Source organism: Thamnophis elegans, chromosome 13, assembly GCF_009769535.1.
Source record: "Thamnophis elegans isolate rThaEle1 chromosome 13, rThaEle1.pri, whole genome shotgun sequence".
In the NCBI taxonomy this organism is placed as follows: domain Eukaryota; kingdom Metazoa; phylum Chordata; class Lepidosauria; order Squamata; family Colubridae; genus Thamnophis; species Thamnophis elegans.
The window spans coordinates 24,782,787-24,904,682 of record NC_045553.1 but is presented as its reverse complement, the minus strand read 5'-3'; the positions used below and the strand labels follow the sequence as shown (position 1 = coordinate 24,904,682).

Sequence of the window (121,896 nt, the reverse complement as noted above, 5' to 3'; positions counted from 1 at the left end):
CTTATCCAAAAAGCTTCTTCAGCTCTGACAGGAGGGTGGGGAATGGAAGGATTTATGCCCCTTGCAGACATCTGGTCATTTGCCTCCTTTTTGAGGGTCATTGAGGCCACCTGGAAGTTTATCTGTGTCCTCAGGGTCACTTGAGTGGTGCAAATGGTTCCTGTAGTCTGCAATTTTTCCTCTGGAAATCCATTCCACACCACTCAAAGGGTGTCCATCCCAAATTGTATAGTTAAAAGTCTAGAGATTCTTAGTCATCCAGGTCATGGATGTCCCAAAGGGGCTTTTTCAGGAGGCAACTGGACTTTCCTGGTTTTTTTTCTTTTGAAGATGTTTCACTTCTCATCCAAGAACCCTGTGACCCTGAAGACACAGATAAACCTCCAAGTGCTTCAACAACCCTCTAAAAGGATGCAAGGAATATAAATCCTTCCATTCCCCACTATCTAGTCAGAGCTGAAGAAGCTTCTTGGATGAGAAGTGAAACGTCTTCGAGTGAAAAAAAAAGAAAAGAAAATCCAGTTGCCTCCTGAAAAAAGCACCTTTAGGACATCCACATCTTAAGAGCTTTCCGAAAATCTGCCAGGCTTGAGGCCAGTCAAACTTTGAGGTTGAAAAGGGCAAGCAGAGCAACAATGAAGGTCCACTTCCTGGATCCCACAAGTTAACCTTCTTTGACTGAGAGGCCCCTTCTCCATGCTTCTCTAATGGGATGGGCAAATGTAATGGGACAGTTACCCTGTTTCCCTGAAAATAAGGCCTCCCTGGATAATAAGCCCAATTGGGCTTTTGAGCGCATGCGCTAAAATAAGCCCTTCCCCCCAAAATAAGCTCTCCCTGAAAATATTGCAACACAGCAGCAGCCATGAGGTGACCACGCTCACCACCTCCTGCACCTCAAAAACAATAAGACTTCTATGGGGGAAAAGTGGGGGGAAGGTTTAGAAACTTTATTAATTGACTTTTACTTAAAAGATGTCGTAAAGCTGTAATGTTATTGGAGGATTTTTTGAAATAGCTAACAAATGTCATTATGTGGTTGTGTCTTTAAGTATGAATGATTTGACGTAAAAGCATGTTCAAATAATTGTAGTCAAATGAGAATTGTGGTACATTGATAGTAAAATATACAAAGATTTTTTTTAAAGAAAATTTTTTTTATTAAACATTTTTGGAAAAAAAAACACAAACTTTTACAAATGTTTAGTTCCCCCCCACCCTCCCCCCCCAAACCCCCTCAACCTTCCCCCTCCCCCTGACTTCCCAGAACCAATACAGGGTATAAATCTTTAACAAAGAGAATCTAAGGTACAGTTTAAGAAAAAAAACCAAAAAAGATGGTGAACAACGTATTTCCATTGAACTCTAGCTCCTCCTTGCTGGACTAACTCTAGATAATTTATAATTCCTGATCTCTAATCATAAGCTATCTGGAGTTTCTTATTTAATAAACAGTAACAGTAGTCCCATATTTGTTTTGAGTATAATCAATCCATCTTTTCTACTCCAGTTTGTATCTCTCGTTTGAATGGTCCTTAAGATATGCAGATACTTTGGCCATCTCGGCTAGGTTTGTTACTTTCAATGTCCAGTCTTGAATAGTAGGCAAATCTTCCTTCTTCCACTATTGCGCCAACAACAATCTAGCTGCAGTTATTAAATGCAATATCAGATTAGTCTCTACAACTGTACAATAAATATACAAAGATTTTTGATGTAAAGTGTATAATCTAATATGAACTATAAGTAATGACTCTGAAAGAAATGCACGAAAGTTATCTGTAACCAATCGACACGCTTTCTACAAGATGTAATGAAGGATGATTCTTTTTTTGTATTTTTGTTCAATTAAAATAAAAAAAAACTTTTCAAAAAAAATAATAAGACCTCCCCGAAAATAAGACCAAGTGCTTATTTCGGAGGTCAAAACATGGTAGACATTTTTGATTCCCTTTCCAATGCCTTGCCAAGGAAAGTGCTGGTATAGAAGCTGATGGAAGATGAAGTTCACAAAATCTGGAACTCAACTGTATACCCTGATTGAGGCTCAGCGATGGAATGCATGTTGGCATGCAAGAAGTCACAGGTTCCAACCTTCGCATTTCCAGGCGACTGGAAAAATTCCTGCATAAATTCTGGAGAATCACCAACTACGAGCCAGATGGACCCAAACTCCTGCATCGTACTAAGCCTGGACGGGATTTGTCTTAGCAGCTGGGTAGGTTATGTTGTGCCAAGCTATGAATTCTTTAACTGCATTCTATTGAATAAGCTGGAGTTGGCTGGGCACACATAACTCGCTAAGTTCCCTTGCCTTCCCCTCTGTTGGAAATAGATGAATTCAAACACTAGCCAATGAGACACTCTTGATGATCTGCTGCTGCTGGCATAGATTTACCCCTACAAAATAACACAGCAATATTTGTGTGTGTACCCTGCTTCCCTGAAAATAAGACTTCCCCGGCAGGAAAGGGTTCCAGCAGTCGCCACTGCTGGTTTGCTCATGGCCACACCATGCACACAGGCACAGTGCAATAAAAATTGCTCTGCGCATGCGCAGAAGGAAAAAACAAGATGGCGCCACCCGAAGAACTGGTTTGTGGGTGTGGCAGGCCTGGTCACTGACAGTTCCAGTGACCCAGGCCACCAAACCACTACTGATTTGGCCAAACCGATCCAAACCAGTAGAAGCCCACCACTGCTCCCCAGATAATAAGCCCAATCAGGCTTTTGAGCACATGTGCTAAAATAAGCCCTCCCCGAAAGTATTGCAGCACACCAGCAGCCATGAGGTGACCACACTTGCCACGTCCTGCACCCTGAAAATAATAAGACCTCCCAACAATTAAGGGCAAGCGCTTATTTTGGGGTTCAAAAGAAAATAAGATCCTGTCTTATTTTCGGGGAAATACGGTACACACACAGACACACACACACACACACACACACACAATCATTCCCTGCAGCTCCCTTCTTGCATTTCTGCATTTCTTTGCCTGATAGACAACAGATTTTTTTTGTGCCACAACTGCTGCTGCAGGAGTAGCAACAACAGAAGCAGCCTGTCTGCTTCTCAGGCCTTGCCAATTCTTGGATGCACGACAAACTCCAGCCAACTTTCCCAGATGCGTCTTGAACGAGCGAGCATTCCAAGCAGAAGCAGAAGCGGAAAGTTGGTGCTGTGGGGTGCAAACCGGAAGAGGGACCTCCCAACAGGCTGTCCAAATTAGGGAGGGAGTAACACTCTGCCTGACACTCCCTGGACTGGCTGCGTGTCAGGACCTCACAGAGATTTTGGAGAAGAAGGGATGGGCAGCTGGTGAACGGATTGACCTTTTCCCCAAAGCTAGCCAGCAAACACAAAGCAAAACATCCCCTAAAGCAGGGGTCTCCAACCTTGGCAACTTTAAGACCGATGGTTTCAAACTCTCATGGTGTCTGGGGAATTCTGGGAGCTGAAGTCCACAGGTCTTCAAAGTTGCCAAGGTTGGACACCCCTGCCCTAAATAATCTGTTCCTTGTGAGGGGTCTCAAAGTTTCCAATTTTCCCCACTGTGCTCCTTTTAATACAAGAGATTGCAGATCCAATGCATTTTTGACTGTCAGGGTGATATCATCAGAATAGTGTGAGATTGATGCTTATCCCTATCCCTATCCCTTTGCCAATATGGAGCCAGTCTCCATATTGCTGTGTTTTGTTCATACTGTGACTTCCTGATTTCGATACTAGTTTTTCAGAAGGACAACTATATATTCCCAGGATTCCCATTTTTCTGAACACTATCCACATCTTGACACAAATGACACAACTGAAGGCCTTTCTATAACAAACTAAATGTAGAGGAACTTCTTTTTGGTGTATAGCTTGGCTTTTCGGTGTTGTTCAGCATCCATCAGCAACGTTGTCTCATGCTCCTCGGCTTCTTCTAAACCCAGCTGGAACACCTGCCTATCTCTTTCTTTTCCAACAAGCAGGGCCCTCAATCGGCATTGGAGGATCCAAAACACTATTTTGCCAATCTACGAAATGAAGGATAGTGTGCACTCTTGTTAAGGCTCCTTCTTTTGGGATCGGGCTCCAGCTTGACCCCTTCCAATCTGTGTCCAGAAGACCAAGATTCATTTGAACTCAAACCAACATAGAGTTGGGCTTAAACCAGGGGTGAAATCCAGCAGGTTCTGACAGGTTCTGGAGAACTAGTAGCAGAAATTTTGAGTAATTCAGATAACCGGCAAATGCTATCTCTGCTGGCCCCAGAGTGGGGTGGGAATGGAGATTTTGCAGTATCCTTCCCTTGCCACGCCCACCAAGCCACTCCATGCCAACAAAGCCATGCCCACAGAACCAGTAGTAAAAAAAATTGAATTTCACCATTGGCTTAAACCTAGCTTTAAGGAATCCTGATAATTTCCTCAGACAGTTTATATTAGCAGGGAACTCTACTTAGTAAATTAACACCTCTTACTAAGCCCTCATAAGCTTTGTTTTTGGGTTGGGGGCGGGGGTCTCGGGCTGGCCCATGATTTGCAGCCAGGATTTATGGCTCGGCGTGTGGGGTGAAGACAAGCCGTCTTGGGCCATTTACTCTGCCAGAGTGAAGCAAGCAGAGCCCAACTCGGATGGAGGGTCTCTTCGGAGCAAACTGAGAAGCAACTTGCAGGATGCTCCCACTTTCCCATCGCTCCATCACTGGAGGTTTTTAAGAAGAGACACTAGGCAGTCACTTATCTGAAATAGGATAGGGTCTCCTCCTTGAGCAGGGGGCTGGACTAGAAGACCCCCAAGGTCCCTTCCATCTATTTTGTTCTGTTACATACTTGAGAGACCGCCTACTGCCAATCACCTCCACTAGACCGATAAGATCGCATAGATTAGGCCTCCTCCGAATTCCATCAGCCAGCCAGTGTAGACTGGCAACTACTCGGAGGAGAGCCTTTTTGGTGGCTGCTCCGACCCTCTGGAACGAACTCCCCGTGGAGATCCGGACCCACACCACCCTCCAGACCTTCCGCACCGCACTTAAAATCTGGCTATCCCGGCTGGCCTGGGGTTAAAGATTCTAACCCCTACTCGAATTGTATGACTGTTGAGTTCTTAAATGATGTAATGTTTTTATGTTGTAAATTGTTTGTCCTTCCCCCACCCCTTTTGAACTGTGAGCCGCCCTGAGTCCCCCCAGGGAAAAGGGCGGCATACAAATAAAGTGAACTAAACTAAAGAACTAAATTCTATATTCTATTCCTTCCCCTCTTCCCTTCCCCTTCTGAAATAGTATAGATTCCCCTGCTTGAGCAGGGGGGCTGGATTGGAACAACTCCAAGTTCTATTCTATTCCTATTTCTATTCTACTCTATTCTTTCTTAATTCTATTCTATTCTATTCTATTCTTCTTGTCTTCAATAAAGAGTGTAACTCTTGTCCTGCAGTAGGTAGGCTACAACTAATTGTCATAGACACCAATGTGAAATGGGACACAATGTCACTCTGGATTCTAAAATTTGAGATTCTGTTCTATTCGGTTTCATTCTCCTCTCCTCTCTCTTCCCTTTCCCTTTCCCCTTCCCCTATTCCATTCCCCTTTCCCTTCCATTCCATTCTAGTAACATTCCCTCTTCTCTTCTCTTCTCTTCTCTTCTCTTCTCTTCTCTTCTCTTCTCTTCTCTTCTCTTCTCTTCTCTCCTCTCTCTTCTCTTCTCTTCCCCTTCCCCTTCCCCTTCCCCTTCCCCTTCCCCTATTCCATTCCATTCTATTCCCTCCTCTCTTCCCCTTCTCCTATTCCATTCCCCTTCCCCTTCCCCTTCCCTTCCCCTTCCCTTCCCTTCCCTTCCCTTCCCTTCCCGAAAGGCGCTCCCTGGGCTGACCTCCGAGGCAGCCAGCTGTGGAGGAAGGAAAGAGAGAGCGCATGGAAGGGGGGGGCAGGCAGAATGATCCTCCCCGCGTGCAAACCTCTCTGAAGGAGGAGGAGGAGGAGGAGGAGGAGGAGAGGGTGGGGGGTTTTCTGTGCTATCGGACGCTCCCCAAACCCCGCTACCCATCGCAGGGGGAAAGCGGAGAGGAGCCTCCGCCGGGCTTTTCTTCCCCCTCCTCACCTCCCCCCCCCCCAGCGCCAAGGGGAGGGAGGGAGGGGTCCCACGCCGGAGAGGCGATTGGCTAATTGAGTGACACTTGTAGCCCGGGCTGGAGGGAAGGGAGGGAAGGAAGGAGGTCTGAAAAAAAAAAGAGTGGGGAGTTTTAAGGCGGTCGCGGATTGGCTGGCGCAGGGGAAAAGGGCTCCGAAACTCCGGGGGAGAAAGTGCGCTTTCGCTCGCTTCGGGATCCGCCGGGCAGGGAAGCTGCGCTGGGCTGCCCCGACCCAAGAGGCAAGTAACTTCGAGGCGGCCGGAGGAGGAGAGGACGCTCCGGGCGGGGGTCCTCCGTTTGCTCCCACTGGGGTTCGTGAGGGTCCCCCCCTTTTTTGCAGCCCTCCCGAAGAAGCCAGGCGGGCGGAGTGCGGACCCATCGCCCTTTCCATCTCTCTCGTCTTCCCAGCATGGGCATCGCTTTCCACGCGCAAGGTCGCGGCTGGGGCGCCCTGAGGATGCTTTGGGCAGGCTTGGGCATGTTCTCCTTCGTCCTCCTCCTGCCTGGCTTGGCCGGGGCCAACGAGTACGACTACGTCAGCTTCCAGTCGGACATCAGCTCCTACCAAAGCGGGCGCTTCTACACCAAGCCCCCGCAGTGCGTGGCCATCCCACCCGACCTGCGCCTCTGCCACAGCGTGGGCTACGACAAGATGGTCCTTCCCAACCTGCTGGACCACGAGACCATGGCCGAGGTCAAGCAGCAAGCCAGCAGCTGGGTGCCCTTGCTCAACAAGAACTGCCACTTTGGCACTCAGCTCTTTCTCTGCTCCCTCTTTGCCCCCATCTGCTTGGACCGGCCCATCTACCCCTGCCGTTGGCTCTGCGAGGCCGTGCGCGACTCCTGCGAGCCCGTCATGCAGTTCTTTGGCTTCTACTGGCCCGAGATGCTCAAGTGCGACCAGTTCCCCCAGGACGATGTCTGCATTGCCATGACCGCCCCCAACGCTACGGAGGCGCCCAAGCCCCAAGGTAAGCTTGAGTCCCCTAAGACGAAGTACCCCGGCCTTCCCTTAAGAGTCAACTCAAGAGATGGCCCTGCTGGGAAGCCGAGGTGAGATGTAGCTCCTGGTGGCCAACTTAGAAGCAAGACCCAAGAAGAGCCTTCTGGACGTTCAGGGAGAACCCATAATATCCAGCTGGGTCCCCACTGTAGAATGCTGTATTGTAGGTTAATTCTGCCAACTGCCAGGAGTTCGATCCTGACTGGCTGAAGGTTGATTCAGTCTTACATCCTCGCATTTGGTGAAATGTGGATCCACATTGTTGGGGGCAATAGGCTGACTCTATAAACTGCTTAGAGAGGGCTGTAAAGCACTGTGAGGTGGTATATAAGGCTAAGTGATATTGCTATCTTCCTTCCTTCCTTCCTTCCTTCCTTCCCTCCCTGGGTTAGAGTGCTGCATTGCAGGCTAGGAGTTCAGGAGTTCAACCCTGACCAGCTTGCCAGGAGTTCAATCCTGACCGGCTCAAGGTTGACTCATTCTTCCAAACTTCTGAGGTGGGTAAAATGAGGACCCACATTGTTGGGGACAATGTGCTGGCTCTGTAAACCACTTAAAGAGGGCTGTAAACAGTGGTGAGATTCAGGCAGTTCACACCACTTCGGGTTAACTTTCTGAGCAGTTTGGCAAACTGGGTGTTGGAATAAATAATTAGGGCAGAGAACTGGTTGTTAAATTACTTGAATTCAACCACTGGCTGTAAAGTGCTGTGAGACTCTATATAAGTCTAAGTGCTATTGCTATTTCCACTTAAAGGTCTTTAGTAATGAATAGAACAGTGTTTCTCGACCTTGGAACTTTAAGACACGTGGATTTCAACTCCCAGAATTCCCCAGCCGGCTTTTCTTAAATGAGGAATTGGTGTCTTAAAATAGGTTCCTTACCAAGGTTGGGAAACACTGGAATAGGACATGAGCTTCACCTCTTTTGGATTATTTGGCCTTTAAGTTCCCAGAACTGTCAGCAGCGGTTACATCTTCTGAAGCACATCAAAGTGGGAAGGGGGATGGAGAAGACTTTTCTGGATTGAGTAACCCGGTAGCCCACCCATTCTAAATTGAGTTCGGGTGTGAGGTTAAGGAGGGCAGCCGCTGGAGCTGAGTGATTAAGGACAGATTCTGCTTGTTGAGGGTTTCAGCATCGGTCCTGGGCGTCTGCCATGCAAAGAAAATTTCTGCTCAAGACTCCAGAAGGCCGATGATGTCAATAGTCATTGCAATCATGGCAGGCATTGCTTAATAGTAACAGGATTAATTGATTTGACTTGGCAGCTTCCTGAGATCTTTGCTGAATGAGTTACATGCAGTTCTGCTCCCCCAAAGCAGGCGGGAGGGAGAGAGGGAGAGAGAGAGAGAAGAGAGCTTCGAAGGAACAATTTCCCATTTCTGCAGCAATGTCTGTGCAGCGATTGAGTCATTTTGGAATCTTAGTAGTTCTCGGGGACCTCTGCAAACATTTCTCTTCTCTGGCCCCATTGCCGTTTTGTGTGCATTGCAGCTTCTCCTTGTGTTCTCGGAATGCGAGAGCAAAACAAAATGAAACAACAAGAACAAGCAACCGATTGTGTGGCCCTTATTTGTTAAAGACCAGGGACTCTTCACAATTTTGCTCCTTAGACCCAACCACTCCAGCCATAGGGAAGCATTTAGTTCTGGCTATCCAGTCTGCTGATTGACATATTGACTTTAATGCTCAACCTGGGCTAACAAAGTATAATTGCTTTGTTTATAATGCCTGCTGTGCCCAGACGAATCAATCCTATTTAACATCATGTGATGACCTGGTTTATGCTACGTGCTGAAACCCATGGCTGGCTTCTCACAGGATGCTGAACCATAAATGACCCTGATCCTTTTGGAGCCTGGATGCTGGCAAACTCAGCACAATTTGTGTGTCTGATTATAGTGTATCTAGTACTTCCTTATGGGGATGCGGTGGCTCAGTGGCTAAGACCCTGAGCTTGTCGATCAGAAAGGTTGGCAGTTTGGCAGTTCGAATCCCTAGCACCGCATAACGGAGTGCGCTCCCGTTACTTGTCCCAGCTTCTAACAACCTAGCAGGTCGAAAGCATGTAAAAATGCAAGTAGAAAAAAAACACCTTTGGTGGCAAGGTAACAGTGTTCCATGCACCTTCAGAATTTAGTCATGCCGGCCACATGATCACGGAGAAGTCTTTGGACAGCACTGGCTCTTCGGCTTTGAAACAGAGATGAGCACCACCCCCTAGAGTCAGGAACAACTAGCACATATGTACGAGGGGAACCTTCACCTTTACCTAATTATTGAATACATGAACAGTGTGGAATCTGGGTATGGTTAGTTTTGATACACAATGATAGTGATAATATTGATAGCATTAGCTACATTAATCACGAACACATAATTGTAATCATTATTCTAAGTATCAAAATTAAAATGGTTGACATTTTGGTATTTGCGCCACCCTGTATATAATCCTTCATCATTTAAATTATTCAATATTTTAATACACAATGCTAATAACCACAGTGTATTGTTTAGGTATACATAAACACAAACATCTTTCAACTTCTGATCTTTATTTCTATTTTTTAATTTTAAAGTTTTATATAGAAATATGCACAATAATATTTCCCCCCTGTCTAGTTTCTACCTCTGTTTTAATTTTTAACGGGACACATCTTATATTATTCTATTTCTATTCATCATCTCTTGCCCGTTTTAGTATTTAAATTCTTATTGATTTTTTAGCACACTTCCCATACTCCTCCTTTGGGATTTTGTATCTCCAAGCATCATTCATATTTAATCTAAATATTTCCTTCATCTCTACCACTATCTCTCACTGCCAGACTTTCAATGCATCTATCCATGCCATCCTCACTTCAGGAATGTCTTTCTGTTTATCTAGTTCTATTTTTTGATCTCTTAATATATAATCTGTTTTATCTATTCCATAAGTTTTTATTGTATCTTTCTTCTCCTTGTCTTCGTGTTTCATTTGTTGTTTTATCTGTTCTATCCTTTTGAGTCCTGGGCCTTATTAGAATAGAATAACAGAATTGGAAGGGACCTTGAAAATCTTCTAGTCTAACCCCCTGCTTAGGCAGGAAACCCTACACCACTTCAGATGAATTGACATCCAACATCTTAAAAATGCCCAGTTTTTGGAGCATTCACAACTTCTGGAGGCAAGTTGTTCCTTTGATTAATTGTTCCAACTGTCAAGAAATTTATTCTCAATTCTAAGTTGCTTCTTTCCTTGATTAGACTGCACCCATTGCTTCTTCTTCTGCCCTCAGATACTTTAGAGAATAGCTTGACTCCCTCTTCTTTGTGGCAGCCCTTGAGATATCAGAACACTGTTATCATGCCTCCCCTAGTCCTTCTTTTCATTAAATTATATATACCCAGTTCCTGCAACCGTTCTTCATATGTTTTAGCCTCCAGTTGCCTAATCATCTTTGTTGCTCTTCTCTGCGCTCTTTCTAGAGTCTCAACTTCTTTTTTACATCTGTGGCGACCAAAACTGGATGCAGTAATCCTGAAGACAATCCCTAACACCAACTGCTTTTGCAGCTGGAGGTTTTATTTGGCTTTTAGCATGAACAGCTGCTGTTGAGAAACTCTTTCCGTGATTTTGCTGAATGGTACTTGTAACCATATTGTACCAAAAATTGAGACTGATTACAGGATCCTTTCCCAAACAGGTGTCATTTCCCCCTTATCTCCTCTAATGTTGACTTGTGCAGTTTCAGCCAGCATGTCCACTTGTGCTCATTGGAAATTATGTGGGAGTTGCAGTTGCAAGACGTGGGAGAGAATTGGTGTGAAGAAACAGTTGCCGGAACTGGGCATCAAGCAGTTTTGTATTTCAAATAAGTCTAAGGAAGTCCTTTATGTGCTTGATGCTTGAAACGTTTGTCTGGTTAAGCGTGCATACAAGAGGATATTTAACAAACCAGGTTTTTTTTAATCTCCCTTTCTCAACACTATTGGGATTATAACAATACTGAGCAAATATACCAAAATGTTGGAAATATTTCTTATATAATGTTATGCTTTTCTTCTTTTTCTTCTTGTGCCATATCCATCATTGGACGTTGGCAATCCTATTTTTATCGACAGTCACATGAAAAAGTGCTGCTGAGTTTTGTACCAACCGGTCCCTTAGTTTTTGAAGCCATGATGTTCTGCCTGAACCTCCTTTACCGTCAATCTTTCCCTGGAGGATGAAGGGAAGGAGGCTATATTTTTCCGGGTGTCGCATCACATGTCTGAAATATTCTAACTTTAGTTTTTTTCTCCCGAACTGCTTAGAAAGTTAACAACCGTTTCTCCTGAATAGGTGCAAACTGGCTGAATCCCACCACTGCTTCAACTCCATCTCTTCGCTCCTTCCAGGCATCCATTAAAAAGCATCCCTAACAGAACCGTCATTAAGCAGCACTGGATTTGCCCATTGACTTTGCTTGTTGGAAGTGGGCTGGGAAGGCTGCAAATGATGATCAAATGACCCTCAGGCAATGCAACTGTTGTAAAAACACGCCTATTGCCAAGTGGCCGAATGTTGAATATGTCATTGTGAGGCGGTTGCAACAGTTGTAAGTTCAAGTCCCTTTTTTTCAGGGCTGTTGTAATTGGAACTGTTGCTAAACAAGTGATTGTAAGATGAGGACGACCTGCATGCTCTTGTAGCAGGTGACCATTGTGTGTGTGTGTGTGGGGGGGGGAACAGCTTTCCCACCCTGACACTCTCCAAACAGGGGACTTCAATCCCCATAATTCCCTATTAGCATAGATAGAGACCCCCACCCCCACCCCCACCCCACCTACTACTACTACTACTACTACTACTACTACTACTACTACTACTACTACTACTACTACTACTATATCCATCATCGGATGTTCTTCTTCTGCCTGGACTTCCTTGGCCTTCAATCTTTCCCTGGAGGATTTAAGTGTAGGATGCTATATTTTTCCATGTGTCACATCACACATCCAAAATATCCTAACTTTCGCTTTTTAATGCTTTTCAAGATTTCCCTTGGTTTTCCCAGGTGTCTTATCCCCTCCTCATTTCTGATTTTGTCAACTCAACCTATACGTAACAGTTGCCTGTAAATCCACATTTCTGGTTTTTCCAAGTGATTTTCTGTCAGAGCCCAACTCTCCACTCCGTAGAGCAGGGGTGAAATTCAGCAGGTTCTGACAGGTTCTGGAGAACCGGTAGAGGACATTTTGAGTAGAACCAGCAAATACCATCTCTGGCTGCCCGAGTGGGGTGGGAATGGAGATTTTGCAGTATCCTTCCCCTGGAGTGGGAAAGCAATGGGGATTTTACAGTATTCTTCCCCTGGAGTGGGGAGGAAATGGGGATTTTGCAGTATCCTTCCCCTGGAGTGGGGAGGGAATGGGGATTTTGCAGTATCCTTCCCCTGCCATGCCTACCAAGCCATGACCACAAAACTGGTAATATAAAAAATGAATTTCACCACTGCTGTAGAGTAGGATAGAAAAGATCCTGTAGATGTAACATCTGACAAGCCTGATTTTCAGTCTTAGGCTTAGGTCGTGATTGCAGAAGACCTTTTTCATTTTGAAGGATGCAGTTTGAGCTTTTCCTATCATTGTCTTTACTTAGGGGTCACGTCCCAGCTTACATGCAAATTAGAACCGTGGGATGTGATCCTTTCCACTTTTTCGAGTGGTATTCCTTCCGAATTCATCGGTGGTAAATGAATGGATTGTTCGCCAACGACCATGATCTTGGTTTTTGAACTGTTAAGCTTCAGGCCGTATGCGTCAGATATTTCTGTGGATGGGGAGCTGAAGATCGAGCCCAGGACAACCCTTATGCTAATTTCCTTGACCTGGATTTTTGATTCCTCAATTTTACACGCAATTCTTTTTTTTAAATCAGCAAGTTGGGAAAAGTGGTTGAAGAGGTCATCTTTACAATCTTGGCCTCTCCGTTTTCCCCATTAGGTATGAAGTCTGTGCATCTTTAAAAAGTTAACATTCCTAAACTATCCAAGTTTTCTGAATAAGCTGACATCAGGGTCCAAATGTAAAATAATACCTTGGCACTCAAGTGTTGCCCTCTCCTTAAAGCTTTTCCCCCTCCCTTCCTTGCATTCCATAGTAGAAGGCTGTATTTAGAACTACTGCTATGTCTCCCCCCCCTCCAAAAAAACCTAATCTCTGGGGAGGAAAAAGTTATTTTCATAACTGCTCCATAGCTGGAAACCAGGAGTTGATTGACGGGGAGTTTTACTTTGGCTGTTTGTCTCCGCCGTAGAGGCACCAAAATCTCCTTTAAAACAAAACACACGAAAACTTGCACATGTTCCACTCCCTCCCCACTCGTATTGGTTTCAGGTATAAGCTGCCAATTTTTGCAAATCCAGCCCTTTGAGAGCAGGAGATATTTTCTCTGATTAAAATTTTTGGTGCCAAATTAGAACAGGATACGACGGGTAAGGGGATAGTTTGCAAAAGATGGAAAGGAAAGGACTGTCAATAGGCTCATCCAGCGTGTTTTGTTGGGGAAGAAATAAAACTTGTAGTGTTTTTTGATGGGGAGGCCTACAAGAAATCAGGCCTTTATGGTTTTTTCCATGGTTTGGATAACATATGGAGGGCTTTTTTATTGTTGTCGTTGAAGGGGCAAGTTATTCATGCCTCATTTTTTTTTGTTTCAGCATCTAGAACACCAGAAACTAAGTTAGATTATGATCCACTCCCTTTTGGGTGAGAGCATCTCAGGGCTTTTCATGGATGTAGGTTTGAGTGAGAAGTCCTGGACAGCCAGTTATTTATTACCAGTAAGAAAACTGGCCTAGTTTATTTTCACTTTTTTTTAAAAAAAGGAGGAGAGGATGAGCTATTTTCCAAACCGCCTAAAAACAGGGCGAGAAGTACCGAGTGGAAATTTATCTCAAAGAGAGATCCAACCTAGAATTAAAGGGGAAAAAATCCTGTAAGTGAAATCAGTTCAGTGGGATGGCCTGGATTTTAGAAATTGTGAGTGCTCCATCACTGGGAGGATTTTTTAAAAAGGGACTGGATAGCCATTTGTCTGGAGTAGTATATGGCGGGGCTAAATGAATCAAAAGTTGGAATTAAGATTGCCTGGAGAAATATCAACAACCTCAGATATGCAGATGATGCCACTCTAATGGCAGAAAGTGAAGAGGAGTTAAAGAGCCTCTTGATGCGGGTGAAGAAGGAGAGTGCAAAAGTTGGCTTGAAACTCAACATGAAGAAAACTAAGATCATGGCATCTGACCCTCTCAATTCCTGGCAAATAGATGGGGAAGAAATGGACATAGTGACAGGTTTTATTTTCCTGGGCTCCAGGATCACCGCAGATGGGGACTGCAGCCAAGAAATTAAAAGAGGCTTGCTCCTGGGGAGGAAAGCTATGACAAATCTAGACAGCATAGTAAAAAGCAGAGACATCACCCTGCCAACAAAAGTGCATATAGTCAAGGCTATGGTTTTCCCAGTTGCAATGGATGGCTGTGAAGGTTGGACCATAAAGAAGGCTGAGCGCCAAAAAATGGAGGCCTTTGAACTATGGTGCTGGAGAAGACTCCTGCGAGTCCCTTGGACTGCAAGGCCATCCAACCGGTCAGTCCTAGAGGAGCTCTCCAGAAGGCCAGATCCTGAAGAGGAAACTCAAATACTTTGGCCAGCTAAGGAGAAGGAAGGACTCTGAGGTCAGAGGGCTGTTGACTCCCCTCAAACTATCTTGTAGAATGGAATGGAATGGAATGGAATAGAATAGAATAGATAACGTGGAAAAAAGAATAGAATAGATATTGGAAAGAAGAATTGAATTGAATTGAATTGAATCGAATCGAATCGAATTGAATCGAATTGAATCGAATAGATATTGGAAAGAAGAATAGAGTAGAGTAAAGTAGAGTAGAATAGAATAGAACAGAATAGATATTGGAAAGAAGAATAGAATAGAATAGAATAGAATAAATATTGGAAAGAAGAATAAAACAGAACAGAATAGAATAGAATAAGAACAGAAAAGAAAAAAAAACAGAACAGAATAGAATTTTCTATTGGCCAAGTGTGATTGGACACACAAGGAATTTGTCTTCAGTGCATAAACTCTCAATACACATAAAAGCTACAAGTGATAAATCATGATCCTCGTCATCATCCCAAAAACACATTCATCATGAATAATGAGATACAAGACTTAGTGATAGTCATAGGATACTAAAGAAGCAATCGACATAAATCATACTAAGAAACTAAATAAAACAATATAAATTGTAAAGATACAAGCAACAAAGTTATAGTCATAAATAGAAAGGGAGATAGGTAATAGGAAAGATGAGAAGAAGACTAGTAATACAGTCTTACTAAATAGCCTGACAGTGTTGTGGGAATTAGTTGTTTAGCAGAGGGATGGCATGGGGTGGAAATTGTCCTTGTGTCTAGTTGTTCTGGTGTGGAGTGCCCTATAGTGTCGTTTTGAGGGTAGGAGTTGAAACATTTTTTGTCTAGGATGTGAGGGGTCTGTAGATATTTTCACAGCCCTCTTTTTAACTTGTGCAGTGTTACAGGTCCTCAATGGAAGGCAGGTTGGCAGGAATTGTTTTTTCTGCAGTTCTAATTATCCTCTGTGTCTGTCTGTCTTGTTGGGTTGCAGAACCAAACCAGACAGTTATGGAGGTGCAGATGACAGACTCAATCAGTCCTCTGTAGAACTGAATCAACAGCTCCTTGGGCAGTTTGAGCTTCCTGAGTTGGCACAGAAAGAACATTCTTCATTGTGCTTTTTTATGATGTTTTTGATCTTAGATGTCCATTTTAAGTCTGGAGATATGATAGAATCTTGTAGCAGGGGAGTAAGACAGAAATTCCAGATATAGCACAAACACAAGAACACGGTGGTGATGTTATTGAGCATTAACCTTATGCCAGAAACCTTTATTGAATAGCAAATAATTAAATGCATGTTGAAGTTGCTTATTAATGCCATATTTAGCTTTAGATGCAAAATTTAAACAACTTATTGCATCAACATTAATATTTTGGAGATCACAGCTAATGTTGACATAAACTACTTTATTTCTAAAGGTTGAAATTATTCAAGCATTAGAGTGTTAACCAATCTCCAGTCAATATTATGTAAACAGCATCATATCTTTTCAGATACTTTTAATATTTAATAGAGACAAAGCAATAAAGATGCAATCATCAAATGAACAATGCAAAACTATTTTCTAACAAGAACTATTAGCAAACCATTTGTGGGTGAAGCATATACTAATGTGAGAAAATTTTGTTCCTTTTAGAGAAATATATTTATCTTAATTATTTAACCGGTGATGCAATTAGAAGCAACCAGAAATTTAAATAAAAGAGAGGTAATCAACTGGTGGCCAAGGTCCTTGTAGTGCAGGCAACACAGAATTGAGAGGGCCAGGGTGTGTGTGGGTGGCCAGGGATTGGCATGGCCATGGTGGGAGTGACATGGGACTTGTGTTGGGCACTTCCCTAAGATCTCGCTCACTCTTATTATAATCTCCTTCCTTCCTTCCTTCCTTCCTTCCTTCCTTCCTTCCTTCCTTCCTTCCTTCCTTCCTTCCTTGTTGCCTTCTTCTCTTCTCTTCTCACTCATGTGATACTCACTGGTTTTTCACGCACATTTTGCACATATCCTTGCTGGCAGCTTTACAAAATTTTGTTTCCATATGAAACATAAGGCAGACTTCTGTTTTTCTATTTCATTTTCAGATTGCTTGAAAATGCCTTTCAAAATTTCTTTCTGGTGTTTTTATCTTGAATGGTCAAGGTTAAACTTGCTTTCCCAATATGAAGATGGGAGTTCTTCTCTGGTATCCTAATGCTGAAAAGGTACCATGTAATAATAAAAATGAGAAATTCTCATTTCCAGGCCCTTCTTGCCAACTCATCAGTAATTATGTCCATAGCCTTTGTCCCCAGAATTTCATTAACATTCTCCTTTCATTAAAAAAACAAACCAACCCTTTCAAAAGTAAATACTTTTCTATCAAATTGGATGAAAAGGGGTTGAAAAACACACAGAAGGTTTTTACTGCAAAATGCTGAGGTAAAATTTGTTCAGCTTTAATATGCCAGGCAGAAAAAATTATGCCATTGCTTTCCAAAATGTTGAACTGTAAGTTAAAGGTAAAGGTTCTCCTCTCACATATGTGCTAGTCGTTCTCAACTCTAGAGGGTGGTGCTCAACTCCATTTCAAAGCCAAAGCGCCAGCGCTGTCCAAAGACATATCTGGGGTCATGTGGCTGGCATGATGCAATGCCGAAGGTGCACGGAACGCTGTTCCCTTCCCACCAAAGGTGTTCCCTATTTTTCTACTTGCGTTTTTACATGCTTCTGAACTGCTAGGTTGGCAGAAGCTGGGACAAGTAATGGGAGCTCACTCCATTAGGCAGCGCTAGGGATTCGAACCACTGAACTACTGACCTTTCTGATCAACAAACTCAGTGTCTTAGCCTTTGAGGCACCACAATTTTAAAGAGCTACCAGTTTTCAACTGTCAACATGCAGTTGTTCTCACACTCAAAACTCTTTTCACTTTCCCCCCCAATACAAATAGTTTCCAATATGCAATCATTTGTTCAAAATTACGACAGCACCATTACGACTGGAAAAAATATGACTTTCAATCAGTCCTCTCACTTGTGACCGTTGCAGCATTCCCACAATCATGTGATCAAAATCGGATGCTTGGCTACCAATATGTATTTATAATGGTGGCTATGTACCGAGGTTGTGTGATTACTATCTAGGACTTTCTCAAATTATTTCCAACAAGCAAAATCAACAGGGGGAAAACCAAATTAAGTTAACAACTGCATGAATGCAATGATTTGCATAATAACCATTGCAAAAAAACAGGTTGTAAATTGTCTCATTTAATGCTGTCTCACTTAGCAATGGAAGTTCGGTTTCCAGTTGCCGTCATAAGTCAAGAACTTTGTATACAGTGATTTATGCTTTTCTCCCAGTGAATATTTTAACAGGTTAACAGAGTTGGAAGGGACCTTGTAGGTCCTCTGGTCCAACTCCCCTGTCCAAGCAGGAGACCTTAACAAATGGCAGTCCAGTCTCTTCTTGAAAACCTCCAGGGATGAAGCTCCCACAACTTCTGAAGACAAGCTGCTCCATTGGTTGATCATTCTCACTGTCAGAAAATTTCCCCTTCTTTCTAGGTTGAATCTCTCTTTGTTCAGTTTCCATCCATTATTCCTTGTCTGGCCTTTGGGTGCTTTGGAAAATGGCTTGACCCCCTCCTCTTCCAATACCTCAAATATTGGAAAGTTGCTCTCATGTCTCCCCTGGTCCTTCTCTTCACTAGACCAGCCATGCCCAGTTCCTGCAAACATTCATCGTATGTTTTAGCCTCCAATCCCCTCATTATCCTGATTGCTCTTCTCTGCACTCTTTCTAGAGTCTCAACATCTTTTTTCATAGTGTAGTAACCAAAACTTGGTGCAGTATTCTAGGTATGGCCTTACTAAGGCTTTATAGCAGGAGTGTCAAACTCACATCATCATGGCAGTGTCACATGACATATCAGGATCCCCCCCCCTTTTGTTAAACGGTGTTAACATGGCCAGCATGTGACGCATCCAGTCCATGGGCTTGGAGTTTGACAGCCCTGCTTTATAGAGTGGTATTAGTGCCTCACTTGATTTTGATTGTATCCCTCTGTTATTCATAATTTGACCTGTCTTCTGACTAGTGCTGGATTATCTAAGAAATGCATAAAATAGAAACTAAAATGAAGGTTGATGAGGAAAACAATGGGTCCATCACAGGGGTGAAATCCAGCAGGTTCTGACAGGTTCTGGAGAACCGGTAGCAGAAATTTTCAGTAGTCCAGAGAACCGGCAAAAGCCACCTCTGGCTGGCCCCAGAATGGGTTGGGAATGGAGATTTTGCAATATCCTTCCCCTGCCATGTCCACCAAGCCACGCCCACCAAGCCACGCCACTCCCATCAAGCCACGCCCACAGAACCGGTAGTAAAACAAATTGAATTTCACCACTGGTCCATCAGCTCATAATAAGCTCCATTACGTCTTAAGTATAATAAGATGGAAGCTGTTCTCCTGTTGTCAAAATGAGTCAAGGAAAAAAGTAACCTAGAACTAAGGAGAAATTTCCTGCTAGTTAGAATGATTAATCAGCGGAACAACTTGCCTCCAGAAGTTGTGGGTGCTCCAACACTGGAGGTTTTTAAGAAGAGATTGGACAACGATTTGTACAGAATGGTATAGGATGGGACCAGAAGACCTCCAAGGTCCCTACCAACTCTGTTATTCCGTTATTTTCTGTTCAGAAGCTCAGTGGGCTAAAAACCTAACAACTATGCTCCTTCTTTGCCCTTTGCTCTCTCTGTGTGGGTTTTTGTGTATGTGTGCCATTGTGTGAGAGAGAGCATGAATGAGTGCTTCCTTTCTCGCCCCTGGCCTGTAGAATTATAATGCTATCTATAGGATTAGCTGTTACAGTGCCACAAAAATGTACTAAATGAAAAAGTAATAAATCTGCCTCCACCCTCCTCAACAGGAAGAACATCTATTTATATTTACTTACCGATGTGTGTGTGTGTGTGTGTGTGTGTGTCTCCGTGTGTGTGTGTGCATGCGTGTGTATTTTTCTTTCAATTCCCATCAGCCCAGATCAGCAGAATTTGTGGTCAGGGCTGATGGGAATTGTAATCCAAAGCACCTGGTAGAGGCCAGGCTGGAATGAATGAATAAATGAATTTGAAAGAAATTCTTTTTCGAAAGTTGAGACCTTTGTCTGAGGTTTTTTTCAATGGTACAATTATTTCACAACAAAATACAGCAAATTCTTCTAGTATTTAATATTTTTTAATATATGAAATCCATGGATGAGTAGTTAAGTAAGCTGTAGGAACAGTGGGTGGAGGAAAGAGAATGGTTAAGTACTATATAACTGGGTTTATACATTGTTCTGAATCATGGATTGTTGTAGTGAAAACAATTAACCAGTGGAACTGCTTGCCTTCAGAAACCATAGCTGCTCCATCATTGGAGGTTTTTATAAAGAGACTGGACAGTCACTTATCTAAAATGGTATAGGTTTTCCTGCTTGAGCAGGAAGTTGATCTAGAAGACCTCCAAGGTCCCTTCCAGATTCTGTTCCATTCCATATTCTATTCTATTCTATTCTATTCTATATCCTACTTCTCTTCTCTTCTCTTCTCTTCTCTTCTCTTCTCTTCTCTTCTCTTCTCTTCTCTTCTCTTCTCTTCTCTTCTCTTCTCTTCTCTTCTCTTCTCTTCTCTTCTCTTCCCTTCCCTTCCCTTCCCTTCCCTTCCCTTCAGTGGTGGGCTGCAGGCAGTATGCTCTGGTACAGGTGTACCGGAGCCTGCCCGGAGCACCGGGTACTGTTCCGGTACGGTGCCCCAGAGGGCTCACCTGCCCACTCTCGCTCCTTACCTGTTCTTTAAAGCCTTCAGTGCTTCTGTGCAGGTGCGTGGCGCATACAGCGCCTGTGCGATGCTCCGTTGAGCAGCTGGAGCGTCACAGTCTTGCAGAAGCATCGCTGGCAGCTATGACACATGCATGTGCCATGCGCATGTGTGCACGCACTGTGCCCATCCATGTGGGGGACGCCAGGCCCATTCCAACCGAACCGGTTAGAACGGGATCCGGTACCTACCACTGCTTCCATTCCATTCCATTCCATCTCCTATTCTACTCTGCTCTGCTCTGCTCTACTCTAAACTATAATGACTAGGTTAACAACTGTGTTAAAAATATCATAAAATGGGACACAACTCACTTAACAACTGTGTTGCTTAGCAAGGAAAATTTTGGGCTCAATGGCGATCATAAGACAAGGATTATTTTTATAGTTTTACCTACATTATGATTAAGACTATCCTAAACAGTGTTGGCCTAGAGCAGGAGTGAATAGGTGATGAAGTGGTATATAAGGCTAAGTGCTATTGCTATCTTCCTTCCTTCCTTCCTTCCTTCCTTCCTTCCTTCCATCCATAAATCATATTAAGAAACTAAATAAAACAATATAAATTGTAAAGATACAAGCAACAGTTATAGTCATAAATAGAAAGGGAGATAGGTAATAGGAAAGATGAGAAGACGACTAGTAATACAGTCTTACTAAATAGCCTGACAGTGTTGTGGGAATTAGTTGTTTAGCAGAGGGATGGCATGGGGTGGAAATTGTCCTTGTGTCTAGTTGTTCTGGTGTGGAGTGCCCTATAGCGTTGTTTTGAGGGTAGGAGTTGAAACATTTTTTGTCTCAGATGTGAGGAGTCTGTAGATATTTTCACAGCCCTCTTTTTGACTCGTGCAGTGTACAGGTCCTCAATGGAAGGCAGGTTGGCAGGAATTGTTTTTTTCTGCAATTCTAATTATTCTCTGAAGTCTGTGTCTGTCTGTCTTGTTGGGTTGCAGAACCAAACCAGACAGTTATGGAGGTGCAGATGACAGACTCAATCAGTCCTCTGTAGAACTGAATCAACAGCTCCTTGGGCAGTTTGAGCTTCCTGAGTTGGCGCAGAAAGAACATTCTTCATTGTGCTTTTTTATGATGTTTTTGATCTTAGATGTCCATTTTAAGTCTGGAGATATGATAGAATCTTGTAGCAGGGGAGTAAGACAGAAATTCCAGATATAGCACAAACACAAGAACACGGTGGTGATGTTATTGAGCATTAACCTTATGCCAGAAACCTTTATTGAATAGCAAATAATTAAATGCATGTTGAAGTTGCTTATTAATGCCATATTTAGCTTTAGATGCAAAATTTAAACAACTCAACATTAATATTTTGGAGATCACAGCTAATGTTGACATAAACTACTTTATTTCTAAAGGTTGAAATTATTCAAGCATTAGAGTGTTAACCAATCTCCAGTCAATATTATGTAAACAGCATCATATCTTTTCAGATACTTTTAATATTTAATAGAGACAAAGCAATAAAGATGCAATCCATTAAATGAACAATGCAAAACTATTTTCTAACAAGAACTATTAGCAAACCATTTGTGGGTGAAGCATATACTAATGCTCTGCTCTGCTCTACTCTAAACTATAATGACTAGGTTAACAACTGTGTTAAAAATATAAAATGGGACACAACTCACTTAACAACTGCGTTGCTTAGCAAGGAAAATTTTGGGCTCAATGGCGATCATAAGACAAGGATTATTTTTATAGTTTTACCTACATTATGATTAAGACTCTCCTAAACAGTGTTGGCCTAGAGCAGGAGTGAATAGGTGATGGATGGGCCTGCATCCCCCATCCCAGGTCTCCTTGGTGCTGCAAGACCATCTTGCTGACTTTCTGCAGCCAATAATTTGGATTTTAACACCAGACTTTTTTTGGGGGGTAGGGGTGATTTTAAGGGTGGGAATGGACATTCTTTGCCTCTGAGAGGACCTCCTGCTCCCACCCCTTCTGTGGCCTTTGGGAAGGTTGGGAAGCTGAACTGTGGCTCTTAGTCCAACAGTGTACCATTTCACACAAATGGTTATCCAACCTCTTCTTTAAAACCTCCACGGTTGGAGCATTCACAACTTTTGGAGGCCAGTAGTTCCATTGGTTAATTGTTCTAACTGTTTCTCCTTAGTTCTGAGTTGCTTCTCTCCTTGATTAGTTTCAACAACAGGACAGCAGCTTCCATCCTATTTTTCTTAGCTAGCTGATAACCCGGCGTAAGCCGGGTATGTATTTATCCCAATCCTGTATAAGAGGGAGCCCCCTTATGGAGTACTGTGAAGCCATTAGCATGGCAACTCCACTGTGTTGTACAGTAGAAGCCATCTAAGGCACAACAGGCTGTATCCTAACAGAACTTGAATCCAAAATGCACACTATCACTGTCAAAAGTACTGTGAGTTGACACTATAGATAGAATTCAGTCCTCTTCATTTTAGCAGCCCAGGCGTTCCAGAGTTATGCTGGCACCCCGCCCCCACAGACACATGGACAACCCCCCCACATCAAGGGTGTTAGGAGTGTCTTACCCCCACAGTATTTGTTTCCAGAGAGTAAGTCATCTGTGTACTAAGTTTGGTTGAAATTGCTCGAGGCGTTCCAGAGTTATGCTGGAACACACACACACACACACACACACACACACACACACACACACACACAGAGATATATATAGTGTCACAACCCCTGGTATGCCCCAATTATGGGAGGAAGCTAACTGCTTCCATTCTCTGTCCATTGGCTCGTCACAAGAGACCATCACGACAGAAACCCAATATTTTTACTGTTGTCTTTGTTACATTTGTGTAGTATTTGTGCTGATAAATAAATAAAGGGAGACTAGTATAGATCTATTTCAAGCTATTTAGCTCTCATCAGCTAGCCATACCTTTACTGGGATTCGAACCTGTGCTGTATAATACAGCACATATATATAAAGAATGGAGCTTATTATGAGCTGGCCCAACTGTTTTGTTCATCAACTTTCATCTCTCTGTCTCTGTCTTTGTCTCTTTGTTTCTCTCTCTCTCCCCCTCCCTCCCCCCTAGCTACCTACCTGACTATCCATCCATCCATCCATCCATCCATCCATCCATGCCACCTGCAGACACGCACAAAGAAAGATTCAGATAAGACTCTCATTCTCCACTCAACTCGCTGGAGGTTGAATGCTAAGTTTCAACTAGGAAAGGATGTTTTCTTTGGAACTCTTGCCTAGCCAACCTCATAGCTTCCCACTACATTTCTCATGGCTGACTTCAGGTGCTATGTAAACAGCTTAGGAGGACTGAACAAAGATGAAAGTCAAACACAAATGGGAGTGAGTTGCGGAGGGGGAAAACTATTCCAGTGTCAAGAGGCAGATTAAAAAAAAGAAAACCTGATTTAGCTTTTGGAATCCTGTTGCTGATCTTGGCAAAGTGCGTAGGAGGGAAGGGAGGTGGCAAGCATCTGGATTTCGTAGCTGAAGTTCAACAGAACAAAGATCTCGGTTGTGGATGTGGCTTTTCCAGGTTTCCCGCAAGCCTGAAAGAATTCCACATTGGGTAATCTTTTGCAGTCAGTGATTGATCTCAACTGTTGAGAAACCATGTTGTGGGAGCTGTCACGCAATGGCTGTGGGGAAGCCTCTTCTCCCCCCCCCACTTCACCAGAGGGCTGCATTGTTGGCTGGAACTAGTTACAAAACCCTCATTTTACCTCCGATATCAAAAAAGAGGGATTGCATTACAACGTACTTATTAGTTTCCCAAGAGGTCCCTATTCCTATTGGTGTCTTCCTTCTGGGCAGGTGCAACGGCAGCATTGCATTTAAGCTGGACTTCATTAAAGGTAAAAGTAAAGGTTCCCCTCGCACAGGTCAGGTGGGAAAACTAGGAGGAATGAGTTACTCGGGATCAATCTAATGGTACCTGCAGGAGAGACTACCCTTAAGGTAAAGGTTCCCCTCGCACATATGAGCTAGTTGTTCCTGACTCTAGGGGGTGGTGCTCATCTCCATTTCAAAGCCAAAACCCAGCGCTGTCCGAAGACATTTCCGTGGTCATATGGCCGGCATGACTAAACGCTGAAGGCCCATGGAATGCTGTTACCTTCCCACCAAAGGTGGTTCCTATTTTTCTACTTGCATTTTTACTTGCTTTCGAACTGCTAGGTTGGCAGAAGCTGGGACAAGTAAATGGGAGCTCATGCTGTTATGCGGCACTAGGGATTTGAACTGCTGAACCGCCAAGCTATCTGATCGACAAGCTCAGTGTCTTGGCCACTGAGCCACCAGGGACTTAAGTACAAAATAATGAACTCCACCTTAAATGCAATGCTCTCATTGCACTTGCCCCGAAGGAAGACACCGATAGGAGCAGGGGCCTCTTGGGAGATGAATGGGCATGGCTTATGAGCAATTAAATGTGGTATATTTGCCTATATGGGCACTTGTTCTTCTTTCATGATGTTGTTACTTTCCCTTGCTTGACGTGTCCTTCTCTTGTCAGGCACTGCGGTGTGTCCCCCTTGTGACAATGAAATGAAGTCGGAGGCCATCCTGGAGCACCTGTGCGCCAGTGAGTTTGGTAAGTAAACCTTTCGTTCCCTTATTTTAAGTACCCTTAGAATCGGAAGTTGTCTATGACCCTCCTCTTGCCTGATGTTCTCCATATGTGCTGGTCCACCAGTCCCAGAAATTCTTCCAGAGTGTAGTTGATGAAGAGTTCCCCAGAGTGGTGTCCTATCCATAAAAACCCTCCCTTTTTACAACCCTCTAATCCCTTAATTTGGGGTAGACTTGGGGAGACTGGATGAAACTGAGTTTACTGGTCAGATGCCCTTCCTGATTCTATGCTGTTCTGACCGAAGCTTCCCAAGAGCATGAAGCAACCTCCTGGTCCCGACAAAAAACCCTTTTATTAATTGACTGTGAATTCTGCTCCTTCACATCCAGCAAAGTCTTTCAAGGGGGAATTTACAGTCACAGACCTCATCTGGCTTGGAGAGCTGACAGGCCGAGATCTGCACATGGCAAGGAGTCTCGGAGAGTCATGAACCAATTAAATGAACTCATTGTCTCCTGCAAACTCCACTCCCCTTTCGCTCCTCTTTTATTTCCACTGGGAGGGGGCATTCATCGTCCACCTGTGGCCTTACTCCAAGTCAACCCCTGTTCTTTAGCTGTTCCCTTCATCTGGCAACTCTGCGCATGCACACATAGGGAACAGGCTCCAGCTGTACTTCTGCCCCACTGATGTCTGACTCTGAAGGCAGCTGATAACTGTCAGACGGCTCTGGCTCCCTCTCTGCCTCTGACACAGAGCCCTCATCAGAGCCTTCTCCAGACTCCAGGACCGGCCTATATTCCTCCCCAACCTCATCACTGTCCGAATCTGCTGCAAGCTCCTCAGGCTGCTGGTGAGCACAACACACACAGAGTGTGCAGCAGATATTTTCTCTTTGTGCCCCAGGAGAGAAACATCTGCCACTACCTAGGATTGAACTCTTCACCACTAGGCCATCACGCCGCTCAGTGGTGTCCTATCCATACAATTATATGGATTTCCTTAGCCTCATGAGAATGGGAGCAGTATCCCATCATAGTCAGGGACCGTATCTTATAGACTTTGAAGGGTTTTCACAAATCATACTTTGAAGAAAGAAAACAGTGGCATCTTGTTTGTAAACCCTGCAAATTTCCCCCTTCCCTCAGTTTCCATCCAGAAACAATGGATGGAAACTGAAAGAAGCAACCCGGAATTGAGGAGAAACTTCCTAACAGTGAGGACAATTAACCAGTGGAACAGCTTGCCACCAGAAATTGTGGGCGCTCCATCAATGGAGGTTTCTAAGAAAATACTAGATAGTCACTTTTCTGAAATAGTGTAGGTTCTCCTTCTTGAGTAGGAGGCTGGACTAGAAGACCTCCAAGGTCCCTTCCAGCTCTATTCTATTCTAACTAGCTCTTCCCCAAATTTGGGAAATTCCAGTCTTACCTCTCTGCCGATGTTACTACTTCATATTCTGCTCTCTGCAAACTTCATTTATCTTTTTCTTGACTCTTCCATCCAGTCACAGTTCCAGAGGGGTTATTAAGAACATTTTTCTTTTGTGCACGAAGGAAACATGATAATCTGTCACATCTGAATTCCTGCCTTTTTTCAAAATATTCTTGGTTCTGGCCAGGGTGAAAAAAACAGAAAGGGAAATGAAAACGTGTTGCTTTCAAAAAAGACAGTCTAGCTCTCCATGGAGACTAGAGCAAATGATGTTAAGTGTTAAAACCTTGTAAAATGTGGATTGCCGAATTCGCTTACCCCAAGAATGTTGATATCCATTGTGAGAACTTGGGGTGTGTATCTGGATGTGGATAAAGGCTGTAGCTTCATGTCAGTTTTTAATCCTATTTTTTTTGGGGGGGGGGGAGGGCTGAAAAGCTTTTTATTTTTTATTCTCTTACATACCATTGTAAGTATACATTCACATAGTTGTTATTCTTCTTTACATTTGTCATTCTTGTACATTTGTTATTCCATTTAATAGGTTATAATATACAAATTGGCTTGCTTTATTTACCAACCCTTCCTCCTGTTGTAACACCACCTTCTTTTCCCTTTCTTTTCTCCTTCCCTCCCTTCTCTACTTTCCTCCTTCCTTCTTCCCTTACCTCTCCCCTACTCCTACTCCTACTCTTCCCCTTCCTACCCTCCAGTGGTGGGTTTCAAAATTTTTTTGAACCTACTCTGTGGGTGTGGCCTTCTTTGTGAGAGTGGCTTGCCGGCCATGTGACCTGGTGGGAGTGGCTTGCCGGCCATGTGTTTTCTTTCTTTCTTTCTTTCTTTCTTTCTTTCTTTCTTTCTTTCTTTCTTTCTTTCTTTCTTTCTCTCTCTCTCTCTCTCTCTCTTTCCTTCCTTTTGTCTCTTTGTCCCTTTTTCCTTTTTTTCTTTCATCTCTCTCTCACTTTTTCTTTCTTTTTTCTTTTTTTATTTCTTTCTTCCTTTCTTTCTCTTCTCCTTCTGTGTGTGTGTGTGTGTGTGTGTCAGTGGTGGGTTTCAAAATTTTTTGGAACCTCTTCTGTAGGTGTGGCCTGCTTTCTGGTGGAACCTCTTCTAACCAGTTCGGTAGATTTGACGAACCAGTTCTACCGAACTGGTGCGAACCGGTAGGAACCCACCTCTGCTACCCTCTCTCTTTCTCTCCCTTCCACCCTCCTCTCCTTACGTCATTCTTTCTTCCCTCCTCTTCCTCTCGTTCTCTCCTCCTCTCTCCCTTTCTATTTCTGTTGTTATGGGTGTCTCTTTCAAATCTCAGTTTACATTTTCTTGGGATGGTATTTCCGCAAACCCAAATATAGTTTACTATCATTTCTTATTCCCCTACCTTCTCTAGTCCATCCTATGTTTTTTCCCCCTTTGTATCTCGCTCTTGAATATATACTTGTATATTTAGTACATCAGCTTTCAATCCTAAAATCTTTCAGGACAGCAAACATTTGGTAAATATTTGAAGCTGCTAAATTGTACTCCAGATTAATGATGCTAATCTTCAAAACCAAAGAAAGGCTTTTGCACTTCAAAGTCTTAACAAATTTAGTGGGGCATAAATTTCATTGACTACTATTCAATTTGACCATATATGGAGATAAATGGACATAACCATTTGCCCCTCTTCCTTTTATGTTAGAATAGGGATGAACCTTTCCTGCCCACACAGATATATGGAGATTTCTGATCCCTTTTTGAGGTATAACTGGACAAATGCTATTTTATGCCTGTGCTGCATGACGATAGTTTGAATTGAAATCTTCAATTTCTTCTGGAGGCTACTGATTTGCAGAAGGTGGTTGAAAAATCAAACCAAATCGCATTTTAGCTTTCCCTGTTTGCTCATCCATATTTGTTCCTGCATGAAGCCCCTGTTATTATTTATTATTTTTTACTAGCTGATAACCCAGCATTGCCCGGGTATGTATTTATCCTAATCCATAATTTGTCCTCAAAAATAATCCCGGGCCAAACGTAATTTCTAATGTTGGATCTTCCCCCTTACCAAAGGGAGCCCCCTTGTGGAGTACCGTGAAACTGTTGCCATGGCAACTCCATTGCGCTGCACAATAGAAGCCATTCTATGGCAGTACGGTAGAAGCCACTTTAAGACACAACAGGCTGTATCTTAACACCCCTAACACACCCCCAACTCCCCCGCTCACACACACACACACACACAAACACACACACAAACACACACACATCTATTTCAAGCTATTTAGCTCTTATCAGCTAGCCATTACTGGGATTTGAACCTGGACTGCTCCCTCCCATATTTGGGCATACCAGGTGCTTTGCTATAATACTTATTTATTTCTTTGGCTTAGCTGATAAGGGGGGAGAGCCTGTGGCTTAGTGGCTAATGCAACTGCCTAACATGCAAAAACAGCCCAGGTTCGAATCCCAGTAAGGGTATAGCTAACTGATGACAGCTAAATAGCTTGAAATAGATCTATAGTAGTCTCCCTTTATTTATTTATCAGCACAAATGCAACACAAAAAATGGTTTTCTGCCTGGAAGGCTCCTAGGGTGGAGCTGAAAGGCAAAAGGGAAGCAGTATGCTCCCTCCCATATTTGGGCATACCAGGTGCTTTGGAATGACATCACACACACACACACACACACACACACACACACACACACACACACACACACACACACCAGCCATTATTCAGGTTGATACTTTTGGGGCATAACACACATTTTATGATGTGCTTTCTGTTTCATCATGCACCTCTACTGTGTCAGGCTAGAATTGACTCTAGTTTTTCTGATGTGAAAAGTCTTTTCTTCCTCTGACACAAATCTTACCCTATGGACCATCTAAAGTGCCTTGGTAATGCTGTTGATGATGTTGCAGCCAGTGGCTATAAGAGATTGTGGGGAGACAGGGAAAGGAATGGAAGAGAACATAGATTTCAACAGTCAAGAGGTAGCAGACGAGTCACAATTCATCTCATAAATGGAACTCAGTCCAAATGAAGAAAGATCTGGAAAAAGATCTCAAAGTTCCCAAAGAGATTTGCCCTAAGGGATTCATTGTAATTGAGGTTGGAAAATTCCTTAGATAGTTTCCAAGCTTCCATATTTTCCCCAGACGAGTATTAAAGATGTCATATAGAAATCTGTCAAATTCTTGCCATCTTGGTCTTACTCAGCTGTGTTGGGCCTGACATAACCAATTTCGTTGTATTTAAGTACAATGACAATAAAGATTATACTTATACATAGTTGGGAATTGTCCAGTTCCTATTGGTCCCTTAGATCTTCCACAGGCCTGTTTCCATCTGGTTTGGTCACTGAGCAACTCTCGCTCTTTTCTATTTTTTCTTTGGTTGAAGAGTGGACAGAACACCTGGCTTGTGCGGCTTTTGTGTATATATTAGATGTCATCTCCCATGAGTCTTTATGCCACTTGTGCTCGGGTCGGTGCTGGGGCTCAGGACCCCAGACAGCACCTCGAAATTCTGGGTAGCTGGTGAAGTATTTTAATGGATATTCGGGTTAATGTCAGGGTTCCAAATAGCATCCAAAAGTAAATCAGAGTCCCAGGCAAAGTATTGCTCAAAGTTCCAATTTATTAAGCGAGCCATGTTGGCACAACTGGGAAAACCCGAATCTGAAAGCTTCCTGGTTTTCCCCACCCAGTTGAAAGTTCAAGATCTTGCCCCTACAGCCACAAGTCCATCACATGGTCCAATCTCCCACTGCCATGCTGGCAGCTTCCACCCATCCAGTTCCGGTCAGGTGCGGAGCTGCAGAGACAAAGGATGATGACCTTGGCTTTCTAGAAAGAATTTTGTTATGGCTACATAACATTTAACTCCGTACAATCCCTCCTCCCCTTTTCCCACAATAGAAAATGCATAGCAGAATAATAGAAAGTGTGGCAGGCCAAAGACCCAAAAGAAAAGATGGGTGCAGGCCTGACATTAGAAAGGGTTGGACATGGGACCAAGTCTTATAGGAGATTGATAGTTCCAACCAATCTCACCTCTTCAAAAAGTATTAGAGCTTTCCCTTGGATTTACTAGGCTGGTCCTGTTTGCTATCTGAAGTTCAAGAGGTACAGAAGCTCCCAGGATCAACAGTAGAAAGGATTACTGAAGGGGAAGAGGTGATTCATTTGGTCTTTTCTGAAGAACATTATGGAATCCCATAAATCTTAATTTAGATTCCATGTTGGTTTCTTTCTTGACAATTTCTGAATGTTTATGGAGATTCTCAGTCATCCAGGTCACGGTTGTCCCAAAGGTGCTTTTTGAAGAGCAACTGGACTTTCTGGTTTTTCTTTGAAGACATTTCGTTTCTCATCCAAGAAACTTCTTCAGCTCTGACAGGATAGTGAGGAATGGAAGGATTTGTATTCCTGGCAGACAGCTGGTCATTTGCATCTTTTTAGAGGATCCTTGAAACCCTTGGAGGTTTACGTGTGTCCTCAGGGTCACCTGAGTGGTGCTAATAATTCCTGTAGTCTGCAATTTTTCCTCTGGAAATCCATTCCTTCTCCCACACCTTTTCAAGGGTCTTCATCCTAAATTGTATCGCTAAAAGTCTATAGAGATTCTCAGTCATCCAGGTCATGGTTGTCCCAAAGGTGCTTTTCTGGAGGCAACTGGACTTTTCTTTTGAAGGTGTTCCACTTCTCATCTTCAGCTCTAACAGGATAGTAGGAAATGGAAGGATTTATATTCCTTGCAGACCGCTGGACATTTGCATTCCTTGAGAGAGTCATTGAATATAAATCCTTCCATTCCCCACCATCCTAGTCAGAGCTGAAGAAGCTTCTTGGATGAGAAGCGAAACATCTTCAAAAGAAAACCCAAGGAAGTCCAGTTGCCTCTTGAAAAAAGCACCTTCGGGATAACTGCCCCACAGATTGCTGAGTTGCAGAAAATCTCAATCATGGGAACTGCCCAACCAATGTCACTCAGAGTCACTCTGAGCATCTCCGGAATGCAAACTCCATCAGGGTCTCAGTTGATCTAAGATGACCCAGACTAATTGAAAAAACCCAGAGGAATCTGGCAGCACTCCTTCTGACTCATCCATTTTTATTAAAAGGTGTAAAATTTCATGATCCAAAACGTACTCCTTTTTTTTTAAAAAAAGCAATCTTATCAAAGATTGTAATTACAACAGTCAAAACACATATTTATAAAGATAGAAAAATCGGGACAGTAAAAAGGGGAGAAGGAAAACAAATAGAAAGAAAAAAAGAAGAAAAAACAATAGAGCGAAGAAAAAGAAAAAGGTGACTTCCAAAGTTCACCTCCTCTTAAATGACAACATACATCTAACTTGTGGCTGCCTGAAGCCTGTACTATTTTTTTATTTTTATTTTTAATCAACAGCCATTTCGAGGTATAAATAAAACTATCAAATAAACCAACTTTCTCACTGTCTTAAATTTTAATCCATCCAAAGAATGAAGTCCATCCAAAATAAGTAGAACTTTTTTTTCCCATTTCTTCTTTACTCTTTCTTACAAGATTCTTCAAAGCTTGTAAAAAGTCTCATTCATAAGTCCAACAAGGGAAAACTATCCAGATCCTTTTCTTGATTTATTCCCTCTTTTTTTTTTAATTCAAGGCTTATTTTTTAATCCAAATTATACATATTATAGGAACAAAGCATTGTCTGGGTCTTTTCTTTTACATCCTCTCATTTACCTATTTTACATCATAGTTTTGTTTTCATTTGCAGCCAAATTATTCTCTTCCATTATTTTTCACCTTTATAATTATTTTTTCTTAATACATAAACAATACCTTCAAAGTTACACCAAATTTGCCCCTTCAAAGTTACACCAAATTTTCATTTCTTGTTTTCTCCATTGGTATATTTTTCTATAAACAACATATATCCTCTAATTCAATTTAAACAGAGAATATTTCTTTCATTTTTTCTACAATTAACAATATACTATATTTTTTATTTCTTAATTAGTTACATAACCATAATGATCTTACTACTATTCTCTTTAATCTTCTAATGTAACTCTTTTTCCCTTTCTTTCTCTTTTAACCATTTTCTCTTGGGCTCTCAAAGATCCCAAATTTAATTTTTTTTATTTCTTCTCCCCCTTTCTCCTAACTTTTTCTTTTTTTCTATTTTTGTGGTGATTGTATCTTTTGTTCAGAGTAATTACTTTTATTATTCTATTAACTTTCCCCAGGGTTTTCCCTGTTCTCTTCCTTTCCTTACTATTTTGTGGGTTCTTTTTTTTGGGGGGGGAGGTTCTCCCTTTGTCTTTTTCTTTGTGACTGTAAATCCCAGTGAAATCTTCTATCTGCATTTTATTTTCAATTTTTCTTTCTTCCACTTTATCTTCCTGTACCTCATTTGTGCCCTCTTCCACCCCCTATTTCTTGTTCTGTATGTTCCCTTTGATTTTCTTGCTTTTTTATTTAACCAATTAACGTTTCACACACACTACTCAGAATCCCAAATAATTCATCATACATCCAAATCTCCATTATGCAAGTTTAACTATTTTAACAGATTTTTAAATTTTTGGGTTAAAGCACATTTAATTGCAAATTTAGGGTCTTCCAAATTCTATTGCACAATTTTAGAATTAATCCAGTCCAGTCCAAGTTGAAGTTTTCTTTCTCTTCCACAGGTATAGGTAGTTGTAGTCAAACAATGTTGCAAAAACAAATACTCCTTAAAGCAGTGTTTCTCAACCTTGGCAACTTGAAGATGTCTGGACTTCAACTCCCAGAATTCCCCAGCCAGCATTCGCTGGCTGGGGAATTCTGGGAATTGAAATCCGGACATCTTCAAGTTGCCAAGGTTGAGAAACACTGCCTTAAAGATTCTCACGGTTTCAAAGTATCTCTTCCTGTAACCAAGGTTGCACTTCACAGCTGCACTCTCACATTTTTTCTTTTTCTTTCATTCACTGGTGTAGTACTTTCTGTTCACCGCTAGATGGCTCTTTCCAAACCGCAATATAATCCAACAGCTGACTGTCAATAGCTGTCAAAATGCTTTAAATCCACAAAAAATAAAATAAAATAAGGAGAAAAATGACTTCTCCTGGGTTCTTTCTTTGGTTAGTTAATTTCTTCAGTTCAAAACTGCAGAAGACAAAATCCTCTGAGGCTTTAGTGCTTTAACCTCCACTGCCTCTTTTTTCTTCAATAAAATTCCCTGTGAGTCAATTAGCCACTGATTCCACTCTGGGACCCTTTTTAAGATCAAAATCAGTTTTTCTTTTTCTCTGTGAGTTGGTCAATCACTCACCTGGTTTCTACACTCTGTTCCAACACCGCTCCTGCACAAACAGCTTGATCCGGTTGCCCCAACTTTAAAGCTGTCATTTAAATATGGCCACTGTCCCCACTGTCAGTTTTGGAGAGCTTTCCTCCAATCTACCAAGGAACTGCTTGTTCCTCTTGGTCATCCGAGGTGCCTCTCCTTCTTCCCCGTTCCTCCAAGACGGTTTTGATCCAAAGATTCCCTGACAGCAGTTTGTCTGGCTTGGTTTTCACGGAGCTCATTGGAGCTCTGCTATTTCCCAACCTGTCTCATTGCGATGATTCCGGCTTCCCCCCTGATTTATTCCCTCTTAATTATTAAAATTAAGTGCATAAAGTCAAAGCTATGGTTTCCCAGTTGCAATGTATGGCTGTGAAAGTTGGACCATAAGAAAGGCTGAGCACCAAATAATTGAGGCCTTTGAACTCTTGTGCTGGAGAAGACTCCCGTGGGTCCCTTGGATTGCAAGGTGATCCAACCGGTCAGTCCTAGAGGAGATCTACCCTGACTGCTCTTTAAAAGGCCAGATCCTGAAGAGGAAACTCAAATGCTTTGTAACTTTGTTTTTCTCAACCAGTGTGATGTCTGGTGTATTATGCGCTAGTATTTTGTCTGTTTTTATGCGAAAATCCCACAAGATCTTGACCATCTGATTTTTGGTGACTTTTTCATGCTTATGTTCCCATCAATTTGTTGTTGTTTTAATATTATAATTTTTGCACAAATTCCAATGGATCATTTGTGCTACTGAATTATGCCGCAATTTATAATCAGTCTGCGCAGTTTTTTTTAACAGCAGCTGAGTATGTGATCAACAGTTTCATCAGCTTCTTTGTAAAGGCTCCATTTGGCATCATCAGAGGATTATTATTATACAATTGTATCACAGCAGCCAGTTGTTTCGCCGGATTTGGCATTGGTTACTAGTCGGGCCCCACCCAGGGGCCTAGGACGTCGTAACGTATTTTCGTAATATGCGTGCAGATCCAAGCAGTGCGGCTTTTTGCATTTGACTGATGGTGATTTTGTCAATTTTTAACTGTTTTAAATGTAATTCCAGTGCTTTTGGAATAGCACCCAGTGTGCCAATTACCACTGGAATTATCACTGCTGGTTTGTGCCATAGTCGTTGAATTTCGATTTTTAAGTCCTGGTATCTTGCGATTTTTTCATGTTCTTTCTCGGCGACCCTGCTATCACCTGGTATTGCGATGTCTATGATTGTGACCTTATTTTTCTCAACCAGTATGATGTCTGGTGTATTATGCGCCAGTATTTTGTTGGTTTGTATACGGAAATCCCACAAGATCTTGACCATCTGATTTTCGGTGACTTTTTCAGGCTGATGTTCCCACCAGTTTGTTGCTGTTTTAATATTATATTTTTTGCACAAATTCCAATGGATCATTTGTGCTACTGAATTGTGCCGCAATTTATAATCAGTCTGGGCGATTTTTTTACAGCAGCTGAGTATGTGATCAACAGTTTCATCAGCTTCTTTGCAAAGTCTGCATTTGGCATCATCAGAGGATTTTTCGATTTTGGCCTTAATGGCATTTGTGCGGATAGCTTGTTCTTGAGCAGCCAGGATTAGTGACTCTGTTTCTTTCTTTAATGTACCTGTTGTTAACCATAACCAAGTTTGTTCACTGTCCACTTTATCTTTTATTTTTTCCAGAAATTGGCCATGCAGTGCTTTGTTCTGCCAACTCTCCATTCTTGATTTTATCACATCTTTTCTGTATTCTTGTTTCGTCTGTTGGGCCTTCAGTAGATTTTTGTTCTTTACTTTGATTAATTGATGTTCTTGACTTTCTTTTAAATAATCAGCCAGTGCATGTTTTTCTTCTTCAACTGTTTGCTACACTTGTAATAATCCTCTGCCACCTGATTTTCGGGGCAGGTACAGTCTATCAGTATCACCACGTGGATGTAAACTGTAGTGCATTGTCATTAGTTTCCTGGTTTTTCGGTCCAAAATGTCCAAGTCAGCTTGTGTCCAGTTAAGTATACCAGCTGTGTATCTTATAACTGGTATTGCCCAGGTATTTATGGCCTTGATTGTATTTCCACCATTCAATTTAGATTTCAAAATTTTCCTAACTCTGTTGGTGTACTCTTGCTTGACAATAGTTTTTACTTCTCCATGCTTGATGTTATCCAACTGCAGAATGCCTAAGTATTTGTAGGCTTCATTTTCATTGCATTTAATTAGTTGGCCATTGGGCATTTCAATTCCCTCACATGCAGTGATTTTGCCCCTTTTTATGGATACAGTGGCACATTTTTCCATGCCAAACTGCATTGAAATATCGGTGCTGAATACTCGGACTGTGTTTGTCAATGATTGGATTTCTATTTCTGACTTTCCATAGAGTTTCAAATCATCCATATATAGTAAATGCAAAAATTTTTCAGCTTCTTTGGTTGTTTGGTAGCCTAATTTCATTTTTTTTAAGGTTACTGATAGTGGGATCATTGTGATGATGAAGAGAAGAGGTGAAAGTGAATCACCCTGGAAAATTCCTCGCTTGATATTAACCATTCTGTAGACCTTATTCCCTGCTGCCAGCTCAGTTCTCCATTGTTTCATCGCCTTTTCAGTAAAGGATGTAATATTTTTGCTAATGCCAGTTGTTTCTAAACATTTTATGATCCAACTATGTGGCAGTGAGTCATATGCCTTTTTGTAATCAATCCAGACCATAATCAAATTCATTTTTCTGTTCTTACAATTTTCTAATATCATTTTATCAATTAGGAGCTGATCTTTTGTGCCCCTGCTCCCTCTTTTGTTGCCTTTTTGCTCTACTGGCAAGATGTTGTTTGTTTCCAAATAATCCATCATGTTATCTGCAATAATGCCTGTGAGTAATTTGAAGGTTGTTGGCAAGCATGTTATTGGTCTGTAGTTTTCAGGTGTTGTTCCTTTAGTTGCATCTTTCTAAATCAAGTATGTTTTTCCAGTTGTCAACCATTCATCAATTGGGCCCTTTTGTAAAATTTCATTTAGTTGCCTGGCCAATATTGCATGTAAACTGGTCAGATATTTGAGCCAGAAACCATGTAATTGATCCTTTCCAGGTGATGTCCAATTCTTTACCTTTTTTACTCGATTTTTGACCATCTCAGTTGTTATTTCTAATACTTGCATTTGTTTGTTGCCAATGCTTTTCTCAAAGTCATGTATCTACTTTGCTTCCTTATTGTAGTCCTTTGCATTTTCCCACAATTCTTTCCAGAATTCAACTGTGGCCTGCTTTTCTGGTTTTTCACTTTTGGTGTCACCATTCACATTAAGACTTTGATAAAAACGCCGTTGGTCTGATCTAAATTGCTGATTTTGTTTATATTGGATGATTTGTGCCTCATATCTTTCAATTTTTCTAGCTGTTGCTGTTATCTGCTGTTTTACAACCTCTACAGCTTCATTGATGTTTCTTGTATCCAATCTATATCTTCTGATTAGCCGATCTATGATTTTGTTGTTTTTAAGCCGTTGCTCATGCATGTTCTTTAACTTAGTAGCATCTGCCCTTAATTTTTTGACTTTTTGTTCTAATCGGATTTTCCATTTTGGCTTTGATGGTTTTTCTGTTGTGTGACTAGGTACTTTGATTTTAATGCTGCGCTGTACATTAACTGGTTCGTTTCCAAGATGGATCCCAATTCAATTGTTGAAAACACTGCATTAACCATTTTCATGATAGGGGCCAAAATTTTCTTAGGCACAGTTTTTAGTGATGGTAAACGTTGCCTTTCCTCATTAAGCAGAAAATGCTCCATGATCTTATCCCTCAATTCTTTTTGTTTTTGAGTTAGTTCATCAGTTGGTTCAGTGATAACTGGTTCTAGTGGTGGTGGTGTTATTTCCTCCCCGAGAGCTTCTTCTGGGAGTTCTACTATAATGTTTTTAGTTGTGTCTTGAATATCAGTTATTTCCACTTGTGATATTGTTTTTTTGGTTTTGCAATTTGCCTGAATTTCCTGAAGTTCAACTTCACTAAACACTTTATTCCATATAATAAATCGCCTTTGATCTGCTAGTCGTTGTTCACTAACATTTGAATCTGGATATTGTTGTTTCCATAATTCATACATTCACTTTAACCTCTATTTTCTGGCTCTGAGTTGTAGTAACAGGCCATTATGGCACGGTTTTCATCTGCACTATATTTTTGTCGTTTTGTTGGCTGGTCCACTTGTAGCCCACTTGTCGATGGATGTCCAGGGACCCCAACATCCGCCGCGGCCCTTGTTAACCCGCGCGACGACTGATGTGGTATAATTTTTTTATTTGTTTCTTTCACCATATTGTATGGGTTGGCGGGTTTTCTTTTATGGGGCCAGGTTGCCAACCTGACCCCAACCCTCCTCCTTTCTCATCCGGGCTTGGGACCAGCAATGGGGGAGTTGTTGTTGTTGTTATTGTTGTTGTTGTTATTATTATTATTATTACATCAGCCGGTTTCTTCTAAGACCCAGTATAACATTTTTTCCTGTGTCTTTCTTGTAACTTGCCATTTATAAATCCACCTTCAACTCAGTCTCTATCTTGCAAAGTAAAATGTGTTCCTTTTCCATAACATCTTTTAGACACAGTCTATCCATAGAGCCAGATTGACATTGTTAATAGTAACTTTTGACTTCATTTTTCCAAAGGGTCTTTCAATAATTTAGAATAGAATGTTAGAATATTTTGTTCCATTGTATAACTGTTATCCAGGTTAATGAGTTCCTCTTTAATTGAAATCTTTAGTTCCCTCTAGTGTCCAATTTTTAAAATCTTATTATGTTCTTCAAAAAAATTCAATTTCAATTACCTGGAGTGCTTGTGGGTTATCCTATCCTATCTTTGTCCAGAGACTTTTGAAAAGACAGTCTACTCACCAGCTGTTCATTCTTTGCCATGTTGTCAGCTCCATTTTTCATGGAACCATCTCTTCCGGCAGAAGTGACTTATGCCTTCTACTACAAATGTACCAGAGTCTTAATTTTTTGCTACCATAGATTAACATGACTCTCCTCCTCCAAGGCTTAATTGAAGAAGCCTTGCATTATCTCTTCCTTTGTCTCTGTTAACAGCGAACATGTGGGTACTGTTGAGGGTAGAGTCAATTCTTGAATGCCTAGCATATGCCCAATGTTGTCAGCATCTGGAACAGGTTCTGATCTTTCATCTCTGCAGTAAGTGGAGAGTAATTCAGAAGGATGTACAGTAAATTTGTATGTATATATGAGTAGAGGGATGTGGTGGCTCAGTGGCTAAGACACTGAGCTTGTTGATCAAAAAGGTTGACAGTTCAGCAGTTCGAATCTCTAGCACTGGGTAATGGAGTGAGTTCCCATTACTTGACTCAGCTTCTGTCAACCAAGCAGTTCGAAAGCATGTAAAAATGCAAGTAGAAAAAATAGGAACCACCTTTGGTGGGAAGGTAACAGTGTTCCATGCACCTTCGGCATTGAGTCATGCCAGCCATATGACTACAGAGATGTCTTCGGACAGCGCTGGCTCTTTGGCTTTGAAACAGAGGTGAGTAGTGCTTCCTAGAGTCGGGAATGACTAGCACAGTGATGGCGAACCTTTTTTGGCTCGCATGCCATAAGGGGGGAGCACAGGGGGGGGTCATGCGCAGGCATGCCTCACCCATAATGCAATGTGTGACCCGCAGTGCGCATGCGCTTATGAGAGGCGCTCCGCCCCCATTTTTTGCATGCTTTTTTCGCCCTCCCCAGGGTACAGAGGCTTTATAGGAGCCTGGGGAGGGAGAAAACAGCCTCTGGAGGTTTCAGGGATCTTCAGGAGGCTTCCAGTTTGCTTGTAGGTTGTTTTTAGTCCTCTGGAGGCTTCAGGGAAGCCTACTGAAGGTCCCTGAGGCCTCTGGAGGGCTTAAACCGACCCCATGAGCAAACTGGAACTCCATTCCAGAAATTCTGGTTTGCCCATATGGCTGTTTTTTTGTGCTCCGGAGGCTTCAAGGAAGCTCCTGAAGCCTCCGGAGGGCCTCTGGGGGGGTGCGTTGGAGAGTCTTTTTGCCCTCCCCAGCCTCCTATAAAGCCTCTGGATCCTGGGGAGGGCAAAAAATGGCTTTAAAAAAAGCTAAACTCAGCTGGCCAGCACGCACATGTGTGCTGACCAGCTAACAGGGCAACGCTTCACGTGCCCTGACAAATGGCTCCGCGTGCCACCTGTGGCACGTGTGCCATAGGTTCGCCATCCCAGGACTAGCACATATGTGCGAGGGGAACCTTTACTTTTATCTTATGAGTATGTGTAGAAATATATATGCTGTTGTAGATACTGCCAATGAATAGGGAAGATTGAGGTCTCACACTTGCTTATTGGGGCACATAGATTGCTAGTCAATTTGAGAAGAAACAGGACCAAAAAGCAGCAAAACCAGTCAAAAAATGGAGAATGAAGCTAATCCTTAAGGATGATCAAGTGCTTTAAGGGATGTGTCTCAGAGTCCTGAAAACTAGGTGGCATTCAGATGTGTGAACTGCAACTTCTAGAGTTCCCTACTTGGTGTAAATCTTGCAGGAAATGTTAGACATTGAAATGTGGAGAGAAGCCCAAAGGGTACTTTAGGAGCAAGGAAGAAGGGTACAGTTTTGGATTTTCCATCTCAAACACAAAGCTGTTTCAACCTGATCCCGAGAAACAAGAAATTCATTCAACAGGCCATTGGGTTAACACAAAAAGAGAGGGGGGGGGCGGGGGAGAGAGACAGAGAGACAGACAGACAGACAGAGACAGAGACACACACATGCACACACACACAGAGGCAGACACACAGACAGACAGACAGACAGACATAGAGACAGACAGACAGAGACAGAGAGAGCTAGACAGTCAGAGAGACAAAGAGACACAGAGAGAGAAACAAAGGGAGAGAGAAACGGGGGAGAGAGACACACAGATACACACACACAGAGAGACACATCCACAGAGACTGATAGACAGACAGACACAGTGAGAGAAAGACAGACACACACACAAAGAGAGAGAGAGAGAGAGAGAGACAGACAGACAGACAGAGACACAGAGAGAGACAGAGAGATGGAAAGGACTTGGGATTAATCCAAAGGAAAACATCAAGAAACATTATCCACTCTTTCATTAAAGTACATTTGACCAGGGCAAAAAGAATATGCAAAGAAAGGGCAGATTACTCCCTGAAATGAATCAGGAAGGCAAGGTATGATGTAGTTTTCTTGTTTCCTGTAATTGGAGCAAGGAAGAAGATGAACTTTGGCAAGTTCAGCCATTTCCTTGTCTTGATCCAGCTCTCCTATTTCCATGGAGCTTTGGCACAGCACCTCTCAACTTCAGCACCTTTTAAAGTCCATTGTGTGGACTTCAACTCCCAGAATGCCCCTAGCTAGCATGGCTTTTGGAGAACCTGCACGTCGGCAGCCCAGCCATCTGTGGATGGTTTATGCAGGACTTTGGCGAAAGGATCCAAGGAGCCAATTGGCGGACATGGCAGACTAAATACTGGAAGACCTCATAGGACCCAAGTGCCTGGATTTGCAAGCGAGAGTTTTCCCTTACAATAAGAGCCAAAAGACAGATGCTGTGATTTGATACGTCTCGATCCCAGCCCTGCTGGGAATTTCTGCATTGGCTCATCAAAGAAAAGGCAAGACGAATTAAAATACATTTTGCAGCCACTTATTCATATATTCAGTCATAGGAGAGTCCTGTTCCTTTTCTGTCCATTGTCTTCGGCTTTGTTTAAAACTTGACCCAACTCTTCCCTCAAATCCAACCCAAATCCGCATCTCAAAAATGTACATTCTTAAACAAATTTTCTCTCCCACATTTTGATACTTTCTCGGACCTGAAAACAGCAACAACCAAAGGACAGTCGCTATGGACATCTGGGGAAAACCGGGAAATAAATATAAGTATAATCTTTATTGTCATTGTACTTAAATACAATGAAATTGGTTATGGAAATGTCCCCATGCACAAAGATAGTTATTTATTTTATTTATTTATTTAGTTTGTCAAACATGTACAAGACAACATGAATAAGAAGAAACATGAATAAGAACAAGGAAATGTGTACAAATAAATGGGGACATTAGGACAGGGACATTAGGCATGCTGGTGCACTTATGCATGCCCCACTACTAGTACAGGAATTGAAAATTGGTCCAGAAACCATAACTCTTCATATTCTTGCTACTTTGTTTGACATATCCCAGTCTAGTTTGCAGCTCTGGGATTTCCTACAGGAGCCATGGTGGCGCAGTGGTTAGAATGCAGTGTTGCAGGCTAATTCAGCTCACTGTCAGGAGTTCGATCCTGACCTGATCAAGGTTGATTCATCCTTCCGAGGTCGGTAAAATGAGGGCCCAGATTGTTGGGGGCAAGAGGCTGACTTTGTAAACCGCTTAGAGAGGGCTGTGAAGCACTATATGTCTATATGCTATTGCTTTCCTTCCTTCCTTCCTTCCTTCCTTCCTTCCTTCCTTCCTTCCTTCCTTCCTTCCTTCCTTCCTTCCTTCCTTCCCTCTGCTCACTGCCAGGAGTTCGATCCTGACCGGCTCAAGATTAACTCAGCCTTCCATCCTTCTGAAGTTGGTAAAATGAGGACCCAGATTGTTGGGGGCAATAGGCTAACTTTGTGAACCATTTAGAAAGGCTATAAGGCTTATATGCCATTGGGAAGTGGTAACTAAATCTTAAGTGCTGTTGCTATTGCTACTTGTCTCCCACCCAAATAGAAACTGGGATATTTATCAATGGTATCTTTCTCCCTGATGCGGATGGATACGAAACCCCCAATTTTTTTGATACCTTCAGCAGAGGCTCTTATATTTAAAATCATTTTCGCAATTAGAGAGATGAACAGTGTCTCACCTGTGATGGCTCCACACGTTGACGGCAGTGGTTTTTTTGGGGGGTGGGGTTCATAAGACCTGTAAAGATCTTACTTTGATAGATGTATATTATGATTGTGGGACACAGTGGCTCACTGGCTGAGACATTGGGCTTGTTCATCAGAAAGGTCGGCAGTTTGGCAGTTCAAATCCCTAGTGCCGCGTAACAGAGTGAGCTCTTGTTACTTGTCCCAGCTTCTGCCAACCTAGCAGTTTGAAAGCACGTAAAAAATACAAGCAGAAAAATAGGAACCACATTTGGTGGGAAGGTAACAGCATTCCATGTATCTTTGGTGTTTAGTCATGCCGGCCACATGACCACGGAGACGTTTTTGGACAGCCCTGGCTCTTTGGCTTAGAAACAGAGATGAGCACCACCCCCTAGAGTCAGGAATGACTAGCACATATTTTCGAAGGGAACCTTTACCTTTACCTTATATTGTGATTCAGAATTGTAGTTGTATATTGATATATTCCCAGGTATCCAGGATTGGCTTTGTATTGTGTGGATATTTGTTAGCTGCTCCTGCTTAGTTTCATCCATGGGTGCAATGCATGTTGTGCATTCATTCTTTCTAATCCATTCTCGTTTCAGCTGCCATGGGAACCTGTTACTGGCTGGCCTTTGGGAAACTATATAAGTGAAACCATATGGATTTTTTTGTTGCAGAATAAGCAGCAAGCTTACTGACCATCTTATCCTAGGATCTTGAGATGTGAGTGGGCAGAAGAGGGAAGCAGGGGTCATGAGCACTCGAGCCAGTTGCAAACATAAATAAATAAGTCCGGTTGTCAAGAGGATGCCTCACAATTACACAGCTCAGAGTTAATGCTGCTTACCCTAGAGGCATTTACAATGTTGACGTACTTAATTTGTGTTGAATTATTCAAGAAAGTTTACAACTCCAGCTTTGAACAATATCAATAATATCAATGTCAATAAGGTAAAGGTTCCCCTAGTACATGCGTGCTAGTCATTCCCAACTCTAGGGGGCGGTGCTCATCTCCGTTACAAAGCCGAAGAGCTAGCACTGTCCAAAGACGTCTCCGTGATCATGTGGCTGGCATGAGTCACCGCCGAAGGTGCACGGAACGCTGTTACCTTCCCACCAAAGGTGGTCCCTATTTTTCTACTTGCATTTTTATGTGCTTTCGAACTGCTTGATTGGCAGAAGCTGGGACAAGTAACAGGAGCTCACTCCGTTATGCGGCGCTAGGGATTCGAACTGCCGACCTTTCTGATCGTCAGCGCCTTAGCCACTGAGCCACTGCGTCCCTTTTAACTGTACAAACAAATTAAAGAAGGAGCAAGCTGCATTGGTGCAACAGATACGCCAAACAAAAAACATCTTGTTTAAAAAAAAAGAGGAGATTATTGCAAAGTTTGTTCCAGGTTTTAAGATTAGCCAACAGTGAAATACCAGAAATGGAAGCAAAATCTAACTGGTGAGAAATCAGATCATACTTGCTGTATCTTTGCAAGCTTGGTTTGCAACTTGGTGTCCTCTTGATTTCATTAAGTTTCACATTTCCTTACAGTACCCTTCTAGATAACAACATCAAAACACTGACACTGTTACCTAGCTGGGTGCTTCCTAAAAGGTTGAGGGGCTCAATGACTTAGTGGTTAAAGATCCTGAGCTTGTCAGCTGGAAAAGCAGGCAGCCCATGTTTGAAACCCAAATGACGCTGGATGGGGTGAGCTCTCCTGCCCACCTACCAGATTGAAAGCATGCAAATGTGAGTAGATAAATACGTACCACTTCGAAGGGAAGATTACAATGTTCTGTGTGCCGTGGTGTACAGTCATGCCGGCCACATGACCATGGAAATTGTCTTCAGACAATGGTGGTTTTCTTGGTCAAGAAATGGAGATGAGCATCGCTCCTAAAATTGACACGACTGGACAGGGAAAACCTTTACTTTTAACGAAATGTTTGCAAGCAAACAACCAAGCTCAGAGAGCATCCTATTCTCTTCTCTCCTCTCCTCTCCCTCCTCTCTTCTCTTCTCTCCTGTCCTGTCCTCTCCCCTCCCTTCTCTTCCCTCCCCTCTTTCCTCTCCCCTCTCTTCTCTTCTCATCCCCCCTCTCCTTTCCCCTCTCTACCTCATTCTTACTCTCTTTTCTCTCTCTCCTTCCCCATCCCTCCTTCTCTCCCCCCTCCTTCTGTCTTCTTTCTCTTCTTTTCTCTTCTCTTCTCTCTTCCCCTTTCCTTCCCTCTCTCCTTCCTTCCTTCCTCTCTTTTCTCTTCCTTCCTCCCTTCCCCTCTCCCTCCCTCCCTCTCTCCTTCCCTCCCTGCCCCCTCTCTTCTCTCTCTCCCTCCTTCCCCCTCTCTCCCCTCTTTCTCCTTCCCTCCTTCCTCTCCTTCCCTCCCTCCCTCCCTCCCTCCCTCCCTCTGTTCTCTCTCTCTCTTTTTGTCTCTTCCTCCTTCTCCCCTACAGCTGAAAGAACAGAAGAGTAATGTTGCCACTGGGGAAGGCGAGGAGGGGAAGCTTCACCAAGAGTGAGTTGGGGATTGAAGCCAAATTATTTCTGTTTGTCAGGATCTGGTGGTGCTTTGCCCGTCTTTGCTTCTAATTGCTCTTGGCCCGAGCCTTTTCCAGACAGGGCTGTTAGGAATTATTCAGCAATTCTGCTCATTGTTTTTCTTTTGATAGCTTCTATTGATTTTTGGTGAGGGGAAGCAGCAGACCCCTGCTTAAGCCATGCCTCAGACAATGGGCTTTCTTTCCCCCGCTGTGTTTTTCTCTCCAGCTTTGGCCAGGAGTCATAGTTTTAACAGGGTGCGCTTGCCAAAAACCCAGCATGCGCCTTGCAAATCCGGAAATGCTTCTTTAATTAGTTTAAGGTATCTGAACATTGGTAGTTTGTCATTCGGGGAGTGCAGGTTGCCAGATCCAAGATTAGAAAGTAGAGGCAGTTAATTTGCAGGTCATGGAGCTTTATGTAAGTGGATCTCCAACTTTTCATTGCTGAAAGAGACATGATTTCTCCACCTCAATTAAAATTGAGAGGCACACTTTCCTTTCGGGGTAGTTGCACACAATGAAGTCCAATCCAAGTGGGGTGGATAGGAGGCCTCCTAAGCTAGACTTCAACATGCTGGCTGGAGATTTCTGGGAGTTGAGGTCCACAAGTATTAAAGTTGCCAAGGTTGGACATTCCTGGTTTAAACACTACTGAAATTACATGTTATTTGACATGTACCGTATTTTTTGGAGTATAAGACGCACCTTTTTCCCTCAAAAAAGAGGGTGAGAATCTGGGTGCATCTTATACACTAAATACAGCATTTCTGGCCTCCCGAAACCCCACCCCCTTCGCAAAAATGGCCATGCATAGCCTTTAGGAGGCTTCCAGAGTGCTCCTGGGAGCTGGGAAGGGCAAAAATGGGGCAGCCCTTGAAGAGCATTCAGAGACTTCAGCTTGTCCAGAATGCAGCCGCGCGAGCGATCGTGGGTGCACCTCGGTATACCCATGTCACACCTATCCTCCGCGAGCTGCACTGGCTGCCTATTGGTCTTCGGATACGCTTCAAGGTGCTAGTCGTCACTTATAAAGCCCTTCATGGTATTGGACCTGGGTACTTGAGAGACCGCCTGCTGCCAATTACCTCCAACAGACCGATTAGATCCCACAGATTAGGCCTCCTCCGAATTCCATCCACTGGCCAATGCCGATTGGCTACCACCCGGAAGAGGGCCTTCTCTGTGGCTGCTCTGGCCCTCTGGAACGAGCTTCCCGTGGAGATTCGGACCCTCACCACCCTCCAGGCTTTCCGCAAAGCCCTTAAAACCTGGCTGTTCCAACAGGCCTGGGGCTGATGAGTTCCTGTCCCCGCTCGAATGGTGTGGCTGTTGATTGTTTTTAAATTGTGGTGTTGTTTTGTCCATGTCTTTTTTTTCCTGTTTGTATCCCCCCCCCCCCCCGACTTGGTTTGTGAGCTGCCCTGAGTTCCTCCGGGAATAGGGCGGCATAGAAATACAATAAAATCAAAATCAAATCAAATCAAATAAAAAAAATTAGTGAAAAACGGACTGTTTTTTGCTCATTTTTGCTCCTCCAGTCCCCAGGAGTACTCTATAAGCCTCCACAAAGCTATACATGCTCTCTTTTTTTGACAAAAAACGGGCCATTTTTGGGAGGTCTACAGAGTGCAAAAACTTAAAAAAAAAATTGCCTCTTCAAATTCTTTGTGCGTCTTATACCCCCCAAAATACGGTGTATATATAAAGGTGTTTGTGAGAGTGCATGTGCACATTATCCAGTCATCTGTTGTCATTTTTTTCTTTTTTATCATGGTTAGGTGCCTCAGTAGGGGCCCAGGCCTTTCAGCTAAACCAGGGTCAGCTACCCGTGGCTCTGGAGCCGCATGTGGCTCTTTCATCCCTCTGCTGTGACTCCCTATTGTCAGTTGGTGCCACAATTTTGAGTGAAGCTTCCAATTGGGAGGGGGGAAAGCACAGCATGCCAGGATGAGACTCTATGGCAAGGGGTGGGTTTTCCCGTCAGTTCCACAATTGATAGGGCTTTTGGTTAGGACAGGTAGAGGAAAAAGGATGCTGTGCTAGGCGAAGACTCTATGGTGGGGGAACCAGTCTTCTGGTTGGCTCCAGAATTGAATGGGGGATTGGAACTTTTGTGGCTCTTTGAGTGTTTAAGGTTGCTGACCCCTAAACAACCATAGGTTTGGAGTTTATCATTCATTGCGTTATAACAACCCAACTGTTGACTTTACCATGTTGGGTGAATCAGACCATCATAGGATATCGCCAAGAGGCTGTTCTGCTGGGGTATCATGTTGTAGCTAGTTAGCCCAATTTTTAGATGTAGTAGCACTAATTGAGTCTATTAAGATTATCTGATACATATAATAGGATCCCCATGTCAACTCATTGCCATACAGTAAACCTTGGCTTACCACACTCATAGGAGAGAAAGGCGTTGTCAGGGTCCCAAGTAAGACCCCCAACAAAAGAAGGCTCTGAGGCTTGAAGTTCGTCAAACTTTCATTTTATTAGAGATGTCATATGACACATCTGGGAAAGCCCGAATCTGAAAGTTTCCATGTTTTCCCCACCCAAATGAAAGTCCAAGTCCCTGCCCAGCACCCACATGTCCATCACATGATCCAATCAGGCACCATCTAACCTGGAGATGCCTCCCAGTCATGCCACTCCAGGTGCAGGGCAAGATGTCCTTGACTCTCTGAGAAAGGAATGTTATTTTGACTATATCTACCCCACTCCATATAATCGCTGCTTCCAGTTTCCAGTAGCAGTAAATGTGGCAAGCCAAAAGGCCCAAATGTAAAAGATGGCTTCCAGGCCTGACAGGAGTGTCCAGATTTTGTCTTCTTGCATCCAAAATGTATTAAACTTTGCTCTCATAAATAAGGGTTGGTGTCATTTGGTTGGGAAACCTGTTAGCGATAGATCTTCCTTGGAAGGAGGTGTATCTTGAGTTGAGAGATTACATTGTGCTTATTGCAGTCACCGAACACTCTGTTCTGACCTTGACTTCCTGAGACAGCAAAAATTACACGCTTAGTCCCAAAAACCCTCTTTGTATTTAAACTGCTGTGAATTATGTTCATTCACAGCCCATAATGAGTCACAAACACTTTGTGAAGAGTCCAACAGAAGTCTGCCACAGTCTTTCAGGGTAAGGCTGATAAGCACCCATCTTTATCTCCCCTGAAATGCTGCCAAAGACCTAATTGCCAATTAATTTTGCAAAGCCAAACGAAGCACAGAGTCAAAATGGAACTTCAGAATTTAAACCGACCAGAACGAACAAAATTGCTTCCTGAAAAAGCTCATGTCCATTTGCTCCTCTTTTATGTCTTATAGGAGGGGCCAATCAACTCCAAGCCTTACCCCCGAGTCGCCCCTTTTGTCTTAACTGTTCTTGCCTTCTGGCAGCTCTGCACATGCTCACACTGGGAACAGGCTCCCACTGTTCCTCTGCCTTGCTGATGTCAGACTCCAGAGGTTCTGGAGGCAGCACATAACTCCCAGATGGTCCTGACCACCTCTCTGCCTCCGATGCAGAGCCCTTATCCAAGCCTTCTCCAGACTCCAGGACTGGCCCATGTTCTTCCCAAACCTCCTCACTGTCCGACTCTGCTGCCTGCTCTGCCAGCTGCAGGCGGACCACAACATACTGAATCAGATTGAGTTGTGACTGATGGCCTCCTGTGTTGCATGGAGCCTTAATTTTCTTGGGGTACCACAGCCTTTCTTTTCTGCCTGAATCACTGCTTTCTCTTACCTATATGTTACATGTCCATGTTGTGGCCCTCCCCCCCTTTAAGTTTCAGTAATATCCTGTCATGTAAGAATGTACATACAGAGATATTTTGCAAAGGAAACTTCTGTTGTATGTCCAGTGATGCCCCAGGAGTTTACTTTGTGGCTTTTCCAACACAACAGCTGAATTTAAGTCTACAAGAACCAAATGTAATCTCGTGTTGATCCTTTTTTCAGTGAGTGTGGGGAATTGACCGAATTTCTTTTGCATTACGAATGCACAAACTATGTGTTTCGCCTCAGAGGAATAGATATGTGCGAGTTAGCAGACTTTTCCTGTGAATTGTAGTCTATTGCGGTAAATACCAACACGTGAGCAATCCCAGTCCTCCTACCATCTGCACTGACCGTCTTCTCTTCTCTTTCACAGATTGCTCAAAAGAAGAAGGCATAATATCTACTCACAGTCGTTCCCAGGGCAAACCTAACACTTCATGTGTTGACTTCCATTATTGTAAAAGATTGTCACTGTTTTTCTGGTCTTCCTATCCAAACCTTTTAGTCCTACACTATTGCAGTCCGCGAAGCGGTGGCTCAGTGGCTAAGATGCTGAGCTTGTCAGTCAGAAAGTTTGGTGGTTCAAATCCCTAGCGATACATAACAAAGTGAGCTCCCATTCCTTGTCCCACCTTCTGCCAGCCTAACAGCTGAAAAGTACGTAAAAATGCAAGTAGAAAAATAGGAACCACCTTTAGTGGGAAGGTAACAGCATTCCTTGCACCTTCAGCATTTAGTCATGCTGGCCACATGACCACGGAGACATCTTTGGACAGCGCTGGCTCTTCGGCTTTGAAACGGAGATGAGCACCACCCCCTAGAGTTGGGAACGACTAGCACATATGTATGAGGGGAACCTTTACCTTTACCTTTATTCTATTCCACTATTCTAATGACTGAATTTGCCCAGTTTTTAATAGTCTTGATCAGCGGTGGAATTCCAAATCTTTTCCTACCATTTCTATGAGAGAGCACTTTGCACACGCTCATAGCACTCAAAGACCGCCCTCGGTGTCAGTGCTGGTGAGCTGAGCTGTTGTTTAGCTCAGCTGCGGCGTGACAATCTGCTCTGCTTCGCTAATCAGCTGAGCTAAAATACAAGGGAATAAAGGACAGGGAATGGCGGCGGTGAGAGGGCAGGGCCAACCAGAGGTGGTATTTGCTGGTTGTTCAAACTAATCAAAATTTCTGCTACTGGTTCGCCAGAACTGGTCTAAACTGCCTGAATACCACCTTTGGTCTTGATGGTTTTTCCTTCATTGAGTTTGTCTTTAAGAGCTGCTTAACTCTCATGCCTTCACTTCTAACCTTCTTGCCTCCAGTATGCTTGAGAATTCAGCTTGAAAATATTTGTAATGATCTTCTTCGCCTAGTTTCCTGATTTTATTTCCATAGGGCATCTTGATTTTTTTCAGTTTTCACTATTCCCCTATTCCCGTTTACTAGGGTTGTCTTCAACTTTAGAAGGAAGCCATACAGGAAGACTGTCTAATTCTTTTGTCACATCTTTAATCAAATGATATCTCCTGGCAGGAGTGTAATTAGGCAAAAAATTATGTCTGGCACTGCACCTAACTTTTAATCTATTCAGACTTGCAATTCGCATGGGTTTCCACCAAGGTAAACAATGTTAACTGGCAGGTAAATTTATCTGGGGGGGAAGCCAAACCAGCGCAAGGAGAGATTACACTGTTAGGAATGGAAAGGAGTTGGCATTGCAGGATTTTGTCTGCCTCCCCTGTTTCCTCTCCTCCTTTGGAGAGTATCAATAATGAGTCAAGTGAACTTTGTATGTTTTTGGGGGGCACTCAAATCTGATTGTACAAAGGGAGTGCGGTGCGAGAAACTCTGCTTGGTGCCTCTTGGTTTGGCTTATGAGGGAAGCTTGGAGGCCTCTTTCAGACAAAATATTGAGATAGAATAGAATAACAGAGTTGCAAGGGACCTTGGAGGTCTTCTAGTCCAACCCTCTGCTTAAGCAGGAAACCCAACACCACTTCAGACAAATGGTTATCTAATCTCTTCTTAAAAAGTGTTGGAGGATTTATGATTTCTAGAGGCAAGTTGTTCCACTGATTAATTGTTCTAACTGTCAGGAAATTTCTCCTTAGTTGCTTCTCTCTTTGATGAGTTTCCATTCATTGCTTCTTGTCCTGCCCTCAGATGCTTTGGAGAAAAGCTTGACTCCCTCTTCTTTGTGGCAACCCCTGAGATATTGGAAGACGGTTCTTCTGTCTCCCCTGGTCCTTCTCTTCACTAGACTAGCCATGCCCAGTTCCTGCAACTGTTCTTCATATGTTTTAGCCTCCAGTCCCTTAATCATCTTTGTTGCTCTTCTCTGCACTCTTTCTAGAGTCTCAACATTTATTTAACATCGTGGCAACCAAAACTGGATGCAAATATTCCAAGTGTGGCCTTATCAAGGCGTTATAAAGTGGAATTAACACTTCACATGATCTTGATTCTATCCCTCTGTTGATGCAGCCTAGAACTGTGTTGATATCCTTGGCTGCTGTCTCTTTTCCATCAGAGAAGCCAGGATATTTGGGATAAGATAGAGGGGGAAATGCAACGTGACTCTTCAATAAGAATTGCATCCCTTATAGGATTGTCTTCCCCATTTGAGGCCTTCCAGATGTGCTGGACCACAATTCACATCATCGCTAACCAGCTCAGTTCAAGTCAAATTTGCAGGAGGTAGCTGATAAAAGGTCAGGAATTGCAGGAGGGGGGCAGGATCAAGGGGCACCCCACCACACACAATTTCAAGTGTCCTGTTTCCTAGTCTTTTGGTTCACCCACTTTCTTGAGGGACTTGTTGGCTAATGGAATAGAATAGAGTAGAATTCTTAATTGGCCAAGTGTAATTGGACACACAACATCTTTGTCTTTGGTGCAGATGCTCTCAGTGTACATAAAAAGAAAATAAACATTCATCAAGAATCATAAGGTACAACAGTTAATGATAGTCATAGGGTACAAATAAGCAATCAGAAAACAATCAATATCAAGCAACAAAGTTAAAGTCCTGCAGTCAAAAGTGGGAGGAGATGGGTGATAGGAACGATGAGAAGACTAATAGTAATAGTAATGCAGCCTTAGTGAATAGTTTGACGGTGGGGAGGGAATTATTTGTTTAGCAGAGTGATGGCGTTCGGGGGGGAAAAACTGTCCATGTGTCTAGTTGTTCTGGTGTGCAGTGCTCTACAGCGTTGTTTTGAGGGTAGGAGTTGAAACCATTTATGTCCAGGATGCGAGGGGTCTGTAAATATTTTCACAGCCCTCTTTTTGACTTGTGCAGTGTACAGGTCCTCAATGGGAGGCAGGTTGGCAGCCATTGTTTTTTCTGCTGTTCTAACTATCCTCTGAAGTCCGTGTCTGTCTTGTTGGGCTGGGCATTGGTTTGGCCCTGTGATGCAGCAGTTGGGTAAGACAGTTTCAGAACATGAAAATGTGCTTCCCTTTTGTATTGTCCCCCCCCCCCCTGGTTTTGTTAGCTGCCCTGAGTCCCTCGGGAATAGGGCGGCATACAAGTTGAATAAAAGCTAAACCTAAACCTAAAATGAAAGCAACAGTATGAATTCCTAGCATGGAATCAGATTGGGAGCCAGAGAAATAATCCTGCGTCAAACAAAGCAGTAGAACCCTTTTTTATTGAATTGTGCAGGCAAAAAACAAGGGCCAGTCTCAATATCTCTTCCAACTGGAAAAGGGCTTGGCTGTGTTCATACAACACACTCAACTGTGCTTGTTAAAGAGCAGCAGCAGCATTTGCATAACATGCACATGTTATGCAAATTTGATCAGGTTTGGTTGTAGAATGCTTGTTTTGCTTAGTGATTGGTGCACATCCAGTTTGATTTGTTAGGGCCAAAAGGGTACACAAATCCAGAAGAACACTATGATTTAGTGCATTAGGTGAATATAACCATCAGTGGTGGGTTCTTAACCTGTTTACTACCGGTTTGCTCATGCTTGCATGTGCACCCGCGCACAACACTTCTGCACATGGGCAGAAGTGCCCGGGTGGGTGGGCGGAGCCAGGGGTGGGTTCCAGCTGCCATTACTACCAGTTCAGTAGTAAAAAAAATGTACTGCTCCACGCACGTGTGTATTTGCATTTAAAACAATCTGCGCATGCGCACAACATTAAAAAAGGAATACAAATTACATTTTTTTCAATGAAGATTGTTCTGCGCATGTGCAGAACAGAAAATCAAGATGGTGCCGCCAAGGATAGAACTGGTACGGTCACCTGTTCTCCGGAGTTACTATGTATTGGGCTGAACCGGACCGAATAGGTAGGAACCCACCTCTGGGCGGGGCTTCCCGCTGCCGCCACTACCAGTTCACCCGAACTGGCCTGAACCGGGAACAACCCACCTCTGATAACCATGATGTGGATTGGTTTGGTGTATAGTGTCATTCTGATATTTGGGAATGTAGTGACGCTTTGAAACTAATAGTAGATCTGATGGCTTTCAGGCATGGTCCTCCTAGTTCTGTACTCAATTCATTAGATTAGATTAACAGAGTTGGAAGGGACCTTGTAGGTCATCCAGTCCAACCCCCTGCCCAAGCAGGAGACCCTACCCCATTTCTGAAAAATGGCAGTAGTCCAGTCTCTTCTTGAAAGTCTCCAGTGATGAAACTCCCACAACTTCTGAAGGCAACTTCTGTTCCATGGATTGATTGTTCCCACTGTCAGAAAATTTCTCCTTATGTCCAGGTGGAATCTCTCCTTGATCAGTTTCCATCCATTATTCCTTGCCTGGCCTTCAGGTGCTTTGGAAAATAGCTTGAAACCCTCCTCCCACTCCTCTCTGTGGCAGAGAGGTCTCAGCCTGAAGAAGAAGCAATGTGTAAAGTCAGTAATTATGAACTTGGATACTATGTCTAAGTTGTTTGGATTTGATGTATAGATCTGTGTGTTTGATTGAGTGGTGAGACTCAAGTGAAGGAATGTAAAGTGATAGCTCTTGGATAATGCTTGCATCAGTCCATGCAGGAGGTCTCTGGACATTTCTCCATAAGGACAAGGAGGACTGTGGTATCCTTCCCATGCCACTGTGTTGCAGGAGGAGGAGGACCTCTCTTTTTGTCTGCTGCCCAGAGAGGCTTCGCAGTGAAGGCCAGTGGACACTATAAAGCCAACCAATGTGGTGAAGACCTGCTTTCCACACCAGGAGCATCCCATAGCAATTATTTTAGGATGTTAGTCACAACATCCTCTTCCAGGCATGAAACTGGCCTGGAAACTGGCCTCTCAGGCGAGCTGCTATTTTGTGAATCCTTAGCAGGTGACTTAGTAACTTTCCGACAATGGGCAAGAGGCTGGTGATTCTTAAACTCTGGATTGTCTCTCTTGAATTGAAAGTATTCAATCCCTAAAAACAGCTAATTACTTTGGGCAACTTTTGGAAACTTCACAAATGCTTTGGTTAGGGTAGACTTGAGACATTTTGAAACCACCTTCTGACCCAGAAATACGACTTGTTGGGCAATTCTCCTCTCCAACCATCACTAAAGAACATGCAAACTGACCCATTAAATGTCCAGTGCTTATAGGCAATGTTGGTTTGTTTTAGGTTCTTCTTTGGGAGTCACATAATCCATTTCTTAAAAAATTATTTTGGCCTCTATTGAATTAATAAAACAAAGAGGAAGAAATTAGAAAAGAAAGGAAAAAAGAACACAATATAACAACAAATGTATATATCCTTCTCATTCACATGCGCATTCACACGTGTGTGTGCATGAATGGACACTCATATGTATGAAGATTTGTTTGACAATTTCAATACAAACAATATTTTGTTGCAAAAAAGAACCAGCGCTGTCCGAAGATGTCTCTGTGGTCATGTGGCCGGTATGACTAAACGCTGAAGGTGTACGAAACACTGTTACCTTCCCACCAAAGGTGGTTCCTATTTTTCTACTTGCATTTTTACATCCTTTCAAACTGGTAGGTTGGCAGAAGCTGGAACAAGTCACGGGAGCTCACTCCGTTACACAGTGCTAGAGATTCAAACCACCGAACTGCCGACTGATCGACAAGCTCAGTGTCTTAGCCCCTGAGTCACCGCGTCCTACTAAGAGCTAAATTTGTTAGTCTTCCCTCCCTGTCTCTTTTTCCCTGCTTGCGTTCCTAGTGAAGAATCTCTTGGTCCTTTAGGAAGGGGGTAAGCAGGAGAAATGTTGGGGGGGGGGGGGGAGAGAGGGTTGTCCTTCATCTACTACAAGAGCAACCATAGTTTTGAGATCTTAATTTCAGCCACTGCCCTTCCCTCAGAGGAAGGAGTTTTTCATTTTGTTTCTGCCACTCAGCTCAGGAGTTGGTGGGCGATTTCTTCTTCTCAAATTTCCAAGGAAGCTGAAAGTAAAATCAATACAAGGTCTTGTTTTCTCTCTCCTTTGACCTGTTGCCTGGAGCCTCCTTATATTACAGATCTAATGGATCTCTTGGCAGCTTTCTTTCTTTGGGGGGAGGGGGGGAGGATGAGTGAAATTTGCTCCCAAAAAACATTTCTGTTTTGACTTTTCTCCGGATCCTGTATGAGGGATTTGGGGACTCCTCACATGGCCAATCACTCCAGGTGGCTGTGAGGACACCACTGGTCAGGAAGATTCTAAGCTGCATTAACAGAGGGAAACAATCAAGATCAAGGGAGGGATTTATACCACTCTATAAAGCCTTAGTAAAGCCACACCTAAAATACTGCATCCAGTTTTGGTTGCCACACTATAAAAAAGACGTTGAGACTCTAGAAAAAGTGCAGAGAAGAGCAACCAAGATAATTAGGGGACTGGAGGCTAAAAATACAATGAACAGTTGCAGGAACCAGGAATGGCTAGTCTAGTGACCAGGGGAGACAAGATAGCAGTCTTCCAATATTTGAGGGGCTGCCACAGAGAGGAGGGGGTCAAGCTATTATCCAAAGTCTTAAAGCCTTAGTAAGGCCACACCTAGAGTACTGCATCCAGTTTTGGTCACCATACTGTAAAAAAGATGTTGAGCCTCTTAGAAAGAGTGCAGAGAAGAGCAATCAAGATGATTAGGGGACTGGAGGCTAAAACGTACGATGAATGGTTGCAGGAACTGGGCATGTCTGGTCTAGTGAAGAGAAGGATCAGGAGAGACAGGATAGCAGTCTTCCAATATTTGAGGGGCTGCCACAGAGAGGAGGGGGTCAAGCAGAGGTTGGTTGCTGTCGGTTCGGCCTGGATCAGCTGAACCGGTAGTAGTGATGGTGGGAGGCTCTGCCCACCCACCCAGATGCTTTTGCACATGTGCAGAAGTGTTGTGCACCCACCCCGAACCGGTAGTAAAAAAAATTAGCAACCCACCTCTGGGGTCCAGCAAAGCACCTGAAAACCAGACAAGGAATAATGGATGGAAACTGATCCAGGAGAGATTTAACCTGGAAATAAGGAGGAATTTCCTGACAGGGAGAGCAAGCAACCCATGGAACAGAAGTTGCCTTCGGAAGTTCTGGGAGCTTCATCACTGGAAGCTTTCAAGAAGAGACTGGACTGCCATTGGTCAGTAATGGTGTAGGGTCTGCTTGGGCAGGGGCTTGAACTAGATGACCTACAGGGTCCCTTCCAACACTGTTAATCTGTAATCTCTGTTGAGTCAGTTACCCCATTCCCAAATGCCAAGACTTAAGCGTAGTCTTCTTAGCCAGATGTTCATTATTAAGCTTGAATCTCTTGCAGCCCCTACTGGCAGGGCCAAGGCTAATGCTCTAGGACTGGACTTGATTAGCATCCTTACCTCTGCTTTGGGTGGCTTGCCAAGGCTCTCAAATCCAACACAAGCAAATGGGTCATCGGTCACCAAAAAAGAAATTACTTACACTCTTCCTCCACTGAAAATGCCTCTTTGCTGAAACTCTGCGGCTGGATTTCCACATCAACCTGAACCACAATCTTTCCAGCTCCATTTTAGCTTAGGCTAACAAGTTGTGTGTGAGAGAGACTCTGCCCATGACGTCTTTTGCTTCTTCTCTGTGGTGGGCCCAGGTCTGACTTCACTTAGGGTTGTGGGCAGCCGGGACACCCACTCATTCACGCCAAAGCAGTGTCTCAGAATGACTTTTTTTCTTTGGAAGAGTTTGACCGTGGCTTCTCTGAATAGGCTGATAGCTCTCCAGGTTGCTTCTTCTGATCTTTAGCACAGAAGGAACCTAGTAAAGTTTCTCCAGAAGCAGATGCATCTCTTTGACTGCCCAGAACAGAGATCATGGTGAGGTGCCATGCTCTTTTTTTGACATATGCTTTGCACATGTAGTTGTAGTTGACATTGTCTCACTCTCTCCTCTCTCTCTCTTTCCCTTCCTCCCTCTCTCTCTGCTCTCACTCTCCCCCTATCCCTCTCTCTCCTTCCCTCCCCCTCTTCTCTCTCTCCCCTTCCCTTCCTCTCTCCCTCTCTCATCTCCCTCCCTCCCCCTCTACTCTCCCTCCCTCCTTCCCAACCTCCCCTATCTCTTTTCTCCCTCTCCCTCCCCTTCTCCCTCCTGCCTCCTCTCCCCTTCCTTTCCTCCCTCCTTCTCTCTCTTCTCTCCCTCCCCACTCTTCTTTCTCTCCCTCCACTTCTCTCCCTCTCCTTTCCTTCCTCTCTCCCTCTCTCATCTCCCTCCCTCCCCCTCTTCCATCTTCTTCTCTCATCCATCTTCCCCCCTCTTCCAGCTTCTTCTCTCAACTCTCTTCCCTCCCCCTCTTCTATCTTTTCCCTCCCTCCCTTTCTTCTCCCTCTCCCTCCCATTTTAATAAAATGGATTTTTAAGGAATTTCCAACCTTGGAATTTTCTTTTGTTGAGGTGTTACTTGGGACCCTGAAAGCCTGTGAAGATCCCCTGTTGAAATGCTGAAAAAAGTCCCAAGAATGTCCAAAGTGCATTCACAGCAGAAAAAAGAAATGTCCTTGACAAATGTTCGTGTTTGGACTGGAATTGTGAAAAACGGCAGCAATTACAGACTCTTTTCTCTGTGATGGATCATTCTAGGGAGTTAATGATTTTTCATTCTTTGGGTCTTGGTGGACAGGAAACTTCCTTTGGGAGTACTGGGTGTTTATACTGTACATCTGGAGATAGAAAACAGTTTTCTTTTTCTAAGTAAGACGTTGAGGTTGGCGTGGACAGAGCAGAGCTCCTTGTAAGCATCTGGCTCATCTTTCATTAGCTTTTGGGCCATAGGATTCATAGGAATGTTGGATTGTTCCTCAAACTTGCAAATGTGGATTGCAGAAGCAAAGGAGGGATGACTAGAAAGGTCAAAATTGTGGTATCCCAATGATATCTGTCAACGTAAATGCAGATCCCTCCTTGGCAGTTTTCAATAGGATGGGATGCAATAGAATAGAATAGAGTACAGTAGAGTAGAGTAGAATAGAATAGAATAGAATAGAATGGATGAATGTGTATAGGATAGCATATAGAGTAAAATAGAATATAGAATAGGATAGGATAGTAGAAGATGGAATAGAATAGAATAGATGAATGTGTATAGGATATCATATAGAGTAAAATAGAATATAGAATAGAATATGGAATAAAATAGAAGATGGAAGAGAATAGAATAGAATATGGAATAGAGTAGAGTAGAATATAGTAGAATAGAAGAAAATTAGAATAGAATAGAATAGATGAATGTGTATAGGATAGCATATAGAGTAGAATGGAATATATAATAGGATAGGATAGGTTAGGATAGAATAGGTTAGGATAGAAGATGGAATAGAATAGAATAAATATTGGAATATAGAAGAGAAGAGACTAGAAGAGAAGATAATTCTTTATTGGACAAGTGTGATTGGACACAAGGAATTTGTCTTTGGTGCATATGCTCTCAGTGTACATAAAGAAAAATAAAATAGATACATTCATCAAGTATCATAAGATACAACACTTAGTGATAGTCATAGGTTACTAATAAGCAATCAAAACATATTAGGAAACAAATGAAACAATATAAACTGTAAAGATACAAGCAACATGGTTATAGTCATAAGTGGGAAGAGATAGGTACTAGGAAAGAAGAGAAGAATAGTAGTAATACAGTCTTAGTAGGTAATATGACAGTGTTGTGGGAATTAGAAACTGTGAGTGCTCCATCACTGCAGGCTTTTAAGAAGAGACTGGACAGCCATTTGCATGAAATGGTGTAGACTCTCCTGCTCATGCTGGGAATTGGACTAGATGACCACCATGATCCCTTCCAACTCTTGTCGTTCTGTGTTCTATGTTCATGTCAACATGCACAGCTTTCTCTTGCTCTCATTTCACCCAGCTCGAAATTTCCTGTACATTATTTTGGGATGCTATAAATCAGCAAGTCTGCTGAAGTGGGCGAATAATGGCCTAGATAAGGGAGATGATGGAAGGCTGGACTCCAGAGAAGTAGATAAATGACCACAGGTCTGAATGGGACCTGATCTATTCCATCACTTGCACCCTGAGTCCCACCTCGGAGAAGTTGCTTGAGAACCTGTGTGGAACTGATGGGAAAGTTGGGGTCCAGCAGAAGAAAGAGATTTGTTTTGGCAGCTGCAACTCCAGGCTAAATGCCAATTTCCAGTCTGTGTTGATTGGATTGAAACCCTGTCCTATCCCTCCTTAGATATGAATTGGGGAATGGGCTGTGGTATGTTTCTGGGATAAAGTTCCAGTCTCTTTTCCATGGACAGTTACTTAATGGTCCTTGGTGTCCCCAGTGCTTAATTCTTCTTTCCTCAGCCTAGTAGCCTGCAGATGTATTGTTGGGGCTGTATTTCCCAGCATTCCCAGCTACAATGGCTGAATTCCTACCAGATACTGTAGATCAGGAGTGTTAAACTTGTGTCGTCACGGCGGCATCATGTGACCTATCAGGACTTCCTTTGCTAAACTGGGTGGGGGTGGAGCTAGCATGTGATGCATCTGGCCCATGGGCCACTGGTTTAACACCCCTACTCTAGATTGAGAAATGAAGGGTCAAAGTCAATGCAGCCAAGCTGAAGATTAGATCACGTTACACCTGGAACTTCTCTTGGGAGCCAAAGGAATGGATGGACAGATAAAATTGGAAGATGCAAAGGAGTCAAATAAGTCAGTGCCAAAGTTGAACTTCTGTAAATTGATCATCATAAATCAGTTCAACATATAATTTTTGGTTCAGTTTCAGGACGAAATAGGCAGAAGTAGCAGAGCTGGCTTAGCTTCTAATGTGCCTAAATCGGTGAAAAGTTTTTTTTTTAACCTATATGGGTTTTTGTGGGAAAACCTCAGAACTGACTTTGCTTCTGCTGTGCCTAAATGGATCTTTAGATAAAGTTTTCCACTTGGTAGTTCCTACATGCCAGGGATTTCTTTTTTTTGGGGGGGGGGGGGCGTGTGTGGGACAGTTGACATCCTGAATGGGATTCTCAGTTGAAATGCCACCTCTTGCACAATTGTATCTTTTGTGTTGGACCGTGATCTTGGTGGTTTGAGGTACGATAGTTACATTCTTAATCCATGGAAGTGATGATCTAGAGATGTAGGCCAACCAAGAGTCATGATTCTTGAGTTTGGTAACCTTATCAATTGTGAACAATTGGAAAGAGAGAAGGAAGAAGGAGCACCACTGAAGGATAGGTCTTACTTCATCTAATTGGGGATAAGTCAAGACTTTGAATCATTTAATCATTCCCATAGAGTAATCTTCTCCCATTTCTGTGATCATTTGATGACGTCACAGAGATACCAAGAAATCCTACTAATCTGACCCTCCTCTCCCCGGTCTTTCCTTTCCTTTTGCTTGTGATGGTCAAATAATCCAAGATATTTTTGGCTGCTAATGGAGGAAACGTAAATAATTATTCAGCCAACAAAAAGATTTGAAGCCTCAAATATTGACATGCCTCCTACACAGTTATTTCTAAACAAGCTAAATGGATAAGAGGCAATTCAGCAGAATGCTTCCATAGATAACTGACTGTTCTCGATGTTAGTTAGGAGAGTGTTTTGAACATCTGGTAAATATGTCTTTTTCACAAGAATATATATACTTCTAGTAGTTCATAGAACTGCTGGTTAATGAGGCAAACATCTGTTTAGTTAGTTTACTTTATTGTCATTGCACCTCATGCAATGAAATTAAATGCCATCTTCAGTGTACATAATACATAAGAAAACTTTAAAAATAAACCAAAAACATGCATCCTTCACATTCTATATAATTGAATTGAAAACCCTTGATATTGCATTGATATTGCACTATACAGTAGAATTCAATATAGTTACTGCCTTGGGATAGAAGCTGTTTTTCAGCCTATTTGTCCTTGTTTTGATTGCCCTTTACCGTCTGCCAGATGATAATAGTTCAAAAAAAAAAAGGTTGCCCTGGATGAGATGGATCTTTAAGAACGTTTTGAACTTTCTTAAAGCTGCAGGAGCTATAAAGCTCTTCCAAAGAGGGGAGAGGGCAACCAACGATCCTCTGGGCAATGACGGTGACCCTCTGGAGCGCTGTCCTATCTGCCACTGTGCAATTGGCAAACCATACACAGGTGCAGTAACTGCTGGTCAGGATTAGAATTTTCCAGGAGATGGGAAACATATCTGGTCCTTGTGATTTGGAATATTTCAGCTACATGCTCCATACATTTGGACAGCAGTTCTCTAACTTTCCAACAGTGATTCTACTGAATATTTTGGGAACCAATCAGCACATATGGAGGACCTCAAGGTTATGGAAGGCTGCTTTAGCGGACATACCCTCTGTTTCACAGTAATAAGAGCATAGATGTAAAAGGGACAACCTAATCTCCAAAGCACCTGAAGGCAGGATAAGAAGCAATGGATGGAAACTAATCAAGGAGAGAAGCAAGCTAGAACTAAGGAGAAATTTTCTGACTGTTAGAACAGTTAATGGAACAACTTGACTCTAGAAGTTGTGAAAGCCCCAACACTGGAAGTTTTTAAGAAGAGATTGGACAACCATTCATCTAAAATGGTGTCAGGTTTCCTGCCTGAGCAGGAGGCTGGACTAAAAGACCACCAAGGTCCCTTCCAACTCTGTTATTCTGTTATTAATATCAGTTAATTCTATCTATCTATCTATCTATCTATCTATCTATCTATCTATCTATCTATCTATATCTATCTATCTATCTATCTAGAATATTACTTGATATGGAATAGATTCTATGAGTGGTTAGAGATAAGAGGTTGAAATTAGATGAAGAAAGATCTATATGAACTAAACATAAAGATGCCCTATAATTATAAATACGCCAATATATTTAACAGAAGTATAAATGAGCTAATATAAAAAGAAACTTAGGCAAAACCATTCTGTTACATTATTACTATTGCTACCAGTATCTGTGTTAATATTATTTACTGTCTTCTTTTTTTTGTTCTTCTTTTGTAAATGATACCATATTTCTCCCAAAATAAGACAGGGTCTTATTTTTTTTGACCCTCAAAATAAGCACTTGGCCTTATTTTTGGGGAGGTCTTATTATTTTTTTAGGTGCAGGAGGCAGCAAGCATGGTCACCTCATGGCTGCTGCTGTGTTGCAATATTTTCGGGGAGGGCTTTTTTGGAGTTAAGATGCTCCGAAGTATAGCTTTTGGGGAGGAAGACAAGGGGGGGGGAATCTGCCTCTGCCTCCCAGCAATTTGCCTCCTTGCAGCAAACAGTACAGAAGATAAACACTGTTTGTGGTGTTACATTTCAGACTATACTTGTACAGATGTTGTTAAAATTGATGTGGCTTTCTGGAAGTATATGTTATTCTGTCCTTTTTAAAAGAAGATACAATAGCACTGGGCCTCTTCAGATCAAGCATTTATTTTAGAAAGCTTCTTAATTTCATTAAGTTGTCTAAAACAATAATAAAGCAATCTTTAAAAAATAAGTCTAATAATGTGAACATTTTATAGGCATTTATAGTTATTGACTTACCTCCTTGCAGCAAACAGCAAACAGCCTGTTTCAGTTTAGTCTGATTCGAAGAAAAAAAAATCTGCCTCTGCCTCCCAGCAATTTGCCACTTTGCAGCAAACAGCAAGTTTCAGTTTAAGCACGATTAGCTGTTTCATGGTGCAGGATTTACCATAGCCTATTGCTGCCTCTGCAAGCCCTGTTTTCTCCGTTTGCTGCAAGGAGGTAAATTGCAGGGAGGCAGAGGCCAGTGGGTGGGCAGGGCTACATTCAGTGTATAAGATACAACCAAATTTTCGCCCTCTTTTAGGGGGGGGGAGGTGCATCTTATACTCCAAAAAGTATGGTATTTTAATATATGCACTGAAAAGCCCGATTGGGCTTATTATCCGGAGAGGTCTTATTTTCGGGAAAACGGGGACTGTATTCAAAATGTTCATGAATAAAAATAAAAAAAAATATCTTCTGCCTTCCAGCCCTGAAGATGAAAATCAAGGAGGTGAAGAAAGAGAACGGGGACAAGAAAATCATCCCCAGGAAGAAAAAGGCTCTGAAATTGGGCACCATCAAGAAGAAAGAGTTGAAGAAGCTCGTGTTGTACCTCAAGAATGGGGCAGACTGTCCTTGCCACCAGCTGGACAACCTCAGCCACCAGTTTCTCATCATGGGCCGGAAAGTGAAAACCCAGTATCTGCTGACGGCCATCCACAAGTGGGATAAAAAGAACAAAGAGTTCAAAAAGTTCATGAAGAAGATGAAGGCTCCAGAATGTTCCACATTCCAGTCCGTCTTCAAATGATCGGCTGGGGCATCGAGGAAAGGGGACATGTTTTCAATTTTTTCATTAATAAAATTTTAATTTTTTTAATATTTTATATATATATATAACAAATATATATATAACAGGCCCTGAACGTGCACAGACTTGAGTGGATGGTTCACGTAAAATGTTGGCTTCTTCAACCTTTGTGGATAACTGATTCTTCTTCTGCCTTCTTCTCCATTTGTGCCTTCAGAGTTTTCTCGTGTTCTTCTTGCCTGTTTTCTCTCTTCCCCCCATCCCCAATTCAAGGGCAGCCACTGGGGAAGGAAGAGGGCGGGCAAAGAAGTCAAGATGGTGTCTGTGATCATGTGATCAAAGTCCCACTTCCTTTTTTGACATACATTTTGTGCGACATGTTAAAAAAGGGGGTGGGGTTTGGACTTCACTCATGTGGTTGCTGCTGCTGTTTTTGATTTTCCTGCACCCCTCCCGAGGTCTCTGTCCCAGTTATATCCTCATTAGGGAAGGTTCAAAATATGCAAATATATTTATATACTTTTGAGGGGTTGTGCCCAGATCTCTCTACAACCAACTAGAAAAAAAATCAGCCATCTGCAGCACATCTATTGTAGCTTTCTGTTTTTATATATAAATATATATATATATATATATAAACCTGACTTTTTAAAAAAAATAGTATATATCACTTTTCACCTGTTTTTATTTCCCTTAAGGGACCGTTCCCCAAGTGCTGCTTCTTCCTTTTTCCTGGATTAGTTCCATAAAGATGATCTTAGTCAGGGATAGTCATGTGAGAAAAGACATGTGTCAGCGTTCCAAATATCATCCGGAATTAAATCAGAGTTCAAGGCATAGCTTTCACCAAAGTTCCAATTTAATAAGAGAGACATGCTGGTACATCTGTGGAATTCACAGTGGCGGCCTATCCTTAACTTTACCAACTCGGTAATTTTCATGGCTGGGGTTACTTATACACTTCCTGCACTTCCAGTCAGGTGCAAAGGCAAAGGATGACCTTGGGCTTCTAGAAAGGAATGTTTTATTTTGACAATAACATTCTACTCCTTACTACCCCCCTCCCAATTCCCCACTAATGAAACAGCATAGTAAAGAAGGAGGGAGAGAGAGTGGCAGGCCAAAGATCCTAAAAAGAATATGACTGCAGGCCTGACAGCATGATGATGTCACAATGCTACGTAAGCCTGTTGGATTTGGCTATGTAACGATGCCACTGTGTGATAGTGACAATGATACAAATGACAATGTACAGTAAATCCTCACTTATTTCAGCGGTATTTTTTGCAAGGCATAGCCAAGAATGGCCCAAAGAGATGTGTCCATCTATACTGTAGAAATGAAAAAAATATAACTCTAAATAGGTTCAACTTGGCTCTGAAGGATGCAGCAAGAAAATTACTAGGACTACCAAAGCCTTCATTTATGTAATGCTAGTGGGTTTTATCCCAAAGAAGGTGTTTTCTTTAGACCCGTGGTGCCGAACCTATGGCACGCGTCCCAGAGGTGGCATGCAGAGCCCTCTTTGTGGGCACATGAGCCATCACCAGCTGGTCTTCTGGTTTCCGGGGCACGCATGCGTGACGGATAACTGGTCTTTGCGCGCACCAGAGCTCCAGAAACCCAAAGACCAGCTGGACAATGTGCATGCACACGCCAGAAACCCCCAAACCAGCTGGCAGGTGTGTGCATGTGCACCGGCCAGCTAGTCTCTGAGTTTCTGGTGCCCGTGCACATGTGCATGTCAGTGCCGAAAAGGTTCTCCATCACGGCTTTCGACGAATGGTATTTCTGCCTATTGAGCAGAAATTGCTAACATGAACCTGTAGGCAGAACCACTTGAAAATTTGTAGAGATCTGGAGGCAGATCATTTAATGTCTAATTCTTCTTTCTGCACCCCCAATCAATTAAATAAGGGTAGGGGGAGAGATGGAAAAATGGAGAGGAACATCCAGTTTCTTCAATAACCCAGTAAACAAAAGTGGAAAAAGTCATATAAGGACAGTTTGCGGGATTGTATTTCAAGGGGTTAATTTTATTGCAGGGCATTGACATTTGGAGGCACCTTGGCACAGGGATCTCCTCAGCTGCTTGGCCTATGAACTGTTGAGACTATTGAGCTGTTGGCCAGGTGGGATTTTTTGCCTAGGTGTGAGCGGGGTCTAGGTGTAAATTGACAGGTTGGGGTTCCCAGACTCCATCTTTCTCTTCAATCCATCCTAAACCGAACCTCTGGCTACTCCCATTTGTTTACAATATATTGGTAGACTTCTCAAGAACCACATTTTTGTTCTAATAAACTTTTCCCCAAGTTGATCCCAGGTGAATGAATTCCAAAGTGCCTCTGAAACAAGAAATAGCAGAAGTGGAAACTATCAAAAATTGTGGGGTTTTTTTTGTCATACCACAAAAGAGGGTTGAATCCATGTTTTAGAATAGAATAGAGCTGGAAGGGACCTTGGAGGTCTTCTAGTCCAACCCCGTGCTCAAGCAGGAGAACCTATGTCATTTCACATAAGTGACTGTCCAGTCTCTTCTTAAAAACCTCCGTGATGAAGCACCCATGATTTCTGGAGGCAAGCTGTTCCACTGGTTAATTGTCCTCACTGTTAGGAAGTTTCTCCTCAATTCCAGGTTGCTTCTCTCTTTGGTTAGTTTCCATCCATTGTTTCTTGTCCTGCCCTCAGGTGCTTTGAAGAATAAATTGACTCCCTCTTCTTTGTGGCAGCCCCTCAAGTACTGAAATACTGCTATCATGTGTCCCCTAATTCTTCTTTTCTTTAGACTAGCCAAACCCAAATCCTGCAGCCGTTCTTCATACGTTCATAGTTACATTTCTAGATTAAGTAAATTTTGAGGAAGATCAGATTAGAAATCGGAATTTGAAGGGAAGATATTATGTTTTTAAAAAAGGAATCCAAGATCATATCAAAAGGTGTAGTTACCCACAAATATTCCATATCGACTTCCATAATGGCTGCCCAGAACTTTTAGAAGATTTAAATAAGGGAGGTCTGAAATAACATCCTACTGAGAATGGCATTGAAAAGCCTGTTCTTACAATAGAAGAAAATAAGCACAAAATAACAGAGTTGGAAGGGTCATTGAAGGTCTTCTAGTCCAACCCATTGCTCAAAGGGAGACCCTATACCATTCTGGACAAGTGACTGTCCAGTCTGTTCTCGAAGACCTCCAGTGATGGAGCACCCACAGCTTCTGAAGACAAGGCATTCCACTAGTTGATTATTCTCACTACTTAGTTCTAGGTTGCGTCTCTCCTTGCTAAGTTTCCATCTGGTACTTATTGTCCTACTCTCAGGTGCTTTAGAAAATAAATTAAATCCCTTTTCTTTCTGACAGCCTCTCAAGTACTAGAAGACTGCTATCGTGCCACCCCTGGTCCTTCTTTTTGTTAGACTAGACATACCTAGGTCCCTCAATTGTTCATAGTATGGTTTAGCCTTCAGACCCCCTAATCATCTTTGCTACTCTTCTCTGCATTCTAATATTACCAAGAAGCATTCTGAACAGCACTCTTATCAACAACATTAACCATGGGAGGCTGGCAAAGGTCCCTATATTATCAGTCAGCAGTGGTATTGGCAGCTCCATTCCCTAACAGGTTAACAGAAATGGAAGGGACCTTATAAATCATCTTGTCCAACCCACCATCCAAGCAGGAGGCCCTACACCATTTCTGGCAGATGGCAGTCCAGTCTCTTCTTGAAAGACTCCAGGGATGAAGCTCCCACAACTTCTGAAGGCAACTTCTGTTCCATGGGTCGATTGTTCTCACTGTCAGGAAAATCCTCCTTATTTCCAGGCTGAATCTCTCCTTGTTCAGTTTCCATCCATTATTCCTTCCCTGGCCTTCTGTTGCTTTGGAAAGCAGATTGACCCCTCTCCTCTCTGTGGCAGCCCCTCAAATATTAGAAGGCTGCTATCCTGTCTCCCCTAGTGCTTCCTAGTTTCTGCAACCGTTTATCGTATGTTTTAGATTCTAGTCCCCTAGAAATGGAAGAGGAATGGTTCATGGGCAGGGGGCCCTGGTGACATGGAGACTAATTCTATACAGACTTCAGGCTACTTTCACACAAACCTTTGGCTAGTTTCTGTAATTAATCTGTGTTTGGGGGCTGCATGAGTTGAAACAAATGGGAGAGGTTGGAAAGAGTACAGATGGTCAGAAAAATAAAAGATGGATGATCCCACCATCCTTCTTCCTCTCCACTCCTTATCTATCCCCACCTATAAAGTCACATGACATTTCCAGAAAATGTGGCCCTTGACATAAGCTTGCCCAACCTCATCCTGGACTAGATAGGTTAGCAGCAGAAATATGACTGCTTGCATAAACTTTCACCCTTTCCAAGATGATCCATCTGGCATGAATACCTTCCCAGAAATAGAACATAATGTGGAAAACGAAGGGATCCCACAATGCAACCTCAAAATAGGGATATTTCTCATTTGTTATTGCCAGTTGCGAAGTTGTGTCAGGCCCTTCACAACCCCATGGACAACATTCCTCCAGGCCTTCTTGTCCTCTACCCTCCCCCAGAGTCAATTTAAGCTCATGCTGACTGCTTCAGTGACTCCATCCAGCCACCTCCTTCTCTGTCGTCCCATTCTTCTTTTGTCCTCTATCATTCCCAGCATGAGGCTCTTCTCAAGAGAGTCCTTCCTTCTCATTAGGTGGCCAAAGTATTTGAGTCTCATCTTCAGGATCTGGCCTTCTAAAGAGCAGTCAGGGTTGATCTCCTCTAGGACTGATCGGTTGGATCGCCTTGCAGTCCAAGGGACTCGCAGGAGTCTTCTCCAGCACCAGAGTTCAAAGGCCTCCATTCTTTGGCACTCAACCTTCCTTATGGTCCAACTTTCACAGTCATACATTGCAACAGGGAAAACCAAGGAATTCTCATACCTGGCAGCATTTTTTATTTTTGCTACAAATGCTGATATTTGGCCATAATTTGATAGAACTGCAGTGAAATTTCACGTGGCTCATGACAGCCATCTCTATTCCAGCTGTTTACTTAAGATGTAAAATACTGTGTATTACTATCCTTCAGCCTTATATGGAGTTAGATTATAGAAGGAGCAAGATCCTTAGTCCTTTCCATGGATGACTCTATCTGAATTTTGTATTTGGTAGTTTGTTTTTTTGCTTGTTTTCTTGGTATTTCCACTCCCACCCTTGTTTCCATCTGCCTCTTCCTTCGTGGATAATTTTGTGGGTAAGTGTAAGATTATATATATTGAGAAATGTGAGTGGACTGGAGTTTGTGCCTTTAAGAAGTTCTGTTCTCTTCTGTTTCCATTTTTCTGCTTTTAACTGTTTTCTGTAAAGATAGCCACACCGAAGAAGTAGGGAAATATATCTTGAAGGAATCTTGCATTCTTTTTACATCACTCTGGTATCTTTGCAGGAAGTTCTAAAATAACCAGGGTTGAGGTTTTCAAACTCCAAAAGGCCATTGCAGCAAGTTAATTCTCTGCAGGAGGCCACTGATGGCAAAAGTAATAATAATAATAGTAACATAAGCTTTGTTTTCCAGTCCTATTTTGAAATACTGTCAGGTGCTATCCATCATGGATATTGGGAAAAACAGGAAGTTGGCTCATAATTGTATGCTGAGAAAGAGATGCGTCTGTCCCTCAGCCAACATAACAATTGTTTGAATTATGTTTTGCTGCCAGATCCTTACTTTTGCCATTTTCTTACTCCCTGCCAATGTTGTGTTTCCCAGACAATGACTTCCATTCTTTTCCCCCAAGGACACAATATCCCTTGTTATTTCAAATAAGCCACGATGAATAAAAGTTAGTGCAGATGCGCTCCATCAATGCATTTCCATCTTGTGATTTCGCATCTTTGTGGTGCTTTCCCTCTTAAATATTGAGATTCTAAAAATTTGGCTAAGACAATGGGAGGCATGGGATTTGAGGATGTCGTGGGTGATGAGATGACCACAAAAATGCATTTCTGAAAGAACAAGAGAGTCCCTAGACAATTGAAAAGCAAAAAGTCTAGTCCCATCCTCAAAAGCTCTTGTCTTTTGGTGGTGTTGCAATGAAGCTTATTTCCCAATTGATGCTCCATTTTATAAAATTAAAAATGTTTCCTAATTCTTGTTTTCTTTTTACAAAGTTTATTACTACTCTTGTCCACAGTAGACTCACACAACTTCTAGACTAGACTAGACTAGACTAAAATGGTGTTAGGTAGTAATTGAGCTTACTTATGGGAATCTATTATTGTTAGTAATCCCTCAAGGCCCTCCAGACACCAACCTTTTGGACCTCAGGGATCATTAAATTCATAATTTTAAATCCCGTGGACCACTAACTTGATTTTTTTAAAAAGACAAATAGCATTTAGTGCAATATAAACAATGCAAATAACTTTTCTGCAGACCACCAAAATTTTCTTGTGGATCACCAGTGGTCCATAGACCACCAGTTGGTGACCATCTCCAGATCATCTCAATGTACCAAATGATGGTTTCTTTGGGTATTACTTATTAAGAATACACAGCCAATGTGAGTTGTTCACCAGTTAAAGGTTAAAGGTGTGTTGGTTGGATGATATGAGTTAGAGTTGAATTTGTTTCAGGTCCATGGGGAAGGGCCTGTTTTACTGGACAAATTAACCCTCTGCATATTGTCACTTATTTGGTTGGGTTCATACAACATGCAGTTCTTTAACCTGCTGTGACTCATCTGAGAAAGTTCTTCCAAGTAAAAATGAATGGGAGTGCAGCCTTCAGGATTCCAATTTTCCTAAGAGATGCCATTGACAAGAGAGAGTGGTATGGTGGCCTAGAGTTCAGGAGGTTGTGAGTTCAATCCTAGGTAGAAGCCAATATTTCTCTCTCTGGGCACAATGACAATGTATCTGCCGAATAAGACTCTGTGTTGGCGACAGGAAGGGCATCTGGCCAGTAATCACTCAGCTCCATTCAGTTGCCCAGACTCCACCCTGCAAGGGATCATGGGGTAGCTAAAAGAAGAAGAAGATGATGCCATTGACAAGAGAGGGAAACTGCTTCTGGGATGCCAAACCTGGCCTCCTTCATTTCCCTGTGGTACAAATATTGGGAAGTCTAAGTCTCCGGCTTACCTGGAAGATATAATCTCTGACTCCCAGCACTGACTATCAAATGAACTTTGGGCCTTCAGAAGAACAAAACTCTCACACACACATACACACACCAATCTAATTTCTCCCAGCAAGCCACACAACACTCCCAGCAGGGCTAGTTTTGGTGACTCTTTCTCCCAATTGACTACTTCTGGTTAATATCTATTAGGGTTTACAGATCTGATTCAAATCATTGATCCAAGTAAGAATGAGGATGTGATCTATTGTCATTCCATCATTTCGGTAAATAGACTAGATAGAATAGAATTGTTTATTGGCCAAGGGTGATTGGACACACAAGAAATTCATCTTTGGTGCATGTTTCATGCAAAGAGTTTATTTTCCTTGCCCCTATTCTTTGACCAAGTTGCTCTTCCTAAACCACTGTTTCCTGATGACAAATGTGGCTTGCTCTAAAATAGCTTTACCTGGCTTGATAGTCTCTAGTGCTTTTGATCCCAGGCCACTCAACGGAGGGTCTCAGCAATGATACCCATTTGAAGGAATCATCTGAACTCTAAGATGAATCTTTGGTTATTATTTTTTTTTGCTGACTTCTGCATGCCCAGGTGGAAGTTTTTAATCCTTTTGGCTTTTAAGTAATCATCACCACAATATTTTGACCCCTTCTGTGGTGTGAAAGTTTGCTTCTGGGGGATACCAAGAGGCATGAGATTGAAGTAAGGCTTGGCATACTGAAGGCAAATCAGCCAGATTGTCCAAAGTTGTGGCTAAGAAAGGGGTTGACATTAAAAGGGGCACAAAAAGCGGACTTGAAGAGAAAGCTATGCATGACTCTAACTTGGCATTTGAGGAATCACACTTGTGTCTGCAGAAATCCCAGGGGAAAGGAGATATGATTCAACTTATAAAGTGGTAGAGTGCTCTTGCAGATGGGGCTTGACACCTACGGCTTGTAATTTGATTCATTGGTTCACTTCGTTACCATGCTGATGAAAACAACTACACCAGGGGTGAAATTCAAAATGTTTCCCTCACTGGCTCTGTGGGTATGGATTGGTGGGGCGTGGATTGGTGGTCATGTGACTACAGAGGTGGGTTCCTACTGGTTCAGATTGGTTCGGCTGAGTAGGTAGTAACTTGGCCCCCAGCCGGTTCTATCGGCGGCACCATAGGCTCCGCCATCTTATTTTGCATTTTTTCCAGTACTGTGCATATACGTGTGCAAAGCGTGTGGGCGGCAGTGGCGGCAACTGGAACCCACCCCGTGTGACTGGGTGGGTGGGTTGGGTGGGCGTGGCCAAGTCGATGTCACTTTTTTGCCCTAATGACCTACAAAAAGAAGATATACCAATTATTATACACAAAGCAATAAAAGAGGTACACAAATTCTTACATAAGAGCAATAATACTCTTATTGCTCTTATGTAAGTATTTGTGTGCCTCTTTTATTGTTTTGTGTATAATAATTGGTATATCTTCCTTTTGAATTTCACCCCTGATCTATCTACTTACTTTCCTGCAACCTGGTGCTTTCTCATTGGTTAGTAAACTACATGTCCCAGCATCCTTGTAACCTCGGGATGAACAGGAGTTTCAGTGTGCCTAATAAAGTCGACAAGAGCTGATAGCTGGATAGGGTTTGTTTTCCTGTTTGATAAGACTCTTATCTGTGATTAAAATGTATATGTATATATACATATTATATACATAGGGAAATTAGGAAATTATGTCTCCAAGGCAGTGGTGAAATTCATTTTTTTTACTACCCGTTCTGTGGCCATGGCTTGGTGGGCGTGGCAGGGGAAGGATACTGCAAAATCTCCATTCCCCCCTCCTCTTTGGGGGCAGCGAGAGGTGCTATTTGCCAGTTCTCCGAACTACACAAAATTTCAGCTACCGGTTCTCCAGAACCTGTCAGAATCGGCTGAATTTCACCCCTGCTCCAAGGATAGCCGAGTCAGCTGCAGATTGCCACCAATATTTTGGTTCTTTCCTTTAAGTCAGTTGTCTCCAAACCTGGCAATTTAAGATTTGTGGGCTTCAACTTCCAGAATTCCCCAGTCAGCATGGGAGAGGGCATGGGCAAGGCCCAACCAGGGGCGATTTTTACCAGCTCGGTGAACCAATTCAAATTGTCCCCACCGCCTCTCCCGAGCAGAGGCCGAGGTGGTTGAATTTCACCCCTGAACTACCCCAGTTTGATGTCAAAGGCATGTTTAGCTGCCAGAAAAGCAACAGAGAGTCTGGATCAAACTTCCTCTTACATTGTGTTGACCCTGGGAAATTAATCCCCTGCTTTTTATTTTCAACTTTTTTTAAAAAAAAATGCATATTTGTATCGAATTAAAACTACTTATCTGCCATTTCTGCGTAGAGCTTTAGAGAGAGCAAGTCTGTGTGTTTGTTTTCCTACCGCGTTTCCTCAGTTATGTATTCATTTAACTAAAGTTGCTGAATTAACCAATTCCCTGTATGAATTCTTTTTGGCGAGGGTGGGAAAGTTGGATGGCTTGTTCTGGTTTTCTCTCAGAGAATGACATTTTCTATCTCAGGGTTTGTTGTTTTTTTGGACAACCTGCATGGCCTTTGAAGAGGGAGCAATGTAATCAGCTGTCTCAAAATAAATCTGGACAGCAACCAAATTGAAGATGGTCAACTCCCTCCCACCATTTTTTAAAATTAGTTTGAAAAAAGAAAAAAAATCTGCAGACAGAGGCTGAGAAAACAGTGAAATAAGGATTAAGGCTTGTGTAGTATTACAAAATCAATTTGATAAGATGTGACAATAGCACAGGTGTGTGTGTGTGTGTGTGTGTGTGTGTGTGTGTGTGTTTGTACCAGCATTTCTCAATCTTGCCAACTTTAAGAAGTGTGGACTTTAACTCCCAGAATTCTCCAGTCAGCATAAAAAGGTAAAGGTAAAGGCTCCCCTTGCACATATATGCTAGTCGTTCCCAACTCTAAGGGCCAGTGCTCATCTCCGTTTCAAAGCCAAAGAGCCATCGTTGTCCGAAGATGTCACCGTGGCCTTGTGGGCGGCATGAGTCAATGGTAAAGGCATACATAACTCCCCTGCTACCTTCCCACCAAAGGTGGTCCCTATTTTTCTACTTTCATTTTTACATGCTTTCGAACTGCTAGGTTGGCAGAAGCTGGGACAAGTAACAGGAGCTCACTCCGTTATGCGGCACTAGGGATTCGAACTGCCAATCTTTCTGATCAACAAGCTCAGTGTCGTAGCCGCTGAGCCACTGCATCCCTTCCAGTCAACATACAACCATTCAATTAGCAATGGTTCAAAGTTACAGTGCCACTGAAAACAAGGAGGATTGTCCTCACACTTATGCTGCAGCATTCCCACTGTCATATGATCAAAATTTGGGTGGGTGTCTGGCAGCCAACATAAATGTTTTGATGGTTGCAAACTTCTAGGCAGATCCCAACAGGCCAAGTCAATGAGTGAAGCCAGGTTTGCCTAATGACTGCACAATTCACTTAACCAGTACAGTGATTCATTTAACAACCATGACAAAAAAAGGCTGAATATTGAGTGTGACTCACCTGTTTGGAAATTCTTGTCACAGTTGTCATCGTGAGTCAAGGATTGCTTTTAGCAGTAGCACTTAGACTTATAAACCGCTTTACAGTACTTTATAGCTGTCTCTAAGCAGTTTACAGAGTCAGTCTCTTGTCCCCAACAATCTGGGCCCTCATTTTACCCACCTCGGAAGGATGGAAGGCTGAGTCAACCTTGAGCCAGTCAGGATCGAACCCCTGACAGTGGGCAAAGTCAGCCTGCAATACTGCATTCTAACCACCGCCACCATGGCCCGCCTTTCTTTCTTTCTTTCTTTCTTTCTTTCTTTCTTTCTTTCTTTCCCTCCCTCCTTCCTTCCTTCCTTCCTTCCTTCCTCCTCACTCACTCAGTCCACATTTAGCAACGGCCCTTAGACTTATATACCACTTCACAGTGCTTTTACAGCCCTCCCTAAGTGGTTTACAGAGTCAGCCTCTTGCCCCCAACAATCTGGGTCCTCATTTTACCCACCCCAGAAGGATGGAAGGCTGAGTCAACCTTGAGCCTGGTGAGATTTGAACTGCCGAATTGTAGCCAGCCAGGAGTCAGTAGAAGTAGCTTGCAGTACTGCACTCTAACCACTGTGCCACCAAGACTGTAGTTCTTCAGATGTTGCTAAGTAATTCCCACCTGCTTTACCATTGGTTAATAAAGGACAAAATTCAGTCACCTGCTTCTTGTGAATGATAGGATGCCCATCATTTCCTCAAAATCATCTCTTGTCTCCAACCATCCGTTGAAATAATATTTTTGGCAATGAAAAAAAATGCTGCAATCTCCCCGGGGCACATTACCACAAACTCTGTGTGAATTTATTTACAATATTTATAAACTGGCCTCAATCATTTGCTCTCTGACTGCAGAGGCCAGGGAAACAATGAAAATCAATATATTGCTATTGGTTTAGCACTTAGACTTATATACTACTTCAGAGTGCTTAACGGCACTCTCTGAGCAGTTTACAGAGTCAGCCTCTTGCCCTCAACAATCTGGGCCCTCATTTTACCCACCTCAGAAAGATGGAAGGCTGAGTCAACTTTGAGCCAGTCAGGATTGAACTGCTGGCAGTTGGCACAGTTAGCCTGGAATACTGCATTCTAACCACAGGGAGGGAGGGAAAGAAGGAAGGAAGACAATAGCAATAGTACTTAGACTTATATACCGCTTCACAGTGCTTTTGCAGTCATCTCTAAGTGGTTTACAGAGTCAGCCTCTTGCCCCCAACAATCTGGGCCTTCATTTTAACCATCTCTGAAGGATGGAAGGCCAAGTCAACCTTGAGCCAGTCAGGATCGAACTCCTGGCAGTAGGCAGAGTCAGCCTGCAATACTGCATTCTAGCCATTGCGCCACCATTCAGAAAAAGGCTTGGGCTTTTTAAATGTGACATCTGGGCTAAAGAGATGATCCCCTCACTGAAAAATAAAAAGGCCTTAAGGACTTTTTGGAGAGTCAAAGGTTTAAAGAACTGGGCATCCCTCCAGGGACAGCAAGCTCAAAAGTTGCAAAAGCTACTCTGGAAAAGACTTGGCTTTTGGTCCACCTATTTCTCCTTTGCTTTCAGAGTAGAAATTTCAACAAGTCCTTACTGGTTGACTAGACGGACACAATTATTGTTAGCAAGGTGATTTGGATATTCTCTATTGCCATGCCATAGATCTGTGATGGCGAACCTATGGCATGCGTGCACGAACTGGCACCTGGAGCCATGTTGCCTGGCATGTGCAGCATCGCCCGCTCCTCTTCTGGGTTTCTGGCATGCATGTGTATGTGATGATCAGCTGGTTCTTGTGCGTGTGGCAGTGTTGGAAACTGGAAGAGTTGGTCTTCTGTTTTCCGGTGTGAGCATGCACGCCGGCCAGCTGATCACATGTGCTCATGCACGCCAATATCTGGAAGAATTTGTGGCTGGGTGTGCATGTGTGAGCCAGAAACTGGAAGTTCATTTCCAGTGCATGAATGAGCCCTGGGCTGCTCCTCTTACAGGTCGAGGCCCAGACGAGTGTCTGCGCCAGGGGTGGGTTCCTGCCAGTTCCAACCTCTTCTATAGAAGAGGTTCCACAAATCTACCATGCCGTTTAGAACCAGTTCCAGCTCCCTCCCCCTGCCCGTCCGCACCACTCTTGCCCTGCCCACTGCTCACTGATTGGCTGGCTCACCAATCGCCCCGCCCACCTCTAAGAGTCCTATCTAAACTTTAAAGTCTTAAAGCTGTCAAGTTTGAACATCCCTGGGTTTTTTTTCTAAAGGGTTGGGGGGGCAAGGGTCTTGTAACTTGGCAGCTTTAAGACTTGCACACTTCAGTGCCAGAGTTCCTGAGCCAACATTTTGGTTGCTAAGCAAGAGCGTTGTTAAGTGAGTTTCACCACATTTTATAAGTTGGCCACGCCCACCCAGCCACATGACTGCCAAGCCACTCCCACCCGGTCACATGGCTGGCAAGCCACTCCCACCCAGTCACATGGCTGGCAAGCCACTCCCACAAAGCAGGCCACACCTACAGAAGAGGTTCTAAAAATTTTTGAAACTCACCACTGATGTGTGCACGCTCCTTTTTGGCATTCAGTGCCAAAACAGTTCGCCATCCCTGCCATAGATGATTTTAGAGCAAGTTGCCAGCACTTTTGAGCTGAGCTTCAAACTTCAAAGAACCGTTTCAAAATACCTTAGTACAACTGAAGAATCCACCACTTTTGACTATCTGCTTTTCTCCTCCAGTTGGCTTATTGCAGTGGTTCCCAAACTTGGCAACTTTAAGACTTGTGGACTTCAACTCCCAGAATTCTCCAGCCAGCTCAAGTCCACAAGTCTTAAAGTTGCCAAGTTTGGGAACCACTGGCTTATTGGATTGGCTCACTGACATGTTTAGCCTCTCAGAAGTATTTTATGTACTGCTTATAGTACAGCAGTTAAAAACAAAGATATAATTGCATATAATATGTTTGCATTATGCCCAATAGTTAGACAGCAAGCACAAATCTGTCAATGCAACAAAAAAGGCTCACTTGCTACAAATAGGTGTGAGAGACTGCCAAGGAAACATTTTAAAGAAAGTTGGATTTAACTAACTCATTGTAAGTCTGGCTGGAAATGTAATCTTATATTTTTTTTCAAGGTTATCTCCTATCCCAGACTAGCATTAAAGATCCCCATTTAAAATCCATGTGGTTCTTCTTTGGTTGATCAGCTAGATGGAACTTGACAGTATCAGGCGGGGGGGGGGGAGAGGTATTTTTAAACTGGGGGAAGAATGAAAAGGATTGAAATGTGTTTGAAAGAGCGCATGGACTGTAAACAGATTGGCTGCAGATCCGCTACAGAGCAAACGGACAGCCTGAGAGATAAGGAATGATAAATATAAAAGGGTATGGATTTAATAGAGCACCACACAAAGCAGAGCAAACCAGGTGAGCAAAGTTGTAGCAAAATAAATCTTCAAATCCTGCCTAAACAAATTCTAGGTGAAGAATGAGAGGCAAAGCAGAGACATTTTTGAGATGTCTAACCTGTTTTTAAGTGGAAGACTGTCTTCAATTCAAAGCAATCTTCCTTTTGGCCAAGGGTGATCATTCGTGACCTTTGTAGCCACAATTGGATATTTGAAATACTTGCATATTTCCAGAAGTAGTCACACCTACGTACAACCACACACACACATTCCCATGAAGTTTTTTTTGACTCCCTTTTGCTTAATTTTTTTTATTGGTTCCCATATTTTTATCTTGAGCATTTAATAAAAAGATGATGATAGTAGCAGATATTTCTCTCTCTGGGTACAATCAGTAATTAGCTGCACTGAACTCTGCATTGGCAACAGGAAAGGCATCTGGCCAGTAAACACTCAGCTGCATTCAGTTGCCCCAACTCCACCCTGATGTAAGGGATTATGGGGTCTTTAAAAGACTGTGTGTGTGTGTGTGTGCGCATGCACATGCACACGCACATGCGCACACGCGCGCGCAGTGGTGGGATTCAAAATTTTTATTACCATTTCTGTGGGTGCGGCTTGGTGGGCATGGCAGTGGAAGGATACTACAAAATCCCCATTCCCACCCCAGTCCAGGGGAAGGATACTGTAAAATCCCCATTCCCTCCCCACTCCAGGGGAAGGATACTGCAAAATCCCCATTCCCACCGCACTCCATGGGGAAGGATACTGCAAAATCTCCATTCTCTCCCCACTCCAGGGGAAGGATACTGTAAAATCCCCATTCCCACCCCACTCCATGGGGAAGGATACTGCAAAATTTCCATTCTTTCCCCAGTCCAGGTGAAAGAGACTGTAAAATCTCCATTCTTTTGCTACTCCAGAGAAAGGATACTGTAAAATCCCCATTCTTTCCCCACTCCAGGGGAAGGATACTGCAAAATCCCCATTCCCTCCCCACTCCAGGGGAAGGATACTGCAAAATCTCCATTCCCACCCCACTCCAGGGGAAAAATACTGCAAAATCCCCATTCCCACCCCAGTCCAGGGAAAAGATACTGTAAAATCTCTATTCTTTTGCTACTCTGGGGAAAAGATACTGTAAAATCCCCATTCTTTCCCTACTCCAGGGGAAGTATACTGTAAAATCCCCATTCCCTCCCCACTCCAGGGGAAGGATACTGTAAAATCCCCATTCCCACCCCACTCCATGGGGAAGGATACTGCAAAATTTCCATTCTTTCCCCAGTCCAGGTGAAAGAGACTGTAAAATCTCCATTCTTTTGCTACTCCAGAGAAAGGATACTGTAAAATCCCCATTCTTTCCCCACTCCAGGGGAAGGATACTGCAAAATCCCCATTCCCTCCCCACTCCAGGGGAAGGATACTGCAAAATCTCCATTCCCACCCCACTCCAGGGGAAAAATACTGCAAAATCCCCATTCCCACCCCAGTCCAGGGAAAAGATACTGTAAAATCTCTATTCTTTTGCTACTCTGGGGAAAAGATACTGTAAAATCCCCATTCTTTCCCTACTCCAGGGGAAGTATACTGTAAAATCCCCATTCCCTCCCCACTCCAGGGGAAGGATACTGTAAAATCCCCATTCCCACCCCACTCCATGGGGAAGGATACTGCAAAATTTCCATTCTTTCCCCAGTCCAGGTGAAAGAGACTGTAAAATCTCCATTCTTTTGCTACTCCAGAGAAAGGATACTGTAAAATCCCCATTCTTTCCCCACTCCAGGGGAAGGATACTGCAAAATCCCCATTCCCTCCCCACTCCAGGGGAAGGATACTGCAAAATCTCCATTCCCACCCCACTCCAGGGGAAAAATACTGCAAAATCCCCATTCCCACCCCAGTCCAGGGAAAAGATACTGTAAAATCTCTATTCTTTTGCTACTCTGGGGAAAAGATACTGTAAAATCCCCATTCTTTCCCTACTCCAGGGGAAGTATACTGTAAAATCCCCATTCCCTCCCCACTCCAAGGGAAGGATACTGTAAAATCCCCATTCCCACCCCACTCAGAGGAAGGATACTGCAAAATCTCCATTCTCTCCCCACTCCAGGGGAAGGATACTGCAGAATCCCCATTCTATCCTCACTCCAGGGGAAGGATACTGCAAAATCCCCATTCCCTCCCCACCCCACCAACCTGCTTTCCAGCTCCATTCTCCTGTTTAGGATAACAAAAGAAGATCCAGCCAATAAGCTGGGACTCAGGAGGCAGCAAAAAGATGGGTTCTCTCTGGTTCTCTAAACTACTCACAATTTCTGCTACCGATTCTCCAGAACTGTTCAAAACTGGCTGAATACCACCTTTAGTGTGTGTGAGTGTGTTTTACTCTGCTAGTTATAGCTGACTTTACAGAACAATGCTCATCTCTGTTTCTAGCGATTTAGCCAGCGCTGTCTGAAGACGTTTCCATGGTCATGTGACTAGCAGACATCATGCCACAGCTCAGAATATGTGACAAAGCACAGAGTGCTGTTACTTTCCCATCAAAGGGTACTTATTTATCTACTCGCATTTACATGCTTTCAAACTGCTCAGTTGACAAGAGCGGAGGCAAGTGACTGGAGCTCACTCCATCATGCGGTGGTAGGACTCGAACTGCTGGAACACAGACCTTCTTCAACGTCTTTTAAGCCATTGAGCCACCATGCCTCTACAGGCACTGTAACTACTGAATAAAAATCAATGGGATGAACTCCTTGTCAATAGCAGTGAAGAGAAGGTTATAGTTGGATAAATACCCAATACCCATCGCCCATTCTGAAATGTCTTTGACCTTAAAACATTCATTGTAGACTAAACATCTATGCTGATCTTGCTCCCTTTTCCACATTAAAATTCTCGGAGGAATGCCTGTTCTTCAAAGTGTGGTGGTACGTCTCAAAATACTCCAGAGCCCTTGTGCCTTGGCAGAGCGCTCATTGCCCATAATTACTCTAAACCTGAGTGTTGGAAAGTTTACAGTAGTTCTCTCTCTCCATTTCCTCCACCAGCCATTTCGTTTTCTTGAAATGTTTATTTTATAATGCCAAAAAGAACTATTAAAGCTTCCTAGGGTTAAAAGTTTGCTAAACACTCTGTCAGTACTACTCCATTTGACAATGCCTCGGTGACAACAGCAGAGACTAAACTTTTAATGTCTCCGAGGACAGTAAGAAATTGGCTCTTCGGTTTTTCTCAACACCTCTAGGGATGGTCCCAGTTGCTCCCCAGTTGGATGGAAGTTTGGAGCCAGAGCGATGGACATCAGAGGGATTCATCCAGCAGACCCAGTACTAGATAAAAGAACAAGGTCACCAAGATGTCCTTTGTGGACACAACTGGTTTTAATTAAATCATTTGACGGGGTCCCAGAGAAGGCTGGATGGATTACACCTTGAAGGATAACCTCATACTTTGATCTATTATCAACATCTTTGGGCATCAGTTTCTGGGAGATGTTACTCTAATATAACGTCATAGCCCTGAGTTATCTCAACACATCAACACAATTTTCATATTGAGAGGGGACCAGTTTGGGGACATGACTATATCTAGTTTTGCATCATATTTGTCCAGAAGATACATTTGAACAAAGATGGCTGGGTCCTAAGATGGTACTACTTCCCTGGAAGAGGCTGAAAAATCCAGACACAGTCTGCAAAGGGCAATGGGTACCCTATATTGTCAACTTCAAGAAGGGATCACCATGGTATCCCAGAAATATTTTAGAAGCAGCTGTGCTTTAAGGTAAAGGTAAAGGTTCCTGTCATACATATGTGCTAGTCATTCCCAACTCTAGGGGGCAGTTTCAAAGCTGAAGAGCCAGCGCTCTCCGAAGACGTCCCTGACAGAACAGTTAATCAGTGGAACAACTTGCCTCCAGAAGTCATAAATGCTCCAATACTAGAAATTTTTAAGAAGAGGTTGGACAACCTTTTCTCTGAAGTGGTGTAGGGTTTCCTGCCTAAGTAGGGGGTTGGACTAGAAGACCTCCAAGGTCCCTTCCAACTCTGTTATTCTATTCTATTCTATTCTATTCTATTCTATTCTACTCTTCTCTATTCTATTTTATTCCTGTTCTATTCTACTTCTGTTCTGTTCCATTCCATTCCATTCCAGTGCCAGTGCCAGTGCCAGTTCTACTCTACTCTACTCTACTCTACTCTACTCTACTCTACTCTACTCTACTCTACTCTACTCTACTCTACTCTACTCTACTCTACTCTACTCTATGAAATCAAAATCCCAGTGTCTCCTTTTGGAAGGAGGCTGTACCTTTGTCAGAATTTGAAGCAATGAGACATTGAACATGTGTGTGAGTGCATAAATTTTTTATAGATTAAAAATCAAGTTCAAAAAAACTATAAAAATTTCAGAAATTACAAATTACTGGAAAAAGAAGTCACCCACAAAATTAAAAGGAAAAAAAAAGAAACAGCATTAATAGTCATGTTTTAAACATCTAATATTCCGGTAAAATATCTGTGAAGCAGCCTCAAGAGAGTTTCTGGAATTATAAAGTCACCCTACACCAAAGATTTGCACAGCTCTACTAAGCAATAGCCAGAATCACTAGGGATGACTGTTCAGTGATCTTCCCAACATCTTCAACTCTTTAAGCAGACAAACCAAGTTCCCAGGTAATGGCTAAGGGGGGTGGGGTGTCGGTGGCTCCTTTTGCACACCGTTTTATGCTTCTTTTTTATTTGTACAAACTTCACATCTTTGCAACACATTAGATTTTTTAAAAATATCTGTTGTGATTCTTTTATCTATACAAATAAATCTTTTATAACTATAACTTTACATATTTGTGCATTTATGTTATTTCATACATTTTTTTCATTATATATATAATATTCTATATATTATATGTATAACAGTCTTTACTACGTTTAAGTCATTTTGTATAATATTTATTTGCTACAGTCTATCTCATATTTCTATCTTTTAATCATTTTTTGGTTTTGTAGTTGTCTATTGATTTGTTGATCTTTCTTCCTTTCTTTTTTGCTTTCCTGCTTCCCCCCACTTTCCTCTAGCCAATTATAAAATAAATCCCATACAGAGTAATATTCAGATTCTTCTTTCTCTTTTAGTTCTTTTGTAAGCCTATCCATCTCTGCACATTCCAATATTTTTTATTACATTTTCTTCTGTTGGTGTAATTATTTTTCCAGTTTTGTGCAAATGTAATTCTCGCTGCCATAATTATGTGTAGAATTAAGTATCTAATATTTTTTTCATAATTTCCTTTTATAATTCCTAACAAAAATAATTCAGGTTTTTATGCAGTTTGGTGTGTATTAATCTCCTCTAGCCAATCTTTTATTTTTTTCCAATATTTTTTCACAGATGTGCACATCCACCACATATGGTAGTATGTTCCATGTTGTTGGTTGCATTTCCAACAGATAGGTGAACACTCCGGGAACATTTTCACAATTCTCGCTGGTGGAAGATGCACACCGTTTTAATGAAACTCACCTGTTGGGCAATGTAAAGCAAGCCCAAGGAATCAAGGAATAGAATGGATCAAGGCACAAGGTCTCCTGCGCAAGCAGGATCTCTTCCAACTCTGTGGTTCTGTAATCCCAGATCAATTAATCAGAGGATCAGCTTGCTTCCAGAGGTTTGTGAGTGCTTCATCCCTGGAGGTTTTCAAAAATGAACTGGACAGACATTGGTCTGAAATGGCAATAGGGCCAGCTGCTTGAGCGGGTGGTGGTGGACTAGATGACCTCTGAGATCCCTTCCAACTCTTTATTCTGTAATCCCAGATTAATTTTGTCCAAAATGACTAATTGAGATGACCATATTTATCAATAAGCAGGCGTCCAATGGGCCAACACAGTCTAGAAATTCGTACTGTGTCATTTTAGCAGTTTGCAAAGTCTCCCTTTGAATTATTTTGATCGTCAGTCCTTGATGATTTGCTGAAATGCTTTGGACAGAAATTCTGGGCCAGAGCATTCCGGTGAGATGCTCAGACATGTGACTCCTTTCGCTGCCAATTTTCTTACTGACTGAATTTCAATCCCTTTCAGTTGATAGCAAAAGTCATTCTCATTCTAATTAGATACGTAGATGCCTTCAGAGTTTATTTAGGCATTGTCCAAAATATTGGGGGAAGTCAACGCCTGACAGCAGAGGAATGCGCTCTCTCTCTTTTTAAAACAAAAAACAGAAACAAAAGTCTGTCCTACTCCATTCTAGAAATTCAAGCTTCCTTTTCTTCCCACAAGGGTTGACACATTGCATTAATTAAAGTTTTCTTAAGCCTTATTCAATTCAATTAATGATTGAATAAACCACATCTGATTAAGCTTGCACAAGGCATCTAGCCATAACCAATAGTTCCCAACCACAGAGGCTGGCTTCCTAGAACATACTAAAATGTAACCAATGATGCTTAAGATGAATTAGGCTACCATCTCTGGGCTGCAAAAAATTGAAATTCATTTTAATTCAATCAAACATTTAGCAGATTAATGAAGTGAAATAAACCAGAGCAAAAGCTGTCTATGAATGCTCTTTGAAATGTAACCCCTCCCCATGTCCCACTCCAGTGTTGAGTGACCCCAACTGAGAAAGATCCTGCCCTCTTTTTTCTATTCAACATGAATAAAAGATAAAGGTTTCCCACGCACATATGTGCTAGTCATTGCCAACTTTAGGGGGCAGTACTCATCTCCATTTCAAAGCCCAAGAGCCAGCGCTGTCCAAAGATGTCTCCATGGTCATGTGGCCGACATGACTAAATGCCGAAGGCGCACAGAATGCTGTTACCTTCCCACCAAGGTGGTTCCTATTTTTCCGCTTGCATTTTTACATGCTTTCGAACTGCTAGGTTGGCAGTTCAGACAAGCTGAGCTTGTCGATCAGAAAGATTGACAATTCGGTGGTTTGAATTCCTAGCAGTGGGTAATGGAGTGAGCTCCCATTACTTGTCCCAGCTTCTGCCAACCTGGCAGTTCAACATGAATGCAACCATATTATTTAGTAGGAAAAAAAATCTTACATAGACTAGTATTCCACTTATTCCAAATTCTAACAATTCCCATTAGGACACCAATTCTAATTGGTGTCCTAATGGGAATGGTTCAGGAAACTCCAACCAAAATCAACCAGGAAGACTAACATCCTGTAATGGATTATAATCCCATGAGTAATTTAACTAAAATGTCAGGATATTGGATTTAGTAGCTAGGATGTAAAGTATTTATCTTCTACTAGATAAAAGATAAAGGATGTAAAGTATTTATCTACTACTAGATAAAATAGAAGAATGTGGGTTAGACAGCATCACCACCAGATAGATTCGTAACTGGCTGACCAATCGCACTCAATGTGTAGTCCTCAATGGAATTGCATCTATATAGAGGGAAGTATGCAGTGGAGTACTCCAAGGCTCTGTTTTAGGCCCAGTACTATTCAACATCTTCATCAATGATTTGGATGAGGGCATAAATGGGGAACTCATCAAATTTGCAGATGACACCAAGCTGGCAGGAATAGCCAACACTCCAGAAGATAGGCTTAAGAGACAGAAGGATCTTGACAAACTTGAATATTGAGCACTATCTAATAAAATGAAATTCAATGGTGAAAAGAGTAAGGTTCTACATTTAGGCAAGAAAAATGAAATGCACAGATACAGTGGTACCTTGCTCAATAGTAGTAACTGTGAGAGGGATCTTGGATTCTAGTGGACAACCATTTAAATATGAGCCAGCTGTGTGCAGTAGCTGCCCAAAAAGCCAACACAGTTCTAGGCTACATAAACAGAGGGATAGAATAAAGATCACGTGAAGTGTTAATACCGCTTTATAAGGCCTTGGTAAGGCCACACTTGGAATACTACATTCAGTTTTGGTCGCCACGATGTAGAAAAGATGTGGAGACTCTAGAAAGAGTGCAGAGAAGAGCAAGATGATTAGGGGACTGGAGACTAAAACATATGAAGAATGGTTGCAGGAACTGAGTATGTCTAGTTTAATGAAAAGAAGGACCAGGGGAGATACGATAGCAGTGTTCCAATATCTCAGGGTTTGCCACAAATAGGAGGGAAGCAAGCTATTCTCCAGGACACCTGAGGGTAGAACAAGAAGAAATGGGTGGAAACTAATCAAGGAGAGAAGCAACTTAGAACTGAAGGGAAATTTCCTGACAGTTAGAACAATTAATCAGTGGAACAACTTGCCTCTAGAAGTTGTGAATGCCCCAACACTGGAAGTCTTTAAGATGTTGGATAGCCATTTGTCTGAAATGGTATAGTGTTGTGACTCAGCAGTTCTGCTGAGAGCTTTTTCAGGATACAAAATTCAGTGTGGTGATTCAGCAATTTTGCTGAGAGGTTTTTCAGGATCAAGATTCATTATGCAGCTGGGGGCGGTTTGAGGCAAGTTTGGAGATAAAAGGACGGATGCTGCCATGCCCCAGTTGCTGGAGTCAACATACGTTCCTTGGTTCCTTCGTGTGTTTCGTGTCTGGTACAATATTGCTTGCTTATTACTTGTGATTATGCCTGTTACATTTGGATAAATGCTTTGGTGTTTTCATGTAAATCTGATCTGTGAAGACTGCGAAAGAACTGCCGAGTTTGTTTTGGAATTCTTATCAGAGATTTATGTTTATGTTATTTTCTGGGCTCGAAGCCAGTTTGAACTGAAAACTGATAAAAGAAAGCCTTCCTTTTAAGTTGCCTGCCTGCGTTTGTTAACGAGCTGTGCAAGGGGGGGGGGGCAGAACAGTATAGGGTGTCTTGTCTAGGCAGGGGGTTGGACTAGAAGACCTCCAAGGTCCCTTCTGTTAAATATATCTCCTTTAGGAGACTAGAGTTGAGTAGCAGAAGGTAGCAAGGAATGTGCCACTGAATAGTCACACTATCAATCACAGCCGCCGAAGTTAAAACAAGGATAACCTTACTTGCATTAACAAAAATAAAGTAGGATAAACATTCTCCAAAACAAGCGATAAGTAGTCTTGAATTATATACACAGTCTATGATACAACACATTGGTTTACAGATGCTTAACTCACGATTCACCATGTAAACAGGTAACTAACATATAGAGTAGCCACCATGCAATATACAGTATTCAACTCCAATAACAATCATGGAGAACATACAGGAACAACCAGGAACAACCAGTAGTAGTTCCTACTCCCTCTTATGGCTGATTAAAGCAACAGCATCCAATCACATCTCACTTGAGCATTTATAAATATAGCCAACCCAAGACTAGGATTACATCCCTAACACCTTCCAACTCTGCTATTGTATTATTGTATACAATAGGCACTGGCTGGGATATTCTGAAGTCCACACATCTTAAAATGGCTAAGGCTGGGAAACCTGATCTAGACCAAGACCCTGCTTAATGCAAGGATTCATTGAACCATCTCCACTTGTTGGCAGGTGCTTGCAAAAGATGTGCGCACATGCATGGGGGACAGGAGACAGTGGAGGCTCATGTGTGCATGTGCTGGGGAGGGGCGTCATGGAGAGGGTCACATATGGGGGGGTCACACACATATGCACAGAGGGGTGGGGGAGCACAGAGGGTCACACATGCATGCATGGGGGGCACAGGGGGGTCGCACACACATTGCATTATAATTTCATGTGCGTGCACGCACTGTCGCACACACCTGCACTTTCAGCACAAAACAACAGAATGGTTAGCCATCATTGCAATAGGATATTGAATGTAGTAGATGGAACAGTAAAATGTACAATAGGCCAAAACACACACATAGTTGATTTAGAGAGTGCTGACTCAGCATGATGCATTCTGCACTATGATTGGTTGCTGTATGTATGAAGGGGGAGTTTCCCTCCCCCCTCCACCTTTTTCTTCTCTGTGTTGTGCATACTGTTTAATTTACCTCATGATACCTCATGACATTCCTCACTATCTTGTGTTCTTCCATATATATATATATATATATATATATATATATATATATATATATATATATATATATATATATATATATATATATATATATATATATATATATATATATAGTCTCTGACTTCATCTGGACAGCTGCTGCGCAATTCCTTGATATAGGACATGTCATTTGGATCGCCATGGGAATTACAGACAGTTCTTGATTATAACCTATTCTATTCTATTCCATTCCATTCTATTCTGTATTCCTATCCATTCCATTCTGTATTTCTATTCTATTCTATTCTATTCCATTCCATTCCATTCTATTCCATTCCATTCTGTACTCTTATCCATTCCATTCTGTATTTCTATTCTGTTCTGTTCTGTTCCATTCTGTTCATTTTTTAAATATTCCATTCCATTCCTTATTTCTATTCAATTCGATTTGATTCAATTCTATTCCATTCTATTCTATATTCCCATTCCATTCCATTGTCATCTGGAAAGATCACAAATGGTGATCATACAACCCCAGATGCTGCAACCATGTACAAAACTACATGTTGACATGCCAAATGCCCTGATTGTGATCACGTGACTGCAGGGATGCTTCAATGGTCATAAATCAGATGGAAATAAATCACTTTTCAACACCATCATAATCAGTGTTCTGTGCATCTTCGGCGTTGAGTCATGCTGGCCACATGACCACAGAGACGTCTTCAGACAACACTGGCTCTTTGGTTTGAAACAGAGATGAGCACAGCCACCTAGATTCCGGAACGACTAGCACATATTTGCAAGGGGAACCTTTACTTTTATTATCAACCATAATTAATTTACATGAAAAAATAATAATAATACAAGGAGGAAAAGTTTGGTTTGGTTCTCTTTTTCCTGAGCAGAAACAAGAAATTGTGAATGCCCCAACACTGGAAGTCTTTAAGAAGATGTTGGATAGCCATTTGTTTGAAACGGTATAGAGTTTCCTGCCTAGGCAGGGGGTTGGACTAGAAGACCTTCAAGGTCCCTTCCAACTCTGCTATTGTATTGTATTAAATTAAACTCCTAGAGAAGGATTCCCCTAAATGCTGAAGGGAAATGAAACAGCACAGAGGAACAAAATAGTTTAGGGTCATTAGAAAAACCACCACCACTTCTGGTTTTCTTTTCAAACAAAGCACCTTTTCCCATATTTAACAATCAAACTTTGGGGTTTTTTTGTGGCAAAAGAAACAACCAAAAGAGAAAGAGACAAGACTGGCCCTGGAAGGAGGGTGAAATATGGCTTAGGAAAGGTCAAGGTATCAAACTGACATCTTTTTCCCATTAGTGTCCTACTTCTCCACAGTGACAAAGCAATGTTAGTTTCAGAGGTCTATATTAACATGTGCAAAAGAAACAAAACCTGAGAATTACCACCCAGCAAGTTGTGTGTCAGAGCCAGACCACAATGGCCCCAGGCAACTGAGCGATGTGAGAGGAGCCTCTTGTCCTAAATTATGTGGGGAGCTTCAGACCTCAACCCCCCTCCAAAAAAAAAAAGTTCCCAAAGCTGTAGATTTCTTTTGTGACAAGAGCAGAAATCTCCAAGGGCCGCCTAAATGTTGTTGTAGGTCTCATCTTCCGGACCACATGCCTCCAACATCCAGTAAAAAAATTATTTTTTTAAAAAAAGCCTTGGGATTTCTCTTTCGCCCGATGTACAAGAAAAAATGTTTTAAATTCCCAAGTCCTGGAACCTGAGAAATGTTTACTTCCATTTTTAACTTGGAGTAAGCCGGTTCCAAACTGTAGCCAACCAATTAAAAATTAGGTTGCAACACTAAGATGTACTTAATATAAAATGGAAACAAATGGAATAGCTGCACTCAAGATCTGGCCAGAATTTTATTTTTCTTTTCAACCCAATTCAAAATTCTTACCCAAGATTGTAGTCCATTGGAATGCATTGAATTAAGAGAAAGGGAGAAAGATCTACTACTAAGACATTATTTCCCTTAAATAATTATCAAAAAGGCTTATTTTTGGAAGAGCGAAAATTAGATTTCCCCAGCAGTTAATTAAATTCTAAAACCATTAGGCTCATTTCCACTAACTTAAATAATTTACAGGTTTGGATAACATCTTTTACACAGAGTACTAGGACATGAATAGGCAAATGTATCTTCTAGGAGCAAGGTCAGTAACTTATTTTTCCTAAACTTAACTTTGTACCATGTTCATACCGGCATCACTTGTCCACTTTAATACTGGTTGCAGATGAAATATGAAAACTGATACACGTTTCCACATGCATTTCTCCAAGTACAGTGATTTTTCTATGTATTTGTCCTAACATTTATTTATTTATTTATTAAATTTATATGTTGTCCATCTCACTATCAAGCGATTGGGCAGGTTAAAGGTAAAGGTAAAGGTTCCCCTCGCATATATGTGCTAGTCGTTCCCGACTCTAGTGGGCAGTGCTCATCTCTGTTTCAAAGCTGAAAAGACAGAACTGTCCGAAGATGTCTCCATGGTCATGTGGCCGGCATGACTAAACGCCAGTTGCACGGAACGCTGTTACCTTCCCACCAAAAATGGTTTCTATTTTTCTACTTGCATTTTTACATGTTTTTGAACTGCTAGGTTGGCAGAATCTGGGACAAGCTCACTCTGTTACACGGCGCTAGGGATTCGAACTGCCGAACTGCTGACCTTTCTGATGGACAAGCTCAGCGTCTTAGCCACTGAGCCACTGCATTCCTTATGGGAAGGTTACAATGCCATAAATATTTGTTTGTTTGTTTGTTTGTTTGTTTGTTTATATTTATTTATTTATTTATTGCAAGTGTTTTTTTCTTCAGCACAAGACATTTAATGCAACTCCCAGAATCCTTCAGTCAACATGCTGGGGAATTCTGGGAATTGAAGTTCATATATGTTCAGAGTTCCATGTTCAGGGGAAAAAAAACTGGGTTATATGAATTACCAAACTGGGGACCAATTTCATAAACTCACAGAAGTAAGTTTTAAGTTGGAGGAGATATATTTTTTTCAACAAAGAGTTTATCCTTTAGGCATAAAGTTTTGCTTCATAATCAGTTTGGGAGCCAAGATAATTGGATTCTCAATCACAGCTTTTCCTGAAATCACTTTACCTATTTTGTAATTATTATTAAATGGAAAGAGAAATGGAAATAAGCAGGTCTACATTCTGTGCTCTTGATGTTGCAAAAAATAAATCTGGACAGATAAAGTTTTTTGTATTTTTTTTAAAGATGCAAAACAACTACTCCTATATTAGTTCCTTCCACTCCAAGCTGTTTCCTCCTGTCCCAGAATCCTCAGTTCCTTCCATCAATCAAACCAGAGTCATCATCAGTCACCAGCATCCTGTCAGCACATGATGAAATTGCAAATGAATTGCGTTTGGTCAAAGCTGTAAAACAGGAAATTGAAAGAAATAAAATTACAAGGGGGAAAAATCATTTTATTTCATTATGGAGTAAAGACATCTGTCATCGCCGCTTGTTTGAACTTTTTGAAGTTTTTTGATTGGAAAAATATTTTTTTATACCTCAACATTTTTTCCAGCCCTTTCTCTCTTTCATGCTGTCTCCCTCTCCTTCTTTCCTTCCCTCTGTTCTGGAAGGATTCTTGCAGGCTGAAGAATCTCCTGTCCCTGGAGAAAGGCCTAAACTAGAACTGGCACTGAATTTAAATGTTGTCTGAAAAGGCTTAGTCATAACCTCCAAATGCAGGAAATTCCTGTTTGGGCTACAGTAAGGTGAAGAATTGGCAGATCAGAATATGAAAGGTGACTGGCTAACCTACCTCCAAATTAAAACTAAATACAATAAAGACACTAAAATATATGGTATTGAAACAGAACCACACAAATTGAATAAAATTATTCAAAGTCTGGACAGAAAGATGATAGGGAAAATATACAAATTCCTCTTGAAGTATCAAATGGAAGAGGAAATTGGAAACTGTAAAGAACCAATGATAAAATGGGCACAGAACTTTGGCTATAACATTGAACTAGACAAATGGGAAAAATTTTGGGGAATAAATTTAAGAATGACACTATCAATCCCATACAAGGAAAACCTTGTTCTTTCAATCCTTCCAATATTTTTTTCCTTCATTCCCTTGTCTGTTTCAATATTAAGTACATTTCTTCCTTTCTTCCTATAATTTTTTCCATTTTCTTCCTTATATTCTTTTCCATTTCAACATTGTCTTCCTTTTTTCCTTCCTTCCTTCCTTCCTATACGTCTTCCATTTTCTTCCTTATATTATCTTTTCTGTTTCAACAGTCTTTGTTTCTTCCTTCCTTCCTTCCTTCCTTCCTATACTTCTTCTTTCATTCATTATATTTTCTTTTCCATTTCAATATTAAGTGTAATTCTTTGTTCCTCCTTCCTTCTTTCAATCCTTCCAATACTTTTTCCTTCATTCTCTTTTCCTTCAATATTAAGTGCAATTCCTTCCTTCCTTCCTAAGTTATTTCCATTTTCTTCCTTATATAATATTTTCTGTTTCAACATAAACTGCCTTCCTTCCTTCCCTCCCTCCCATCCCTTTCTTTATGTTTTCTTCATGCTTTCTTTTCTTTTTCCTCTGCTCTTTTTAAATCCCCCCCCCCTTCTTCTCCTCCTCTACATTTAGGTTGGATTAGTTTGTTTATTAGTTAAGTCAAACGTTTTAATAAAAGTTTCATCTTTTAAGATTCGTCCAACACATCCAATTGTAACCTTAACAGAATCCCATTGATCCACAGACAGCAGCGGGGAGCCCCAGAAGCCAGAGGACGTTCTCTGCTGGCGTCCGCCGCTCCCCCGATATCTCTTCCTTCCGCGGCGAATCCCATGGATTCACGAACGGACTCCACGGAAGGAAGAGAGATCGGGACAGCAGCGGGGAGGCCCAGAAGCGAGGGGACGTTCTCTGCTGGCGTCCGCCGCTCCCCCGACCTCTCTTCCTTCCGCGGTGAATCCCATGGATTCACGAACGGACTCCACGGAAGGAAGAGAGATCGGGACAGCAGCGGGGAGGCCCAGAAGCGAGGGGACGTTCTCTGCTGGCGTCCGCCGCTCCCCCGACATCTCTTCCTTCCGCGGCGAATCCCATTGATTCACGAACGGACTCCACGGAAGGAAGAGAGATCGGGACAGCAGCGGGGAGGCCCAGAAGCGAGGGGACGTTCTCTGCTGGCGTCCGCCGCTTCCCCGACCTCTCTTCCTTCCGCGGCGAATCCCATGGATTCACGAACGGACTCCACGGAAGGAAGAGAGATCGGGACAGCAGCGGGGAGGCCCAGAAGCGAGGGGACATTCTCTGCTGGCGTCCGCCGCTCCCCCGATATCTCTTCCTTCCGCGGCGAATCCCATGGATTCACGAACGGACTCCACGGAAGGAAGAGAGATCGGGACAGCAGCGGGGAGGCCCAGAAGCGAGGGGACGTTCTCTGCTGGCGTCCGCCGCTCCCCCGACCTCTCTTCCTTCCGCGGCGAATCCCATGGATTCACGAACGGACTCCACGGAAGGAAGAGAGGTCGGGACAGCAGCGGGGAGGCCCAGAAGCGAGGGGACATTCTCTGCTGGCGTCTGCCGCTCCCCCGACCTCTCTTCCTTCCGCGGCGAATCCCATGGATTCACGAACGGACTCCACGGAAGGAAGAGAGGTCTGGTCTGGGCAGCACGCACAGAGCGGGAAAGGCAGCACCAAAGCCTGGCCGCGAGCGAGGGAGCGCGCGGCGAGCAGCGACGCCGGGCTGCTTCCTCCTCCGCCGCCGCCGCCGGCTGCTCCCTCCGGGGCAGGAGAGCTGGGAGCAGCCGCCCGAGAACTTCCACGTGGTTCCAAAGGTTTTGCCGCCCGTTCCAGCGCAGCACAGGGGCTGGCTGCGAACTCCGCAAGGGGGCTGTCTCCTTCCCCCAGCCCAGTGCCTCCCGATTCCCACGGTACCAAATTTAATACAAAACATGATTTACTCACCACTAGTGAGTAAGCGCAGCTGCCCAAAACAAAGACGAAATAAAATGGAGACTCGCGCATGCGTCCTCAGCTAAGGAGTCCAGCCAATCAGTGAGCTGGTTGGCCAGCTCACTGATTGGCTGAAGTCCAGCCAATCAAATCAGTGAGCGGCAGGCTGGGCTGGCTTAAATTTGTAGGTGGTAGCATAGAACAGAACGATGAGCCAGCCCAGCAGCTGATGGGCGGGAGCTGCAAGCGCCAAAAAAAGCGTGCCTTTTTAAAAAGCGGGCGGGACGCGGGAAAATGCATCAAAAAGCGGGGGTGTCCCGCCAAAAGTGGGACGTCTGGTCACCTTAGGCTACAGCGAGGATGGAGAACAAGATTTTTATTTGGATGTTTGAAGAGTTGAAACCATCATGCTTTCTACTAATTCATGGTATCTCTGTGGCATCCAAAGACACTTCTGTAGTCCACACACTAAAGTTGCTTTGCTTTGCAATGTACCGTATTTTTTGGAGTATAAGACACACCTTTCTCCCCCCGAAAAGAGGGTGAAAATTTGGGTGCATCTTATACCTTACCCACCCAGTAGCCCCAACCCTCAGCCTCTGTCCCCCAGCAATTTATCTCCTTGCAGCAAACGGCGACTGGCAACTACTCGGAGGAGAGCCTTCTCTGTGGCTGCTCCGACCCTTTGGAACGAACTCCCCATGGAGATTCGTACCCTCACCACCCTCCAGGCCTTCTGCATAGCCCTTAAAACCTGGCTGTTCTGACAGGCCTGGGGCTAAAGATTCGCTGCCCCTATTTCGAATGGTATGACTGTTGTGCTTTTTAATTATGTATTGTTTTGTGTTGTTACTAAACTGTCTGTATCCCCCCCTTCCCTTTTTGAGCTGTGAGCCGCCCTGAGTCCCCTTAGGGAAAAGGGCGGCATACAAATGAAATAAACTCAAAATAAACTCAAACTCAACGGGGGCTTGCAGAAGCTGCAATAGGCTATTATAATCCCTACAGCCTGAAACAGCTGATGATCAGGAGAAATTGAAAGTGAAACTTGCTGTTTGCTCCACATGGCAAATTGCTGGGAGGCAGAGGCAGAATTATTTTCTGTTGTTTTCCTCCCCAAAAGCTAGGTGCGTCTTATACTTTAGAGCATCTTATACTCTGAAAAATACTTCTTTCTACTTATTCATTCTTCTTCTACATTCCTACAAGAACATTTTCCAAAAAATAAAAGTCAGGTGGGGCAAGGAAACCCCTGGGCACCAAGGAAGCTATTTAGGGAATGTTGTTGCTCATAGAACCATGTTACTTATCCCTGAAGAAGATTGAAGTACTAATGGTAGCCTTGTTGGTTTGTCCATCTTCCCAGGCTTTCTAGTTACTGTGAATAAAATACATGATACAAATAGTTTGTGTAATAGTGTAACAGAGTTGGAGGAACTGTGGAGCAGTGGTGGGTTGCTCTTACTGTCTCTACCGGTACACTGCTCATGGGGCCATGCGTCCTGTTTGTGCATATGCGCTGATTGCGCATGCACAATCCACCACCCCTGCAACACCCAGCTGCTTGTTGGGGATCATGCAGGTGCCACAAACTGTGCACATGTGCCCAATTGGCCGGTTGCTTTAAAAACAGGTATAGAACGTGGGCAGGTGGGTGGGCCAAATAAGCCACCATACAGATACGCTGTCAGCTGCTTCTGGCTACTACTGGTATGGCTGTACTGGACCATACCCAGAGGAGCCCTCCACTGGAGGCCATCTAGTCCAACCTCCTGCTCGAGGTGGAGACCTTGGCTGTCCAGACAAATGGCTGTTCAATCTCTCCTTGAAAACCTCCAGTGATGGAGAACCCACAACTTCTGGTGGCAAGCCATTCCACTGATTTACAGAATAACCAATATTGATAAAAAGCCTAAGCATCTTTATTTATTTATTTAAAAGGCATTTGATGAGGTGAGTTGTTGCTGATGAAAACTTGTGCCTTTGAATAAAATTGGGTGTTCTGCAAAACGGAAAAGAATGAGGCCCATCTCCCTGCTTCCTTCCTTTCTTTTGAATGTTACCAAGACCCAACGTGTGTTGTTTCTTGCTCCTTTCCCTCCAAGAAGAAAAAAAAAACCCAAAACCTGACTATGCAAAGTTGCCTGAGCCTGCGAGCAATTCTTCTGTGTCATCTGACCTTCTGCCACGGAGTGCTCCAATTTTTTCTTTCCCTTGGAAGAGAAACAAAGGAAACTAAAAAGCCCGCCCCAGTGGCACCACTGTGAGTAACCACATCTGTGCTGGGATGTGTTAAAATCCCCCAAGGAAAAAAAATACATTCCTGGTTCAGTCATCCTCTGTTACACCACCATGGTCAAATCTGAGTAGAATTCAACCACACTCTAATTGCCATCCATTCCTTCTTAATTTACCCCCAAGGTCTTCATAACCGAGGAGAACAGAAAAGGAACAAATGGTTTGGAACGACACAAGTTCAGACCTAATGACATACAGTCATGCCTAAAAGGTGGGCCATGTCCACAACCAGTTTGCACACTTTTTTTGCACAAAAAAGGGGTAGCTCTGACCAGAGCAAAACCTGTTGCCCATTTTTAAATTGCTCCTTGGTTGTAGAGGGGTAGGAAATATAAAAAATGTCCTGAGGTGAGGCTGAGAGAGAGACGTGAAGCCCCAACAACATCAAGTGAGGTACTAATACCATTATATAAAGCCTTAGTAAGACCACACCTAGAATACTGCATCTAGTTTTGGTCACCACACTATAAAAAAAAGATGTTGAGACTCTAGAAAGAGGCAGAGAAGAGCAACAAGGATGATGAGGGGACTAGAGACTAAAACATACAATGGACGGTTGCAGGAACTGGGCATGGCTAGTTTAGTGAAGAAAAGGACCAGGGGAGACTGGATAGCAGTCTTCCAACATCTGAGGGGCTACCACAGAAAGGAGGGGGGGGGCAAGCTATTTCCCAAAGCACTTGAAGGCCAGACAAGGAACAATGGATGGAGAGATTCAGGCTGGAAATAAGGTGCAATTTTCTGACAGGGAGAACAATCAACCAATGGACAACTTCTGAAGTTGCCTTCAGAGGTTGTGGGAGCTTCATCCCTGGAGGCTTTCAAGAAGAGACTGGACTGCCATCTATCAGAAATGGTGTAGGCTCTCCTGCTTGGGTGGGGTGGGGGGTTGGACTAGATGACCTACAAGGTCCCTTCCAACTCTGTTAATCTGTAACAGCCAGAAAATAAGCTTTAGGCAGATCCGAGTAATCAGGACAGCCGTGTTTACACTTTCTCACCTGCTGTTTCCTCTCACAATGCTTATGAAGAGGATTGAACTCCCCTTCAGGAAGGCCTGGTCTGTCTGCTGTAGGAGTGTCTCTCTATTGGGAAATTTAAGCTCTCATTTCCTGCTTTGTAGTTGCTTTTTCAACTCTTTGGCATAACAATGAAATGGATTTCGAATGTATGAGTGTGTTCTCTTTAATCATTTACAAATGTCTTCTTTTAAGGGCATCAGTGTCAATGCAACGCAAGTAGATACAAACTCAAGGTAAACCGCTCCAAACTCGATTGCAAAAAATACGACTGTCAGGCCTGCAAGCCATCTTTTCCTTTTGGGGAGTTTAGTCCTGCCACACTTGCTATTATTTTACTATGCATTTTCTATTGTGGGAAAATGGGAGGGGGGATTATACGGAGTTGGGTGATATGTAGCCATAACAAAATTCTTTCTAGAAAGCCAAGGCTATCCTTTGTCTCTAAACCTGGCCGGAACTGGATGGATTGAAGCTGCCAGCATGGCAGTGGGAGATTGGACCATGTGATGGACTTGTGGGTGTGGGGGCAAGATCTTGAACTTTCAGCTGGGTGGGAGAACTTGGAAGCTTTCAGATTCGGGTTTTCCCAGATGTCCCAACAGGGCTCTCTTAATAAATTGGAACTTTGAGGAATCTTTTGCCTTGGACTCTGATTTATTTTAGATGCTATTTGGAACCTTGACAACGACTTCGGCAACAGAGTGGTCAATGCCTGGAATGCTCTCCCTGATTCTGTTGTTACATCCTGAAACCCTCATAACTTTAACCTTAAACTGTCTACCGTGGATCTCATCCCATTCCTAAGAGGTCCATAAAGGGGGCGTGCATAAGCACCCCAGTGTGCCTACTAAAGCTGTCCTACTGTCCCCATTTACTTGTATTATTTTCCTTCATTCATGTCCATGTTCATACTTATACCTGTTATCTTGTACATGTTTGACAAACTAAACAAAATTAAACTAAATAAATAAATAAAAGTACTGGTAGCACACAAGTAAGCCTTCACTTTCTGTCGAACTGTTCCTTTTCACTTAAAAATATTTTTAAACATTTTAAATTATTGATTTTAAAGCCAGAAATATTCTTGTTGAGGATTTTACCTGAAAAATACAGTAAGGGGAATTCATATTTAATTATTCATATATTAACTGCAGCTAGAATTGTATTTGCACAACATTGCAAAAGTGAAGCGATCCCCACAGATGAGGATGTGATCAGGAAAATATTAGAATGGGCAGAAATGAATAGATTAATGCTTGCAATTAAGGAGAAAGAAGAAACTGAATATTATATGACATGGGACTTATTTTATCAATGGTTAGGTAACAAAAATGGAAGTTAGAAACAGGGAAATAAAAGAAAAAGATTAGTGAAATAAAGAAGATACGTTAAGAGAGAGAAGTAAATATTATGATTACAGTAGAACCTCTCATCACAGTCATAATTCATTCCATAACTTTGGTTGCAAACCGATTTGGTCCTGACCTGAACCTAATTTTGGAAATTTGTCGCTTACAAAAAAAATGGTGTGGAAGCGGAAATCGGCTGCGGGGAAAAAATGTGAATTTTTTGGTTGGAACCCAATTTGGTCATGGCCAAATAGGTTCTACTGTATTATGTTAGTTTAATAATATCATTTTAATATTATAGAATCATTGCTAATGTAATGAATATGGGTGGCATGACTAAACACTGAAGGTGCACAGAACACTGTTATCTTCCCACCAAAGGTGGTCCCTATTTTTCTATTTGCATTTTTATGTGCTTTCAAACTGTTAGGTTGGCAGAAGCTGGGACAAGTAACGGGAGCTCATCCTTCTAATTGTACTTATTATTGCTGTAAAAAATATTAGAAGCCACTTCTTGATATACCTTCTCTTTTTCTCCTTATTTCATTTTTAACTTTTTCTTTTATTTCCCTCCTTTCTTTTCACCTTCCCTGTTCTGTTGCAGCTTGTACAATTAGTCCTTATTATTGCTATTAGATTTTCAATAAAACTATATTTTATGAAAGGATAAGAAATCTTAGATTCCTTATCATCTTCCTCAAGACAGCCTGGGCTCTGAATGATTGACTGGAGCACGGCCTGCTTTTTACTTCTTGAGACAATTATACAATAAGTCCCTGTTTTTAACTTTTTTTTAAAAAAAAAGCAAGCAAGGGCCTTTTCATCAACCCTCATACACATTTTCTTTATTACAGCATTGATTCATCCAGTGTTTTGGCCACTCTTTTGGAAAAAGTTCCATTTCCAGACAAGGCCGGCCTTTGTTTCTCTCCATATTTCTGATGCATGGATGAAAGACCTTCTCTGACAGGTGGTCCTTCCATCAGAATGCTGGGCTCCATCCAGTTGTTGTTTTTCCTTACCTGAACAGGTCAGCTGGGAAATTTAGGCGGAATGAGTTACTCGGGATCAATCTAATGGCACCTGCAGGAGAGACTTCCCTTAAGGTAAAGGAAAAGGCTCCCCTCACACATCTGTGCTAGTCGTTCCCAACTCTAGGGGGCAGTGCTCATCTCCATTTCAAAGCCGAAGAGCCGGCACTGTCTGAAGACGTGTCTGTGGCCATGTGGCTGGCATGACTCAATGCTGAAGGTGCATGGAACACTGTTACCTTCCCACCAAAGGTGCTTCCATATTATTCTACTTGCATTTTTACTTGCTTTTGAACTGCTAGGATGGCAGAAGCTGGGACAAGTAATGGGAGGTCACTCCATTACGCGATGCTAGGGATTCGAAACGCTGAACTGCCGACCTTCCAATCAACATGCTCAGCATCTTAACCACTGAGCAACCGCATCCCCTACTACCTTTAATGATAAATTAAAGAACTATACAGATATTTTTCAGTACAGATAGTCCTTGATTGATGACCATGGAGTTTTTATTGTACACTATGACTGTCATAACTCAAGGCAACTATGAGATCAACCCAATTTTTATGATATTTTTTTGCACCAGTTGACATCTATTTGAAGTTACAATTGCCAAAACATCTTAGGGAGATATTTATTCAAGCGAGATTTGAACAGCTTGACACAACAGTCAGATATGGGAGATTCCATTCTATACCCTATAATGAGCATCTCTGCATTTGCGGAGCGGCAGAGGTAGAAAGCCTGGCTCACATCCTATTTGATTGTTGCTTGTATAAGAGGGTGAGAGGCAGGTACCTTGGTCTATATACCAAACGAAGGACCCATTGGGATCCCCCTATCAAAACAACTTACCTTATGTGCGGCCAGAACTGGAAAATAACATTTAACACAGCACATGACTTAAACAAAATGGTTTGGTTGACATCTGCATATCTGAGACTGATTGGGGTAGATTGCAGGGGTGACCCCGAAATAGAATTTTATCATATTCTATCTATATCTTAAATTATTGGGCTTTTGAGAAGAGACTGGATAACCACTTGTCTAGAATAGTATAGGGTCTCCTGCTTGAGCAGGGGGTTGGACTAGAAGACCTCCAAGGTCCCTTCCAACTCTTTTATTCTGTTATTCTGACATCCAATGCAGCACCTCAGTTAAATTCTGTTTACAATTTTTATCTGAAGCCTAATAAGTCTGTGCAAATCAGACTTCTCAGAAAGATAGCATAATAGGGCATGCCCTGCTGATTTTATCTTGATATCTTTCATCACCAAGACATTTTGAAATAGTCCACTGCTGCCCCCCCTTTTAAGACAGAAAATCAGGAATGAGAAAAGGGTAACATGCTAGTTTCTGACTTGCCCAACAGGGTTTTTTATATAAACGTAAAGGTTCCCCTTGCACATATGTGCTAGTCGTTCCCGACTCTAGGGGGTGGTGCTCATCTCCGTTTCAAAGCAGAAGACCCAGGGCTGTCCAAAGACGTCTCCGTAGTCATGTAGCTGGCATGACTAAATAACTAAGTTGTAAAATGCTCCAACACTGGAAGTTTTAAAGAAGATGTTGGATATCCATTTGTCTGAAGTGGTGTAGGGTTTCCTGTCTAAGCAGGGAGGTTGGACTAGAAGACCTCCTGTTCTTTTATTCTATTCTAGTCCCCCAACAATCTGGGTTCTTATTTTACCAACCTCAGAAGGATGGAAGACTGAGTCAACCTTGAGCCAGTCAGAATGGAAGGAATTGAACTCCTGGCAGTTCAATAAGTTTTCAGCCCAGATTTAGAATCCGGAGAGCTGATTTTTTTGATGGTATGGCAGGACTAGCCCAGAAGGGATAACATTCGCATAAGAGAGAACAAGCAGTGTAAAAGCTGGGGGCTTGACAATGTTCAATGAATTAATTAAAAAGATGGAAACTGAGAAAGTGAACAAGGCAAAAGAGCAACGTTTGGCAAAAGATCTCTGATAATCAAGGCATTTAAAGAGGGAATAAATCTCCTTGACCATTTGGCAAAAGATCTCCGATAATCAAGGCATTTAAAGAGGGAATAAATCTCTTTGGCTGGCTTCTTGTCTCAATGTCTCCCCTCAGGCAAATGCTCCATTTCTAGCACATTCTTCAAATCTGCTGCATTCATTCTGTGTTATCTGTTGCAATCTATGAAGTGTCAGAAAAGCCACTGGATCAGAAAGGCCTTTGCAAGTCTGGGAAAAGCATGGTAGCCACCTGATTCTACTTATTGCATCCAGTTTGCTTTTTTGGGGTGGGTGGGTAAGAATCCATCTTAAGTACCTTTGAAGCTGTGCAGAGCCCCTGAGTCTAAATCTGCCTCTTTCTAACAATTCTCTTGTTAGACGTTCTCTTTCTAACAATCAATCTGTGGAACAGCTGGTCTCTGGAAGTTGTAGGCGCTCCATCACTGGAGGCTTTTAACAAATGACTGGGAAGTTATTTGATATGGAATGATGTAGGATCTTCTGCTTGAGCAGGGGGTTGGATTAGAAGACCTCTAAGATCCTGACCAACACGGTGATTCTGAATGCTCTGTTAGTTTCAAGGAGCATGAGAGTTTCTTTACAATTTCTCTTGGGAATAGGATAGGATAGAATGGGAATACAATAGAATATAATGGAATATAATGGAATAGGATAGGATAGGATAGGATAGGATAGGATAGGATAGGATAGGACAGGACAGGACAGGACAGGACAGGACAGGACAGGACAGGACAGGACAGAACAGAATAGAATGGGAATAGAATAGGAAACAGAACAGAATAGAATAGAATGGAAATAGAATATAAAAAATAGGAGAAGGAGCTGACGTTGGGACAATACAGATGTGCGATCTCGGAGCTCTGAGATTGCAGCCGATACTTTTACTGCTGGGTGGTCCATCTGGACCTAAACCGTCCTGAAGAAACGGTGACAGGGAAGAGTTCATCTTGCTGATCTCAGGGACATCACAAAGTCCCTGATTGATCCAAGATAATCTTTTCTAGCCGGTGATAGAAGCGCAACCCCAAGTTGGGACATCTCCGCAACTGGAGGAAAGTGGAAAGAGAAAGTGTGTCCATCTGGTGAGGAAATTTTATTTTTACAAAAGAGACTGCCCCAAAAAAGATTAAAATCAAATTAAACTTGTAGAAAAGAAAAGAAAATAAGTGGCGAATTTAAGCTATTTTGGACAGTGTGTTATCCTTTTTTTATTGTCTTTTATGGATGGAAGTTTTGCAAACACTTTCTACTTTTTAAAGTGAAAGTATTAGCTTTTCTTCTACTACTTCTTTTTTACCTATGGATTAAATCTTTTTTTTTAATTTTCACAATACTGTTTGGATGGGGTTTTTTTATTTTTATTTTGTTAAGAACCTTGTTTCTTTTAAGCTTGGAATACAAAGATGATATAAAAGGAATATAAAGAGAGCAGTAACATCAGAGGGAAAAGAAGTTACACTGCCACTTGGAAGTTGGAGGCTGAGTTCTGGAAATATTTCTCTCTCTCTTTTCTTTGATCATTTTGACCTTGCACTTCAAAGGTTTTAGCTTGCAAAGAGATAAGATGGGTTGTTTATGCAGGTGCCCTTTGGATGTCTCTTTGGCAGCGGGAGAGAAGTGAAAAACAAAGTTTTGTTTTTCAACTAGAGTGGCAGTGTCTATAAATTGGACAATGACACAATACCAAGAAGAAACCATAACATTACAACAGATTATGTTTGAAATTCAAAAATTATTAGAAACATCAGAGAGAATTGAGAAGAAATTGGAAAAGATGGTAATATAGCAAAATCTGATGAAATTGAAAATAACCAGCAAATGGAAAAAGTGGAAGTTAGAGTCTCAAAAACCCAAGGGAAAAATGAACAAAGAGGCAAGATAACCGTGGATATTGACAGTGATCTGAGCGTGGTTGGAAATGGAAAGAATGGAACATGGAAAGGGAAGAGAGATGGAAAGGAGCTCTACCCCAGGTTTCAAGGTATAGAAGGAGAAAAAAGAGAAGAATTGATAGATTTAAGGAGATAAACTTTGACAAAAGCACTACTGATAACCAAAGATAAGCTGATTAAAGAAGCTGATGGAGGGTTTCGAGAATTTATAAGACATGCAACAAGCAACAAGGTGCGAAAAGAAATCCACACAAAGTTGATTAAGGAAATAACCAGAAGATTAACCCACATAAGGCCAAAGGAATAAGAATGTACTAATACTGGAAAGACACAGGTTGAGATATGAAAACTATTAACAAAATACTAGCTAAATAGTTAAAATTAGAGCATTGTGTTAAAAATGAAGTGATAATGGATAGATAGATAATTGATAATGATATAATGTATACATATGTGTTGGTTTGACAAGAGAAAATTTGGTATAAATTTTAAATGGTGACCATGAAAAGAAGTTTAGAAATTTTGTTATGTATGAAAGCTTATAATATTGAAATTGGATTGATCATGGATAGAGTTAGATAAATAATTGTTAATTATATAATGTATACATATATATTGGTTTGACAAGAAGAAATTTGGTATAAATTTTAAATGCTGACCATGAAAGGAAGTTTTGAAACTTAGTTATGTATGAAAGCCTATAATATTGAAATTGGATATAAATTGTAAACAGTGATTAAGAAAGGAGGTTCAGAAACTTTGTTATCAAACATAATTAATTTTTATTTAGAACATTTCACAATAATGTGAAATAGACAATGGAATGCCATTATGTGGTTTTGCTTTGAATTTTGGAATATGTATAAAGGGATGTTAAAACAACTATAGTCATATGAAGGATGAGGTATGATGATAGTTATAGTTATAGTTATATATATATATTTAAAGTCACAACCCCTGGTATGCCCAAATATGGGAGGAAGGTCACACTTCCACTCTCTGTCTTCGGCTCGTCACAAGAGACCATCCAGACAGAAACCCTATATTTTTTTACTGTTGCCTTTTTGTTACATTTGTTATATTTTATGCTGATAAATAAATAAAGGGAGACTAGTATAGATCTATTTCAAGCTATTTAGCTCTCATCAGCTAGCCACACCCTTGTTGGGAATTGAACCTGTGCTCTGTTGCCTCTCAGGCAGATGTGTTAACCATTGAGCTACAGAGCTCGACTCCTTATCAGCCAGCCAGGGTGAGAGGTATATATACATATATATATATATATGATGTAAAATATATAATTTGATATGGATTATCATGGTGATGCCTGTGGAAGGATTCACAAAAGTTCTTTGTAACCAATTGACACACTTTTTATAATTTGTAATGGAATATGTTTTTATGGTGTTGTGTCTTGTTTGTTTCTGTCTATTCTGTCTAAAATAATAAAAAATGATGGAAACAGAATAGAATGAAATAGGATGGGAAAGGATAGGATAGGATAAGATAGAATAATGTATAATAGAATAGAATAGAATAGAATTAGAATGGGAATAGAATGGGAATAGAATGGAAATAGATAGAATGCAACTGAATGGCATAGGCTAGGATAGGCTAAGATATGATAGAATAGAATGGAAATAGAATAGAGTAGAGTAGAGTAGAGTAGAATAGAATAGAATAGAATAGAATAGAATAGAATAGAATAGAATAGAATAGAATAACAGAGTTGGAAGGGACTTTGGAGGTCTTCTAGTCCGGCCTCCTACTCAAGCGGGAGAACCTATACTATTTCAGATAAGTGGCTGTCAATTTCTGGATGCTTGGTTGGTGACCTGGGGTAGGGGGAGGAGAGAGAGGGAGAGAGAGGGAGGGAGGGAGGGAGGGAGAGGGAGAGAAAGAGAGAGAAAGAGAGAAAGAGAGAGAGAGAGAGAGAAGATGGATTAAAAGCAAGGACTTTGATTGGGTTTCATGAAGAATTATATTTAATTTTATTTTCAATCCTGTAAAGGGAATATAAACATGCAAATAATTTCATTTAATTAAATTACCTTAGAACCTGGAACTGGCTACTAAACAGTAACTAAATCATTTAGAAACAATTTTCTAAATTTAAGCAGGCTGGGACAATTATAAGTGTGTCTGCAAAGCAAATCATGGGTTTTATTTCCAGCAAAGTAGGATGTTCCAGTAAAATGTGATTTGACAAAAATGGGCACAATATTCATGGACTCTGAAACATTTCTCAGCACAAAGATTCTTTGGAAAAATAACCACTTGGGACTACAGGGAGGTTACTATCCCAACAATATATACAAGAGACCCTGTCTTTGCAATTCAAAATTAGATTTTGAACATTCATAAAATACTGCAAAACATCATAGATATCCTACTAATAAGATTATTATGACTCATAATCCAGTACAGAAAGGAAGATACGCCAGTACAGGAACATACGTTAGAAAGAGTGCAGAGAAACAAAGATGATTAGGGGTCTGGAGGCTAAACCATACGATGAACAATTGTTGAAACTGGATATAAACAAACGAAGAAAAGGATTAGGAGTAACATGAAAACTGTCTTCCAGTACTTGAGAAGCTGTCACAGAGAGGCTGGGGCCAACCTGTTCTTCAAAGCACCTGAGGACAAGAGAAAAAGTAATGGGAAGAAGATCATTAAAGAGAGATCCAACCAGGAGTGAAATGCTACTGGTTTGGGCCAGTTCACCTGAACTGGTAATAAAAAAAATATTGGACAGCCTTTGTCCAGAATGGCAGAGGAGTCTCCTGTTTGAGCAAGGGGTTGGACTACAAGACCTCCAAGATCCCTTCCAACTCTGTTATTCTAAATTGACATACAGGGGAGGGGGGACATCTCCGTAGACTCCTTGCCACCCTCCAAAAACTTCTAGCAACTGTTGGAAGAGAGACAACCTTGGTTTGATGCAAGCCAGACACTTGAGTTTGGAATGTCCGATCAAATGAAAAAGAAAGTGGGCCATTCTAATGTGGAAACGTTATTTTAATGTCTAGCAAAAGATCTGCAGCTTAACATCCGTCTTAATCATTCATCACTCTTTTTTTTTCTTTCCAGAAAGGGGTTGGGACAGGGCAAACGGGTGGATGGGCAAGTGAGTCTGAAAGCTGGAAGCACAGCCCTGATACACCATGGAAGCCATTGTTTCATGTATATTTACACCAAGTGAATCAGAGGCCTGAAATGGAAAGAGGATGGAGGCTTTAGCTGATCCATTTCACAAAGCTTGTTCACTGGACCTTATCTGTGCCAAAACAACCTTCCAAAAAAACTAAACACACTTGGGCCGTAGCGGTGATTAAATCCAGATCTGTGTTTGTACGGGGAGGAGGAAAACCAACTGACAAGTTAAAACAACCATGGCAAGAAAAGGAGCTGTTTCCCTCAAAGCACCAGCGAGGCATCCTTGAGGGAGATTTCATCTTGCAACCCAGAAAGACAATCTGTGCAGCTAGTGTGTGTTTCTGCGTACATGTGTGTGCATGTGAGCGGACTCTCCCGGCCACGGCTATTTTTAATGGCTGCAAACAGAGGCCTGCCAACCATCAAGTGTGCTTCCAAGGTGGCTTTTTCTATCAGTGCTTAAAATCTTCACACATGAAAAAGTAGAGAGACTGGACAAAAAAATGTGGGCCCTTCGCTGAAGCCTTCTTCTCCAGGCGCAATGAGGGGGCAAATGTCACAGTTACAGGAGAGCGAATTCTGGGTGCATCTGGAACGTTTCAGAAAGCAAAGTCTACAATTTGCAGATTTATTTATTTGTTTGACCTCTACTTGACACAATCTTATGCTTTCTCAGCATCTCCCATAGTATCTCTCTCTATAAAAATGGCTGTGTGTGTGTGTTCCAGCATACCTCTGGAACACCTCAAGCAATTTCTTGGTACACAGATGACTTACTCTCTAGAAACAAATACTGTGAGGGTAAGACACCCCTAACACCTTTCAGTGTGTGTGTGTGTGTGTGTGTGTGTGTGTGTGTGTGTGTGTGTGTTCCAGCATAACTCTGGAACGCCAGGGCCACTGAAATGAAAAGGACTGAATTCTATCTATAGTGTCAACTCACAGTACTTTTGACAGTGATAGTGTGCATTATGGATTCAAGTTTAAGAGCCAAGGTGGCGCAGTGGTTAAATGCAGCACTGCAGGCTACTGCTAGATCAGCAGGTCAGCGGTTCAAATCTCACCGGCTCAGGGTTGACTCAGCCTTCCATCCTTCCGAGGTGGGTAAAATGAGGACCCAGATTGTTGGGGGCAATATGCTGACTCTCTGTAAACCGCTTAGAGAGGCCTGAAAGGCCTATGAAGCGGTATATAAGTCTACTGCTATAAGTCTACTGCTATAAGTTCTGTTAAGATACAGCTTGTTGTGTGTTAAAATGGCTTCTACTGTACAGCACAGTGGAGTTGCCATGCTAACAGCTTCACAGTACTCCACAAGGGGGCTCCCTCTAATACAGGATTGGGATAAATACACAAAGCTATGTGTAAGAAAGCAAAAAGAAAAAAAGGAAAATAAATAAAAGGTGATGTGGTTCTTAAACTAGGAGATGGTGCTTTGGAGAATAGTCCTCCGGGAGTCCTCCGGGATTGGGCAGCCTATAAATTTAATTAATAAATAAATAAATAAATAAATAAATAAATAAATAAATAAATAAATAAATAAATAGCTTGACTCCCTCTTCTCTGTGGCAGCCCCTGAGACATCGGAAGACTACTATAATGTCTCTCCTAGTCCTTCTTTTCATTTAACCAGACATACCCAATTCCAGCAATTGTTCATTATATGTTTCAGTCTCCAGTCCCCTAATCATCTTTGTTGCTCCTCTCTGTACTCTTTCTAGAGTCTCCACATCTTTTCTACATCGTGGCAACCAAAACTGAATGTAGGATTCCAAGTGTGGCCTTACCTTAAAGTGGTATTAACACTTCATGTGATCTTGATTCGATCCCTCTGTTTATGCAGCCTAGAACTCTGTTGGCTTTTTTGGCAGCTGCTGCACACAACTCTCTCATATTTAACTGGTTGTTAAATGCAGTGACATGCGGTGAGGTTTATGGCGGGTGAGGCACTGACACAGTGGTGGGTTTCAAATTTTTTTAGACTTGTGGACTTCAACTCCCAGAATTCCACAGCCAGGCATGCTCAGTTCCGATTTAAAGTGACAGCATTTGTTTTTTTCCTTTGCAAAAAAGTTTCCTTCATTCTTTTTCTTCCCCCTCCCCCTCCTTCCTCCCTCTCTCCCTTCCTCCCCCCCTCTCAAACAGACACACATACACAGAGAAGTTGGATTGGACTATCTCTCCTACTCCCCTCCCTCTCTCACTCTCTCTCAAACAAACACAAACACAGAAGTTGGATTGGAGCCGATCTGAGTCTTTGATTGCAGGCGGAGCCACTTGCCTTTTCAAACTTGTAATCAGTGAAGCTGGGCTTATATAGTTTTATCCATCTCCCTCCCTCCCCCCACTCTGTGTGTGTGTGTGTGTGTGTTTGAAAAGGCAATGTGGCTCTGCCTGCAATGAAACTACACTTGGGGAAGGATCAACACTTGAGGATGAAGTTTGAATTCCTCCCCCTCCCTCCGACCCACATGTACCTTTTCCAGCTGTTTCAGAGAGGATTTCAACTCTGTTCTTGCCTGTCATCATGAAAAGAAAAAAATGTAAAAGGAAAAAGGCAAGAGCTGAGGTCAGGCTGAGCTAGTTGCTGCCAGAGTCACCATGGATGACTCTGCTTAACTGTTTAAAAATGCCTCTAAAAAAGCGCCCTCTACAGAAGGAGGCGGGAGAATGACGTGCCTCACCTACGTCATGAATTTTTAGGCTTTTAGCCCTTGCTTAATTCTGCTCGAGTGATCATAAAATGCCTAAAGTCAGACTAGATGAGGCACGTTGTTCTCCCTCCTGCTCCTGTAGAGGGCGCTTTTTAGAGGCTTTTTTAAACAGTTAATCACTAAGCAGAGTTATCCATGGTGACTCTGGCAGCAACTAGCTCAGCCTGACCTCAGCTCTTGCCTTTTTCCTTTTACATTTTTTTTCTTTTCATGATGACAGTGGTGAGGCTCTGCCTCCCCTGCCTCCCCTGACTGCACATCCCTGTTGAAATGGCATTTCAAACAAGCTTCCAAAAGTCAGTTATATTTTGTAATAATGAAGCAAGTTAGATGGAAGCCAGCATGCTGGCTGGGGAATTCTGGGAGTTGGAGTCCACCCATCTTCAAATGGTCAAAGTTGAGACTGCTTTAGATACAAAGGGAGTCGGGTTTAGGCAGTGTGTCTCTTGGTCTTTGCACACCAAAGTTGGGAGGGACTGGTAGCTGCCAAGTAAGTGCAGTGAACAGTATTAATTTTCTAAGAAATGTCCTCCTCCAATTTCCTTCAGCTTCTGCTCTCTTTTTAAAAAAAATCATTTTGCTAAAGTGCTTCTTTGGAAAATTCATTTTCTCTCTAGCTTCTAAAACAGAATATTTATATAATCTGACATAAATTACAACACAACCCCTCTTCTTTGCAGTGATTATGCAGCCTGTAATTTACATTTAAAATTCTTCCTTGCATGCTAGGGGAGAGGGATGTGAGCTCTGTGCTTTGTCTGCCTTTTGCTCTTATTCAGAAAGATGTGGAAGAAATCTCAGTTCATGCAGGAGCCCCAGTTATATAGGAAGTTTATCCAAATTCATATAGTCACCAGACATCCATAGACTAAGGTAATTCATCTCTAAAATCCACTTATTGAAAAAAAAGAAAAGGAAAAGATGAGGAAAATAGAATAGAATAGAGTTGGAAGGACCTTGGAGGTCTTCTAGTCCAACCCCCTGCATAGGCAGGAAACCCTATACCACTTCAGACAAATGGTTGTCCAACATCTTCTTTAAAACTTCCAGTGTTGGAGCATTCACAACTTCTGGAGGCAAGTTGTTCCATTGATTAATTGTTCAGGACATTTCTCCTTAGTTCTAAGTTGCTTCTCTCCTTGATTAGTTTCCACCCGTTACATCTTGTCTTGACCTCAGGTGCTTTGGAGAATAGCTTGACTCCCTCTTCTTTGTGGCAACCCCTGAGATATTGGAATACTGCTATCATGTCTCCCCTAGTCCTTCTTTTCATTAAACTAGACATACCCAGTTCCTGCAACCGTTCTTCATAAGTTTTGACCTCCAGTCCCCTAATCAACTTGGTTATTCTTCTCTGCATTACTTTCTAAAGTCTCGACATCTTTTTTACATTGTGGCGACCAAAACTGAATGCAGGATTCCAAGTGTGTCCTTACCAAGGCATTATAAAGTGGTATCAACACTTCACGTGATCTTGATTCTATCCCTCTGTTTGTGCAGCCTAGAACTGTGTTGGCTTTTTTTGGCAGCTGCTGCACACTGCTGACTCATATTTAAATGGTTGTCCACTAGGAGATGTCCCTTGACCTGAGTGACATCAAGTTGGCCATGCCCCTTCAGTCACATGACCACCTAGCCACCCCCACCCACCCAGCCATTAGGCAGATCATATTAGTGGTTCGCGGGATTTAAAATTATGAATTTAGTGGTCCCTGAGGTCCAAAAGTTTGGGGACCCCTTGTCTAGAGTCTCCAGCTTGAGCAGGGTGTTGGACTGGTGTGATTTCTGTCACAACCCAGCATCTGACTACCTTTTCAAGACTAACCCATATGGAGAGCCCTATAATTGATGGACTTTATCTTGTATTTTCATGCTTGAGTTTAAGGATTGAATGCATCCATACAATAAAATATATTAAAACTGTTAATACAGTAACAAAAAGGCATTTTCTCATTTTCCTGAGAAAATGAACATTCAGAATCCATTATTGCGTAGGAGAACATGTCTGGATTCTTGATTTTCAGGAAGAGGGTAGCGTTTGTAGTGTGTCCAAAAAATTTTTTCATTAAAAGGGGAGGATTTGGATTATTTCTCAAAGAACAGCAATAAATACACCTGACACATACATGGCCAAAAATCAGTCCTGTCGACACCATTTGATCCCCATCCTAATCTTTGATATGACGTTTATCCCTCCCGCTATGACATTGTTCTTCAGCCAGATGTGGAGCTCAACCACCTGTATCTCCCCTCAGAAAAACCAAAGCCAACCCCAGACCAAATGGTGGGGTCAATAGTTATTAAGGTTCTTCTCTGCTCCACTTCCAGGTCTTTAATTCTTCAGTGCAATGTTTCTCAACCTTAACAACTTCAAGATGTGCAGACCTCAACCTCCCCAAATTCTCCTGGGCTACTGCTGTAGCTTTTGCAGAGAGAAGAAGAAAAACTATTCTATATAGGATTGATCACACAGCCCAGGTTTTGGGTTCTGCAACTGAAATTATGTTTCCCCCAGAATTTATTTTTTATCACTATTTTACTGAAGTAATAAACATAGTAATAACTAATACAAAGTGAACTGGAAGAAATAAATGGTGCAGAAAAAGAAATGGAAAAAGGGAAAAGCAACAAAGACCCTAATAAAGAAGTATTTTTGAGGTATAAGACACACATTTGTGTGTGCCTTATATACCGAATGTAGCCCTGCCCACCTGCCAGCCCCCACCCTTTGGCCTCTGCCTCCCAGCAATTTGCCTCCTTGCAGCAAACAGCAAACAGCCTGTTTCAGTTTCAGCTTCAGCACAGCCTGAGCACAAGCAGCGGATTGTCAGTTGAATTGGCCTCCCGATGATCAGCTGTTTCAGGCTGCAGAGATTGCCATTGCCTATTGCTGCCTCCATGCAACCCATTTTTGTCCTCCGTATTGGATTTTTGGCCTCTGTGAATCCCATTTTCGGCCTCTGCACGCCCCATTTTCTCCCCATTTCGATCCCCGCCTCCCAGAATGAGCGGAAAATGGGGTGTGCGGAGGGGGCAATAGGCTATGGGAATCCCTGCAGCTTGACAATAGGCCCGACAATTAGCTGCTTGTGCTAATCAGGCTGTACTGAAACTGAAATGGGCTGTTTGCTGTAAGGAGGCAATTTGCTGGGAGGCAGAATCAGATTTTTTTTCTTGTTTTCATCCTAAAAAGCTAGGTGTGTCTTATACTTCAGAGTGTCTTATACTCCGAAAAGTATGGTAGTTTCCAACTTTCATCATTCATAAGGTAGTATACTACCTTTTCATCTTTATTTTAAGTTAAAGAACTTAAAACCAATTTTTTATAACCAATTCAGAAATCATCTTTTCAATCCTAGTTGGGCAAAAAGTCCAATAGGACTTACCAGAAATATCAAACAGTTGTATTCATGATCAAATAATCCAACTTTATATTCCTTGTTTTTGCTCTACACAATCTTGAATTTTAAATCATTTTATGGCATTGTAGGATTTGAACTTTCCTCACGCTTTGGCATTTAAAAAGGAGTCCTCCAAGCTTTCAGTGGTCTAATTTGTAAATGCAATAAGGAGGCATCATCCAAGATTTGTTGTCATAGTGTATCTATTTTCACATCTTTTTTTATTTGTCTTTTTAATTCTCATTAGGGTAATCACAATTTTGCTGCCTTCATACTCTATAATGCCTATGTTAGCTAAAAGTTTTTATTTTATTTTTTGACATCTTCTAAAAAGCTTATCCTTTCTGAGATATTAGTTATTTAAGATAATTTTAAGATTATTATTTAAGATAAGCAAAATGTATAGCCAGTCCATCTCAATTCCTGGCAAATAGATGGGGAAGGTAGTGTCAGATTTTATTTTCCTGGACTCCAAGATCACCGCAGATGGGGACTGCAGCCAAGAAATTAAAAGATGCTTTCTCCGGGGGGGGGGGGGGGAGCGATGGCAAATCTAGACAGCTGACTAAAAAGCAAAGACATCACCCTGCCAACAAAAGTGAACATATTCAAGGCTATGGTTTTCCCAGTTGCAATGGATGGCTGTGGAAGTTGGAGCATAAGGAAGGCTGAGGACCAAAGAATGGAGGCCTTTGAACTCTGGTGCTGGAGAAGACTCCTGCGAGTCCCTTGGACTGCAAGGCAATCCAACTGGTCAGTTCTAGCGGAGATCAACCCTGACTGCTCTTTAGAAGGCCTGATCCTGAAGAGGAAACTCAAATACTTTGCCCACCTGATGAAGAGGAAGGACTCACTGGAGAAGAGCCTAATGCTGGGAACGATGGAGGGCAAAAAAAGAAGGGGACAACAGAGAATGAGGTGGCTGGATGGAATCACCAAAGCAGTTGGCATGAGCTTAAATTGAGTCCAGAGGATGGTAGAGGACAGGAAGGCCTGGAGGAATATTGTCCATGGGGTCGCAATGGGTTGGACACGACTTTGCAACTAACAACAACAATAATAGCCAATTAGCTATTTTAACACTTTTTGCCTGATCTTTTAGCCTCAGTTCCTGAGTTTTTTTCCAGTTATGATTCATTCATTCATTCATTCATTCATTCATTCATTCATTCATTCATTCATTCATTCATTCATTCATTCTACCTTTATGATTTTTCATAAATAACTCAAAGTGGTGAACATATCCAATACACATCCCTCCTCCTATTTTATTCCCTGAAAAACAACTCTGTGTGGTGAGTTGTGATGAGAGAGGGGGACTGGCCCAAAGTGACTCAGCTAACTTTCATGGCTAAAGTGAAACTAGAACTCACAATGTCCTGGTGATTGGGTCAAAGTCACCTGCTATCTCTCATACCAAGACAGGACTAGAATTTTCCTGCTTTCTAGCTTGGTGCCTTAAACACTAGACTTAACTGGCTCTGAATATAAAATATTATTTATTAAATTTATTTGCTGCACATCTTACTGTGAGGTGACTCTGTGTGGCTTACAAAATTATTATTATTATCTCTTGTATTCATTAAACATGAAACTCAGTCAACTGAACATTTACAAATATATCACAAATATCATTGACTGGTGCTGATGGTTATTACGGGTTGTTGCCAACATCCTAGGTATCAATCAAGTATTATCATCTCCTCCTCCTCCTCCTCCCCCCCCTCCTCCTCCTCCTCCTCCTCCTCCTCCTCCTCCTCCTCCTCCTCCTCCTAATTCCTCCATCTTCTAGCACTGATGATATTTAGTTGGGTCCTGAAACGTCTGCAGGAAAACCACAGTTTACAATATAAAGCACCAAAGACCCCACTGTCATCTCCTCCTCCTCCTCCTCCTCCTCCTCCACCACCACCACCACCACCATCACCACCACCACCACCACCACCTCTGCATACTTTATTCATTAAACATGAAACTCAAACAACTGAACATTCAAAAATGCATCACAAATACCATTGACTGGTTTTAATGCTTGACACAGGTTGCTGCCAGCGTCCTAGGTATCAACCAAGTACCTTCTTAAAATATAAGATGTTCCAAGTAGCGCAGTTTTTTGCAATTCCACTGGTGTTATTGCTGGAAGCTGTAATTTGTTGATGTATCTTATAAAATTCTTGGACATGGTACCAAGTGCCCCGATGACAATGGGTATCACTGTGTCATGCTTCATCCATAGCCGTGTAGTTTCGATGGCCAGGTCACAGTATTTCATGAATTTTTACCAGTTCTTTTTCCTCGACCCTGGCATCTCCTGGTACCACTATGTCAATAAATTGTACGTTTTGTTTTTTCAACAACTGTGATGATGATGATGATGATGATGATGATGATGATGATGATGATGATGATTGCACTAGCAAAATATAAAAATGCTTCTTTCTCTTTGCAAGGTATTGCTTAAAAAAGCTTTGCAACTGTGGTTTTGGTGGATGGGGCTCAGATGGAACTGTTTCTTATATTCCCCCTTTTCTGTCTCTTTAACTGGCACAAATACCTCTTGGCTGAAAAGTCCAGACAAGTGTCAGACCCATGCTTCTGGAATGGAAGAGAAGCAGAGCAGCAAACCTCTCTTGTCAGAAATCAATTCTTCTCCCTTGTGCCAAAGTCAGCAGATAAGCTCCAATCAGGCTAATGATGTATCTGCTCCAGCTGTATTTTCGTTTCTCAAAATACAGCCTCATGGAAGGGGGGGGAGGTATAGACTACACTTGCAAGTTTGCACACATTCTCTACTTCTTGCAATCAAAAAACATGAGGGAACTGGTCCTAGTTTATACAATCATCTTTCCTGAAAGGGGGAACAGCCCAGCTTCCAAAACATCACTCTGCTTTGCCTCTTCTTCTCATAGCCTAATCTGAGTCTTGGGAAACTGATCAAAGAAGATGTTGTGGCCCGCTAGCAGCCAGCAGAGCTGGCAGCAGAGTCGGGCAGTGAGGAGGTTGGGGAGGACCATGGGCCAGTCCTGGAATGTAGGGAAGGCTCAGATGAGGGTCTGCGTTGGAAGCAGAGACAGGGCCGAGGCCGTCTGGCAGTGATCAGGTGCTTTCAGAGCTAGACAGCAGTGAGGCAGAGGAACATCTGGAGCCTGTTCCCAGTGTATGCATGTGCAGAGCTGCCAGAAGAAAACAACTCTTCAGAAAGTAGGGTCGACTTGCGAGTAAAGCCACAGGTGGAAGGTGATTGGCCCCTCTCATAGGAATAAAAGAGGACGAATGGGGAGTGGGCTTTTGCAGGAAACAATTCATTTGTTCGGTCATTAGATTCATTTCAGGAGTGTGCAGATCTGTCCATGAATCTCAGAGATTCTGTGCCCAGTCTTTCCTTGCACAGCACCTCATTTGGAAAATATTTACATGGCAGCTTTCCAAGATAGGTACGGTGTGTAGTCCAGGGGTGAGTTGCTACAGGCATTACTGCCATTTCAGGTTGCAAAAAATTGACAATTTTTTGGCAATTGCAAGGGTAATGCTACCTGGAGCCTACGGCTTGCAAGCAGAGCAATGAACCACCAAAAGAGATAATTTGTAAACTACATGGTGGACACAGGAGAAGGAGAAGCCATAGTCCAGAATCCACCAAATCGGAATGGGACAACTAAGCCCAGTATTTGTTGGAAATTTACTGTGCTGGAAAGACTGGGAGGCCAAGTAATACCTTCCCATCTATGTGTTACAAACAAGGAAAGCAAACTAAACAGCTGAGGAAAACTCTTCAATGCGGGGAAAAAAACAACCCTTAAAGCAAAGACAAAAATATGGTATATTTATATTCCTCCTAAATCCCCCAAAGCTGAGCAGAGTCAGACCTGATTTGTTTTTTCAATGGGAGATCAACAGGAAATTCCAGGCTTGTAGGCTAGACGAGAAAGTGTGTGCGTGCGTGCGTGTGCATGTGTGTGTGTGTGTGTGTGTGTGTGTGTGTGTGTGTAGGGAAGGAAGCCATGGCAGACCACTTCCATTGTGATGCCAAAAATTCTGGCATGGATGTCATTCATGAAGTTGCCAGGAGCTGAACTCGACTTAAGAGAGACTTTGCTTTGTTTTTAGCCAGGACTGATCTCTTTTTTATTGTTCCCACCACTTTCAAGCCCATATTTTTTATTTGTTCTTTCTACACCTCTACCAATTTCTTTTCCTTTGGCCTCTACGTTGAAGCTGTTTTCAATAAGATTTTGGTTGTTGCTCTCCTAGGCTTACTTTGAGGTATCCATGTTTATATATACAGAGATCAGCTGAAGAATGGAAGGCCAAATTCTCACTGAGAGAGACATCTACTCATATTTAGGACCTTTTTTTAAATATCATAAACTTTTAGCGAAATGAGTCTTCATCACAACTTCTTTAAGTGTGCTTAGACGATGAGGTGAGAATAAGGAATAATGGATTGAATTTCTGAGGGGAAATGTAATGTCAAAGAATTGCGCAGCAGCTGTCCCAAAGTCAGACACAAACTTATTGTCTTTTATATAAATATAAATATTTATATAAAATAATATAAATTATATAAATATAAATATTTAAATATATATATATATATATTTAATATTCAAATTTACAGCAGTCTTTGTCATCATCTAGTAAAGGAAGAACATAAGATAGTCAGGAACAGAGTAACATGATGAGGTAAATTAAATAGTATACACATGAGAAAAAGGAGGGGAATAGCAATAGCACTTAGACTTATATACCTCTTCACAGTGCTTTACAGCCCTCTGTAAGCGGTTTACAGAGTCAGCACATTGCCCCCAACTATTTGGGTCCTCATTTTACTTACCTCGGAATGATGGAAGGTTGAGTCAACCTTGAGCCTGGTGAGATATGAACTGCCAAATTGCAGTCAGCTGGCAGGCAGCAGAAGTAGCCTGCAGTACTGCACTCTAACCACTGCGCTACCACGGGGGAAAAGGGAAGCTCGCCCTTTATACTTGCAGCAACCAATTATAGTGTAGATTGCATCATGCATGAGTCAGAGCTTTCTAACTAATTAATTACAACTCTGTGTTCTGGCCTATTGTATACTTTACTGTTCCAACTACTACATGCAATATCCTAACATTTAGGGAGAAAATTGGAAGGACGTTTCTGACTGGAAGAGATGTTCATTGGGCAAATGGTGCATCTGTTGGTCTAACTAGCATGGCCATGACTCATTCTCAATGGAGGTTGAACAAGAACTAGATAGCCAACAATTGGGGATGGCTCAATAAATCCTTGCATTGAGCAAGGTGTTGGTCTAGATCAAGTTTCCCAGCCTTAGCCATTGTAAGATGTGTGGACTTCAGAATACCCCAGTCAGCAATGCTGAAGTCCACACATGTTAAAAAATAGCTAAAACTAGGAAACACTAGTCTAGACTATTGTCAGAATATTCATGAACTCGCAGAGACATGGTAAGAAGGTCAGGCAATGAATAGGCATAGCAACTAAGTCAGCTAATGAGGGCTGTTTGGAAACAGAAACTTAAGCAAGGAGTCTGGATTTGGCTTAGCTCTGTGCTCAGCTCTGAAACGAAAGTAGTCTGGGCTTGTCTGCTGATCTGAACTGAAATGACACTGTTCTCTGCTGTTGGTATCGTGTGTGTGTGTGTATATGTATATATGTATATATGTATATGTGTATATGTGTATATGTATATATGTGTATATGTGTATATGTGTATATGTGTATATGTGTATATGTGTATATGTGTATATGTGTATATGTATATATGTATATATGTATATATGTATATATGTATATATGTATATATGTACACACACACACACACACACACACACACACACACACACACATGTATTTAGTGTTGCAACCCCTGGTATGCCCAAATATGGGAGGAAGCTTACTGCTTCCATTCTCTGTCCATCGGCTTGTCACAAGAGACCATCCAGACAGAAACCCAATATTTTTACTGTTGCCCTTGTTACATTTGTGTTGTATTTGTGTATATATATATTCTTGTATATAAAGGAGTTTCTTATTTAAATCAATCCTGCTGAATCAGTTATCTGTTTCTGGGTTTGATTTTTGCAACAAACTCTGACAACTGTCTGTAAGATCCTTTTCAACATTGTGTTCTATAATTAGCCGAAGGACCAGGATTATTTCAATTTCTAAATTCCTAGGATTGCATTTGTAGAATTATCAGCATTGAGGATGTACCAACAGGGAAGAGGAAGAAAAAAATAGAACTGTGGGGTTGCCACAAAGAAGAGGAGGTTAATCCATTCTCCAAAGCTCCTGAAAGCAGAACAAGAAGTAATGGATGGAAACTATTTGGAGTTTGGCGTTTGGAGTTTATTCAATTTGTAGGCCGCCCTATTCCCCAAAGGGACTCAGGGCGGCTGAACAAAAGCCAAGGCAGGGGAAATTACAAAAAGTAAGACAAAACAATCAGACAATACGAACAATTTAAAAGCACAACAGACACAGCAAATTCGAGTAGTGTGGGAACTCAACCCCAGGCTTGCTGGGACAGCCAGGTCTTCACGGCCGTCCGGAAGGCCCGAAGGGTGGAGAGGATCCGAATCTCCACGGGGAGCTCGTTCCAAAGCTCGTTCCTTTGAGGGGAGAGCTGCCCTAGAACTAAGAAGAAATTTCCTGACAGTGAGAACAATTAACCAGTGGAATGACTTGCCTTCAGAAGTTGTGGATGCGCCATCACTGGAGGCTTTTAAGAAGATGTCCAATTGGTCCAGAATGGCATAGGGTCTCCTTGTTCTGAACTAGGCTTCCCCAAAAAGCACAAAGCAGAGTCCTGGTCCCGACAAAACCCCTTTTATTAAACAAATGTGAATTCCTCCCATTCACATTCAGCAAAGGCCTGGTAAATAGTCTTTCAAAAGTGAATTTATGACTACAGACCTTATCTAGCTTGGAAAGCTGCCATGTAAATATTTTTCAAATGCAATGCTGTGCAAGGAAAGATTGGGCACAGAGTGACTGAGTTTCCCAGACAGATCTTCACACTCCTGAAATGAACAAACGAATGAACAAATGAATTGTTCCCTGCAAAAGCTCACTCCTCTTTCACTCCTCTTTTATTTCCTCTGGGAGGGGCCATTCACTATCCACCTGTGGCTTTACTCCCATGTCGACCCTAATTTCTTAACTGTTCTTTTCTTCTGGCACCTCTGTGCATGCACACATTGGGATCAGGCCCCAGCTGTTCCTCTGCCTCACTGCTGTCTAGCTCTGAAGGCAGCTGAGAACTACCAGATGGCCTTGGCAGCACCTCTGCCTCTGATGCAAAGGCCTTGTCCGAGCCTTCCCCAGCCTCTAGGACTGGCAAATATTCCTCCCCAACCTCCTTACTGTCCGATTCTGCTGCCACTGGCAGGCCACCACAGTGCTGCTTGAGCAGTGGGTTAGACTAAAAGACCTCTAAGTTTCCTTCCAATTTTGCTAATCCCTCATTCCGTTATCCTGTGCTTCTTCAGCTGAGAACTTTTCCAACCTCCTATATTGCCCTGATGGGGTACATGGAAGGTGATGGATGGATGATCCCTCCTGGCTTGCTGCATAAATGAGTTGCTGATCAACAAGGGAGGTCTGTATTAAGTACAGTCTTTCACCTTTACAAAGGAATTCTGTTGGGCGTGGAAATAGATAAGCATCTCCCAGGCTTCCTTCTCGTCACGCCTGATAGTTGTGTAACAATAAACAATGTGTGAGGCTCAGAGCCAGAAAACTCTTCGGAGAAAAAAACAACTCGGAGTGACTTGGCCAGATTGAAAGCATGAAGCTCTCCCCCTGCATTGATCCTACTGGCTGAACGAATGTTGAGATTGTGAAGTGTGGTTCTTAATTAAAGAGTGCATCGCTGGGAACCCGAGATAATGTGCAGTGTTCCAGATAACGTACGTTGGGTTACCAACGGCCATAAATATGTCCTCAGGTCAGAGCTGCCTTGTTCTTTTTCCGTCTTGGCTTCTCCAGTTCATGGGGCAGATTTAATTAAAAATGGGAGGAAATGTGTCCGTCGGTTTAGGGATAAATAATAGATGTATTGTGATCATTTTTGAAAATCAGGAGGCAGCCAGCACTATTTTCCTCTTGCGATAGAAAATACTGCATGTTTTCACAGAAGCATCTGCTCAAAGATTGATGCTTCTTTGCAGCTCTTCTTGGAATGACCCCTTGACCTGGTTATTTCCAGGAAACACAACGAAAGAGGGGCCATGTCTTCCATAAAGTCCATCTTTGCTGCTTCAAAAAACAACACCCCCCAAAAACCTACTGTCCCCCCAAAAAATTTATTCCTCTCACGAGTTTTATTTTCTTTATGTAGTTTGGGAAAAGATTAAAACTGGCTCTGTAATCTCAAAATGATCCACTCTGATCAAATCCCTCTGGCTGATCAAATTTTTATTGTGTTTTCCCTCTAAAACATCTTACAATCATCACATTAACATTGTTGTGTCATCATACCTGTATATATCAATCTTATATCACTTCTATATTTATATACATTCATCTACAATTCTATAAATTTCTCTATTGTTTCTTGGCTGAATTAACTTTATTCCTGTTATGCAACCATTTATACCAATTATCCCAAATTTCATAGTATTCAGACTCTTCTTTGTCCTTTAATCTTAATGTTACCTCATCAATTTCTGCACAATCTAAAATTTTCTGAATCACTAATTCATCTGGGGGAATATTACTTTGTTTCCAACATTGGGCAAACGTTATTCTGGCTGTAGTGAACAGGTGTATTAGTATGTAATTAATTTTTTTTCTATATTTCCCCTTGGTTATTCCCTGCAGAAAGAGTTCTGGTTTATATTCTATTTCTTCCTCTATAATTTGTTGTATCCATTTCCAAATTTTCATGCAATACTTTTGGTCAAATCTCTCAATCTACACCAGGGGCGACAAACTCAAGGATCAGGACTGTGAGATCCTTAAATCTGGCGCACAGGGCTGGCCTGGAAATATCAAAGGAATGACCCATGGTGGCCTCTGCTGGCTGAAACAGGCCACATGTGGCCTCCCACACCTCATTTTTGCTCTGCCCTCGGGCAGCCAAAAATAGGCCACACAAGGGCCATGCACCACCTGTTTTCATCTGAAAATGGGTGATGCGGGAGGCTTCTGCGCAGCCCGGTTTCAGCTGGCAGAGTGCTGC

The 121,896-nt window shown here is 42.3% G+C and overlaps 1 protein-coding gene across 1 annotated transcript; it reads left to right on the top strand.

Annotated features, from left to right (window-relative positions):
- Window positions 1–6,015: 6,015 nt before the first annotated feature.
- SFRP1 (secreted frizzled related protein 1) lies at window positions 6,016–64,895 on the top strand. The gene is made up of 3 exons (XM_032228848.1): window positions 6,016–7,092; window positions 25,127–25,204; window positions 63,527–64,895. Exons 1-3 carry the CDS (start codon window positions 6,531–6,533, stop codon window positions 63,847–63,849), a joined length of 963 nt encoding a protein of 320 aa, XP_032084739.1. The 5' UTR covers window positions 6,016–6,530; the 3' UTR covers window positions 63,850–64,895.
- The last annotated feature ends 57,001 nt before the right edge of the window (window positions 64,896–121,896 follow it).

Bases quoted from the DNA above. Each gene is read 5' to 3' on its own strand.
- SFRP1 (XM_032228848.1), top strand. From the start codon at position 6,531: ATGGGCATCGCTTTCCACGCGCAAGGTCGCGGCTGGGGCGCCCTGAGG. The intron at 7,093-25,126 runs GTAAGCTTGAGT...TTCTCTTGTCAG, and splicing joins GGAGGCGCCCAAGCCCCAAG to GCACTGCGGTGTGTCCCCCT. The intron at 25,205-63,526 runs GTAAGTAAACCT...TCTGCCTTCCAG, and splicing joins CCTGTGCGCCAGTGAGTTTG to CCCTGAAGATGAAAATCAAG.